The following is a 144,179-nucleotide window of genomic DNA, read 5'->3' as shown; positions in this document are numbered from 1 at the left end:
CATCTTCTTTGATTCCATTTACTTTTATCTTCTGCTTCACCAGAAAAATAATTTTAAATTTCAACTGGTTTTATTTGTTTGGGTTATGGAGTCCCACAAGATTGCTTAAAGTCAGATTATTTGTAAGGGAAGTAATTTGGCAAAATTGCAAACTAATAGGTGCAATTTGTATTGTGACTGAGCATTAGGAACTCCCTGGAGTGCAAACTAAGTAAAGAGCATTTATGATACAATACCTTTTCTGGAGTAGAAAATTTCTTTTCATTGGAGCTCAGAACAGCTACAGAATAAAGGACATCTCACCAAAAAAATATCTATTTTTGAGGGAAAATATAAAACTTCGTTGCCTTTGTAGCATAAAGTTTCCCCTCTTTTGCAAAGGGGGGAAGGATGGAGAGGGAGACATCTAGAGAGATCTCAAGGTTTAAGACTTCAGCATTTAACAAAATGTGAGCAAACATGTTACAACGCATTGAAACCATAGAAAGATCAAAGGAAAAATTTTATAAACTGGTTTGAGTGTCTCTGTCTCCCCGCTTTAGACAGACTGCTGGATTGCCATAGCCATTTACATAGGAGCGGACTATAATACACTGTTACTAACATAAAGTAAGTGCAAAATACTTCATCACTGAGGATGTTTATCCAACCAGACTGATCTCACTTTCATGCATACAATGCCCAGCTGGAGAAAAAGCACCTAAGAAAAATGAAGTCTCAGTCAATACTTAGTTCCAATGCTCCATCAGAAAAGACTGATTCACTGACTGCCTGCCTTCCAGGCAGTATAAAACATGTCTGTCCGCAGCTATTCAAAAGCTCAAGGAGATGTTATAATTACTGCACCACTGGCGAAATCCCCATTCTTCACAGGCCAAATGAATTCCAGCACCAGTTTGGGCTCTCTTCTGCCATGACTCATTACTTCAATCCATTGCAGTAACAGTGGAATGAAGACATTATTTAGAGGTAACCAAAGGTTATAAGTAGGAGTATGGCATAAAATTGAGGGAAAATTTCAGCAGAACATTGTCCCTAAAAATTATTACACATTGCAATTGCAGTTTATTGGGAAACGAACAAAAAAGACTTATTTAGGTGTTTGGCATGCCAACTTTCTATGTTTAAATTATGTTTTATATGGAATTTTTCTCAAATGCACGCTTTGAACAAGGTGAAAAAGAGCTTCCCAAGCACTGGGCTAGAGAGAAATGCCAGACTGTAGAGAACTTGCAGGTGTCTACTGAGAAATTATAGATTATATGGTGTTAGCTTCCCTATTCTGATTATAAACTGAACTAAAAAGCAGATATTGGAAAAAGTATTTAATGACTTTTCTACGCATAGAAATAGAAGTACACCTGAGAAAATGTCAGGAACTTCTAAGAATGTGCAGCACAGCTTCTGAACTTGCTTTTAATATCATAACAGAAACACTGAAAAAAAAAATCTCAGAAGGTTATTTAGGCAGATCTCACTGTCCATAAAACTCTGGGGTTTAATATTTGCCCTAGTCATTCCCCATGACATTTTTTTTTAAATAAAATAGTGATACAAGATTCATTCTCTTCAGATCAGACCTATATTGTTCCAGAAAAGCTTTCCTCCTGAATCTGAAGCTCTATTATGTTCTTTAATCTTTCCTGGAATAGAAAGATTACTGGAGTTGCATATGAATTTTGTCAGTCTTGAATAATTTGGATTTAGCGTGGAAACCCAAGTGATGAAAACACAGACCTCAGAAACACCTTGAATCTTTTAAAATGCAGCCACAGAAAGGAAGGGGAGAAGGAAGGTAAGCAAACAGCCTAATATTTTGTATGGTTTTGAAGTTTTGATATGAGCAAGTAAAAGTCTTTTCCTACACCCTCCCAAGTCACGATCAGTCTACAGTGAAAAGATTTCTTCTTAATAATATGAGCCAGCCTGCACTACACAGTAGCCAAGAAAGCTTTAATTTTCATTTGTTTAATGTACAACAGAAATACAAAAGCAAAATACAGCCCTGAATGCATTCCTATATATTACAGTACAGAGCAAATTACTAATTAGCTAACTATGAAGATAACTGTAATGAATAAAGTACCAGCCATTTTGTCTTCTCCAAAAAGCTGGCAACTCCCTAGCATAGGATTTGGGACAGTAAATATCAATGAAGCAGCCATTCTCAGTAGATCATTTCTTACTGATGTTTCCATCCTCACATACCTGTTTATAAGGCTATTCTTGATGCAGCTCCCAAGATCACCATTGTAAATTCTTTTTCCAACATGAATTTCAATGTAAGACAAAATTCTTTTCTCTCCAATGGAAAGAATTATAAGCATCAGAAAATGCAATAATATTCATGATAAACTACACATGGATTCTGCTTACCCTGATAGAAAATGTTTTGCCCAAGGGACAGTAAAAGCTAAGAGTTGCATATGCCACCATGGATTAAATTATGTAGACAACTGAATCTTTTAAAGACTCTGACACTGTTCAGCTTATTGGACTTACAATTCAATATCCTTTGGAATAAGAGACATCAAACACTACAGAACACTGAAGGAAACTTCAGTATAATAGCATTAAGATTGGTATGAGAAAAAATTTGGAACTTGTATTGAGAGGAGATAGAAAATTATATGCAAAAGTATCTGCTGCTTTTCACCTCCTAAGGGTTAAAAAAAAAAAAAAAAAGAATAAACAAACCACTGAAGCTACAAGACTCCAAGACAGAGTTTTTTCTTTTCTACATTTTATGGATATAAAATCTCAAGGATGTCATACACTAGAAGACAGAACATAGAAACAACGTCTCCACAGTAAAATGTTTCAGGTGCACCATTTACCAGTCCTGCCCAGATTGTCACTGCTTTGTAAATGCAGCAGTAACAATCTGTGTTGGGCATTTAGAAATAAAAGTCTGAGAAGAGATCAAGTTGGCCAGATCTTTCTGCTGGATCTGGTTAGACCTTCAAAAAAGGAAAAAAGAAAAACAAAAACCCAGAAGACCCTTATACTAATGGATGGAACTCAACTCGGAAGAGAAGACAGAGACAAGATTTGCAGACAAGACTGCTCCTGTCCTGTCCCGGCAAGTGGTCTTTGTTTCCAGGCTTGCCACTTCACCAGTTTCTGAGCTGCAGCAAACTCTGCTCAGTTCCCTGTGGCACCCAGGAAGTTCTACCTGTCCTCCTCCTAGACCTGGCAGGTTGCTCCCTGCTCCTCCTTGCAGGTTCTTTGCACAAAGTGCGGACACACAGCTTCCTGCCGTGCCTACTTCACCTGCTCTGCAGGGTCTAAAGCCACCTCTTCCCCAAAAGAAGGGCCAACAAGCCTCCACAGCCTCAAAAGTTATCTTGTCAGCTTCAAAAGAAATAAAGAAGTAAGCAAAAAACAGATCCAAGACACAGGCCATTACAACAGAACTGTTTAAATAGTAATTTTCTGATATTCTTTGTCGACATGTGCAAATGACTAAGCCACTTAAAACTAGAATATTTTCTTTCTTTAATCCCCATTTACAACACATTTGTAATGTTTAAGTACCACTCCTTGAGGGTTTAATTTATATATATAGTCCAAGATATTTATGCATCATTGATCAGACTGTGTTTCAGTTTAGTCCCTAGAAACAATGCAGCCACAATGCATATGGCTTAAAATAGTTTTATTATTTCAGATGATTTGCAATCTTCAAACTCAGGCGCTTTCCTCAAAAAATGAAAAGGAGTAATTGAAATGTCAATTATTGCAGTTATAGGGAAATTTATTCAAGTGGCTTGATTTCAAGACACGTGACTAGAACAAAAATCCTTAATAAAATGCTTGTTTTAAAACAGTGACAAAACCTCTGGAAAATGAAGTTCTTCTTGGCTCTGTTTTTCTAATTGAAAATGAAGTTCCAGTTCCTCCTAGTTTTGTCTCGATGGTCATACCAGCACCATCCATGCCAGCATCAGCCTACACACAGTGTTTTATAAAGCACATTCCAAATCATAGAATCCATGGAAGGACTGAAAGGGAAGCTGTCGTCATATCAGCTTGAAACTATTCAGTAAAATAAATTGTGAATATTTTTGTTAAATCAGTCTTAACTGAACTATATGAAAATATTGGATAAATATAGTTTCTTTCTATGCTCTCCAGATACAATTATCAGTCAAAGCATTTGGAGTGACAGAACAAGCAAACACACAAGGAGGGAGTCAGAAGTGTGCATTTAAAGATAAAGATTTCTAATTTGTAATTATGGTCGCAGACAAGACAAAATGAGCCAAACCTCACGGAGATAAAATAATATTTAAAGTAACATTGTAACAAGTTCAATATTTTTCCTGTTCCTAGAAGAAAATGTGATCCCTTGGCTGGTTTAAGGGCAACCTGAGGAAGATGCAAACAGAAAAGAGGAAACCTGTCTTAAAGAATGTGGTTGCTCTGCATTTCTTTATATGTCAGTTAGCAGAAAAGTAGCTGGCAGACTACTGCATACACCTCTAATTTGGTGCTATGCTATCGATATTCCCAGCAGGTTTCTATACAGTTTGCTATTTCAAAGAGTCACATTATATTGTCACTAGGTGAAATTTACTATATTAAAAGCCTTTTCAGTGAAATAATAATCACTGTTTGCTGAGACAGTCTCCCACATGAATCAGCACAGAAGAGATAAACATGTTCACCTTCCTCTAATTTGCTTTAAATTGCCATGTAGTCAGCTACATAAATCAATACACCCAAACAGACAATAACTGGGTTTTTTTTACTTTAATATATACATAACAATGGATGCACAGTAGCCCTATTCCTACTTATTAGGAGCACTATTTGCAGTACTACAGTTATGAATCTGTCAGCTAGTTCAGTAGAGAAACCTGTTTACAGACATTTATAACTACATGACAGAAACCATCTTCAGGCCGCAACATAACATAAAAAGTTTCAGATGTGTTTTTTTCAGATGTGCTAAGGTTTACAGGAGTCTTCAAGTGCTGCTAGATATGGGGCACTGGCATAGGCTATCTATATCCCTGTTTATTTGGTGTAGGAAAGTTTAATTAGAAAGTTTGCAAGAGCAGTTTTAGAAGTGCAAGTACTTTCTTTTCAAGTGTATCTGATGTTCTTAAAGCTTGCCTGCTTATTTCCACTTTAACCACAGTGTGTATCCAGAATTCCCAGTTCAAGGGAAAGAATGTTCAAAAATAGGAGCACACCTGAACCTTGACTTGAGAGGGCCAAAAGCAGTACAGAGTGTCCAGTTAATTTAATCTTTAATATCTGTGCTGTCTTTGTCAGCCAGGATAGCAAACCACAGCAACTATCTGATAGATATTTTTTTTCAACTCCTTACTCACCCTGATATCAGGGTGACATGCTCTCCAGACTTTGCACAAGGCAAAACCAAATACACATTATTGCTATTCAGCTCTCAGAGAATAATTACTTTCAGGCAATAGTCAGTAGGGGCTTTCAAGAAAGGGCTATTGAAAGCTCTGGGTCGTCTTCTGAGCAATCTGAACAAATCTATCTTCTCCAAGTGCTTTAGTATTGCCTTGCCTTCTGCGGGATGTGAATTAAATGTGCTCTTTTGCAGGGGAAATATAAAGCTGTGCAGAGTTCTTAGTCACCATTCTGCAGAGCTGCTAATACCCTTCCCTCTCACAATACCTAGCAGCAACTTGGACATATAAGGCAAGCATCAAGGAGACAGGCTCCACAGGCAGGAGCAAACAAAGACAGGATATTTTGCATTTTCTTTGCTGTCATACCTGCTACTTCTACGATGCCAAAAGGACATGTGGGTACTGCCAGGACTTTCAGCCTTTTCCATGACTTTACAGCTCACCCTGCCCTAACTTAATTCTACAGATCAAGATGAACAGATAGATACCATCATTTTGCATCACAGGCAAAAACTGATTTTTCAGTTTTTCAAACTTGATTTTTGTGACAATTACCCCCTGTTCTGAGAGGTCTAGCCATGCAGTACTAAGCAAACCACTGAAGTCCCAATACAGGTCCCCGTGGGCATGGAAGCAGAGAACCAAACTACAGACTTGGTACCGAGGCTCCTTGTTGTTCAGTAAAAGCATTCAAATACAGGTGGCTCCCATGTCTCTGCCATACAATGATTAACATGTTTTCTAATACAATTTTCAGGTGCCAACTTGCAGGTCCAGACGGAAAAACAAACTCCCCATCACCAGGAAATGCCAGCCCAATGAACCTTAGATGACTTGAACAGGAGCTATCCTCTGCCAAATAAATTTCCTTGACAGCTGAATAATTCTACTTTATCAAGGAACAGGAGTCTGTTCACCTGTCTTGAGTCCCCTTGACAGAAATGCATAAGGACAGTAGTGTTTTTTAAATGCTGAGTTGCAGGAAGGTCTGATCACATGGCAAGTATCAGCTTTTCTCCTGCACACCAGGAGGGGTTGTCAGATTGGGGCTAAGAAGTGAAGGATAAAAGTTTGGCCACAAGCCTGAAAGGTGAAGATCATTTGTAACCCCTTCTAAAGCAAGATCTGAATCAAGATTACTTAGCTCTTCTCAGTCTGCTTTTTTTTTTTCTTCTTCTTTTTTTTTTCTGTAGGGCACTACCTTTGCCTGATTTTACAGGTAGAAAAAACTGCTACACTGCAGTGGAAATACTAGGTGGCCAGCTACAGAGCCTCTGGAATACCTATCCCACATTAGCATGCAATATCCCCCAATTACAGAACTAGAATATAGATTGTTCAAAATACGAAAAACTAGAAGACCCAAGATGAAAAACAAGGCAGATTATCATCTGTATTTTTTTTATCTGAGCACTTCACAAGCTGGAGAAGTCTTTGTCATTGTTCACTGTTCTCTATAAAGCATCACTTTGTAATGAGGACCAATCTTGAGGTTTGTTTTGTAGTTCAGCTCTCAAAAGAAAAAAGAAATAATTTTAAAGCAACAAACCCTTTTGTAAATGGTGCATGTGAAGGGACTAGAACTGGTTTTAGCATGCAATAACACCTAAAAGACATGGCTGTATTTCAGACACAAATCTAAATATTATAATTATCTGCAGAAGAAAAACAAGGCAGACTGTTGCAATGCTGGGGCACCAGCTGGCTCACAGACAAACCCTTAATCTAAACAAAGATGTCAAGAAGACTTGAAAAGATATGCAGTAACTTGTGGTCTGTATTTTAAAATCACTAAAACTTAACTTTAAATCCAGTTTGCAAGCACACGATGGGACAAAACATTTTGATCACTTTTCTATAACCATCAAAAATGCTTTGTCTGTATAAACTGAGTTGAGCAATTTTTAATCTCTGGAAGGCCACAATCAACAGAAATTTCCATTCATTAATCACTTTCTGCAGAAGAGCTGATGGGGAGGGAGAGGTCATATCTGAAATCTGAGCCCTACTTTAGATGGATGGAAGTGAATTTTGCACACTTTGTATTAGTGTTTTTCAGATCTCCTGTTCTAACACGTGGCAGTTTCAGGACTTACCCTATTAAGTTACAACATTAATTTCCCAAGCACTTGAAGGGCTGAAATGTTCAGACAATCATTGGTGAAGACAGGAAGGCAAGGGCAAGAATTACGTTGAAAACATGGCATGCTCTTTCTGGTTTATACCATATCAAACATATAAGAAATAGAGGTTGTCATCCTTATGTCCAATCTGTAACTCCATTTATCACTACATATATGAAAAAAATATTTTCTGATTGCAATTTTACCAAAATGCAGACACCTAGAAAATCGTACATCCTCGTTGAGTCCGAAGTCTTTCAAATTCATCTAAGACAATACAGTGCCCTCTGCAGGTTTTCCTCTTATATTACAACTCCAGAAAGTAGGTGTCTTCGAATATCTTCACAATGGAAAAACAAACTGAATTTTTATCGTAAAATACTGTCTGCTAATCTCTGAAATAACACTGTAAGTACTGTAAGATGAAAGGAAGACACAAACTAAATAGAAATGGTCTCTTTTAAAAGTAATAATAATGTTGTTAATTTAGCTAAAAAACTTGGAATTATAATAGATGATAATATGTAGTTTTAAATGATTTGCTACTTAGTTGATGGAATTGAATAAAAGCATATAAAATATGTAACTGCTATCTAAGCATATATTATCAAGAAAAGCCTGCTAATAGTTTTTACAGGAATTCCACTTGGTTTGATTTTTATTACTTTTAGCAGGAGCAAGTACCATTACAAACTCAATTAGCACTTAGAAAGTCAGAAAGGAGATTAAATCCCATCATACCAACTTGTACAAAGCTTTTCCTTCCCTAGTACCTGGATGCATATAAGCTAAAAACTTAAAGCCATAACCACTTTGGCCATAACACTTAAACACACAGCCATAAACTCAGAGGTGGAACGCATGAAGCTGTTCAGACACAGCATGATAAAACTTTTTCCTTGGCCTACTTTTTCACATAATAGAGAAGACACAGATATGAATTATTTTTTATTAGATGCATTACAAAAAAAAAAAAAAAAAAGTATTCATAAGAAGTTAATTGAACATCTTTTTAAGGCATTTACGAAAGTACATCAAATTCTACTCAGTGCAAAGGTAAGACTTACTGAACTTCAGTACTTATATTGAATTGAGCCATGGTCAAGTAATATATCACAGTAAATTTTGCCAGCAAACAGACTGATGACAGTGACAGGAGTTACTTTCTTTCTGAATATGTAAAACCTAGACAGAAAAAACAGAGGTTTTTATCTGAGGAAACAAGGAAAAAGATTAATAATGTTGTCATTTTCCTTCCTTTGTATACAGTATGACTCAGTGGCATGAAAACCCCTTTTAAATATATTGCTGAGTAAGGGGAAATGTCATCACATCAAGTTAGATTCAAGACTGCAAAAAGTATTTTTGTTGAGATAGCTACACCCCGCATCAGAAGCATGGCGAATAGATATATGGATTTTATACAGGTGTGTGCGTGCATGTGTAACAAATAAACATGTGATGGTCAGTTTGATTTTTGTAGCAATTCTTTTTAAGCTACTGAAAAGGAGAATTCTAGATATATACCCAAACCATTTCACTAGAATTTCACGACTCAGGAAGAGCACAGCAAACATCTGTTAGCTCATCAGATGTAACCACAAACAAAACAAAGACACCCTGACAAGCCACAGAGCAAAATGGAGTTAATAACCCAAGTGGCAGTGCTCCAAAAGCAAACCTGGTGCATCTGTTTATAACCTCCCAAGAACACCAGCAGACTCTGGCTTTGCAAACAAAATTAAAGGAAATACTGTCCTTATTAATATGAAGCCTTTCAACAGTTTCAAACTAATAGGGGCAAAATTCCATTAATATTTTAGCCACCTAGATTTTTTTCCTAATATGCAATAGCATTTTCTCCTAAGAGAAAACTTATCATTTTTCTACCTTTTCACAAAATGCTTAATGCCCCCAGCAATCCTGGGTCTCTAGCAATCCATAGTTTCTCTCCCTTGCCTTTGCTAATGTGATGGGAAGAACAAGCAAGAAATCTTAAAGGCAAGAGACTGGATATGTGTTGTTATCCCAGCAGATCTCATCACCAGCTGGGTGCTGCAAACTGCTCTGAGCATAAAAGTCTAAAAGATGTCAATGCCCCAAGACTCCGAGATACACCAAAAGGTTATCACTGATCACTAGTAGGGAAGCTGCAATTTGACTATTCGTTATCTTTGGAAAGGACAGGCAACCATGCAAGAGTGGGTTATGAGAACTGTAACACTTTTCTGACAGCTGTCCTCACACAGCCATTGTCAGCATGAGAAGGGTAAGTCATGTCCATGACTGTCATCTTCCCCAAGATTAAATCAGAGAGGCAATAGCACTCTGCTGCACAAAGCCAGGGAAAAAAAAGATTTGTTGAGAAAAAGCAGAATCAGCCTCATTGTCCCACTGGATAAAATTATGTCAGGAAGCAAGAAATGAGAAGCAAATCACTAGCTCGTGATGTAAGAGGATACACTGGTCATGTGGTGTGTCCCCTTGAGAGGGGGCTGCAGCACAGACTGTCTCCTTGGCTGCAGCTGTAAGAGGAATTCAGCTCCAACAGCAAAATAAACACAGGTTACGGAGTGACATGTCTGCAATGCTGCTGATGAGGAGCAGGCTTACACGCTGCATGACAGTAGAAAAGCAAGTGATGTTTCACCCAAAACCTACCAGTATAAAATGGCATGTTTTGATTTCAGATACTCATTAAGCAGGAAGTTATCCATTACATAAATGAAACACTGACACAGTTCAGCCTTCCCTCTGTGTTGCCATTGCTGCTTCCTGGCGATGGGAGCCTTCACCAGGTTATTTCAGGGTAGTAGCTGTCTTCTGTGATTACAGTTCACTGCAGGGGTGATGTCCTCCAGGGACTCTTGCCCTGTGACAAGGAGTAAGATTCAAGAATTAAACAACTGCTCTGATGCTCAGGTTGATGTTTGTAGGGAAGGCAGGTTTTCCTGCTTTTCTTCAAAGCAGGCTTTCATTATTTTGTTAGCACAGCATGTATTGAGCCATGTGGCCTCAGGTCCCTGGCTTTCACTTCATAATTTAATGTTAAAGAAAACCCAATATCTTACCCTCTAGCTTTCAAAATCTGGACACAGCAATCCAGATAGATACACCTCAGGGAATTGTATGATTATGTTCCCACAAGTGTGTGTCTATAATCAGGAGCACAGCCTGTAATTTACTAAGTGAACCACTCAAAGTTGATTTCTCCATTGCAGCCGACTAATATTCCCAGCCAAGTCCCTGGTCACAGGAGGAATTCCAAAATGGGTGATCAGGCAGCAGCCAAAAAATTACAATTAGTTGGGTTCCAAGTAGAGAAGTTCATCAGGAATTAGCCATGTGTTAGAAAACAGACCCAAATCCATTTGGAAATGAAATGCATTCCTGATAATCAGCGAAATATCCAGTATTCTGGTGGAACTGCAGATTTAGAGATTTTTTAATACGGATTTTTGATGATCTCTGCGTTGTTAACTTGAGCACAGAGATGCACAACCTCAGTGCAGCTGCTACAGACACAACAGAGGTGTTACTGTTTCCTGTGGCCCACACTCTGTACGTGGACCCTGGGTGAAGCCAGGTGAGCTGCAGAGCACCTCAGTCCGTTTGTCACAGCACTGACTTTGAGGGTCTCTCCCAGTAATGCCCTTCTCCTCCTTTTTCCTCCTCACAATAGACAAGAGCTGAACACTTTCTCAAAACAAGCAGGACCTCGGAGAGGAACACAAGAGCCAGCATTCATGCACCAATGTCACACATTCAACAGAAACTCTTTTATCACAGTAAGGCTGGTTTTCACTGAGGCATCCTGACATACACAAAAACCCACTTTTGTCTCCTTGAGAGCAAGATGAGTATTACCGTTCCCATTTTACCAACAGGGAAAGAGAAGACGACTTTCCACCAGCACTGAGCTCCCAGGGCGGGGCAGCATGGCAGGAAGAGATCCCAAGACTGCTCTACAGTTGCTGAAAACCTCATGGGCATGGTGACAAATGGTCCTGTCAATAATTCAGTCTGGGCATCACACACACCACCACAGTTCTGCTCAAAGCTCCCCTAGGGGTCTGTTTGTTTCTTTTGTTTGTTTTGTTTTTAAGGTTTCTCCATTCTATTTACCTCCCCCCAGTGACTTTTAGCCAAATTCACACCAAATTTAAGCACACAGATTACACGGTTTTCCTCCAGAATTTAGGATGAAGAAAGTGCTCGTTAGAAAGGCCATATGGCCTGTTGACATGACTTCTGCAGTGCCCACCAGCATTAAGTGTATGATAAGTCATGCTGAGAATGTGATCATAAATTTAATACCAGCTTTTGAAGAGAATATAATGAGCTGAACCATTGTTGTGTGTAGATACACCTCATTAAAAATAACTTTAAAAAAATTGTCAAATTAATGGAGACAGATTAAAAAAGGCTTCAGTTACAGCTGCTTGTATTCTCCTTACTGGCTTCATAACTCAATTACATAGCAGCCAGTTGCTGGAAGTGTTTCATTTAGGGCACTGTTCTTTGAGTTTACAGGGACATAGAGAGAATACAGCTGTGCATCACGCAAAACTTGTTACCATGTACTAGATAAAGAGTTCAATTAACATGTTATATAGGACTTGAGAAGCCAACCATTTAGTCTTGATGCTAATAAGACCCACATATCTCACATATCCAAGTGTTTTTTTACTCCAGTGTTGGTATAACTGAAGAAGCATGTGAAAGACTGAAAGGAAAAAATATTTCTCCCAGTTTTCACCTTGAAGTTTTGTGCAATCACAAGTATTTTCTATAAAGCCTATTTTATGTTTTACATGACATATTTAGTTATTTTCAGAGATCCTTTCCCGCATTACAACAAACAACTTAAGAAAAAAGATAATATTGTGAATATGAAACAGCCACAAAACCAGAAAATATGTAAAGTACCTGGAAATAAAAGGCAATACGACACAGAATTTTGTAACTGATTTAAAACTACTTCCTGATCCATTAGCTGTCCTCCGAATACACGAGGTCTCAATGAAGTCATCAGGACTCCACTAGAGATCAGATGTTTGCCCAAATGGCCCCCACAAGAATGAAGCCACCAGGCTTTAATCCTCACCTAATTATAACAGCAAGGCTGCTTGAATGGATAGTCTGCAGCCTTCACAGCTATGAGTATATTTTTACTTGGGAAAAAAATTAATTTCAAACTTTTTTTTTTATATACATGGTACAGAGATACAGAAAATGCAATTGACATAATTACAAATCAGAGTTTATCTGTCTAAGACATGATTTTTGTCTAAGCTATACTCATGTTATGACAATCCCACCTACTTAAATGCCTTCACTTTCCTCTGCCATCCCCAGCCCTCTCCAAAGTATCCAACTAAATATGCCAGCATAGTTTATACTAAAAAGAGAGGGGAGAAGAGGACTCTTGTAGTAAGCCAGCTAATAAGTGAAATTGGTATCATTCTAGAAGGGAGCAAATATGGCAAGGTTGACTGAATAGAGTGAGCAGGATGCCTAGAATGGGAAGGGCAGAGGTAGCTATTACAAGGAGATGAAATCAAGAACAGCAAAGGAAACTATGATATCGGAGGAAAGGGGAGTATGGAGACTTTGATCTGGAGATTGTAGAAATGTAGGTAGGGAGAGGGAGAAGTTTCTTTCAATGTGCTTGAGCACAGTGAGCTTTGGTGAGCAGCCTCTCCAAGGAGTACAGTAGGGACGCACAAACTACACCACAGTTATTAAAATCCAACAAACTAATGACCACAAAGCAATACAGCAGCAAAAGATGTCAGTTACATCTTATTCAATAGTGACTATGGACATTATGGAACATTAGTTAAGCTCAATATTTACAGGAATAATGAACCTAAAATCTACACTACTCTAAGGCAGAGCTGGATCTCATTTCTACAATGCTCCAAGCAAAGGAAAATCCAAGCTGAAGTCTGGAACTTTTGAAATTTTTTTTGTGTATATGAAGATGTGCTGCCTCACATGTGCCTGCTGAATCTGGATGTGGATAGGAACAACCATAGAAAGCTGATCTCTGAAATTACACTTTTGGTAAGTTGATTCACAGTTTCTTCTCCAAGTCAGAATGCAACAGGCAGTCAGACAGCAGCTGACGTGCAAATACAAAAAGCAAATCATAGTAACTCAGACAAGTGAGACAAAATCAAAGACAGCTTGCTTGTGTCTACAGCTCTAAGGAGACAGAAAATAGATAACTCATTCCTAGAATCCTGTCCTGCCTTTCTGGGCTCTCATATGCCACAGTTATTCATAACACTTCTGTGCCTCAAGGAGCCAAGAGCTGAATGTCTCCAGGCACTCAGTACTTGAAATACAGGAATCCCACAAATGCCAGCATAAAACAACTGCTGCAGTTTCCAGTCAAAACCAGTGGACTCTTCTTCAGAGTCTATGTTTATGCTTTCCTTTGGGTACACTAACCACAAGATTTTGAAGCCTGACTTTGCAGCTGGATGCTGACAGCGTCCACTGACAGGAAAGCAAATCCAAGTGCCCTCTTGAGAAGCACCATTTTTGTAGTTACTGATGAAAATCTGTTTTGCCCTGGCACGAAGTAGTATTTTGCATGTACTGTTCACCAGTAACCATCTCTGAGCCTAAATATGACTAATTATTCAGGCTAATGACTTGTCCACAAAATGAGTCATGCTATTCTAAAGTAAGCGTAATTATTTTTTAGCAAAGTTAATTATTTCAGTAAAGAAGGTTAAAAAGAGTTCAGTTTAATTCAGATGCAATTTGATTTTAGAACTCAGTTAGGAATATGCTGATACTAAACTGAAAATTAGAGTATCGAACAAAGGAGTTTCAACAAAATTAAATAAATCAAAGCAAGTTTATGTATAGGTAGGCCTATAGAGGCCATACTTAGGATAATCATTTACTCCAATTGTTTTAGCAAATATAGCAATTTCACACTAGCTATAGTTTTAGAGATCCTTTAGAGGATCACGAATGGTTTATATTCAAGTGTTATTTATCCTGCCTGAGGCCTGAAGGTCAGCAGAGTGACTCATGAGAAGCTTATTTAATTATCTTTTTTCAGAAACCTGCAATATTTTCAGTAGAAAATGGCTGTAGTTCCTGTCTTATTCCTGTCACTTTAGCAGTTCCATATGTAGTCATTTTCACAAGATATTAAAAGTTATCAGAAATTAAAGGAAGCTTGAATTTCTGAATACCGGATTAAAGGTAGGTAGCTTGATCTCTGGTATCCACTGAGCATTTAATAAACATTAGCAAGAAATTTGTGGGAGGAAAATAAACTCTTGATTTGACAAGGAAACAAGTGAGAAAATTAAAATTTACAAGATAGATAGAGACTTCATCAAATTACTAAAACCAGGAGTGTCACAAGGTAGAAGAGTTAGGTATTAGTACCATGGCGATGGGCTGCAGTAGCCTCACATGCTTGATTCTATTGTTTGGTCATGAGAAAATGAAAGACTTTCCCATAGACAACTTACAGAGTATCTATTTTTCTACCACTAATTCCAAGAATGTCTTCAGCAGGCTGCTATAAAAGCAATTACAGCAAAATGTCTTCTCTTCTTGCCTCAGCAATTTTAGCTGCTGTCGCCACAGCATTTTAATGTTGCCTCTTTATTAAGAGTGGTCATAACAGTGACACATCCCCAGGGATCATAGGAGCACAGGCACCTCTTGTTTGGAACAGGTTTGGCCAGTTGTGGTTTGCAGCATAACCAAACACCACCTGAAGAAGAACTTTTTCTCAGCTATATCTGTTATGTTATTACTCAGCTGTTCAGCCAGATCACCTGTACTTTCCAAGACATTCTGCACAATCACCAGATAATTCAGATGATTTGAATAACTGACCTTCACACAGCCTCACAAAGCATCAGAAATTCAGAACAGAAAATGGGAAGTGTTTCTATATTTTTTAATTATATTCTAATTTTGAAGTTAATCTTTAAGAAGATGTTTAATTATTTTCCCTGAGTTTTTTCTATATTCACTACATCACAAAGAAAAATCATTACACTAACAGTACAAATTGTCATTTCATGGTTACTTGTTGCTTCCTTCTCTCTCTAGTATTACATTTATCCAGTCTGAGCTCAGAAAAATGACCCTGAATAGTTTGCCAATGAAGTGCACAGGACTAAGGTGCTTCCTGATATCAACTCCAACAACTTGCTACCATGCCCACTTCAGATAATCATTTCTTAAATTAAAGAGTTGCTCTTGAACTCCACTTTTACTTCTGCTATAGATACATTGTCCAAGAGTGTTATTCTCCTGACAGTTAGGAACTTTACTTCCAATCCAAATTTATTCACTGACAGTTTATGCCCATTACTTGTGCCAACATTTATCTTGCAAAACTCTTTCCCTGGTGTTTGTTCTTTAGGCATATTTATATAGTAACACATCCATTCTCAGGCTTTGCTTTCCTGAGCCAACCACAGCTTCCTCACAATATATATTGTCTGTTCCCTGATGAGCCTCGCAATTCCTTTTGCACCTGCTCCAGCCTGCACCGAAAGGGCTGTACATACTTGTACTGTTGAGGGCTTACCAGGGCCTTGAGCAATGGCCCTCAGAGTTGCTTGTAGCAGCAGCATAATGCCAGCCTGTGGGATGCTTGGGCAGCACAAAAGAAGCAGGCAAGTGTCCCACACCTGGGGCCCCACTGGCTCTGCAGACCTACCGTGGCACAGCCCCAGCATTGACATCAGCAGGGCCCTGCTGGCACTCCGTGCTGTTACAGCATCCCACCCATACTAATGCATCCATCCAGCACCAGCTGGGCACTGAGCCGGCCTGCATCCGGCAGGCCTGACACCAGGCATAAAACTAAATCACTCACATCTGACCGGTTCACTTAGCTCAAACCTGCCACAGGAGCTGTACAGCCAAATCCCGGCAATGCAGGGCCACAGCTGACAGATCCTGCCAGAGTCAAGCTGGATCCATGCAGTGCTAAGACGGGTATCTCTGACAGCATGACCCCATCTACCTGCAGCTGGGGTTATTCACCCATGAATAACAGAGGGTCTGTATATGTTTATGACTCCATCACACTGTTGTTTCATACTCACCCTGGGCTGCTACAGTGCAGAAATCAAAACCATTCATACTCTGTATTTCCTGTGGGACTTGGCCATTGGTTCATTTCTTCATTGGTTTATCAACAGAAAAAAAAAAAAAAATCACTGTGGGTTATAATAATAAATTCCTTTCTAATTGACTATTGATTTTTCAAGATGTTTTTTTCTGGACAGTACCCTGCCCCCCAGGGCAGTAGCCAGAAAAGTTTGAGGTGGGTGCCAGCCTGCACATCTTTCATGTCTCCCCAACACTGGAAATGCAAAAGCAACGCAGCTCAGCTGGAAGGAGACCTTCTCACTGCAATCCAATTCTGCTAGACCCCAAATGTCTAATACAGTTATTTCTGTTATGGTCTTATGCTGTATCCCTCATTGTCTGCCATTTGCAATTTCACAAATACAGACGATATACATTATACAAGCTGCAGTCTGCATGTCAGATTTTTAAATTCTTTAGCAGCTGTTTCAATTGACAATAATGCCATAATGCATCAGGGTGTTGAAACAGTGGTGTGTACCTATATGTCCCTCTGGCAACACCCATCTGGTGTGACATTTGCCTCCTGCATCTTTAAGTCTAGGAGAAAGCCATCCTCTCAGTCACATTGTGTTCAGTAAAAAGCTATGCTCTGGGAACTAAACCATCAGAGCCTAAAGGAGAGACAGAAAGGAAGAAGCTGAGATTAGCTACATGCCACACGTAGCTCCTGGAGTTAAAAGTCACAAATAGACTCTGCCATTCTGTAAGGACAGATCAGTAGAGGGTACCCTGGGTAAAGGAAGGAGATAGCACTCCAGTGATGGAGGAGAGAAGAGAATAAATAGGGGAAGAATGCAGAAAGGAAACAGGAGAACTTGGACTCATACAAATAACAATAGGGAAAAAATGACGGGGAGGAAAGCAATAGAAGAGTAGCAAAGAAAAGAACATGGAACACAAGGATGGAGACTTGAAAAGAAAGAAAAATGACTTTATAAACAAAGAGGATGAGTCAGAAATGATTCCTGATTTCATTTGCAGCCAGTTCATTTGCAGAATAATTGCTTACAAAGCTGAACTGTTTTTGGCAGCTGCGTAGCTTGAGATTGCAGCCTCACGGGTGGCAAAGAGAACAGGAAACTTTGCATGCTATTGAAACAAGCTGACAGAGAATTGCAAGAGGAGAGCTGAGACTCCTTCCTTCCACAGAGCTACACGCACACTGATTTCCCTTGTTCTTGTGTGTAGTGGGGAAGAGATCCTTTGCAACGGCTGGAGCACAAGGCAATTTTTTTTCAGGAAGAAAGTTGTCTTCTAAGAGGTCTCAAAATTCAGAAAACGAAAGTTTGTTTTGCAAAGACTTTAAGAGATTGGTTATCATTTTAAAAGGAACAAAAGGGAAGGTCCTGTTACTGCGTAGGTGGCAGCTGTAGCATAAGCAGCCATTTCCCTCCTGGCTGCTGTTCACCCCTATCCCAGGCTCCCTCTCCTGGTCTTTTGGGACAGCGGTCAGTGGGAGCCCTGTTGTGAAACAGGCCCAGAGAACAAACCTGCCCTCAAAATCATCACTGCTGTCAAAAGAAACGGACACATACCTCTGAATTCAGTTCAAACCCCAAAAATCATTCAAGAAAATTTAAAAAAAATGTTACTATGAAAAGTTATTCCTTGATGCAGTGAGCAAAATGGCCTCATGGCTAAAACACAACTCAGTTCCTAGTTCTGCCAATGAATCCTCTGTGACCTTATCACTCTCCTCTGTGCCTCAGTCCGTCATCTGCACTCACCAAGCTTTGCGAGAACCCGTTCAAGACTGAGACATTCACAGTCTAATCATGACAGCCAGAGGCAAGCACACCAAGCTTTCAAACAGAAGGAAAAATTCTAGGAACGAAAAAATCCAACTGCCAAGCACACAGACCGGAGAGATTTTTCATTTTGTTGGAGCAGGAAACCAAGAGTGTGATAAGGAAAGTGAGGAAAGGGAAGAGAGAAGACCAAACATATCAGAAGTGCTGAGTGTTCAACCATGGCAGGGGCCACCCTACAGAGGAATAAGAGCTGCACGCCCTGCAAAAGCAGTGCACACATTTGGGAGCAAGTTTTTCCAGATCAGGACCCCTGGCTCTCTTATTGCAGTGCTGGCTGAGAAGAATTTGCCTGTGTCAGCTGAGATAACAGACATACCGGCAAAACAGCAAGTTGGATTAAGATATAATAAAAAGGTGCGATAACAGAATGGTTGCCAGTGTGGTGGACAACATGGGAAACACTAAAAGTCACTTCCAAAACAGAGGCTGCTATTTTCCCTCACAAGAAAAACAAGCAATTTTTTTTCCAAATCACCAGCTGCTATAATATGAGCCAATTAACAGAAATAAAGCATTCTGTAAAACACAGTTTATATCAGCTGGGGAACTACAGCAAAATCATTACAAGTCTAGAGATAATGGGACATATCCTTTCTGGTGTCAATTAGTACAGTTTCCTTTGTTTCAAATCCAGTTTATACCAGTTAACTCTTGCAAGTGACACCACCAAACATTGTACTAACAATAACACCAGGCATGTGATGCATCGAAGGGCTGATGACAGGCACACTAATCAATGAGAGCCACTTGTTCTAATAACTGCTGAGAACCTGAAAAACAGGGTAACATAGGGAAAACTATGAGAAATGTGGAATGGTACGAATCTATAGGCATAGTCTGGAGACTGTGGAATTAAGTTTAGTGCATTTTTTTCACTTCTATTGGGGTGTCTGTGCAGGGCTAGAGTGCAAACCCTCGGGGGGATACCCAGGAATTGATTTATGAAGTGAGATGTAGGTGCCTCGCTGGAGATTTCACCTGCCTGACTTTTTCTGTCACAAACAAGTTGAGTGCAGACAAGAGGCTGTCTCTTGGCATCAAGGCCAATCTTTCCATTTTTCCTATTGCTGGCATTTATCCCCTTGCTCTAATGAGATTTGCAAATCAGTAAAGGAATTCTACTATAAAGTATCTTAACTTTAACCCAGGGAAAAGCAAAACAAAAGCATGTGATGAAGTATATATTTGCTTCAACAAAGCTGCATCACTGCACAAAAGATGCAAACATCTTGCTAAATATATCACAATACTAAGTAAGTTCTGCTCTGCAAACTCGCTTTAAAACTGTATTTCAGCTATACATGAGAATAAGACAGTTTGTACATGAAACTGCCCACAGAACTGCAGCTTCCATCTCTTTCAAACCCCTCTCTATGAAAATGCTCATTCCTCTCCCGTTATATTCTTCAGGTTGTGCTTCTAATTTTACTCTTCCTTCAAAAAGATTATCGGCATCTTTTTCTAAGGCAAGATAAATGAGGAGGATTTCTCTGTCCTAGAGAAGGTCCACCAGCAATCACACTATCTTTTCAATCAAAATCACCAGTCAACCAACATGTGTTTCTAATGAAATTGCACTTTTCTTTGATAAACCTCTTTCTATTATTTTTATCAAGGTTTTCCCCACAGCTGATTTTGGCTGATATGCTTGTAATTGACAAATTGGCACAAGTCACTACCTTTTCTGAATATTAATCATACAGTCTACTCCCTAGTCCTTAGAAATGTCCTTAGAAAAGCTAAAAACATTATTTTTCCCCTCTCAAAATTCAGAGACGTGATGTCAAGATTTTTAGGCCTGATTTGCAGCTGCAGCAATATTAAAACTAAAGTATCTTTGCTAAGCCTCACCTTTAGGTAGGCAAATCACCCACAAATATAGTCATGAGGGGATAACACTGAATAGTTTTGGCCAGCAGGATCAAGATCCCGAAAATTACTCACTCACATTTTCCATATTTACCATCAAGTTACATCAATATTTTCTCTCAAGACATAGGAGAAATTGCTTTTTTCTCTAGCTACTTGCCTCCTTGGCAAGTAAGATCACTCCTTACATGGGCAGAATTCCAGAGCCAATGGAAGATTTTACAGACTGTATGAAACCAGGCATCACTAAAGACAAAATACCAATACGAGTGGTATTTCTTTATTGCACATTCCCAGTTCCCATTTATCAGAGGACTGGTTATCTCTTCTCATGCCCTAGCTGCAATCTACTTTCAGCAGTGTATTGTAAACAACCAGCCAGGGCTATTTTTAGCTGTGTAATTAGAAGCCATTGCTTCTCTGTTTAATTTCTCCTTCTGTGAGTATAGCTCCCAGTCATTACCAGATGGCCGTTATTACTCTTATTACTGACCCTGCTGTCTGGATACCTACTTACACTTATTATCCACTCGTATTTTTCCAAATAAGGACCTTAATGAGGACAAGCATAGTCATTATCTCTACAATTGTGTATTAAATATTTCAACTTTAAAATTCAGATTGTAAGCAGTGAGAGAGCATATGTTCAGAAAATTTTTTTTAAAAGACCTCCTTTATTACACTGTCAAAAGATTCAATACTAATGATATTTTTGCAGTCACTAGAATGCTGATGTTTTATAACCTCTACCTTATTTATTGTACAAGGTTGATTTCCTTGGATTTGCTCCAAAATAGCTTTTGGCTGTTCAACAAATTAAAAAGATGTTGTCAAAAAAACAAAAAAAAAAGAATCCTGGCTTAGCTCTAGAAGTGTGTTCACATCTTAAGCTTTTTTCTTAAAGGTTGTTATTCCCCTTGACTAATTATAATTAAAATTCTATACAAACTCTATTTTTCTTCTCCTACAAGCTCCTCTTAATTATAAAGATTTCCTGATCTTCTTTCTGTCACTGTCATGGGGATGCAGAGGATCCCAAACAAAAAAAATCACCTCATTACTTTCAGTGTCCATGACTTCCATCCATGTTGTCCCTGCTGTGTCAGCCAAAAGGAATGCATCATTTCTCCCCATCCACCAGCACCATCCATCAATGCCCTTCCTGCCACACTTGCTTTGTTTGCCTATCCCTTTGGTAAACTTTGCACTTCAGGATTTTAACACCTGAAGGCAGCTCTGAAGAGCTTGGTATGGAGCAAACCTACCAGAAACCATGGCAGAAGGGCAGGTAAAAGCAACCCCTCAGAGCACCCCGCTGGGGATGGCCCCTGCACTGGAATGGCCCTGGGAGGCCAGCCCAGTAGCTATACACACACGTACCTGATGAACAGAGGCATCTGATTTTCCAGGGAAAAAACACTTCCTGTAAGTGGATGATTTGCTTTTGTAGCAACTCACTGCCAGTTGTGATTTAACAATGTGCCAACATGAGCTGAAAGCTGTAATTCTGTGTGTATTCTTGAAGCTTGTAATACAAAGCTCGAGATTACATAGCAAGAATTAGTGAGGTTCATAGGAGGCATACTTACAAACACAGGCAAGTTTTACTGATGTATAAAAGCATATCATTAATAGGTTCATAGCTTGGATGAGTATGCTGTGCCAATAATATTAATACTGGATATATCTAGGGAGGGGGTTGAATATTTTTCTTTCATTTTTAAATCTGATATTCCTGGCAAAAAAACATTCACCATATGCTGGCCTTTCTTATACAGGGGAACAAAACAGTAATACATTAAAATAACCAAGTAACATTTGTTACAGGTTTTAGTCCGAAAATACTAACAAGCACCATTTTCTGCTTTGCACACAGCCTTCCCTCAGTATTGGCCTGGGGAACTTAAGAGATAATTGAATTTATTGTCCACCAGAGCCCACACCGAGAAGGTTCTAATTAGTTATAAAGATGCAAATGTCTAAGCCCTAGTATCATCTTGTACAGGCCACTGTACAAGCAAGTGAAATCTCTTGAAGACAGCTCATTTGAAACTTATTCACATTAGCAACACAGATGAAAGTACAGACAAGACTGTCAATGATATCTGGCATATTATCCCATTAAATTTATACTTCCCCACTTCTAGAAGTGCACCGCTTATTTTGGCTACAAGTCACAATTCATCAGAATTACAAATTATTTCAAGACACCCTTAAATTCTCCTCCCCCACCCTCATTTAACCTAAATTGTTTATACTGTGCATTACTAGCAGCTACAAAAATTCTCCCCTATTTTTTCTTCAACAACAAAGGCATTTGCTAGCGTCACACCAGGACCTGCCATGAATATTTATGAAAAGATTTATTAGCTCAAACGGGTACATTTATAGATTCATTTGTTTTTGTCAAAACAATTTGTACCATTCATTCTAATTCCTAACCTGGATGGCTCTTTGCTGACTCAAAGGCTTGCATTTGCAATGCCTTTCCAACTGGTACCATGCTGAAAATATATCTGTCCTGCATCGAAAACCAAAAAAAGCCCCAAAACAATCAACCCCCCCAATTTTATTGAAATTTCTCTAACAAGCTACCCTTGGATCAGCCAAGAACAGTGCTTTCACTGAGAATTAGCAAGTAAATTCCTATCTCAGTAACATTGCAAAGATGCACTCCGCTACACACTAAACGATTCAGTAACGATCTGGGAATTTGAAGCACATGAAGCCTGGGTCTGACAACAGGGCTGTAATCAAGCAAGATTAGAGATCTGATGACTCAGCAAATTACATTTCCATAAGGTTTTGATTTCATTGACTGTATTAACATCAAGAGAAGAGAGAAATCTCAGAAGTCATAATGCGGATTAGAGTAGTCTAATGAAGCGCACAGCAGAGAGGAAATCAAGTCAATAGTTTACCTTCTATTTCCCTTGTTTTAACCAGTCATTTGATTAATCAGCAAGTCAACTGCATTCTTGGTAAAAAGCTCCAGGATTAAGTATTTTGCACTGGGTGCACACACAGAAATCGCCATTGAGCAGGAAGCCCCACAGTGCAGAAGCCAACATGTGGGCAGCATAGAAGGCCTTTACAGGTTGCACTGACAAATGCAGGGCATTGATCATGCTTTGGGACCAGGGCCTATCCCAACACCTCCAGCAGCTGTCTCAGTGTGTGAGAAATCAGGCTGCTCCCTCCTCTTTGAGGGAGGCCCAGGGCAGGCAGCACCCACCAGACATGCAGAGAGCACCTGCAGCCATCCCACAGCCCAGGCAGCAGCAAAGTTAATTTGCAGCTTCATTCAGTACCAGAGGTGGCAGAAAGGCAGAACTGAGATGAAAGGAAAACACAAACTCAGACTTGCTTGCCATTTTTTAAATTTCTTCCATAATGTCAGGGTACAAGTGCAAATTCTTTAGGAAAAGAAACCCCTGATTAAAAACACTCCAGTTAGGGGAGCCAGGGCTGAAATTAAAAACACTATCCAGGACAGTTTAGGGCTTGTGAAAGGCTCCAGCCCGTAAATCTAATCTCTTGCTGTAATGTCAGCCCCAACTGAGTAATAGTCATGCTTCAAAAGCCAGAAGCAGAGCAATCCCTCTTCCCCAACCCCAGTGTATGGTGGTGGGGATGTGTCACCTTCCTACAATTTAAGGCTGCCAGTCCTGTCCCAGTCCTAAGGTCCTGACAACCGGCAGTGTTAGCAGCGCTCTCGGAGGACCCAGACCCAGCATGACTGCTTACAGGCAACCTTGTTGCCTAGAGATGGCATCCCCTCCTTCTTATATCCTAAAGAAATTAATTCTATGCCCAGTTTGCCCACAGTAATTCTAAGGGAATAATAAGTCCCTCATAGTCCACCTCCAGACTAGCCTTTAATTATGCAGTCACAACCCCTGCAAACAGGCTCTGCTCTTTGATCTTCAGTTTAGTACTGCCATAGATGTTCTTAATCCCTTTTTTCTTCCCAAGTACGCTCATAAAGGAATGGAAAGGAGAATAAAGCAGAACAAGTTCCTGTTAAAGCTTAGGGGATTTTTGTCCCAACCAAATAGCAGACCTGCTTTCAAGCTGCTGGGGCCTCTTCCCTCCTGTCTCCTTTGATGAAATGGAGATCCGTATGTGGAGACTGGCTGAGTGAGCGCAACCTGTTAGTGCAAAATGGTCTGAAGATTGTATGCATCCAACAGGCAAAGGTTACATACACCTAATCTCTTCATTTTCAGTTCTGAAGTGGCCTATCCTGAATACTAATCAATGGAAAATAGAGGAAGCAATTATTTATATGGACCTTCTCATTTATCAAAGCAAGAAGCTATAGGTTCAGCACACATTAGATCAGAAGGCAGACTGCAGGGAGCTTTCAGCTTCTTCCAACTACCAAACTTGTGATTAAATTAATTCTGTGCCCACTTTTCTCACACAGCTGGGCACCCATCAATCACAGCCCCCCCCAGGAAGTCCACTTCCCTCAGCTTATCTCCACAGAGCAGTTACACATGCACAACGTTAGCCACTTCTGGTAGACTGCATGCTGTTAGCAGGCTGTTTGAGAGACACAACCACTGTCCGAGCAATAATCACTCACTGTTCAGTCCCCCACCACTCCCATCCTGTCTGCATAATTAAAAATCTGTTACCTTCTCTGACTTGGCTAGCAACTGGCAGCTTTCACAATAGTGCTCAGCAGCCATAGGGCTTTAACAGATGGCAAGACAATGACGCAGTTCAAAATCTAAATGTGATGCCACAAGATCAGACTGGTGCAGATATGGTAACAAAATGAAAAGCACGACAACTGTGGGATCAATAAGACATAGATGAAAAAATAAATTAAATGCATCTCATACAGTAGGAAGTGGGTATAATTTGTTGAAGGATAAAAATAACAGCTTGCTTCTCTTGTGTGTTGCAGTGCCTGTAGAACCTCTTTGTATGTTTCTCATTTCCCTACTAATGATGCTGCAAAGCAATATTAACCAATAAAATAGCTCTTCATACTAAACACCCAGGCACTGAGAATTAAAAGATGTAGTACGTAGATTTAATTCAACTAGTTATGGTGTACATATCATACATTTTTGTTGTACCACAACAAAAAATTAGGACTGAAATTGTCTTAAACATGCTCCGATTTTGCACCTTGCTGCTTTGTTAAAAGTGAAAACATGTGTAAAAAGATTAAGTAATTGGATCTTCTGTTTTCATCTATCACTATCAATATTCAGAGAAGACAGGCTGAAACAAAGAGACTAGGGAACATCTGAGATCAAATCAGGATAACTCAAAAGAAATGGATGTGAAAAAAATGGATGTGAAAAACAATGTCAAGAATTTCTTCTCTTATTTGAGTTTGTTAACTTTTAGTCAAAAGTGTTTAAAATACCAGCATCTCACAAACACTGTACTTCCTTCATATCAACCTACATGAAATTATGCCTTTGGTTCTTGAACTTCTTGATAAACAACCAGTGTACTACATGATGGACGAGTACCTTAATGCGATGTGAAAGATTCCTATAAAAACAGTAAAAATGCATTACATATTTCAGCACTTAAACCATGTATCTGGTCTCCTCTCTGTCTGGAATTAGAGGCAAAGAGCACCACAGCAATTATTTCACATCTAGCTCTTGGGGCCTAGTGTTTTCTGCTACTCTCTGTCACCATCTGAGAGTGGCATTAAATCACCCAGATCATGCAACAACAGTAAGAAAGTTATCATGTAGGATATATTACCTATGCCCCTATAAAGCCTTCTGGGCTGCTGCTATGTGAGGCAACCAAGTAGAACGGCAAATGTAAAAATACAGACAAGTAGAGCACTGTGTCCTTGCCCCAAGGGAAAGCCACATCGTGCCATTTTGGGTCATTTTAGTTCGTTCAGGAATTTAAAATGCTTCCTTAGAACAAAAAAATCAGGTCAGGAATCACGGACTTGGGTTTCACTTGAACACTTTTTATATGTAGCTTTCAAAATGCAGCTGAAACATTGATCATGTGTTACTATTTCCCAAGACATGTTTATCATAACAGCACCTGTGGACTAAGAAAGAGTCAGACACCACCATGCAAGGAGCTGCAGGTGAAGCCGTGAGGGACAATGGTGATGGCTGGAGCAAACAGCTGCAGGGCAGCAAGAAAGTACAAGAGAAACTTCTTATTTATTGAAAGCTGTTGCTCTAGCTGTTACAGAGCCTGCACAAAAGCTGCTGTAGAGTCAGTCTCCCTTAAATAAGGGATGCCCTCAGATCCAGTTTGCTTCTTTTCTAGCCCAAGGCACAACATATCCAACACAGACTGGATATTATCCTTGCAAAATATTTAGCTTTAATTTTACAGACAGAAAAATAACAGCAGCAAGGAACACCCGTTGCACAGAAACCCTGCAGCTCTAGTGCTCAAGGTATCAAACAGCATGCCTCTCCATGGCTCAGCCTCCACATGAGCCCACTGATTCCACCCAAGATTACTACTGATCTTCAGGATCTTGAAATTAGTTTCAGGGGCACCCCTGAGGCACTGGGATTGATCAGGCTCTCACCCTAGGTCCATGCACTCTGAAGGATTTGGGTAAGTTAAGTTACATATTGTCTCTGATCTCCCTGCCCACATGTGCTCTGTGCTCCCAGGGCACTTGGACACGCAGATTCCCTCCATTCCCTGCCCAGGAAAGCAAACCTTCCCCAAAGGATCCTTCTAGAGTACTGTAAATTCAGTTAAACTGCAAAAGAACAAGTCATTGAAACTGATTCTGCACAGCATTCAAAAAATAATCCTTAATTACAAATTGGCAAGCTCAAAAAAGTCAAAGACTGAGGTAGGTGAAATAGCCTCACTGAAAAGCCATAAAAATGGATTACAAAAGATTAGAGGAGTTAAAAAAAAAAAAAAAAAAAATTGTTTAGGTCTGTTTTGTCAGAACTTCTTCCACTCCCTCATCACATAAAATCTAGGACAGTTGATGCTATAACTGTCTCAAGTTCATCTGGTATTGACTTTTACTTTTTGGAGCTCTTCATCCCTACATCCACCCACACTATCTCCAGAATTAAAATTTGTTCTGCAAACTCTAAATCCATAGAACAAAAGCTTTTTCAGGGCATTATCCCCCATGTATCGTAAAAGTGTTCCACATCATCTCCCCAGCACAAGCTTTAGAATATGACAGAGGAAAAACTACAGCAAAAAATAAATGCGCATCTGACCAAAAAAAAAAAAGGAGTCCTTTGTTAACTCCCAGATTCAACAAAGCATCTAAATATGTGCCTAACTTCAGGGAGGAAGAAGGACTTGAATAGCTATTTCAAGTCTTTGCTGAATTGAGATCCTACACACACAGAGATTTCTTCCTTTTCTCTTTCAGAATTTTAAGTGATTTTTCTGAAGTTACCTGAGCATTTTTAAATAAGTATTCAGGAGAAAAGATTCAGATCACAACAAAACCTGAAATAGCATCAGTAAGTTCAAGCTTTTGATAATGTTTACCTCTATTTCATTTTCAAAGTACACAGAATGCCAAATCCTGCTTGCTTTTCATATGCAATTAATCCCAGCAAAATCCTTTGGGACTACTTCTGAAAGTAAAACAAGCAGGATTTAGTTTATAATCCAACACCAACAGCAGGGAAAAATATGATACAGTGTTTTATCCCTAGCAAAGAACCCTGGCACTAAATCCTCATGAGTGAGTACAGCGTCAGTGCATATTCTGCAGCTAATCTGGCAACGGGGCAATTTCCTGTTTGTAATTTATATCCTTCCCGAAATGACTGTATAGAGACAGATGGTCACACCAAAGGAGGAAAATTCTGGAAAGAAATCTCCTTCCCTCAGGAATACTTCACAAGATCAGTCTGGGGACCGCCAAAGCAAGATCTTTTGCCAGGCAGCCAAATCACAATACACTGAAGACCTTCTTCAGGTTCTGGCTTCTGTATCAAATTCTTACCATCTAATATATATAACGCTGAGAAAAGAAAGGCAAAAAGACATTTCCATGACTGGATAGGGCTTTGAATGCTAATGACTGGATGTTGTGACTCATTTCAAGTTTTTATCGTTCAAGAAAGGAAAGCTTTTCTGATTGCATTTTCTGCATCCTGAGGAGTATGCCCTAGGTTACCGATTATTTGGGATCCCATCATCAAGTTTTCAAGAAAGATACTTGTCTCCTTCAGGCTGCAATGGCTCAAGCAGACCAAGTTTCTAAAATGCAGGCCATACAAATCTGATTTCAGCCAAGAGCTTTATTCTCCTTCATAATTTTCCACTGTTTTCTGACACCAATTAACAGGGCCTTCTTTGTTTTGTTTTAAAGAGAAAATGAGGAATTTTAAGAATTATCTATGAAAACACGTGATATAGTTAGTACAGCAACCCATATATTCTTTATTTAAATGGTGAGTTTGCCTTTCTCTGAATTTTCAATATGCCAGAAAGATTTTTATCATCAACAACTTCAGCTTAAAAACCTTCAGGGCTGTCAGGTAGTAAGAATGATTTTTGGACAGCAAGATGAAATCAAATGCTGCTGTGATCAACAAGCTGAAGAGTTGCCAATTTTGATTTTGATCAACCCAAGTTTCAGAATTAAAACTGGATTTAGAATAGTGAAAATCTGTCTCACCTTTCATCTGTCTGTTTTGCTTGTCCGCAGACTGAATAAGACATCACTTCTTTAAGGCATTCATACTTGGCTGGGACACATTCTTCATAAGCTTGAGGGCTAAGGAAAAAAAGTTTTAAATTACATTTTAAAATACTGGATTACATTTCATGCTATAAATCATAAAATCTGCAACCTTGGAATCACAAAATACATGTGATCGTATCCTCAGTGAATAGTTTAGGAATATTTCAGCTCTTTTGTCCTGTCTCCATAGTGATAATAAATATAGAGATTTCAGCGCTAAATTTGGTTGCTTACTAGACTTACGCTGGTCTATTAGGATTTCCAAATTACATAAGCAGAGAGAGCTTCTGAAATGCGGCTTAAGGGAAAAATCATATAAAATACAAAGTGTTACTAGTTATAAGAACTACTAGAATTTCGTTATTTAACTTCAGCAGAAGAATGAGAAATAAGTAAGATGTCCCACACCCTAGGCATTGACCCAGGAAAACAACAGTCAACTTCGTGTTTGCATGGGAGCTTCTTTATTCCCAGTCAAGTGTTTGGGGTCAGACCAGAGTCATTACTCAACAGCACCGTGTCTGATTTGTATTATACTGATTTGTATCAGGGACACACATTAACAGTCCCATCTGACTTCCACAGCAACCAGTATAACTGCCTCATGATTCAACCTGGCCCTAGAGGCCCCAGTCGGTGACACAAACCTATCAAAAAACATGGAAAGGATGAATGAAAGGAACTGTTTGTTTCAGAGCTAAGAAAGTAAGATTGAAATGACATTAAAATGTCCTGTAGGCTTCTAAGATAAAATTTAATTGCTGGGGTAAGTCCCACTTCAGTCCTTTACTATGCATGGGAAAGTTGGAAGAGAGGGAATGTATTCCTTGGGATGAGGTAGACCATTTTAGACAGGACTCAGAAAAGCTGAGCAACTTGAATAAAATTACTGAGGAAAGCAGAGCCAGGAATAAAATTCAGGTCTGCTGACTTGTAGCTGTCTACTCGCTGCTCAGCTATTGCATGTAATGTGTGGGAAGGGAAATGGCATACTGTATTTAGGATGTCAGAATTTACTTCTAAAAAGGTACATGATTCATAAAACTCCATACCAGTGAACACTTCCCTGCGCCTATGATCAACTATCCTCAAGCATTTAAGAGAACAGCACCACTCATTTCCAAGTCACAGTTCTCAAGAACGAAGAGCATTCAGGGTGATATTCTTGGCTTGTTAAGAGCAGCAGATGCCCATCTGTTGAGATCTGTTTTGACAGAATTTAATCCCTTTGCAGTTCTTTTTTGTGCATCTGTTTATTTTTTTATAATGTTGTCTATCTCACTTCTCTTAAAAGCAAAATCCTAACCATGATGTCTGATGCATTCAGGGAGCCATGGACTTGTCTGTTCACTAAAGATTCAGAAAGAGAAAACATAGTGAATGACGTGGCAAATTCTACATCAAAAGAAACATGAACAGTGAAAGTTATTTTCTTTCTGCAAAACGTGCAGGAAAAAGCTAGGAGTACCAGTTGAAAAGACAGTTACAAAAGAAACAAAGAACAAAGGGAAATGGCATAGACATCCAGGGCACATCCCTATCTTGAATATTGCAATAATTTCTCATCATTCCATCCCATGAACCAGACAAGAAGAGTAGATGTAAGAAACAGCAACAAAGATGCTCAGAGGAATATGCCTTCCTACAGAACAGGTTGATAGATTAGGACCCTTTGGTTTAGAAAATAGGTAACTGGAGGTCCACAACACTGCAAAAGCTGCAGAGAGGGTAACAAGAGAATGATTATTCAGCTTCTTGCAATACCAGAACTACAGAAAACCCAATTGTATCAAAAGCAAATCACAAATAAGTTCTTCCTCACAATAAGCAATTAAACAGGAGTATTCATCACCGCATTAAGTTTGAGAAATGGAAGTACAGAGGGGTTCAAAATTAGGTTAGATTCAGTCATAGAAGACTGGTTCACCAGCAATTTCCAAAGAAGTCCCTAGATAACTGACTGACTGAATTTGGGAAGATAAACCATGGAAAAAGTCACTCAGATGCATGCTTCGTTATACTTCTCTGAAAGGATCTGTCTTACTGGCCACCATTGGTACTACTAGGTTAAACGGACTTTAGACGTGAACCAGCATGAAAGTTCCTCTATTTTCAGTCTAAAGGCTTTAAAGGTTTCCAAAATTGGACTCAACATGATTGCCACAAAAAGTGAAACACTAATGACAAATTTTGGACAAACAGATCAAACTCATGTAATTAAGGCAGATTTAAATGACTGCCAAAAACCTACACAATCTGGGAGATGTAGTTGAGCAAAAGTTGGCATGATCACTGGAAAAAGCTTGCAATATTGTTGCCTGCAGACACTATTTTCCTATCAACAGATGAACTGGATAAATTTATTAGAGACCTACAGGTTTTTACCCTGCTCAAGCGCTTTTAGTTTGACCTAAGAATGCCTCCCGTGTTCACAGCTGTATGTTCTTAAGCAGAACCTGAATTCTATATATCTGCTGTAGAAAGCCTTCAACAGTAAAAGCAATTTTCAGAGAGACATCTCCTTCCCTTTCAAAACAAATGAATCTACATCAGCTGTGAAAAGTGAAGAATGCTTCCTGTCACCTTTGTATCACAGCTTTTTCACAGCACCAGTGACAAAATCTGACATGCAATCTCCTCCCAAGTCAACATCAGACACGGAGGTAGACATGTACGGAGAAAAAGCACAAGTTCTTTAAAAACAGCATCACAGTATTCCCCAGATATCCTGGGGATCCTCTATAGGAGGCATCCCAAGCAGTAGCAAGGCCATGCCCTAAAGAAATCTGGATTAGAGCATGCTTTGTGCAAAGATCATTCTAAATTTATTCCTAGCTCAAGGATAAATACTGTTTTTTTCTAAATATCACACATGAATTAGGATCACATTATGATATCTGTATCTTCTATTTCAAAGGAAAGATTTTCCCCAGAGATTATTCGCAAGCCGGGTAGAGCTAATCAAACTAACCTCGAATGACTTTCCGTCTGTACGCAGGCACAACTAACCAAACAGAGAAGGCAGGAGCCGCCCAGGGGGCCAGCCTGGCTGGTTCTTTCTGACTTCCAAACCCACCACCAGTTTTGTTAGGCTTGTTAGAAGAAAAAGCTGTCTTCACAGCTGCATCTGAAGACTGCTGGGTTCAGGTCTGCCACCCTTATGAATCAAGCTAAACCTGTATGGCCTGTACTACTCTGTCCCTGAGTTTTGTGTCAGGGAGTACGCAAAGCCTGAGTACATAGGGATTTGAAGTGCAATCTGAACTTGCTCAGTGCTGGGAATGGCAGGCAATGGTTATTGTATGAGAGAAAACCATTTGGTCTTTCCACTACGCACCTCACCCAGTACTACTTTTTAGAGTCAATTTCTGCAGTGAGGCTAAAAGAATGAAAACATTACCTTTGGCAACATCTTGCATAAACAGAGATAGTGTAACCAGTGCTAGCTTCAACACAAGAGAGAATTTCTGCCAGCTTTTTATTTTGTCAAGTACTAAGAAATCTCTCAAATTCTCCACTCAGGAATCACTTCAGTCAAAGTGGATTACCAAAGCAATTCTCTCAATCAGCAAGTTTAGTGCACAGAGGAGCTTTACAGAAAATAGCATTTATATAACTGTAAACAAGAATTTCTTTTCAATTATGCAGAGACCCCCGCCTTGATTCCAGGTGATAAGTTGTGGATGCACAATATTATTACCTTGTAAATAACACGTCTGTTTGCATTCAGGAGTTTGTTTCCCTGTACTGAAACAGTGTCACTAATAAATCACACTGCTTGAAGAGCTAGAGCTGATATCCTCCTTTACTCAATACATACCTTTACCGCCATATAGATACGTGTAAGATAAAATGTTCTCTGAGTACTTTTTAAAGGTGAAGCAATAGCAGTTTAAGAAACAAGAGTGACTTTACCAAACTAAAGATAATATGAAAAACCTAAGGGGTGGGAGGGGGTAAAGAGAGGGGTTGTTTTGTTACCAAACAACCAAACCCAGCAAAAAGTGTCTTCCAACTCAGCTATCTCCACAAATCCTTATTTCTCCCTCTGTTCCTACCCGGTCACAAATAATGCTGCTTGTTCAAAACACTATGGCTATAATCAGGTCAATTAGGTCACAATTAGAAAAAACAAAAAAAAAAAAAACCCACACTTTGTTGTATTTAGCAAACAACACCAAAACCTAATTATTACTGATACCAATAAAAAAAAAAATCCTAGTAATTTCTCTGCATAAGGCCTTTTTAAATTGAGATCTAAAAATAGACAGACAGACAACAAGCAGATTTAAACAATTTTATCAGTGGTTGATTTATTTCGGCTTTCTGCTCTCCCTGGTCGCAGTTCAGTGCAACCCATAAATAAGTTAGGCTGGTGAAGGAGATGATTGAATTTTTGAGGCCAGAACAGTAATTGAGGAATTGAACAGCCTGGAGGTTGAAATATAGTCTCCTGGGATGCAAGCCCTCGGACCTATTAGCAGCTGTCTATATTGCTTTTCCAGCCATTGACACATATAACCATGTCAACATATTGAGCTGATTTATGTTTCTTTGTGCGGCAAAAGGACAGATCTCGTACGTGTTCTGAGCTCCATCACGCTGTTACTCTAAGAGTAAGAACATCTCAAGCCAGTTAGCTACATACATTACAACACATGCCAACATTTTCCTGCAAACTAAAAGTTTGCAGTCACCATCAATTTTCTCTCAGGAACTGTTTTTCAATATTTAAAAGGCATCCAACCAAATCTAATATTTAGGAGGTTAGGGAAAAAAAAAAGTTGAACAAAGCTTTTAAGCTGTAAGCTTTTACAGTACAGTTGGGGGGGGGGGGGGGGAATCTTATTTCCAAGATGCGTTTACTGTATCTAACACCTTTTGTTTCTCAGCTAGTTTGCAAAATTACCGTTATCCACAGAAACTCAAAAGATTCTTCTCTTGCCAAGTACTAAAATGTCAGATCTTTCAAAAATATGGAAAGGCGCGATTTCCTGTGAAGAAAATCTGCACCAGTTCAGCACAATTCGATTACACAGAAAGCAGTAATCTTCACTTTTTCCACACTGTATTTGTCAGCATTTGCAAAGGAAAGACTGAAATGGAAGCCTGAGAATATTTTTGCTTTTTTTCTTAAAAACAAAACAAAATAGCCAAACAAAAAATCCCCACCATCACCCACCACTTCATTTTTTCAGTCGTTCTCTCAGGATCAAAATTTCACAAGAAAACAAGACTCCACAGACAACCAAAGCAACAAGTGATTGATTGGAAAACCAACCCATGACTAAAGGTAAAAATAAGTATCTCTAGGTCTTACTTCATATGAAAACATAGAAATTACCTCAGCAAAAGCGCAGGCCCGCGGACGACACCCGAGCTCCCCGTGGGGCACAGCAGCTGTTTTGGGGCAGCCTCGGGGGCTTTTTTACCTGAGGAACACGCCCCACCCCGCCCACCCGGCAGCTCGCTTGGTGCTGCCACTGCATCGCTGCTCCTCCACCTTTGGCAATAGATGTGTGTTTGATTCGCAGCTCGATACGCAGAAATAAATACTTCTTTCCCTCCCTTACTAACTTAGCATCCCATGAAACCTAAAGCAAATGTTATTTCTAAGATGGCGTCATTGAGCGCGGGCCACAGGCTTCCCAGGCGTGACAGAAATGGTTCCCCACACAGCACCCCTGAGCAGTGGTGTGTCGGATAGTTATGATGATAATCACATATTGAAAAAGAATGAAACCTGATAAAAGATCTAAAAGGCATCTCCGGGGTCTCAGGGCAGTGCTGTAAACCCCACGGGGGCCGCAGGCCTGCTCAGGGCTCTGCAGCATGAGGAGGTGAGGCAGTAGCCAGAACGTGTTAGCATGAGGTTAACCTTCTGAAAACAAAGCCAGCATTTAACTTGAAATCATTAAAGTGATGGATTAAAAAGGAAAAGGGGAAATATGAGAAAAAGACACTTCATAAATCACTATTAAAATCCACATTTCCCCTTTGGCACAATCAGTCTGTAAAAAAAGAAAAACATACATCTGTTTTTGTTTTGTAAGAAAAGATGACAGCAACTGAAACTAAAAAGCATTTCTTAAAAACAGGGTATCACATTTGTTCTGATCAAGTACGATGTCAAAGATCATCATACTTTGTTTTGAATAAAGGCTCCCAATGGCATCAAGTACAAACACAAAATGGCAAGTTTGTTGGATCTAGTAAATGCCAAGCAAGACAGACTGTATACTGGAATTAAGCACTACCAGTTATTCATAAATAAATAATTTTTCTGACTAAATATTGAATCAAATGGACACACTATCATCTGTCTTGCAACAGACTGTACTCACAGCACCTTGTGCTCCATTCCTACTAGATCTCAACACGGACAGGATCAGTGATTTGGACATAAGACACTAAAATAGAGATCTCTAATGAATAACGATGCGCTGCTCATGAAATGCTCTCTCCAACTCGCTATTGGGAGAACTGATGGCAGGTCCTGCCTCCCCAAAGGACTGGGCACTGCTCAGCCCCACAGGCAGGAGGCCGACGGCTCCCGGTTTGCACGTCACCCCACTCCTCCGCACGCAGAGTCTGAGCTAGAGCTGTTCAGGTGGGGAGCGGAATGCGGTTACTTCCTGGCATTTAGCAGTATTTCTCCACGACCACCGGAATACTGCTCAGTTGGACATTTTGTCTCCAAGTCTTGTAAACAAAATTCAAAATCTAAAGGAATTTTGAGTCACCTTTGGCTTAGTTGAAAATTTTCATCCTAAGCAAGCAAAGATAATAACAGCTCTTCACCAAAATATCTTTGAATAGGAACAGTTCCTATTAGAAATGTGGTTTGACAGCCAGCCCCCTAAAAGAAAGAAAAACCACCACTCCTCCGCAGCTCAGCAGCACCGTGGGAAGGTCTGCGCGTGCAGTGGGTTATGCAGAGATGTGCAGGATGGAGGATCACCAGCCCCATGCTGTTCTTCAGCTGCAGTTGTTCCCCCCTCACCATGTGCTGTCTCAGCAGCATCTTGCTTTTGCTGACACAGACAAGAGAACAGGACACCATGGCAATTAAATAAAAATAAAAATTAAAAAAAAAAAAAAAAATCACAAGGGCACCTTCAGACCAGGTGCTGTAAGCATGTTACTCATGACAGATTTCTAAACCCAACTACCTCCTGTGTACTCACAAGGTATACACAGCAGGCAACAAGTCTCTGCTTCTCAAGGAAACAGCACACCTGCACAATGATGGACAACTTCAGTATTAACTTTCGAAGCCCTTGCTTGCAATTATGCTATAACACAGGCTGTAATGAGGTACACAGGTTAAGCAACTCATACAACTGGCACGATGTTTAGGATTTATGGTTGTGGTGTACTCCCCAAATGGCTCTTCTCAGCTGCTGCACAATGACTGCTTCACTTACAGACCTTCATAGGAAAGGGTTAACAATCCCATAGAGACACTTTCATAGAGCACACAAACAAGTATTGCAGTTCATCTAAAGGTATGTGGACAGAAAAACTACAGATATTATGTAATATAAATTATTTAATGCTAAAAACCCGTATGAAGTAAAAGATTGTATACAAATACTACTAACATCCAATGGGATTCATCACCTTTCTCTGCTTTGCACAGATTTGCTTTACTATTTTTGCAGAAAATTAAAACTTGGCACTCACTGAACATCATATCTTTAAAAGTCAGTAAAAAAAAATCTGTAATAACATTTTTAGATAAAGTATCCCACTTCAAGGATTAATGACATCAAATACTAAGGTAAAACAGGCCACGCAAAAAACACATTTCCCAAGTTGAAATATTGAGTTAACTTGTATAGTCACACATAAACATACTAATTAACATTCTGTGAAGGTCTCCCCTTCACTATGTCCAAGGATTATACTGTAGCATCTTAGTGATTTCACCCCATTGACGTGTTTTCAGGCCAACTTACCCTATGCTTCTGAGATGTTATTTGTATTACAGTTTACAGGGGAAATACTAATATTGTACATCTAAAATACTTATCAGCTATCACCTTATCAGCAAATTTTAAATTATAGAAAAATTTTAATTTCATGAAAATATGAAGGGATTACATATTTTTATTACTAGAATTCAGTTATTTTAAACTCACTAAAATAGATCAAAGTTTCCTAAATATCTAAACATAATTCATAAATCAAGAGATTAAAAACTAAGTACAGTGCCTGTTTATTTCACACACTCCCCACTGCCCCTTTTCACATGTTCAAATAGGACTCTCTTCTGAACTACACAATACATACGTAGGTGGTAGGTATGAGGAAGTTTTCCAGTGCTTGATATAGCACATATTCAAGTTTGGACTAGAACTACAAATTACTGTTTTTCAGGATAACTAGCACTGATGAGAAAGTAAATACTATTTTAAAGGCCTTTGAAAGGCTTCTGTGATCACACTGATGTAGATAAACTGCTGACAGTTTAAAAAAGCAGTGTATTTCTCTCAGTACGGATGACACACTGAATACCACAATATGCAAAATACCTGCGCTTTACCATGATCATCTTTTCTATCAAAATAATCCCAAGTGTTAGGTAAAAACAGTCAAAAGTGTGATTTATTGAGCATCTCAATCAGCCTGATTACATGTCAGATTTGAATTTTGGTAGGTCAGGAGGATGGCAGGGCTAACTTCAGGCTGGATGCCATCACCATTACTATTTTCCAAACAACATTAAGTCCTACATCAATGTTAGCTTTGCCAGGCTTAGGTGTCAACTCCATTGTAATCCTGGGGAAGCTGACTTAAAAAGGAAATAAAACAAACACTATATGCATTTATAACAAACCAAAAAATTTTCCCAATGACTAGAGTGAAAATAAGTCTGGACTGATGAAAAATAATACATCCTGCCCCACCTTGTAACCATTAAGATAAATTTTTATCTGCTTTTACCACTATGAAGAAAAAACAGACAAAATAAGAAAAGCTCAGGGCCAACATCTTTTATTCCTTGAATTATCAGGGAAAAGTTATCCAGAAAGAAAGTTAACTTTCCAAGAAGCACACAGCATCTCAAACAATATGCCTTATTCTCCATCCTGATGACAAGGTCTTCTCAAATTACATAATTGTAAGTACTGCCCAAATCAGTATCCAACTTATTATTTTTTATAAAACCAAAAATCATTCAAACTGTAAATGACCACTATTTATTAAAATATATTTTTCTTCAGTTGTAAGCACAGTCTGAATGATGTCAGGCGAGGCAGTAAGGAACTGTTAACTGCTGAAGAGATATAAATAGAAAATAAAAACATTTTAAGAGTCTTCTTCCATAGCCACATCCTCTTGTAGCTTCTGCACCATTTTGTCCTCCAGCTGTTTTGGTGTGCCTTCAAAGGAAAGAAAAAATTAAATTCAAGATGTCTCTCTGAACCCAAATAACTGTTCTTCTCTGAACAATATATGTGTCTATTCTAGGTGAAACAGCCTAAATATATTGCTTAAAGAGCTGTTTAGGAGTAAACCCATCAAGCCTACAAGTATTTATTGCTCACCTCCATCACTGCCTAAAACTACTGAAGAACTGTTTCAACAGAAAAGCTGATGCTGTTTTTATGCAAAATCTAAAATGCAATCAAACATGTTTTCATCTAGTATGATGAACTTCGATATAGCTGGCAATACCTAGCAGAAACTTGCAAAGGACTATAAAAAATGCATTACTTTTAACAGATCAATGGCCTTCACCCATTAGTTTGTATATAAAGATTTAAGCCCTCCTGAATGCTGTGTTGGATGGAAATAGTGTTAATTCTCAGTAATACTACCAAAAAAAAAAAAAAAAAAAAATCCAGCATTGACACCTGATTCTACTCTCTTTAAGGCCCAGCAGGAACTGCAAAACACTGAAAAGGCAGCTGTTGTTTGACAAACAGATGTACTACATGCTACTGTGCATCAGTACAAAAGAAATAAACACTCAGGTTTATTCTTCTGAACTCAGATCTTTTTTCTTTTTCTTCCCTCAAAAAACAAGGGACAGATCAAACCAAAGTTTAAATATATCCTGATAAAACCTTGTTTCATATATATATATATATATATATATGATCTTAGACTTAATGCAAACTGGAACAAAAAATATAAAACAGACTTCTAGTTAACGTCTAGTAATATGTCACACCTACATCCATGGAGACAAAAATCGCTGGTTAATTTTTATAAAACAATAACTAATGGAAACATTTTTAACTTCTCTTCATTACTCTACTCCATTAACTGTATTTTAAAAAATAAATAATCTTTACAATCCATTTTTATCAACATCATCTAACACAAGCTAGTACTTGCAATAGGTTAGAAACTAGAAAATTATTTAGGAGAAAAAGGTTTCTCCAACTGAAAAGCTCAGTTCACTGAGATTATTATATCTGACACTAGGTACAGATTTTACTGAAAATTTGTAAAATTACCATATTTTAAAAAAATGTTAGGCTTACACTGAAGAAACAGTGTTTTCATGTAAGTTTCACTGTACACAGTGAACTACAAAAACAACCCTACTCTCACAATTAACTAACAAATTCAAAAAGCAGAGTTTAAATACGGTATTTTATATCAATCAGTGGTATTGTCTGTTGAGTTCAAATAATCAAATCAAAGGGAAGACTTAGATAAATGTATTGGTTAACAAACATGTAGTTCATAAGAGTACCAGGTATTGAGTGCCATTTAAAATACTCAAATAAGGAAAAGAAAGGATGAATGCAGGACTAGATAAATAAGAAGGTATGTTTGACTCAGAACAAAGACACTGCTTACATTTAGTGGCAAGAGCTATTCTCCATATTCAACAGACAAAGTAATTGTAAGAAAAATGCACAGGATTATTGATCTGTAGAATTAGTCATACCAAAAAAACCCCAATATTCATCATAAAACTGTATACACAAGTTAACCTAAGCAAACCAGTTAAAGCAAGTTCTTACCTGCATGTGGAGCACGAAGAAGGTGGATATTCTGTTTGACTTCTTTGATGTCTTCTGCCTTCTGCAACTCTTTGCTCTTCTTTAATCTGTGGAGAGGGAAAATTAAAGTTACCTTCAAAGAGGAGATGTACATTTTTATTTTAATGCATGACACATCTTTAGCTAAAGGTATGTAAGCTGTAAATTACTATGATTATGAGGAAGTAAAGGTAAAAACTATCTGAAAACCAATTCAAGCGTACACTGGATACTAAACCAGAAAAAGAGCCAGCACTCTATCAACTCTTACCAGAAATTTGTTTAAATCTAAGACTCCATATTACGAACAAGGAAATTTAACTATTGCCATCGAGTGTCCAAAAGCTACATCTCATTGGACACCCAGTAAAGCGTAGAAGTTTGGTAGAGCCTTCTCAAACTGTTTTACCCCATCGCTTGGATGACTGTATATGTACAAACCAAATAACCATTTAAAACTTTTGATCATCTTTTCTCTGGAAAGACTGACCGTCTTAATATAGAGTTGCAAAAGCTGCCATAATACAAATCCTTCTTCTCACCTGTTCATAATAAATCTAGCTTGGCGTTTTTGCTTTATTTCCTCCACTCTCTTCATTGCGTCAACTGAAATAAAGCAGAAATTGTTTTAAATGTGCTTACATGCCTACAGTTGAAAATACATGCTATTTTGCAGAGCAACACTACCAGCATTCCATAATACCTCTATACCAGAGACAACTCTTACACTATATAGAGGAAGTTATTCCTTCTTCTAAGAGCAGGGTAGAGGAATATTCTGTGTACCAACTATGATGAATTGTATTTTTAAACTTATTTATGCTTCCACTTTTGTGCCTACGCATATTTTCTACAATTAACCACCACTACAAAAGACTCTTACTCTGCTTGAAATCAGATGCAAGTTACCACCTTCTCCTCTGTGGCATTCATTCATGACATAAGTAACTCTTCCATTTTCTAGCAATTGATTTATTAAACAAACTGAAGCGGAATGAGCAGGAAGAAACAAACAACTGCATTAGTATAAAAGGCTTGCACTGGGAGCCTCTTAAAAAGCTGGAGAACAACTAAGGCTTTTCGAAGATGATAATTCAAAATAGAGGAATGCTGCACCTCATTTTCTAACCAGTTTCTGAAAAAAAAATTAAGCGAAACTCCACACCTGTTCACAACTCAAACCTCCTCCACACGTAAGAATTTGGTCACAATTCCAGTAATTTCAAACACAATCACTACAAAGTGCCAACACTCTAAGAAGTCTTCTGAAAACACGTTCGTGTAGTGTAAAAGTTCACTCCCCATAGTTTATCTTTTGTTTTTTCTAAAATGACTCACCGGTCTTGTTCCACAACTCTCTCTGGTATTTCACTGGTTCATTTCTACGTTTTTCAAACTCAAATGAATTATCCTATATTAAGAAAAAGTAAATATAGATTATATACAGAAGGACATTTAGATCAATATATTCTTACTACAGCACTCACTCATATAACTTTATATTTTACATTTTTTTTTTCCCTTTCAGAATCTCAGTTCCTGTACTTTAACAACCGTTACTAAACTAGAAGGAAATAGAGTGGAGTGTTTGACCTCAAAATGTCAGAAGCCACAGTGATTTGTCTGAAGAGAACTATTTACCAAAACATCTCCCTCAGCTATTTTCTTTTTAGCAAGACAAAAGGAGCAGAGAAGACCAATGTGGAGTAGGAAATACAGAGCAGACTAGACAGGTGGAAGGCAAAATTGAAAACGTGTAGAGTCAAAAGCATTTAGTGCAGGTCAAATAAGTTCTACTCAACAGCCTGTAATTTTGAAAAGGTTAAAAAAAAAAAACCAAAAAAAACCAAAAAACCACTATTTCAAGAATATTGGAATAATACAAAATAATTTGAAATTGTGAAATATTTCAATTGATGACATTGTGGTGTTTGGGGCAGCTGGGGGTTTTTCTTTTTGTTGTTTTTTTGTTTGTTTGTTTGTTTTTTCCCCCCAAGAATTTAAAATGGAAAAACAGTTTCCTGATTTTTTTTTTGCTAGGCATACTTAGCTTTACACCAACTTTATCTGAGGACTTTTCCCTGCCCAAAGGTTCTTTTTTGTAGTAGTAAAGCAGAATTATTAGACCAGCTGCTAGTCTTCACTTGAGCTAAAGACAGCTCCAACAAGAGAAACGACAGAGAACAGCAAGAAATGGCACATACGCACTCACAAGCCGTGCTCCATTGGCAGACGAATGTTAGTTTTCACCATGGGACAGCATCAAGCAAAATATCCAAAATACAAGCTGTAGAGCACACTACACGCTAACATCTACACACCATTCTTATTTTTAAAAAAAATAAAATAACTTAAAAAACAAACAAACAAACAAACAACACACACCCAAAACCCTAAAATTCATTTTTAGCCAAGCGTGACACAGCACCACAACAACTCACTGCTGTTTATCCTAAACTGTGTCAGCTTTTACATATTTATAATATACACCATTGTTTTGTATCATGAGAACACACCACAAACAGTGAAAAGAAGTCTCGTAAGAGTACAGATGTTCAATGTGCCATAATCTTCTAACCTACATGCACAGAGATAAACTGCAGCTGCCTCATACTGGCCAGTGGATCTTTTCAATTCCAAACATGAGGGGACAGAATGACCAACTCCTCAGTCATACTGAGTGAGAGAATAACACAGTCCTTCAGAAATACCTTGTGAACAACCACCTGGCAAGATTATGTCCTTCTTAATTTGTTTGTTGTTTAATTAAAAAAAAAAAAAAACTTGAAACCCAGGAAAACAAGTAAATCTATCTAACCTCTACCCAATGACCCTGTTTAAAGCAGCAAGAACTGCCACCATCTTACAAACTACAGTATTTCCCATTGTCACAAACCTATTCAGACACTCTCCCAAAGCTGGCTTATGAAAGAATGGATACCAACCAAACTACAACAAAGCACTACATTTATACATTGTTTTAATTCTTAGCATACATAGATATATCTCAAAATTGGAGCATATTGTCACCTATTTAGACATGTACAAAGGAATTTCAAATTAAGTTATTTTCAAAAAGGTAATTCAACTTAGCCAGAAACAACTTAAAATCAAGAAATAAAATTACAGAAGATGCTAATTAATCACGGCTTCTCAGAGTCACATTAAAAAATAAAATAAAATCACATTCTTCCCCTTGGAAGATCCACAGAAGGCAGCAAATCACTGTGTCAAAATACTTACTAAATTGTTAGTATTCTGTCAAAAAACAGGTAATTAAGTCACAGTAATTCCTGAATTATTTAAGGACTGTCCCACCAAATATGAGACTTCAAAAAGGAGACTTCAAAAGACAACTATCTTATGTGTCTACATAGAGAGACTTCCTGGGGTACTCGGTAACACAGATTATCTGATTGTGCAGAAATACAACTACGAAATGTATATCTACAGACAGTAGGAGATTTATAGATGAAAAAAAAAGCCTTGGACTTGGGAACTGCCATGTATTACCGACGTCGAGACCTGATACACTGGCTTCCACACTGAAGCTGAAACAGGAAGTTCCAAGTTACAGTCAAGCTAAATGAATAGCTCACTCTCAAGAGAACTCACATCCTCTTCCACAATCCCTCTTTTCTCCACTTACTCCATCCCTCGTGCTCATCTAATTAAATGACAACACATTAAGCTAGCTAACCTAACCTACTTGCAATTGGAAGAGGCTAGATTTCTGCCATTTTAGTGAGCTAATGTGAAGCGTGAACCAGTTCAACCTCTTACCACTGTCAATTCTTTGCCAGCTGCTTTCCGGAATGCTTTGGTCCATCTCATCTTCCTGGGATTTCGCTTCTTTTTGAAGTTTCTGTGGCATTTTGATTTGCAGAATCTAAATATCTTAAAGAAGAAGGGGGGGGGGGGGGGGGGGCAGGAAAAGCTTACAGTCAAATCATGTTGTTCCTGCCCCATTGTAAGCATGATATCAAACACTTTTAAGTTTCTCTAACAATACTGCTCATTGAAAACAATATTGATATTTCAAATGTCAATATTTTTAGTTCAAATATAGCTATTAACAAAAAGAATTTCAAGCACTATTCTTATTTTTCCATTATAAAGTCATTTTCACAGCTGTCAGGGACATGCACAAATACTTACCATTAAACTGACTATAAATAAAATATACTGGAGTTGCGAGACTTATTATCTGCAAAAATAACTACAAAACCAAACCTGTACTATGAATAAACAATTTTCTACACCTGTCAGCACTTTTTAGATATGGTCCCATCCTGACAACAAAAAATCCTCACACCTCTCATATAACATTTTTCAATGCAATACACATACACACACACGCACGCGCGCACACACAAAAAGTCTCTCTTCTGGAATGTAGCGTTAAGCCTTAAAGATTACCCTGCAGCAGGAATCCTAAGCACATTAGTTAAGTCCTGGACTGAATTTACTGAAAGCTGTTAAAGCATATGCCAAAACAGAAATTGTAACTGACCTTTTTCCCCACTCCCCCCTTCTGTTTTTCTACATATTCTACAGAATGCTAGACTCCTTTTAGGCACCTGCCACTGCTAGCCATGGAAGCGCCTTATGTTCACCCAGGTGATGTTTTCAGGCCCCCATTAAAGATGCATAAAAGAAACTTCACTGTCCATACTTGAAATTTCCCTTTTATTAGTATTGAAATTATGTAACGCCTTCGGCTGGGGCTGCACGGCTGGAAGGCGCGTCCCCTGGGTGGTGGATAGGGGATCCCTCTCTGGAGGGTACACCGGATAAAATTGAAGAAAGTGCCGCGAACCAACGCAGCCTAAGGGAAGGCCACCCTGACAGAAAACCCACTGGCCCTCCAAGTCATGGGGGTTGGGCAGGAGGCCAACTACCTCCTCCCGGAAAAAAAAATAAAAAGTTACAGAAACGACGAGCATCAACTTTCAAAAAAACGAAATGGCGGAGATGGAGAAAATCAGTAAAGAAGTGAGGAGGAGGAGATGGAACTGGATCGGTCATGTCTTGAGGAAAAAAACAACAGAAGACTGTGCTGTGGCCCTTGGGACTCCAGAGCACGCAGCCGCAGACCGATCGAAGTGGAAGAACGATGTTCGCGCCTTGTGTGCCTCCTGGCACTGAGAGAATTCAGAGAGATCAGATCAGAGATCAGAAATTATGTAACTAACAGCCAAGCTAAAGAACAACCCTCTATCCCAAACTGTACCAAATCCAACAGACATTTTCCAGTCAAAAAAGAGTATGCAGCAAGATAGCAGTAAGATAAGGGGGTGGGGGGAAGGGCCATAATCATATCCCTATTTACAGCTCTTAATCTTCCCTAAATTTGTGCATCACTTTGAACTATCCTAGGCTGCCTAGTTTCCAGAGCAGAGCTGAAACTTTACTTAAGAATACTCGAAATTACATTTGTTATTCATGAGTTTTTGAAAACCTGTTTTTCTTCAACTGTACTCTCCTTCCCATCTAATAGTCAATTCCAAAAAAAATGGAATAGAAAATATGAAACCTCTAGTAAAGGTAATAATCTTCAAATAATTTTTTTTTTTTTACATTCTTCTACCACATTTTTTCACCTTAACTCAGACAAATCTGCCATTATATTTTGCTCTTTCATAGATTATCTGTTCACAACTAACCTGCCATTATGCTACTTTTTTTTAAAAAAAACAAAACAAAAAAATAACACACACCTTGCAGCCATTTTCTAGGAAACAGAACTGTGTCAATCTATATCTACCTCTAAATTCCCAAAAGCTGTGACTCGGATGAGCAATACAGTTGAGCCAGTATTTGTTTTGACGTCTGAGCATGGGAAGGAAGCTATTTGCGTAAGCTGTGTTTCACACTGGGGTCTCCAATACCCTATAGGAGCAATAAGGAGCACAGCAGAGGCTGGAAAACTATACACAACATTTTATGTACAAAATTGTCACCGTAACATAAAGTCCAAAGCGCTATGCGCATCCTGTTATGACAGCCTCAACTGGGTAAGTCACATCAGATATCTGAGTTACAACTTTTAGCAGGGTACCATAAGAGAAACATAAACCATTAAGTTTCGTATACAGTGTCTGCAATCTAGATTGTTCAAAGCTTTAGAATCACCTGCTTAATTATTAATCTGAAGCCTCCACTCCTCCAAAATCAGAAAATTAAAAGATAAAGATTTTTGTATTGCTCTGCAAAGCACATTATTTCTTAGTGAAAACTGAAAACCAATAATTCAGCCCACGCTCTTCCACACGGCCACAACAGCTGCCAAATTACAGTGCCACGAGGGAAACGCTGCCTGCCGCCCCGCCGCGGCCCCGCACCTCCACAGGCCGAACGAGGCGTGGCAGCGGCGTAAGCAGCTGCGCCGGGACAGGGGCACCCACCTCGGGGGGGGCCCTCGGCCACGGCTGCAACCGAACCGCGTGGGAAGCGGACTCCGCGTGTGGGGTCTGAGAGCTCCCCGCCCCCGCAGGGCGGGCACCTTCGGGGCCCCCAGGCGCACAAGGGGAAGCCCCCCCGGCGCAGGGCCCGGCCGGCTCAGGAGAGGCCGAGAACGCCCCGCCGCTGGGCCAGGCCCCGCCGGGCAGGCTGCGCGGGGGAGCGAGCCCCGGCCCCGGCCCCCGCCGCTGCCAGGCGCCAGCCGCGCCCTCCCCCCGGCGGGCGGTACCTTGCAGTCGTTGCGCACGAACATGACGCCGTGGCCCGGGTAGATGGGCCCCGAGCAGAAGTAGCACTTCTCGATCCGCATCGCCGGGCCGCGCCGGGCCGCGCCGCGCCGCGCCGCTCCGCAGGCCCCGCCGGAAGGGCGCGCTCAGCTGACCGGAGGCGGCGGGGCGCCGCCCGCGAGAGCGGCCACGGCGCCCCCTCGTGGAGCAGCGACGGCGCTTCGTTCGCAGGGTTTTGCTGCGGCCATTAAACAGCGCAGCCCCGGCCGATCAGGAGCTTTAACAGCCCCGACACAGGCAGCCGGCTGCGAACAGGGCGGTGCTCGCTCGGGGGCTCGGGCCGAGCCGAGCCGGCAGGAGTTGCCGGGGGTAACGCGGGCAGTGACAGCCGCCAGCCGCCTCCTCAGCAGGCACAGGCACAACCCGCCGCAGAGCCGCCAGGCCGTTTCACGTCGTGTCCCTGTCGCGCCAGCAGCGTACCGGGTGCTGGCAGACGCGCCCTGCCGGCGGGGGGGCGGCAGGAGAGCCGGCGGCAGCCGGGCCCTCGACGGCTCCTGTTGCACCGAGGGGTACAGCGCTCCGGCGCCGTCTCTCTTCCCAAGCTGCTCGCTGGGAAACGGCACTTCCACTTGCATCGGGGGCCGTGGAAGCCTCTACCTCACGCCCACAACGAACAGCCTCGAGAGAGCAGCAACGCTCCTCTGTCGCACGCTGTAGGCATCTGAGCGAACTACCCCGTGAAGAAACCAGCAGCCCAAAAGAAAGCGATAGCCCCAAGAGGCCTGTAAATGGGATCACATAAAGCCTACCTGAAAAACAAAGAGCTCCTTTTCCTGAGCGTGGCTGAAGAGACCAGACACAGCCGCTGTTTCTGATGCGGTCTCTGCCAGACCGAATGGGAAATGGGAAAGACGGCTCCTGTGGGACATAAACCCCTTTACAGCACAACATAGGACTGACCCTTCACCTCACCAAAACGAGGACACTCCAGGCCGCATTCCCACCCAAGGAAAGTAATTCTGGAAGAATGTGCCATTTTTTAATTTGGGGATTTTGGTTTGGTTTTAACTCTGAGTAGTAGAGTAGCGTAAACTTTTCAAATTGGTCTTCATGTCTTTGGCAGGCTTTAACAGTTGTGAAATACAAGGACCATTATGAGACTTATTATATGTCTTAGCAAGATCTCTTAATAAAACAGATCAGTCATATATAAAACATGGAAGAGATTATTGCTCCAAAAATGAGAAACTGGGCCCCAAGGCCACCACATGAACAATGCTGAGACTATAGTTCGTGTGGAAGTTCTCATAGCTGTGCTTTCTTTGAAGCTACAAGAAAGCTCCATTTATTGGCTGACTGGAGCCATAATTTCTACATCATTACACTAACAGGTTACTGGGGGGAAAAGGGTGAGAAGAATATTTACAAAAGCAATACTATGCCAAAAAACACAAACATGCTACATTCACTCACCGGATATACGTATCAGCTACATGCATGCTAGCTGCAAGAGCATGGTCCGTCCTTTGATTTCACCAGAGAGAATCCTGTTGAAAGCTGATACACACTCATGCTCATGAAAGTATTAAAAAACAAAACAAAACAAAACCAAAACAAAATAAAAAACAACCCATACACAGAAACAAAGTTGGGATGAACTATTAGGCAATACTGCATCTTCAAAAGTAAACTGACTTTTCTCTTTCCCAGATGACTCTCTACTTCCCTGAAACATACATTCATATATTAGTATGGAAATGAAACACAAATGAAAAGATTTTGTGATCAGCTTGTGTTTGAGCCCCTCTGGCTTCTCATTATAAATGCAAAATTTTGTTCTAAGTGTGAAAAATGAATGAAGCTGAAACGGCTCAGTATTAACATAAGGATAGAGACTAACCCAAGGAAAGGAAAGGGAGTCAGACACAGATTTTTAAATCTACGGTTGATTTACTCTAGAATTCAGGCAAATCACTTTCTGCTCCATTTCCGTATTTGTCAGATCCAAGTCTTCTACAGGGGAATTAATTTTTAAAGCAAAATTTGAAGTACTGTCTAAAGCTGATGGCTCAGCATGCATTACTCTAAGGAACCTATTACTCCTTCTGTTCTGCCTCCAACAGTTACCTGTTTATTGTGAAAGGACCTAAATGCTAGGCCCTGCACCTTCCTAAATTGTTTGGCATTGGAGAGGGTCTTCTCTCTGTTCTTCAACCTGGGGTGCCATCCCAGCTCAGAATCTGAAATGTTCCTCACCGTGTAAGGCTTTACCACCACAATTCCTGCTTCTCCATTTAAAAGAAATTAACTGAGTATTTGATGAAAAATCCATGTGTTGAATTGCATGTGCCTTAAGGGCAGTTTTTGCTTTCTGGTTTCTAGAACAACAGAAAAGGCAGTCAGCTTGGGGCTATATTAAGAAAGATGGAAGGAATTAAAAGAATTGCTTTAGCACAGTAGAGTTGGTAACCTTATCAGCACAGAACTTGTCTCCAATCTTTTTGAAAACCAGACCTCAGCCACATCCTATTGCAGGAGACACAGGCTAGAGCATATGACTGGTGACTAGTACTCACCCCCAGCCTTAAGGAGCAACAGCTCCGAACTGACTCAGAGACAGAGAGCAAGATAGGACTCTACAGGATATTAGTTAGTCTCATGCTGCACGCCAGAGGGAAGGCTCTGTGGCTGTGACAGAAGATGGCAGCCCAGCTGATAAGAGGAAATAGTAGAGACACACACACACAGCAATTTGATGAGGGAATCTATGAAGACACAAAGTTTACAGCTAGAGGCAAAACCAAATAGTAGACAAGTTTGCTTAGGTCTAGGGCTGCTATGCTTTGGCATATGCAATTGCAATCCTTCTTTTTCAGTTTGATTACTTTGAGTTTTCTGCCCATGTGACTTTTTTCCCCCCATGGGCTGTATTTATTTCACTGAAGACAGCTTTTTCTTGGCAGAGTACTGTATTGTGAAGTCTTTGGTGGTTTCTACAATTTAAACACTGTAGATTACAGACTGTCACCAACACCTCCAGCAGACAGATAGGATGTGAGAGCACAGTGATAGTACAAGCATTTACAATTGGATTTTTCCCTCCTCTCTTTTCATATTGAGGCGCTAATCTCCTCTTCAAGTACAAGCCATTATGTTGTAGATTGGAACTGCTTATTCCTGATCTAAAGATTGAAGGTTGCTGGAGCCAGAATCCAGATTAATTATCAAAAAAGAATATGAACACCTACTCCATTAACAGTTACTCACAGACAGAATTAGGTATCCAGCTGAAAAACAGCCTCACTGGAAGAAGAGGTTTTGCAGCAAACTGAGTGGCTCACTTGTTTGATTTTCGACACAGATTACCACAGCAAGAATTGTTTCACCAAACATCTCAACTCAATACCTTAAACTCCTAACAAAGCTCTGGTCTGCAAATATTTACATACTTGTCCATGTTTCCTAATAGATGTAAAAGAACTGTCATAAACCATTCATACAAACTGTCATATACAGTCATATAAAAGAACTGACAACTGTCACGCATGTACACTTGTAGGATCAGGTTCATAGAGCATATGATCATGTTGGTTGGAAGACACTTCTGGAGGTCATCTAGACCAAAGTCCTGCTCAAAGCAGGACAGATTACACCAGGTGGCTCAGGGCCACATCCAGTTGAGTTTTTAAGTGTCTTCAAGGATGGAGATTCCATAACCTCCCTTGGCTCCTGTTCCAATTTCTGACCACTTGTACGGTGACAATTTTTTCCTAATGTCTAATCAGAATTTTCTATACACCAGCTTTTCTCTGTTGCCTCTTTCCTATTCCTGTGCCCTCTGAGAAGGGTCTGGCTCCATCTTCTGTATACCCTCCCATTAGATAGCTCAAGACAGCAGAAAGGTCCCCCTTAGCTTTCTCTTCTTAAGGCTAAGCAAACCCAGTTCTCTCTCCTCCTACCCCTTGTGCCACCCCTTGGTGGCATCTGCTGGACTCACTCCAGCGTGTCAATGTCTGTCTTCTACTGGGATGTCCAAAATAGGGGACAGCACTCCAGATGCGGTGTTATAATTACTGAATATAAGGAAACGCTGCCTCAACCTGCTGGCTTCATTCTGCTAATGCAGCCCCAGATGCAGTTGGCCTTCTTTGCCACAAGGGCACACTTCTGGCTCCTGGTCAATCCGCTTTTGAACAGAATGCACATCCTCTTTTCTGCAAAATGTTTTTTTCAGCCAGTACTACTGCATGGGGTTATTCCAACCCAGATGGAATACCCAGTCACACTTGCCCTTGTTAAACTCAAGGAGGTTTAGTTCAGCTCATTTCTCTTGCCTGTCAAGGAACCTCTGAAGAGCAGCTGTGCCCTCCAGCATATCATAACCTACCTGGTAATCTACACTGCTCTTGATGGAAGTAGGTATTCTGAAAAATCAGGCTCCTTACCTTTGTAGAAGTAGTAGATTTTATAAAATGTATTGCTCTATTCCCTTTGCTCTGAACATGCTACATGCTCACATTAGCAGCTTTCTGAATGTCTTATGAATACGGAAGTGTTGCCTCTATTTTCTTCTATGGGTTTAAGCTCCTTCTGGCATCACCCAGAAGGCATCAACGCCCCCATCCAACTGGTTCGGTCAGTGCCAGAGGGTAACATCAAGAAGTACCTAGGCCACAGAAGAGAACTTAGACACGTTTGAACTAAAAAAAAAAAACCATAACGCATCAAGGCTGTGCAGAAGGACACAGACTGATATTGAACTGAGACAACAGGAAATGTTACAATTCAGTTCAACAAATGCTGACAAGGTTCATATCAGGAATGTTTAACTATTTTATATTAGTAAGAAATCCTAGGACAAAGCATCATAATGGAAATCCTTTCCAAAACTTTGTTCCGTTACAGATCAACATTTTCTTCTGACACTGGATGGAAACAACTTTTCTTGAAATAACAGTTTCTCATCACATGAGAATTCTTCTTTGTTTGGTTAGTTTTTAGAACTACTGATAGACTAGTAAGAATAGTGTAATTCACTGCCAAGAAACTTTTACCATGATTTATCCTGAGAGCTAAAAAGGGAACAAAAAAGTTTTGTCACAGAATAATTCGAACAGATAAGTCCTATGGCACATTTCAAAGGCTGACATCGAAGCAATTTTATGTAGACTCTCTTTATACAGTAAATAGTTACATATAATATGCATGACAAAATATGACAGTTTCAGTATTTAATATCCAATCTAAACATAAGTATTCAAAAGGAAATATTTTTACACCATTTCAGTAGTCACTTAGCTCAGTAGTTGGTTGCAATAATCGTTACTGTTTTCAGGAAATGGATGGAGCTATAAGCACAAAAACTCCCATTAAAGTTAATGCATGACAAAGTTCCACTGCAACCCTCTGAAAAACAGAGAGTTACATTAGAAGAAATTCAGACACTGAAGTACAGTGAAATGTGTTGTGTCCTACAGTAGAGTTCGATACTCTACTGGTCAGAAACGTGATGTCAACTTCAAAAGGCACTCTGAGTTAAACTACAGTAACTCCGGTCCACAGACATTTTAGAATCTTGGTATTGTATAGTAGACAAAAACCCTATATTTATTCAATATAAATTGCTTTAATCTCTGTCCTAGCCCCAGAGCAGTCAAATTATATTGCACTTTTAAAATATTCTGTGTAGGCTGTGATAAAAATCTAATATTTACATGTTGTGTTTGTTAAAGAACAATGCATTACTTTGTAAAATATTTTAAGAACCAAGTTTTAACACTTATTCTTGCATTATTAACATAACCAGACGCTACACCAAATATACTTTTTTTTAATTAGCTCCTATTCTAGAAACATTTTTGGTCCAAAAAATTTGTTGTGCTGCAATTCATGTTTACAACTGGTATCAATGTTTGCCTGAAACTCCAGTAGTTAGAATATTTAAATAAATAAATATATAATTTCTAAAGAAGTAATAGCTTTGGAGTTTTGTAAACAAACTGCTGTGGAAAGTCTGTAAAAAAGACTCAATTTGGCATGTCATGACTTTAATTGGCAATACTTTAGAGTTATACAACCTCTGCCAGGGTAGAAAACAGTTTGGTAGGCACATCTTATAAATCAGTCTGGAAAAAAGACCCGAAAAAATACTGATTGTGCCTTAGGTTGTATGAATAAATAAAAACGATCAAAATGTAACATGGTCCACTGAAACCAAAATTGACATTTATGTGATCCAAGGGGGGGGGGAAGAGAAAAGCAACTCTATTCTTTTTTAAATACAACCTAAAGCAAATGAACAAGCCGTAAATGAATATATGATAACCAAGATGTACAAGACACAAAGGTTGGCAGAATAAAAGGCGCATTAGAAATACTGATCTAGACAGAACTCGTATTTTAGCTGCATCTCACCAGAAGACAATCATCATTCATTTTTCACTCCAAATTTGAAGAAACATTCCAAATCTGTGTTTGGTAAAACAAATTCAGCGCAAAGCACTAGCTCTGATGAAATTTTGCTGACATCTAGGTTCCCCTACATTCCTGTTAAAACATGAGTGGTAACATAAATGAAACATAACAACAGATGTACAGTTATGCCATTTACATATAAATGTATATGCATGTTCTAGAAATTCAAATGATGTCAGGAGGTCTCATAGGCTGTGTTGGATATATTTTATATAGTACAGTTGCAGTTTACACGTTCAATTTCATAACATACCCAAAGTGCTCTACATATGCACCCCTGTGCTTCTCTGTAGTTTTTTTATTCTATATAGAATAACTTTCTATTGGTTTTCATCACTAAAAATAGATGGTTTGAGAGAACAAGGAAAAACTAATTGCAGGCTTTTGCGGAAAACACAGGATTTGCTCTTTAAGATTGTTATTGATTGATGAAATGATTAAATGTTCCTTTTCAAAACCAAGAACCATGTTGTTAAGCTTGCTGTTAATAGAGACTTAAGAGCTGTCACAGTATCTAATCTAAATGCCTAGTCTATCTAGTTAATGGACCCTTCAAAGGGCAATTGAGAATCCTTCAATTCAGAATCCTATCCTTTCTCATTGCCCATAGAGAGATGTTTCTAAATTTGATAATGAAAATTTCTCTCCTTCCCTTCCCTTCAAAGTAGAGAATTAGAGTAATATCCAGTGCTACACCAAATTAAACCTCTGTCCCATCATTAATAAACTGCATACCTTGCAAGCAAAGGTCAATGTTGTTTGAGAGGAGAAAAACAAAAATTAGTATCAAGAATTAATATAGCTCATTAAATAACTACACAATGTGATTTATCCATAAGTTAAACAGTTAAGCTGCAACTGTACTATACTTTAGCATCTACATTAAACTTAATTGTAACCAAGTTAACAGCCACATTTGCCTTTTTCTTGCTCCTCATTCAGTTGTTCTGTAGAGCTGTGCCCATTGGAGCGCACTACCCCTTCTGGGATCCAGGATTTATCCACACACCGTTCCATGCGCTTCATAATGAGGTCAAGCAGAGTTTCAATGGCTTTGCTTACATTATTCCCATTAGCTGCACTGGTTTCAAAATACGGTATTCTGCAGAAGACAAAAAACACAAACTTACATCACACAGTTTATATTCATAGGAGCAAAAGCAATACATGACTACTGCCACATACTTAGAAATCATACAAACACTGTTACTGCTACTCCATAGCAGAAAGACGCTAAGTGGTCAGTGGTCTGAAATGCAAAAGAAATTAATGAAATGGCAGGTAAGGCAGAAGGATAAGCTTTAATTTACATCACGGAGTCCACAATCTACAGAGGCACTGGTCAGTATGAGTTCCCAAAGTTATGCTCCCGAGGTCTGTTTTTTTCAGCTCCATTCCCCATAAGAGATGCAATTACTTTATATAGCCTTGTGTGTGTAAGTGTTCCCCTTACTGATTTCTATCTACGTCAGCTAGGGTGTCATTGCAAGAGAGGGAATGCTAGTATGGATGTTCCCCTGCAGGCAAGGCAGTAAAGACTCCTAATGTGGTAGTCTTATTACTACAAAAGGTGACTGTTTCTTCTGTTGACACCTCAACTATAAGCTCTCTTACATAAAGAAAACAAACAAACAAACAAACAAAAAACAAAAACAAAACAAACAAACAAACAAAAAAACCCAAAAACCCACTGTTCAGATCACCTGTGTCATTGTTAAAAAGATTTCTGGGCACCTTGGTATTGAAAATACATTGCTAGTTTTCATTATCATCGTGGGTCAGGATGTTTCAGCGGATCTGCAGGCTTTTGACCTTCTGTGCTCAGTGCTCCTCATAGGGTGGTGCTGGAGTGGCTACATTAGCGCTACTCCCCAAAAATGACTGAAACAATCACTTCATAATTTTAAGTATTTCTTACTTAACTTGCAAGATTCTATGAGTGGTCAAAAATATTACACCACTGTCTCAGTGTGTAGGTCTCCTGCAATCATTTTCAAAATACATCACTTACCAGTACAAGGCCTTTCCACAGAAAGAGGATATTCACTATCTCACACTTTTGTTACCAGAAGACTGTCTGCTGCAGCAGGATTTATCTTGTTTTCCCTCAGGAGCATTTGGGAAAGTGAGTCCTAGCAGCTATCTTGTCTCACTTCTAGGGGGCAGAGAACTTTGTAACTGCCTACAGATTGGACGTGATCTGCAACTTTGACTTTTAGCTCCCTATTCCTAAATTAAGTTGGCATTTTCAGCCACAAAGATAAATGCTTCATAAATTACTTCCAGAAGGTGAAATCTCATACAAAGAGATCTCTTCCAAATCTTTAAGAAATGGCTACATGCCATCTGCTGCTGTTTAAAAGTTTTTGCTCCTTCACAAGCAGCTGGGTAAAGTACCAAATGCACTTGCTGTTGTGTGTGTGACACGGACTTCAACCAAGCATTCTCACAGGAGAAGGAAAAAGTAAGAAGGTAATATTGCGCTAAACCCATTTGTCTCTAATAGACAGTTTGTTTCTGATTTGCCTCCAATGACTCTTCAAGGTCAAGGAAAGCTAATTTGTGACTATGTGATAGGAAACACAACAGGACTAGACCTGCAGAATAAGGCAGTTATCACTGAGGACCTGGTGTTCACACTATGCGTGTTTTGTGGGCTTTACTTTGGACCAGCTCTAATCTAGTCCCTCAGACTGAATGGAAGTTACTGGTTGGAGCACATCATCTAGTTTAGTTTTCAACTGAGAAGGAATCCAGTTCACATGCTAGAAAGCTGCTCCACTATGTGAATCAAACCACAATAAATGGATCAGAAGATTTTCTTCAAAAGTGCACTTCTGATCCACACTGAAATGCAAATGTAATCTAGAGATGAGACCCAGAGAAGAGTTAAAGGAGTGTAAGAGTACTATGGGATTAATTAGTATCTGATAGGAACAAAGATTTCACATAGTTCCTTTAGGGACACATGACCTGTGCCTGTGGGGAAGGGGAAAGGCAAGGCTACCCTGTCTTCCTGCTGGTCTGACTTGGTTTTCAGACTCCCTGGGAGTCTCCGAGAGTGCAGATGCCTGCACGAAAACACTGCTGACCCCCTTAAGGCTAAGTCACTAAGAATTCACCTAAGGTACAATCCTAACAAAATTGCTTGAACAGTTGAGGGAAGATGGAATGGGAGGGGGCAGAGAACAGGGGAACCGTGGTCTGGACCAGAACTGCTCTTCTGTGGGAACCCAGCACTCCGTAGGCAGACTGTCCAAATGCTGGTGAATGGGTCCCCCAAGGCTCTCAAAGAAACTGAGGCCACATGTTTCCATGGCCATGTGAAAATTTACTTTGTTTACTGCCACGGAAAGAAGAAGATTAACCAATCTCCAGTGCAAGATTATTGCAAGACTAAGAATGAATTTTTAGGCAATGCAGAAAACATTAATCTCTGACAGAAAAAAAAGATATCATACTGGCCAGTTAAGCATTCTAAAATGCTTATTTTCACAATAACCCTTCCGTATACAGAAAAGGCATTACAGAACACATTTCATTCTGCTTTAAACACAGCAATAACTGGAAGGAAGTTACTTACCGATATTTTTCTGCAAGTTCCTTAGCCTCTTCTTCTTTCACCATTCTTTGGTCTTCCAGATCACTCTTGTTTCCACATAATACAATGTCAGGGTTTTCACAATATGCATGCATTTGTAGCTGACCTAACAGCAACAACATGAATAGGGGTCACAACTTACTGTCACACATGAAGCTCAGTAAGAACACTACCACATTTCAGGGGACACAAAGTCCTTCAGGAAAACAACTCTTTGAAAGACAGGAAAAAAAAGTACATTCTCTGTTACGTCACAGGACTTCTGCTATTGCACTGAGGAGCCAGAGAACAGGTGAACATCCACTATCACATACCCAGTGAAAAAGCCAGGGAACAAGCCAGGGGAGCAGAAGCCTGACAAAGCTAGCACAGAAGCTGTGTATTTGTAGCTTAAGGAGTTATGCTCCCCAAGCATCTTCAGTGAGCTGCCAGGAAAGCATATACTTCCCTCTCCTGATGGATGATGCAGTTTGGGAACTGCTTCACCTAGATACACCAGCCTAGTAACATTTACCTTCCATTAAGTTTTGCTGACAAAGCTTCAGGTGAGTCAAAATAGAGTTTTGCATAGGCTTTCCACACACTTAAATTACTGGTTATCACCAGAGTTGGGGATACGATGTTCTCTCAGCTTGCTTTCACATAGGTTAAGATTCAAGTTCAGTAGGCAAAGCTGAACGTCAAGTAAGCACTTGAAGCCAGCACTAGCAGCTATTACAGTTACGAATGCAACGCTTACTTTCTTTTACTGAGAAAGCTATAAAAAACCCCAGTATTTTCAGTTTTATTTCTCAGTGAGACTCCATATTTACAAACATAGCCCCCTTCTCACCTGTGCAAAGAAAGAAAGAAAAAAGAAAGAATAAAGAAATGCCATACTTATCCAGTTCCTGACATTCAGAAAGCTTTGCTCATTTGTCAGATCAAAGAGTAGAAGAAACCCCATGGCATCTCTGAAGAAAGCCGTCGTCAAGCTACGAAACCTAGACAAACAAAGTGTAATTAGTTGGCTCTTCTGACACGTTACTTTGAAAATATAATTGCATACAGTCATAAAACTGAGGTAGCTTAAGACTGAATTAACTAGAATGAAATATTCATCATAATTGTTTTGCTGATGTAGGGACTGGATAACAAAAATTGCTAACATTACTATGGCCTAATCAAGGCCTAAGGAAGTCAAGGAGACATTTTGCTCAAGCATGAGAGCTTTGGATAGTGTCTTCTACTATAAAGCATGACTTGATCAAGATTCAGAAATTAAAATAAGAATGAAATTCAAACTTTGAACAGAAATTTGTCCCCTATACACATCAGTTCTTGATTTTAAGACTATCAACCGCTAGGACGCTACTCTTTCGATAGACAAATAGAAAAGAATCCTTTGAGGTGATTTCACCTGTCTGACTTTCCCAAGACCTCAACATATTTACAGAAATTTAAGGAAAACTGAAAAAAGAAAAGCTTTAAAAACATCTATATACCTTGGTCATGAAAAAATAAACGGAAAGTTTCCAAAAAGCAACAGTTACAATTTTAATGTTCTACAGTTGTAAGTTACAGTTGTAATTTAATAGGTATTCATAGGAAACTTCTCCTCACTGTTAAAATTAAAGTAAGCATACTTTCCCATCTTGAGTCATACAATTAAAATGAAACAATCAATAAAGAGAATTCATGTACTCTGTTCCATTTGCATCTAGCTTGATGACAACTGCCTTACTTGCTAGGTAGAGGGGGCAGAACATACCTTTCCTGCCCTGCAGTATCCCAGAGCTGAAGATGTATCCTCTGTCCTCTGCCACCAACACCATCTGGCCCATTGGGTCTATACACCTGTAAAATGTAAATTTGCAAGACTGAGTATTAGCAGTCCAGCCTCTATAGAAGACAAAATAACTGACATTTAAAGCGATTAAATGCAGCAAAACTAGCATTGCCAATGCAAAGATCCCAACTACAACTCAATCCCTCTGCTTTATAAGACAAAAGTAATATGGGTTGCATTTTAATTTTGCATCCGGTTGAATATTTAGAAATAAGGGTAAAAGTGAAACTGGGAAAAGGGTACCCAATAGACTATAGACTCCAAAAGATATTTAGGGCGGCCATTAAGTTTCATTAGGCAAGCTTAATTTTAGTATTTTGATTTTCTACTTTTTGCTATTATCTTGTATCGCGTTCAAATTAAAATGTAATTATAAGAAAACAACAGTCGGATCATGCAATCTGGCAATAAATTTGTACCACTAACAGAACCTCATTAGCAAACAGAATATACTCATGAAGACATCTCCTCTTAGCTTCCAAAAGATTGCTGAAAAAGAGCTGAGGGGAGATCTTATCATATCACAGCGTAAAAAGCAGAAATTGGATTATAATAACAAAAGCTGAAGAGTTTACTCAGCATGAAAATATAAATAAGGGCATCTGTTAGCTTTGGAAGGATCAGATAAAAATAGATTCATTTCTTGTTTAGAACACTTCGTGTTAGGTCATCTTCTTCACCTTCAACTGTCATTGTACCTAAGATTACCAGAGTTACAAACATTATCTTTAGAGACACATAAACTTGCTGAATTTGTGGATTTTATGATTCAGGTTGTGAAACCTAAATCTTATCCTGAGTTATCAAATATGCTGATCAAGTAAACCCACCATGTTTACTATCCCACAAAAGGAATACTATCTTATTCAAGAGGCCAGTTTCGCATTTCAGTAAGATATTTACACCTTCCACTACTGTGGTGCATGTCATCCATCAAAAGCCAGTCTGCACAATGCCCATTACACCATCCAGATTTCTGGACACTTGGGAAATCATCAGACTACACTGAAAGGCATTTAATACTTCTACATAAGAATGAAAAAAACTTGTGTCAACTCAGTTTCTCAGTGCAGTAAGGACTAGCATCCAATTGGTTATCATAATGCAGTGCTCAGCCTCATGTCAAAAGTATTGTTTGCCTAGTTTAATAACAATTCAGGGGTTAAAAAAACACAAACTACCTTATTTTTCACAATTTTCTGGTAGTGGTAACTGCTTAGGAAGACAGATCAGTTCCATGTATCATGCTATCCCACTTCATTCACATCTTAAAATGGTTTTAAAAATCAACATTACAGTCCTTGTTCACTAGCCATTTCAGTTCACAAACAGCAAAACCATTTTTACTATAGCCCAATCCTTCCTCGTGAAGGGAGTTCAATAAAAGTGCTACTCCAGGTACTATGTGCACAACTCACAGAGTAGATCACTCATAGATACACTTGCTGAGCAGTAAGAAGTGGTTGCTTAGAGTCAGCTCTTCTTACTTTAACTTTGGGGAAAATGGGGGGAGGGAGGACGACAACACAAAACAACGACAAAAATAACCAGGTAAAATGAGATCATTTCCTTGTCACAAGATCAATTACACAGTAACTATTGATTGCATGCCTACACATAAGGATCGGCAGGTTAGATTTTTAAAAAATAGATTCTAGCCATCATCAAGACAGATACCATTTTAAAGTAGCACACAGTTTGTGAAAACTCACCACTCTCTTTTCCCGAAAGTCAATGCCCACTGTTGTGATAAATTTGGAATTAAATTTGCCATCCGTATATTGGTAAAGAAGGCTGGTCTTTCCTACTCCAGAATCACCAAGTGCTAGAAATTTTATGAGGTAATCATAGTCCCCATCAGACATAGTGAGAATTCAGGAGACACCTTAAAAAGCAAAGCGAAAAGGATTAGTTAGTGAACAATTCTGCCAAGGCTTTTTTTGACAAATGTTTAAAATACAAATCGTTATTTGAATTATGAAGCATCCAGCAGTGGGACCAGTTCTGTACTCTTTTACACTGATTTCACTTTAAACTCTCAGTTATGCCAATTATCAATATCAAATTCAGCTGTGACTGAAAAAAATGCATAGTTAATTTTATTACATTCCTCTTATTACAAAGAGAAGACAAAATAATTTTAACTTCTTCAGGAAAGACTAAAAAATCAAGGTCAAGTATTCAAGATATCTGGAACATGAACTGCAGAACTGTTTTTAATCTGTGTGGAAGCTGGCAAAAGCTACTTGAACATACCACATGCCCACTATATTTATTAATAGAAAATTACTGTCATTTTTATTTAGCTATTTTTCAGTCTTGAAAAAGTTTTTTCGTATCAGGAAGAAAAATAACCAAGCAACATTTTGTTGTTGTTTTTGTTGGGGTTTTTTTTGTTTTGTTTAGAGGACCAACTTTCAAAGTTTTTAAAGTTTTTATCATGATGGTAATTAATCATTTAAACTAAATCGTGATTCTGAATTGCCATTAAACAACACACACATTTTCCTGTGGCCCATACGCATTTAAGAAATTTCTCTCTATCTTTTTTGTACCTTTGAAAAAATGACCATATTAGATATAGTCCGATCAAAGTGCAGTAACAGCTAGAACGTATAACAAAAATCACTAGCAAATTTCATATATACTAGAAAGAATAATGTAAGTGCACTAGTACTTTCCTGTTGAGTAGCTACTGAGCCTCTCTTCCCCCAAAACAAACATTAGAGAGCTGCCTTATGTTGTTTTCAAAGAAAAGAACATGAAAAGATAAGCCTAAAATAATCATTCTAAAAGCAACATAAAACTGGCATTAAATTGCCTCTTATGAAGGAGGGAAATAGATACCAAAATACAAAAAATAAGTTAGATGATGAAATAAAATACCAAAAAAAGTAAAACCTGCTGTTTCAACTGTAAATATCTGTATTCAACTGTAAATAAAGTATGTTGGAACTATTTGTAGCTTGAACTAGATAAAATCATTCATTTCAAGTCAAACACTGCAGTAGTTTGCATCAATAGCAAAACACCAATTCATTTCTTGAATAGCAACTCACAGCTTGAGGTTTGGAAAAAACTCCGTATCTGAAGTCTGTGGGTGTCAATCACCACCGTTAAGCTAAAACCATGACTATCTTTAAAGCTTCAACTTAGTGCTGCTCTTGGTTACAAGACAGAACTGTGATTAGTTGACTTAGTCATGTCTGGACTTACCACGATCAAATGCAGACAACGGTCAGATTTACACCCAGACACTCTCCAGCTGAAGAGTCAGTGGAAAGCATCTGACACTTTTTTGCCATTTCCAGTTTTGAAGTCTCCCTTCCCCCAGCCAAGGCATATTTTACATTATGCCCTCAATGACAGTAAAACCTTGCAGGAAAGGGGTTTTAGGCAACAGAGTCACTACCACACAACAGCCAGCTAATTCACTTTCCACTGCTTTGTTTTAATACAAAGTTTTGCAACAGAGTAAAAGATTGAAACAAAAAACCTTGCAGTAATAGTTATGAGTGAGCTTTTTACATAAATACACCACAGCTGCAGGCCTGCATCTACCACGCAGGTCTGAAGGAGCAGTATGTGCAAGTGAGCAAGTGGAACAGGCAGCCACACACTGACATAAGAATATTTTTAGAAGAAATTAAAAGCCCTGATCCATTAGACACACTCACATATACCAACAAAAGGGGGTCTGAGGTTTTTGTTTCGTTTTTTAAATCCTCCCCCATGTTGGGGAAGGAAAAAACAAAGTAAAATCAGATCGCCTACCTTGTAGCTCTACAAAAGGTCTTTTCATTGAAAGGCACTAGAAGAAAGGGAAAAATATTTTAAAAAGCAAACAAGGAGGTTTTTACCAAAGACTGGATTTGATTTAGACTTCCATCTCTTAGATGGTGTTTCTTTTGCCCTCAGATGTTCTCCAAGGGCAAAGGGCTGTGTAAGCTCCCCCTCTACTCAAGTACGTGTTCTTTCAGCTTCAATACTCCTAAAGTAATTGCTGCTTAAAAAGGCTTAAATGCAAATCTTATGGCCAGTATATTATATAGAGACAAGCTAGCTTCATGCCTTCTACTATGCTATCCCACTTGTACAGAAGTATTTGCCTTGTTGGTATTTTGTTAGCTAGCTATAGGTATGTAGAACATACTTTTAATAAAACATACAAATGATAGTGCCACCTAATCACTGCTAATTTATGTTGTAAGAAAGCTAATTTATTTTGTCCCCTGTGCAAGACAGAGGAAAGAAGGGGGCTACAGCTCTTACTTGGAGCTGTAAGAAACTGTTACAGTTCAGCTGCATCCGTCCACTGAACAGAGCTGGGTGAAAGCTCTGGTTAAAACAGAAAGGTCAAGGTTAGACCTTGGGAAAGTAAAACCTAAAGGTATTCCTAGTATCATATCTGATTTCTGGAGTATTTGTTTGGGCAAACACGCCACATCATTCGGACCACTTAAACCTCAATTCTCCCTATGGCTGGTAGCAAATAAAATTTGCAAGTGACTGAAAGAGGACTAGGAGCCCTTCACAGAAAGGGCCTAAAATGCTTTCTAAAGGATTTGCTTGAGAAGGAAATTTTCCCCTTAGGCTTTTGAAATGCACACACCTTTCACTGCACCCCATAATGTCAATCTATTATTCAGGTATCTCCAGGGAGTGGTTCTTGTGAAACCCTGCACAATTAACCTATCCTTGGAGACAGGCAAAGAGCTATTTTCTTAGCAGTTTCAAGCCTTGTCCTCCTCCTTGTACAAATATTTAAGTAGCTATCTCCACCCTCTACTTCCGAGACCTGCAGTCCTAGGGCCCAGACACAGCCAGCTCCACACAACAGAAATAAGAATATATTCACAGCGAAGTATATTAATAGCAAAAACTGCTGTGGCGTTTTTAAAAGTCATGGCCCTGTTACTATAAACTCATCCCATTTTTTGCTTCCAATTTTGCTTTTTTTGAAATTAGGCTTTATAGCTTCATACCTTCCAGTCTTTCCTTCCATATCTCCATACCTCATGCATCACGAGAGTGGGAGGTAAAAAAGGAAGAATCAGAAAAAAAATGATGCTACAGTTGGAATTCATCAGGTCACCAAAAGAAAAAAAAAAAACAAACCTGAATTTGTTTTAGAATGATCATTCCCAAATCTTGCTTCTAAGAGCAGGAACTCCTTGGCTGAAAAAATTCACTGATGGACACAGTTTTAGGCTCCACACCAAGCCCTCTAGGGTTTTTGCCTTTTGTAAACCCATCCTTGAATCCCATTCATCTCTGGCTTTGCACTTCACCTAGCATGCAGATGGACAAGGGCTATGAACAAGTGCTGGGAAAACTCCACTGGCCTTTTCCATTGCTGACAGGACCCCCGCAGCCATCACTTCAGCTGTGCCTGTACAGCTGCCACTCAGAAGCCTCCACATACACACACGTCCAGATCGTGGCTTAGCAAGATGGGATGCTCTGCAAAGCAAGTGCTGCTTTTGTTCATTGGATTTCCTAGTCCAAGGTACTTTCACATTAACAGGCATCAACGTTAACAAGCTCATATTTTTGCCTCCAGGACAAAATATCACAACCCTATCATGTGATAAAACATTCAAGACTATGGCAGTGTCGTTCCTGAGTAAATTAAGGAACTTGGCTTGGCATGCAGGATCTCCCCCATGCACTATGAGGACAAGACATATGCTTTCTGAACAAACTGGCCTTGTGCAAAACATGCAACTCCTTTGCTGCTACAGAGCTGATGGAGGGGAGAAGGAAGAAGGCACAAAGAGATGAATAAATGAAAATGCAAGCCAAAAAAAAAAAGCGCATTGAGCTGCAAATAAAAATGTGTTCACACACACAGAGAGTGTAAAATTCAGGAAATCTGAACATGCTCTTAATCAGACAGTCTTCAAGCACATCAATTTAAAGTAAAGTATACCACTTACCCCAAACTCTGCTAAAGGAATACTTAGGGCACACTGGAGATAGTACTTCCAGTAGAAGTATTTTTCTAGCACCACCTCTTTAGCACACAGCCAAGAGGCTTACGTGTCACCTGTTTGCATTCATGTTGATGGGTGCTCAGAGATAAAGAGGTGTGCCTCATGTCTCCATGTCTAAGGAGGGCGCTGCCTGGCAGTGTGGCAGGCAAGCAATTACACAGTTCACATGTCCCATTTATTCCTAGAGGCAAACAGCATTTCAGAAGAGATTTGTGTGTGACCTACCTAGGAGCAGATGTAAAGTACCTGCTAAATCACCCACACACCTTAATACAATTACATTGTTCCTAACAAGCGTTTTCATACAAAAATGTATTAACGATGGAATATATGGATCACAGCTGTTCCGTTCTGTTCATAGCTTTACATCTTTTTCTCTCAGGTGCAAGGAGGATACAGCAGTCTCTAATGCAAACTGCTGTTTTCTTTCTTTCTTTCTCGTACAGACTCGAGGACGCCACGCTGCCCCATGGGTACCATGGTGAAAGCCATCTTTACCAAAGAAGAGAAAAATTATTGTTTGGCAAAGACTGGAACATAAGGTATTACATCTGACGTGACTTCAGACCACACCTGCAACACCACCCCGTTTCACAGAGAAGCAATACATATCTAACAGGAAGCTTTTTGGGGGTGGGGGGTCCTCCCCATACTACACCACCTAGCCAGCCCTCCCAAGAGCAAAAAAGCCACTCTTCTGTATGAAACTACTCAAGTAAAACCATTTGTTTGACTCAACCCACTCTTCCCCCTCATACCAAGTGAAATGACTCTCTGTACACAAACTCAGACATCACCCCAGCATCCCAGATCTGTGGTGCAGCCAGCCATAAAGCCAGTGACAAACATGGTAGGATATACCACACAACTATAAAGAGACAAACTAATTTGAATTTGCCAAAACACAGATATTAGACCAATAATTAATTCATATTCTAAGATACCACAGGATTTTATCACATTATCCTTTTGGGGATGGACAGCAGACGCTCAAGAGTTACAGTTAACTGTTAACAGTGCCCACCTTCTGCAAGTGTCCCTCAGCTTTCAGGTAGATCTTACAAAGACAGACAAGTTGTGGCTTGGCCTTGCCTTCTTTGTTCGGGAGAACCAGACCCCACTGGAATTCACTGGACATTCACTGGTCTGTGTCCTAGAGGTAGGAGTCAAACTGCAGTGAAGCCTGCATATTCCCCTGCAACGGAGATCCAGCCCTCAGTGGATGGAGGGAGCGCAGCGAAGGGTTACATCCCTTGGCATCTATCACAGCCAGAGCAGTGTGGAATAGGCAAAAAAGTTGGAGTCTGCTTAAGAAGGTTCCCCTGTATTCATAGATAATTGAGCCATATTTGTAAATATACTGTGAAAAAGTCAATGCTATTTAGAGTTCAAAAATGCTTTGCAAATGAAGGTTTTGCCAAACGTGGCTTTATTCTTAAAAAGCAGTTGAGGCTGCATGCTTATGATTAAAAAGTTGACATCAGCATTGGGGGAAGAGGAGTCCAAATCCCACACAGACAGAAAAGGAAAATACTGCAGGTCTCTTGATGGACAATGTGTAAATACAAGTACATGGTAATAAAGCATTTGTACAGGTTTGATCATTCTGCAAGTACAAGTAAATTCATACTAAAAAAGGTTCTCACCCGAGCGCCACACAAACTTAAACAACTTCAATAGCTGTTTTATACATCACCTGATCTGTTACAGCAGAAGCAACGAGAAAGTGATCTGGACCTCAAAGGAATGCATTCACTAGTCCTGTCATACCAGCACTCCCATCACACTACAGCAAAGCAATAACCACATTCTTGCCTAGCGTGGGTGAAGCGTAGCGAACGGCCTCACCCTGCTCTAAGGCTTTAGTAGCACCTTAATGCTTGCAAAACTGCTCACCATCAGACACTTGCCGGCTCTGTCGAAACAGGGGACAGAGTGTTAAACAATGTTCCTACTTACTCAACACTTCATTAGAAGTGCCTTTGGCTAAAAGCTGCCAGATATGTATAAATGTAATATAAACAAATGATGACAACAATTTTTTATAAACTCAAGTAACTGCTATGCTGGGGGAAGAGAGTTAATAAATAAGCACTTTACTGAAATATTCTGAGCTGCACTATTTTTTTCTTAGGAAAATATATGACCTGGCTTGCTTTAATTTTGGCCAAAATGACACTTTCTGCGACTTCTGGGACTTTTCTGTAACATAAATAACAAGAAGGAAAATACCCCTTCCTCTCACAAATGAGAGGAAGAGATTCAGTTGCTCTGAGCATTTATCTTTTGGTTACTCTCAATTGCTTTACTTGACATTTCACTGTTATGACCTTTTTAGTTTCAACTATAGAGGAATTCTAAGGAATTGTAGGATCAATGTCTAAGGATTGTCTCTTTCTTGGAAGGATCTAAATCATTTTAAGGGTGCTCAGGATACATATAAGAGTCTGCAAAAATACATGCAAACAAATAGGCTGCAAGGCTTTAGCTTCCAAATGCTGATGTCACTTCTGTCTCAGCTGAAGACGCTCTAGGACACTTTGTCAGCTGTCAGCATTGCTAGAACTGCAGAATTTTGCAGAGCAAGAAGAACTGACAGGCACACAAAGCACGCCGACAATGAGTTATAACAGTATATGCCAGGCATAAAATCACGATCCTACCCAGAAAGGGGGCACAAAAGAGGTAAGTGAAGTAACAGGTCTGCAGATGTGGTGAGCATTGCACAACAGGCCGTGCAAGGAAACAGCAGATTCTGGATTTCGTTTCCAGACAGCCAGGGGAAACTGGGAACGGAGAAGCCAGGAAAGGAAACAACAGTTAGTTTTGCAACTCTATCTGCATTTCAGCATAACCAAACCAATGAAAAGGAGGCTGAATTTCAAAGAACAGCTCAGTTACATAAAGGAATGAAAGGCAGCATAGAACCGGAAAAAATGGAAAATAAGAACAGGAATGTTGCAGGTGATACTCCAACACCACCCATACAGAAGGATCTCTGTGCAGTTTCAACTTATCGGCAAAAAGTGCAGCACCGTCTCTTTCCCCTCACTAGTTTCTAACATTTTCATGCTTCATGGAAGGACAATACTGTAGATAAATTTTGCAATGGTATCTGATGAAAACAGCTGAACTCCCCGAGAGGACCTGTCTGCCTCCTGGAAACGAGAGCTTTTGCCTCCCAAGTTACCTCTTTGAACTCTCATCAGAAGTTGCTTTCAAATTGTAGCAGTGAAGCAAACGTCTGTACCATGTGAATAAACTCCAGAATAGACTGGGAAAAATAAGGCAAAGATTATTTTTTTTTTTTTTTTAAAAAAAACAGCTCCATACTACTTACTCCTTCCTTAACCATTCAACTGTTCCTCTAATAAATACATTAAGCCACAATGCCTTACAAGTTAATGTGCCATGCTTTTTCACTAACTTATAAACAGGAAATTCAGAGCGATGCCCAGCATCCTTCCTTGATGTGACAATTCTGACCGCCTTGGGACCCAGCTCATAGCTTACCCACAACCTAACCTTAACATGTGTAACACATCTCTACACTGTACCTGCTCTTGACAGTATCAAGGAATTATGAATGACAAGTCTTACGTAGATTTACACAGTTTCAAACTCTTTCAATCAACACAGGAGCCACCAGGATTTCACCCACAAAGCTGGTCGTATTCACAGAAGAAGGAAAATACCCAGAAGTTTGCCCACCCACCCATTCAGCAACCCTTCTAACTCCAGAAGGACAAGGAAAAAGAGTACACTTCTATTTCTGCCCTCAGAAATAGCCACTGAAAGATAAAGGAGAAGATAATAAGAATCAAACAGGATCATAAGAATTGAGCATTTCTTTAATGAGTGGTTAGGTTTTCCTGGAGATAACAAAAATCTCCAGCAGACAGCTAGAACAAGCAGACACATGAAAAAGCAGAATAAAAGGAATAAGAAAAGGTAAAAAAAAAAAAAATTCTAAAAACTGAAAAAGGAAGCAATTTCATATGTGCAGTTAGAATATGAATGCAGTGGCATCTCAGGGAAAACACGTGCATGTACTCATGCTAAAGAAAGTAGTACATTTTATGCTCTGCTTATATGGGCAATTCAGTAGGCTGCGATACACATTTGTCAGGCCAGGTTCTTTGTCCAAGCCCGTTAAAGCACATACTGTAAACAGCCAGAGGAAAATATTTGCAGCTTCTTTAAAAAAAACCTTTTTTTATTTTCTCCTCCAGGGCAGGAGAGTTCTCAGCTGCCTTCCACCTTGCTTTGTAGGATAGATACCTGGAATACAGATAATGCTTCTCCAAAAGGTCACACCACCAAGCTCATGAAGGGTACAAGATACATGCTGCATTAGAGGGAAATAATTTGGCAAAAATAAATTATCATTATTAGGTCAATTAAAAGTCTATGGAGAAGGTCAGGCAACAGACAACCTGAAGATACCTCCTAGTCACTGTTAGATAAAAGTGAAACCCACACAAATATGATACAAATGGGACTATAAAATAAAACTGCATCATTCATCTAACATGATGTGGGCAAGCGTACAAAGGGGTGAGGCAGGAAAGAATTTCAGTGCAGAATTTAATCCACCTTTTCATCCTTTGGATTAGGAAATATCTGCTTCTCTTGTTTTTCATAGGAAGCAAACTGTTCCTTGCTAACTCTGGTTTTTGATTGGAAGAGGCAACAAAAGTTACTCTTTTATGCAGCTGCTACCATTCTTCAGCATTATTGCTTTTCTATAATATTGTGATCTGCCCTTATTTTTGGTGCAAGTTACTTGATTTACTTCAGCAATAAATACCAGGAGGTCACAGTATATAGCATTTCCTACATTTTGTTCTGGCTATTTATTCCTCAGGAAGTTAAAAGTTTTCTCATTATTTAGATGACATTGAAGTATCCAAAGATTTTTAAGTCTATCAGAAGTTAGTCTGTCTACACTTGCCAAATGAAAACGGCTAACCACAAGGCATCGTGGCCTTTTGGAGCAGGATTGATGTACCAGATCACACTTCCAGGCACCAGTGAAAACATTCTGTTCCTCAGAAAACTTACTGGTTATCAAAGTTATTGACTGAATAACTAATCAATATCCATTTCCAATGAGCTGGAAAATCTCTACTATCTATGAATATGGGGCATGGCATTAGGAATAAGAAGAAGTTATTTGTGGAAATATTTAAATCAGAAGGGTTTCTTAAATGGATCTAGCAAAAAGGGCAAAATAAATTTATAGTTATCTGTGGGAAAACAGGCAAAAATATCAGTTGAGAAAAACCCTGTCTACTAACTAGAAAAGACTATTCCTTCTACTCCTTAATCTCAAACCCAATGTCATTGGACTTGAAATAGAAGGGACAGTTAGAGGTGCTAAGCAGGGAAGTGATGCACATGGCCAGAGATGGACGTATCTAGATTGATAAAACTGAGGCTCACAGCTAGCATTCACCTCTCCCAAACTTTTCAAAATCATAAAATCTTGACAGAAGCATCCTTGCAGGTGCCAAGCTCACTGGGTCTACTCCAGATCATGCTGGCAACCACTGCAATGTGGAGACAGTCAGAGCACTGCAGGCTGGCAGCGTGACACTTCAAAGAAATGGAGAGATGGGTCAGTCGTGAATAATCTGCTCTTAAGAGGTCTCAAAAAGAGACTGAGCCTTTGATTTCAGAGTCTGTAGTAGCTACAGTTTGAGCGAGATATTTTCTGCCAGTACTGGGCAGGATTTTTTAGTAAACATGTCTGGAAATAGTAAGCATATGTGATGCTTCCATGTTTCATAAATGCTATGAAAAGGTTAGAAATAACTTGCTGAGAATACTCTGGGCATAATTTAACTTGTCCATTACATAATAAAACACCACTTCTGCCTGAAATAGAGCCAAGCAGTATTCAATAGGCCACGACCTGTTCTCTTCAGGAAGTTACTAACGTGCAACAGCAAAGCAGGAATCTTGACAGCAAGAGTCATTTTGAAGCATGCTTGTGGCTCAAATGTACCACTCAAACTCTTCTAACAAAGCAAAGCTGAAACTACAGGTTCTTTTTGTTTTCGCAAGAATTGAAAAAATAAGCCCATGCTTTCTACAAGTCACTGAATCTTCCACTTCGACAGCTCCAGAACTGCAGCATGTATTAACACTGTCCAAGCTTTCTATTGAGGCTCTGCAGTCTGCCAAAATATTCAGACAGTGCTTTGGCAAAATTTGGTTCAATTCGTATCCTAGCACGGCTTCTTTTCTAGAGCCTCAGGGAAGGGATAATTCAAAAGAAGCACCGATTAAGCAGGCTGAACTGCACAACACAAAGCTCCCATTCAAAAAGCCTGCTGTTTTTCAACCTGAGTTGCCAACTCTATTTATCTTGCTACTCTGATCAGAATTCCATATTACAGCATGAATGATAGTTAAATCTTGATATACAGCAAAGGCTACTCAGATAAACGGCACAGTAAACTATCATTTCTTACACTAATTCTTGTCACAGAGGTATGCATGAGGCCTGCATGGAAAGCAAAAAGAATTGCAAGTCTAATGCCACAGTTTGCCCATACTATTCATTCTATCTATTCCCGAGATTGAGGGAGGGCCCTCAGATGGCTGTAGCGTAACACCCCTGGCTGAAACCTGGCAGCTGTTGCCAGCTCTTCATGCTGTAGATGCCTTCCTGCAGAATTCTTTCTTAACATTTCATGCACATATACAGTGTCCTCAAGTTTCACTTCAACTGACCTACAGTAACAGGCAATTTCCTACCTCTCCTCCCAGAAGTCTTCAATTAAAATTATTATTCAGAATGTTTCTGCTATAGCTAAGAAAGGGCTTAGCAGCAGCAAACAACCACCTTTATAACCCAAGTTCCAGAAAAAATACACTAAGTTATTCTAAGAAAATAAATTGCCAGTCAGACTGCTCTAATTGATCCAAGCAGTGTAAGTTCCCTGCAGAAAACTGCATCAAGTAAACGCATATGCAGTTTTCATACCACAGTGGATTCAGACTGCTTTCTTGACTCAACACTAAGTATAAAACTTCGCATGCTTATGAGGAATCCGAAAATCTCACGCAAGCTGACAAACCATATAATGATCTGCAATATTTTATGTTCTACATTATGACTGAGAAAGGCATCAAACCTCTGAGATGAAAAACAGGATATAAAGGGTAAGTAGATATGAAAGAATCTATTCAGCTACGCACTTCTGTGCACAAGTCACAAAAAACTGGGAGTATGCAATGGTACTGTCCAACAAGAGCTTCTGTTTGAAAAAACTCATTTAAGTAGGAGCTGCTGTTCCATCTTCTATTAAAAGACTGACTTTGGCTTGAAGTGTTTGATTTGATTTTAAACCAGTGCATATGATTTCCTATAGAAGGAAATAAAAATCCAGCAGTGAGATTCCAGTACAAACAAATTCAGTATGTGAAGAAAGAAAATCTCAGTTAGCGCTAATCAGTATAGCTGCGGTGCCTATTGTGGGCTATGCTAACATACATCAACCCACATACTCCCAGAGAATTCTCACCTCACCAAGTTCTGCTTTTGTTGATACCAAGAGTTGCACCATAATGCATCAAATAATGCATTCTTTTCATAATGCATTCTTTTGTAAAGAAACTTTATCCCTATGACACAGTGTTTAAACAAAATTCAGAAGCAGAAACTATATTATTTCCTAGTTATGAAGCCAAACATTTTAGACCAAAGAAAAGTTATTCTCAACTTTTTCTCCTTAAAAAGTTGTTTCTATTGCCCTTTACTAGAGCTTATTTCCCTCATTCCACAAGGATATGTTCCATCTCTTTTTCCATTATCGGTCTTCTTTTTTTCAATTTATTATTTTAAGAGGCAAAAAAAAATATACAATTTCTCTTTGATGCCATTCTTAGTGACATGTTTAAAGAATTCCAGCTGAATTAGACTCCCAGTTTGTCTTTAGCAGGCTTAATTACTAAGGGTGTTTTGTTTAAGATAGTGTTGTAAACAAAAGACATGCTGGAAAAGAGCAAATACACCGAAACCCATTGGGAGTATGGTGAGGGAAAGGGGGACAGCGCCACATCCTAGAATATTGTTTTGATCTATACAACAGAATCCTAACATTATCAAAATTTAATCCTCAAATAACTTAGGCTATTAGAAATCACTACCCTAAAATGTGCTAGAAATTGTTTCTGTACCACACATTCAAAATGCACATGTAATGCAGTAACTGAAAAGCATTATATAACAGTAATTTACAATGAAGCAACTATGACAACCGATCCATCCAGCACAGCACAGAAAAAACCCACTAAGTCAAGCATCAATGTTCACAAAAATCCTTTCTCCCAGTTATTTTATATAAGCTTTTTCATACACTGAGGATGTCTATAAGGAAACAGTAAGAAAACATATTTATTTATTTAACTACATTTATGAATTTGTCACTTCTTTCTCATAAACAGAAGTCAAGGTGTGATGATCAGGACTAGAAAAATCATCTTAAGATACTCTATGCTAGACATCAATTAAAACCCTGGGAAAGCCTTGTGACCTTCCCACAGAAGTGGAAGGGAATACTGTTTTCTGTTCTCTGAACAACTCCTTGGTTACTTACAGTCTACAAAAACTGGAGTTTTGGTCCATGATTAGAAAAAACACTAGCAAACACATGGGCTAGAAAGGATGCCTCATTACAAATTCATGCTTGCAGTGGCAAGGAATGACCTAGTCAGATGGGCACATACATTTTGAGTTTCTTCCAGAGAAGATACAAAATATAGTAATAACATACCACCCCCATATTGTCTTTACCGTAAAATTAATTTTAAGATTGAAACCAGTACTATATGATTGAACAAGGAATGTGAACTAGATGAGCTCTCATGGTTCCTTGCAGTCCAACTTCTTTTGCTAATTAAAAATAATACACTGTGCAACACACCATTTTTATTCCTTTTATCATCAATACATTTAGTATACATGAGAACAACCACATTGGTGCACAGCCCCATCAAAAAAAACACCATTCTAAAGGACTGTTTTATTAAGAATAATTTATATGTTAATGAGAACACAGGAATAAAGGGGGGAAAAGTTCAAGCAGTAGAACATTTAAAAATACTGAGTTACTTTGTTTTGTATTATGAAACATTATTTGCGCAGTACACTTTACTATCAAAGGTCTAATTCCACCTTCTAACTGTAGAACAAGTTTGACTTAACACAGAAGGAAATGTAGGCTGATGACTTGGGACCAGAAAGGGTATCTTATGGTTACTGAATCCAGACACTGGTCACTGCAGTCATTTCTTTTAATCTTATTGATAAACTTACCCAGGTTTGTCTTTAAATCTGACTGATTTCTTTGCGAAAAGCAACGACCGAAAATGTACCAAAGAGCTGCAGTTCTCTCATTTAAGCCCAAAGCCTATGTTTTACATAAGCCAGTATACTTCCTCGTTTTAAGTTTACTTTTCCCTCTAGAACATGAGGATGCAGCAATGCTGAACTGTCTCAAAATCAAAATGTTTCAGGCAGTTTGTCAAAAGTACAGCAACATTGTTTCAAATCTCTTAACAGAGGAACAGTTGGCATACAACAACTGTGAGCTCAAGGAAAGCAATGTAATAAATCTTATGAAAATAAATAAAACAGAGAAAGTGTTTACATACCTATGCTTAACAGCTGCAAATGGATCTGTAGTTTTCCAAGGGTACTTCAGTGACGAGTTTCCTGACACAGTTCAGATCTCTTGAATACCATAGTCATGCAAAAAGAGCCGTTTCTCATCTACAGGTATTATCAGCAGAGAAAAAAAAAAAAACCAAACAAACACAAAATAGTGTAGTTCAGAATAATAGCTCTAAAATTCGCACTGAGATGCAAAGCTGCCAGCCCCACACAACCACCCTACCCACCTAATTACATTCAGCTGCTTGTCATGTGGTCTTGCTGACTGATCAAGTGATCTCTTTTCCTCCTTTTAAAACTAAGCAATGTAGTTAACTGGATCTCCCTAAAACAGGTAACAAACACTGAGCTTTTGCTTAAACTACTGACCCTCCCCCTTCTTGTCATAGGGAGAGGAAGCTACAGTATGTTTCATTACAAAAACATAGAATAAAATACAGCAAACACAGTAGTCTACTATAATGAAACATAGGGAGCACCAACTACTCACAAAACAATGGAGAATTTCAATTTTGAGCCTGATTTTATGCCTTTACAGGTTGCAGAAAAAAGTTACCGATAACAAAATTGACAAAGACACCTGAGTGAGACCACACAAGGAGTTGGACGGATTCAGGTGGGCAGCGGCAGCAGTACCCATGGCTTTGTGGGCATCCACGTCCAGCCCCTTCTGCTGAACCACTTCTGATAGTAACAAGCTCCAACAAAAGACCAGAGTTAAGATGCTGCCAGAAACTTTATGAACCACTGCAGCTAAATCTGCAAGCCCCTCCCTCAATCCTAAGAGACATGTGCAGTCATTTTACACATTTAAATACTTTCAAGGAAATAAAGTTACTGATTTAACATGTAAACCAACTCTTCCTCAACAAGTCCATTCATCAAGGCCTGTTTACACAGATGCCCAACAAGCAAGATTCACGTGTCTGGCCACATTTTGGCACTGGTGTCTGCACCAAGGCACTTGCTGGACAGAGGTCCCTGTGCTGGGTCCAAGGGATAAGAGAGGAACTCTACAGCTGCTTGCGGTCACCATGAGGCCTCGTCCCCTCTCACAAATGCTCTTGACATTATAGATGCTAACAGTAGAGGACTGAAAGGTGTGGACAAAGGAAGTTTTGCACTAACCACGTAAGATTTAGCAGATGTGAGCTTTTACAGAAGTCAGGTCACCTTGCACAACCCTTTCTTGTCTCAGTTTCTTTCCTCACAGTATTTCAAGAGCAGAGAAGTAAGAAAACAAATTAAGAAGGTTTCTAAGACTACTCTCCAGGCTTATAATTTAAGAAGTGCTACAGGCAGCCTGCTACAACATTTAATGTATCCTTAATGCATTCATCTACCAGTAACAAAAACAACTCCACAAGCTCCTTAATTCACTTGTCTGAACTATCTCACCTCCTTTCCTGCAAATCATTCTATCATGGTTTAGTGGTGGACTTGGCAGTGCTAGGTTAACAGTTGGACTTGATGATCTTAAAGGTCTTTTCCAACCTAAACAATTCTATGATTCTAAATCATGGCAATTTTTATTGCCCCTTCCCCAGTGAACATCTAAGTTCTGTTATACAGAGCTGGCATCCAGCTATCTGTGGTGGAACACTTTTTCATGCCCTGCCTTAGCATTTTTCCAGATATAACAGAAATCTATTTCTTTGACATTTTGTTACAGGTTATAATTTTTAAAAACTCTACCCATTCTTTGCTCATTCCAATCTTCTATAAATTCCACCACAGTTTCAGAAGAATACAGAAGTCCCTTTTTTGCTCCCACATGCAATAAAAAAGTTTGTGTTCAGTTTTCAGCAACGTGAACATTTTTAATCTTTAACTGCATCCCTGATCAATACCAGCACATTTGCTTAGTGTGAAGAAATACTCAGACCACAAGCACCCAAGAATTTCTGGTAACTGCTCCAGAGCGCAGAAGGAGGAACAGGATAAGAAGTGTTGACAGACAAAGCAACAACTCTTTTGCCATGTTGCAAACAGCCCTGGGGGGTGGCTACACAGCCTGAACACTAACTGCCTGTCTGGAAGTCTCAACCAGCAATGTAAACAAAGTTCAAGCTCTTCCACACAGTAAGATTTTTGCCGTCTTTGAGGGGAAAGCAATTCATAAATAATTTACAGACTTCAGCTTTTGATTTCAGGTCAAAACAAGGCTGCTTAACTTTCCTCTTACCAACCCGGTGTGAGGAATAGCAACCAATTTCCACTTCCCCCTTCCAGGAAAGGGTTTATCCGAAACAGTAAGACTTTGCTAGGAAGGTACAGCTGAAATAAAGCTTATTTTCTGAGGGTGAAGTTTCATTGATTTCAAACTGCAGAGTTAGTACCAAAACAGAGGCCCCCAGTTTACAAACTGGGAGGACATCAATTTTTGGTTATTTAAAGTATCTGTTTTTAAATAAACACATTTGCAGCGTCTCAGCAAAGGCTGCACAAACAGCTGAGCCAGCCCTACTGTGGCGGCAGGCAGCGCACGGAAACGGTACAGCAGCAGCTGGAACAGGAACCCCTGCAGCCAGCCCATGGTAAGCCTTCCTCTCGCTGCTACCTGAATCTTAGGGGCTTGTAAGAGCTTGGACATTTTCTAAGTTGATGTAGGGGATCAAAATTACACCAGTAAAGTCCTGAAACTGTGAAATGCAGTTTGAAGCTCCAGCTCTACAAAGGAATGGCCACCTATTTAGTTATTAAATCGTCCCACCGTTTTTATGAACAAATTTTATGAACAGGTTGTATGAACAAGATGACCTGAATGCACGGAATTTATGGCCTTCTTGTAAAAATAATCTATGCTATACAGGCCTAGGAATTTAGGAGGAAATCTGAGGAGAGTCGAACACAGTGGACAGCGTGGAGCATTCTTCATCACAAGCATTGGAATATTTGCCTTCATACATTCCACGCTCTTGAGACAAGCTGCAAGTGTCCGAACTGTCCTGTAGCAGGTGTTTCCTCTAGAAGAAAATGCTGGATTGTTACCTGTCTGACTATGGTTCATGCAGGAATTAAGACATCTGCCACGGGAGACAGAAATAGGGGAAGAAGAGGATCTAGCAACAGTCCATTTCAGATTATGCTCCAGAACAACCCATCTCTGTTTTCAAAGCCAAAAGCTCTGAACTTGCCTAATATCAGTGTCAACCGCCTCCACTGTCCCCACTCCCCAATTACCCAATTCTGTTGGAAGTCTCCTCTTCAGCACTCTGACCAGTTAATGGCTTTTTCCAACACTCACCAAAACTCACCATGCCCTTACCAACAGCCATAGCTTTTACACGTGCATTCAACACATGACCTGCAAGACTATGGAATGAAAACCAAGCAGCTGGCAGCCCAGGGTAATGTTATTTGTTAGTGTCCACAAATCTTATCTGTGCCACAAAACCTCTACGGGCAATCAAAGAGGAAACTTAAAAAATGCAAGAGGGGGAAAAGCAGCCACTGGGACACAGTGCTTATGAACTGATTCGTGTATATGCTGGCAAACGTCAAGAAGAGCCAGAGCACATGCCACACAGCAATCATTTCACAGTGAGAGAAATACCTTACAAAATACAAGAAGAGGAGGTGAGAAAAAAGTAAATAGGCAAAATATGAACATATTAATTGGTACAGGCACATTCCTACAACTGTAAAACAGAATTATAGTTGTTTCCTTGGAAGAAAGTCAGCCTCCCACAAAAAGACACTCTGGAAAAAAATAAGAGGGGGTGATGGAATGTGCTGCAAAGGAAAACTGACCAGGTGTCATGCGAATGAGCTTGCTACTTACTGCCGCAGCAGTCCATAAATGCAGTAACACGCCAATACCTCAAGACAGAACTAAAAAGACCTGAAAGGAAGAGACAAAATCCTTTATATTGATTTTTTTTCTGCTTTCCTCTCACCAATAGCCCTCCAAGAAAAAAAGAAAGAAAAGACAACCCACACTCAGAAGATCAGCTTTCACACCAGAAATGTAATAGCTGAACTTTGCCAGCATTAAATCATGAAATACCCCTTCAGTGTTTAAAATGAAAGTAGGTCAGGCAGGCCTTCCTGCTACCCAAAAGGCACATCTGCTAAATATTTAGTAACACTATAGATTAAAGTAAAACTTTCATGTTTTGTTCTTTCAACTATAAGCCAACCTAGGCAGTTTCTAGTAATGGTGACAGAACTTTCTTTTAGCATTGCAAGAGATGAAGTATTGGTATGTTTAAGGTCAGCAGCATTTAACACAGAAAAGAGCTTCTAAAAATAGTCTCCTCCAAGAGAGGCTCTGGATGACTAACTTCCAAGAGTTACCAGGGTCTCTTCAAGAACAAAAAAAGTTAACACTAAAATAATTGACAAATTAAAAGCATCAATTTTGTTTTCATGGAATATCATACTGCCTAAAGACAGGAATCCTTCCCAGCAACTGGGCACTCAACATCAGCACTTCGGAAAACTCTAGACCAAACTCTGTCATCTTTTTCACAGGAAAAACATCAAAAGATTGCTTCCCAATATCAAATTTGCTTATATTTGAAGAACCTGTTAGTATCTCAGAAAAGACTAGTAAAACTATCTCAAACAAGCAGCTCTAATTGAATTGTCAATTCTGTTGAACTACTAGTTTACTGCCTCCACATCACTTTCTATTAATGTCAGTGTAGGCACGGTTTATCCTGAGGCAAAGCCAAAAGTGTAGGTGCTTGCTCCAGACCTGAATGAAAATGGAAAGAAAAAAAACTTTAATTCCTGAATCAGGTTTGTTCTCTCTTATTACAGTTCTGAAATATTAGAAAGAAAATAATATAAAAAAATAGTGTCCATGTACAAGGTGTTAAGACACCAAAAAAAGGTGAATAAAAACTTCTGTATTTAAAATGTCAATAAAATGTATTAGTGTAAGAACAAACATGATTATTCATTTTGACTGAAATGCACAAATTTGATCATTTTGCATGTAGGAAACGATATTTTGGCAACATTCAAATCACATCATCTGTACTCAAAAGAGGAATATTTAACCTAAAGGTGGATGAATTACTCGATGTGCTACAGCTCTTCTGTGAGACGTCTGTTGGTTCCACATTTTGTAAAACTTAGGAAGTGGGTGCCTGATTGCATGAAGAGAGCACCTAGAACAGTAATGCATGCAGACAGAAGTGCCCCTGCATTTTGGTAAGAAGCTGTAAAAGCAGGCTAATAATCTGATGTCTCTGTCTTTAGTCTGAAGAGTTACAAATCTCATTTTAGATCAATGATCTTTATCTATGTATTAAAAGGGTTGATGACTAAGTGTATTTTTTAAATTAAAAAATGTAGTAGCTTTACAGGAAGCTGTTGTTCCAATGTAAAGGAACATGTGCACTACAGCTTCCTTAGAAAGGACTTTCAATGTTTTACAATTCTATAATATTAATACAGTTTTGAAAGTTGCTTTGGTATTTTTATTCATGCTTAAGCTTAATAGATATGCATTTGTTCTTTGCACTACCTGATCCAATACGTCATTGCCAAGTAAAAGACACTGCTTATTAAAACTGATTGCAGCAGAGTTCCAGTTTGGAGACAGCTGGGCTTTCCTTCCAGCACAAGAAGATCCTGTTCACATCTTCTGTAAATCTTCTTAATAGGACAAGTGGTCCTTCATTCTCCCCATCAGCTGACAACAGTGTCTCTTCCACTTTAAATTTGCTCTCAGGAGGAAACATTGAAAGGGTAGTTATTTGCACTGTTTGAGAGATATAGATGCATGCCTCTTCTGAGCTACAGAAAAGTATTCTTTTTGTCCTATATTATTGTTTGATCTTCCATGCAATGAAGCATATGAAACCTAATTAAACACCTGTGATGCCTATTTTTCTCCTCTACCATTTCTTAAACCATGAACATCATTAATATTAGAGCTCCTTCATTTCCACATTTATTCAGTGACTCCCTAAGTTAAGTAGGACTAACCTGACTGGTTGATCTTCTTTCCTTCAGAGTGTGCAAGAGGAATAGGTGGGCTTGTAAAGGTGGTGGTTCTGGAGTGCGTTAGCAAAGTAGGTCTTTCAGTTCCATTGGCCCTATTCCACTCCCTGTGCAACTCCCAATTAAGAAAAATGTTACTGCTCCCATTCCTTGTGATCCCTCAGGACGCTAGGCTGAAGAACAATTACCTAAAGCTCAACACACCACAGTGGAGATTGCGAATGCATTAAGGACTTCTTGGAGCAAAGCTCCAAATTTGCAATGCAAAAAACAAAGCTGAAATGAGGACATGCCTTTAGCCTGGTTTCCTAAAGAAACAAAGCTTATTAGAGAGAGGGGCAGAGACATTGAATTTCTCTCATTTCTGCCTTCTCCCCCAACATTTGAATCTGTTGATCTGTTTTAACACTGCTTCACAGAGGGGCAGAAGCCACAAAGATATTAAGTTCCTATATACTTTGCGAAAAATTGGCAGCTGGATTAAGAAAAGAGTGAGATGCACACCTCCACTGAAAGCTAGCAGTTACACTTTTTCAGTTCTGAAAGGGGCACGCACTAGCTGGCCAAGTTGCAATGCATTGCTCCAGACTAGCTGCAGCACATACTGCCACAATCATTCAATTTTACATTTACTTTCAATTTGGATTTAAAGACATTTTCTATTTAAAAGCAAATTAAATTTAAGCACATCTATTATTAAAAAGAATAAGTTAATAGAAAAAAAACTAGTTGAGTTTCACTGTATTAACAGTTCAAATTTGGGGTTTTTGTGTGTTTTGTTTTGTTTTTAAAGCTAATAGAAAGCATGATTCTAGTTTTGCAGCACGCTCTTTTAATAGGTCTTCCAAAGCCTGCTTCTACTGGCACACAGCAGGATCTCAGACCCTGTCCTGTGCCCTGGGTGCTATACCCAAACTGACAATTCTAGAAAACTATCAAGTAAAGATTTATAGTCACCTCTTCTACTTCATAGCTAAAGAACATTTAAAAAACTACTACTTTAACAACTCCAACTTAGGGCTACATTTATCCAATGTATCCAACATTTTATGAGAGTTTTGCTATCAAATTCAGAAGAAATACAATGAAATTCAGACAGTACTGTCTTCAAACTTGGATGACACCATCTCTGTACAGAGACATCTATCCTTACACTATTCTGATGCAAGACAGAATATGGAAAAATTAAGTACAGCCAGACAGTTCATGCCCCTGCAGAAAAGACCTGTCAAGTTCAATCATTGTCAGAGGAAAAAGCGCAGCATGTGCTGTTACGTGCACAGGATCTTAAAGCGATGGATGAGAAACACTCTGTTGCAAATGGATGATACCAGCAGGGCTAGAACCTAACCTGATACCTGTATTTTGGGTCACATTCAGTCATGCATGAAGTTTGGCTTGGAACCAAACAAGTGGGAGGAGGGGAATTATGATTAATATTTGCCATTTAAACCAAACCAAACCACTACTATCCTACTTTTTGCTATAATGCACATTCTGAATGTTAGCTAGGCTTCAAAGTAGATTTGGAAAGCACCACCCATTGGCCATAACTGTAACAGTAATTCATCTCTCATGCAAACCTTGCATAAAACAGTTTCACAGCACAAGCAACTCCCACAACTGCTCGCTTTGAGTGATACCCTTAAGTTTTCAAAATGCACCGCACTCTGTGTTAGTCATGCAATTATCAGCAGGGATTTGCAGAAGGAATATAATTTCCCTCAGCAACTACTAATATGAAACGTTATACTTGCAAGACTGGCAGACACACACAAGAAAACTTGCATTTTTTATCATAAAAATGAATAAACTGTTCTTTTCTTCCTACCCAACATACATGCTGTATTAGTCCTTATCACTGATAGCAACCTTCAGTCTAGTCCAAATGTTCCCATTCCCCAAGGATGTTATTAGAAAGAATTGTTTTCTTCCTTTTCAGTTCATAGAGCAACCTTTTTCCTTATAGCCCTTGGACTGAGCAGCTGAGAGAACCAAATGAAATATCCAACAGTTAGGAAAATAATGAGATAGGCCCTCAGAGTAAAACCTGGTTGACTTTGGAAAGCACATGGCGTTCACTTTCACGGTTGTATAGCAGCTACTATGACAGCACTGCCATTTTGAAGTGTTTAATTAGACATAAGAGGATGCCTTTAAAACAGTAATACTTCTGCAAGAGAACATTCATCACCTTCTAATGACATACACTGCCCCATGGGTTCATATGCTTAACAGAAGTACTATAAATATCGTGTATCAATTGTTTTCAATTTTGTTTTGTATTCTGCTGTTTCTAATTCAAACTGGAAAGGGGCTTACATACCTGAAAGCTCACCTACCCTTTCCAACAACATAAGTTGGTCTAATAAAAGGCATTACTTCCACCCATGGTGCTCACCTTACCTGAAAGGAAAAAAACTGAATCTTGAATAATACTTAACTATTTTGCTATTTATTCCTTTATCCTTTTATCACCTTTTCAATTGATAGCTGAACATACAAGCAGTAAGATGGCCAGCTGCAAAACTGCAATCACAAACTCCAAAGTTAATCTGGAATCAGGTACTTGATTTGCATAGCAGTTGTCCTTATACCCATTCAGTGTTTTATTTGCATATAAAATATTTCAGCTAGGTATACTCTTTACAGTACTTTCATTCACATAACTCTTTTACACAAGGAATCACTGCAGAAGTGTAGACTGATTTTCAAAATACCATCTGCAAGCCCCCACAAATTTAACTTTTAATTTAAAAACATTGCTCATATGTCTAACAGCTCATTTTTTTCCACTGCAAACCACAAATTTCTAGAAAAGCTGTACTCCTCCTCCTAAGATTGTATCATCTTCATTGCTGCTTCCTGCCCCTTTCCTACCTTACTACCAGTCTTCACATTGTCTTCCAGAAGTGCCTTTATCTAATATGGTTTAGTCTTACCCATTTCTCACCAGTAAAAGTATCAGACATAGAGAAAGGGAACAGCTAGGGGAAAAGGGTTTGCAAACTCAGGAAAATAGCACTGCATTGGTTTACACTTGGATATTATCTTCAGAGCCATAGAAGCAAGGACATTTGCCTTTTTCTTTCCCTGCAGTAGTTTAAAATACTGAAGAACTTGTCAAGTCAGCTCCAAAGTGCTGGCCAGTACATGAAAAGGATTCCAGCGCCTGGGACTATGCAAATATACATATCAGAGTATTTTCAACCCCTTGAAGCCACAACATCATCACAGGAAAAAATTATTCTGGTTATATGCCATATTTTAATATATATGCCATAACTTTAAATCTTCAAAGCTTATTAGATTGGAAAATAAATCACAGATGTTGAGACTACTTATTACAATAATCAAAAGTAAATTCTGTTGTATTATGTATGGAAACAAAACAATATAAGGATGTTCCAGGAAAGAAATTAGGGGCTAGGACTTCTCATTCAACTATGATTTTACCTCCACTGGATATAAAAGGGTATGATCTCAGCTGATTTAATGTAGTTCAAGTTAGTCTTGCCCCCTGACAGGGATGCAGTTTGCAGACTAAGATGACCAAAAAAGAAATGAGGAAAAGAAATCTCATAACCAGATGCTATTCCCAGAGGAAGACTGGTTGGGAATGTGTTTGTATAAATAGGAAATAAAAATTATTTCTGCTATAAAAAGCTGCCTTTTAGATAAGTATTTCTTAAACCATGCTATACTTAAACAACTTTTCAGCCATGTTTGAAGTCAGTTCTGTAAACATGATTGTATCTCCAGCATAAGTGCTATCTGCAAGACAAGAGGAGCAAAAGCAAGTCCTTGAGCAGTTGACATACCCAGCCCAGCAAATGCTTAGCTATAAATATGTAAGTAGCCCTTTGAAATTACTGAAGAACAAACTTAACTATCTGCAGGATCAGATCACATGTGCAGTGGAGTACAGTAACACAGCTTTAATACAGCAGAGAGTATCTGATGATTAACTATGTAAATCATAAGTTTAATACATTTTAAATGCACCTTGTTATAATTATTTGCTGAGACATTAACAGGGGAAAAAAGAGTTGTCATTCTTTATATTCCCTCTCTAGTGCAAATTTTGCCTGTTTCTAAATTAAATTCTTACTAGCCTTCTGTTGACCATGACAGATTGCTCTTCACAATGGCGTTGATCTGCAAATCCAGGGTTATGCTGAAAACTGACAGACTAATCAATGGTCATTATGCCAGCGCAGCAGATACCTGGCAGTAACAGAGCAACCAAGAATCCAAAGCAGACTCACAAGGATTACTGCCCATAATACTCATTTCTGTAAATGACAAAAGCTACTTAAAATTTCTTTTATCTCACCAATCTTCTCTTTGAAAGAAAAGGAAATGTGTAGTCAAGTGATAAAATAATGTGTTCCCATGTTTAATGATAGTGATGAAAACAAACTTACAGTCTAGTTTTAGATATCGGGTTGCAGATGAGAAATTTTATTAACTGTAAAAATAAAACAGTGTAAGTTGCAGTACATTCCCCCCCACCCAGAACTCCTTTGTACAAGAGATTAAGTAGACGTAAAATTAGAACCCTGAACTAGAAACACAGGAACATGCTGTTCTTTTTCCCATCTTTTTAACCATGCTTTTGAGACATCCATTTAGCATCACAAATACTATTCCTACAATTATGTATGAACATTTGAAATGCATATGGTATTACATGCTTTTCCCTAGCTGGAAAATACTTGGAACAGTCACAAAAGTAGTATAAGTCTATGAAAAGAAACAAGGGATGAGAAGACAAGTCTATGTAAGAATAAATTTCCAAGAAAAGGCAGGCAGAAAAGATTTTAGAAACGGATTAGTGCTGCTAATGCATTTTATGTGTGGAAATCAATAAACATTTTGTAGAGTTTCGATAAAAGCTGTAAGTGTAGAGAAATAACACCTAGCAGAACTCCTAAGTCCAAACATGCATATGTGTTACCCTGATGAAAAATTCATAAGCACTAATCATTAGGGAAAGTGAGGAGTCATACGATCAGAAAGCTCAAAATACACCTGATGCATCTCTAAGGAGAGATCAAAATTAAAGTTGGGTGGTTTTGACAGTTCTAGGCTTGTCCTTTATACTTTGCTAGCACCATAAAAAAAATACTACTTATGTATTAATATAATCTAGTTACTTACAGAGCTAGGAAAACCAAGACATTTTTCTGATGGATTTAGCTTTCTTTATATCCAAGATCATCAAAGTGTTAGTTTAGCCCAAGCATTGCAAATCAGGTTGAAGAGACCTCCTGAACCCTCTCAGCAAGCAGACTCTACCTGACAAACACGCAGTGCTCAGAAAGAAGCAACTGTTCCCAGGATCTGTTGATACTCGGATACAAGATTTAAGTTCCAGGTAAACAGATAGAACATACTTATTTTGCTCCCACAACAATTTACCATTTTTAAAGGATTTTTTTTTTTTTAATCAGACATGCAATCCATTTCTCTTTTTTACAACAGAAATGCATGTCTTGAGCCGTAGGAAACTTGCAGGTCCCACAGCCGGTACGTGCGAAGGCCTGAGAGGGATTATTTGTGCAGTGGTGTTCACGGCAGCAGTTGTAAAGCTGAGCACATGCACGGGCAGAGGGAAGGCCGGGGCTTCAGGCTTTCTCCTTTGACCTCAGGAATGAGGCCCCCTTGTGAAAAGCCCCAGGTGGGCAGGCGAGAGCAGCGGCCGGGCCGGCAGCGGGCGAGAGGCCGCGGGCGCAGAGCGGAGGGGGACGGGTGCCGGAGCTGCCGCCGCCTCGGCGGGCGGCCCCCGCCGCCAGCAGGCTGGGACACCGGCTCGCTCCCCAGGCTCTGCAGCACCGGCAAATCACCTTTTTTCCCCAGTATTTCGAGTTCCCTGCCCAAACCACTCGTCCTGAGATTAGGTATTAGCTCCTTTTGCAGCGGAGACGTTTCTCTGAAGCCCCGCCGTGCCTCCTGCAGCGGCCCCGTCGGAGGGTGACAGGGCGGCGAGAGCCCCGCGCCCCCCCGGCCCCGCCGCCCCTCAGCCCGGCTCCCCGCCCTCCTACCTGCTCGCCTCCCCCGGCCTCCGGGGCTCCCGCTGCTCCGCGTCCCTCCGCACCTGCCCTTTTTTGGGCTGCAAGCGTGCGTTTTCCGTCAAGGCAACATCACTTCCCGTAAGGCCCGAGGTAGGGGCGGGAACGGGCCCTCCCGGCCGCAGGGCAGCCGCGGGCTGGGCTGGGCTGGGCTGGGCTGGGCTGGGCGGGCGGCACCGCCCCGCCGTGGTTCGGCTCGGCTCGGCTCGGCTCGGCCCGGCCCCACCGCCCGCCCGCCCGGGGCCAGCTGAGGGGGCCGGGGAGCAGGGCCCGAGGGCAGCACCGCCCCGGCCGGGGGGCGGGGGGGCGGCACTGCCGCCCGCGACTCCCTCGGCTGGAAGTCGGTTTCAGTCCAACAGGCTGGCTCTCCAGGCGGACTCCTCCTCGCTTTTCTGACAGATGGCACGCCGTTTAATAAAAACTCAGCAGAGGCAAAACAGGTTTTGAAGAGAAAATACGTGGCGCCAGGGAATGCCCACCACTGTGGGTTTAGTAGCTGTTTCTGCTGCCCGCTGGCTACCTTCCCTCACCAGAGAAAATAACTTTCTCTTTGCTCTCTCGACAGCTGCCCAATACACCCACTTTAAATCCAGCAGTCTGCAGAATTCATCATGTCTTAATCTCAGTTGCATCAATAACCTTTTCTGCCTGCATCAGTTCAGACATCCTCCTTCTTGAGACTTTTGAAAATCAACTGCCATCTTTATGGACAAACCTCCAGCAATTATGCTTACAAAGCAAGTGCCTACTAGACTTCAGTTACACCTTTTTAAAATAGCCTCTTCAGTACAGAATGGTCTTGTAAACAAAGGAAGCTGCTGGAGTCACCACAGCAGTTCTTCTGTGTTTGCACTCACCACAGACTGGTGGCATTTCCTCACGTCCAAACTCTATTTATCACGCACTCAATTGCGCCTCCCAGTCCACCTTCTACTGCTGTCCTCTCATCTTAGCTGCTTTAAAGCCCGTCCACTGCCTCCAGCTGTCACGTCATTCCTGGCTTTAAACAATAGCACATCCAGGGAAAGGATTTCTTCCCTCATACTGCCCAAACAAGATTCTGTTTTAAAACCAAAATCTGAAAGAAATTCCTCCCAAGATCTGCAGGTTTTGGCTTCTTTTTAGATTTACTAAAGTCTTGAAATATCTACTTTCCTTGAGTCTCAGATCCTGTTCTCTTTGTCAGACTGATCCACAGCTACTGCAAGATTAATGCTGTCCTACCGAGCTACGTGCTGAAGCCCTTCTCGAAGTACAACCTTTCAGGCAACACTACCTATTAAATAGCCACTCTAGCCTCGTTGTTTCAGGAATGAAAGATGCATATATGTATGTGTGGTACGTGCATATGTATATATATATATATATATGCCGGTATGAACATAAGCCAAGGACACCGAAGTTGGGTGTAGTTCCCTTCTCAGCCATCAGTACAACTGCAGTCCCAACAGAACTGAAGTATTAAGAACTGAAACCGTGACAAGTGGATAAAAACGGTATTTATTGCTTGGAGGATCAGATCAGAGGCAATCCAAAAAAACCCATGAAGTGTAACCGTACACCAGTTGACTTTCTTTTTCCAGTTCTCTGGTGGTTATTTAAACTTAGACGTGAAGACATACCTTTAAACATTCGGAATTTTATACAAGTTTCAACATTCACGTCCCTACGGGCTGGTGCCAAACACACACGGACGCGGTTACATCCTCCGATGGCGGACTGCCTCAGAGCGTGGCCGGGCTGCGGAGGAGGCCGCCCGGGACCGCCACGGCTGCCGGCGCAGGAGGGACATCCCGCGGCGGGCGACGAACGCTCCCGGCTGGTGCGAGGCGTGGGCGCCATTTCCTCGGCGGGCGGCGCGGAGGTCCGGGCTGCGCGGCGGTGCCGGGGAACGGCGTGGGGGCAGCGGCGCGGCTCACACGACTCCCTCAGGGCCTCTTCTCCGGCGCGGCGTCCGCCGGCGGCTCCGCCGTGCCCTCGGGGGGCTGCGGGGGCGCGGGCGGCTGGAAGACGGGCCGGTAGATGTAGAGCCCGCTGGCCACGCCGAGCGCCACGGCCACGGCCACCTGCGGCAGCGGCAGCCGCCCCCACATGCCGGCAGGCGGCGCTGCCGCACCTGCGCCCACAGACACGCGCGTGAGGCGCCGCGGCCTCTCCGCGCCCCTCGGCGGCACCTCCGCCCCGCGGCGGGGGAAGGGGAGAGGGGACGGGGGCAGAGCTCGGCGCTCGGCGCCCCCCGCCCCGGGACCGCTCCGCCCCGCGGCCCCGAGCAGCGCCGCGCCAGACCCGGCGCCCCTCACCTGAAGGACGGGAGACCACAGAGCGGAGGCCTCCCGTTCGCTAGAGCTACCGGAAGGAAGTGCCGGCGGCGTCCCCGCGGCCGGGAGGTCGCGCATGCGCCGCCGCCGGCGGAGGCCCGCCCACGCGGATGGAGGCGGCCGGCGGGCTGCTGGCGCGGGCCCGGGGCCGGGCGCGGAGGCCGGAGGCGGTGCGGCTCCGCAAGCGGCGGTCGGTGCTGTACAGCGCCCCCGGCGGTGCCGCCGGGCAGCGAGGCGCCGGTAAGCGGGGCGGGGCGGGGCGGGGCGGCGGCGCCCCCCGGAGGGGGCCTTGACGGACAGCCTTCCCTTGGCAGGCGCTGCCGGCGGGCCGGCGCCGCTGCTGGCGCTGACGGTGGCGCTGCGGGCGCTCAACTGCTTCCTCGTCCAGACCAGCTTCGTCCCGGACGAGTACTGGCAGTCGCTGGAGGTGGCCCATCGCATGGTCTTCAAATATCCTTCGCGGTGCCGGCCTTCCGCCGGTCCTCGGCCCCCCCCATCGCCGTGGCTCTCTGCGGGCGGAGGGGGCACGGCCTCGCTCCCCGGGCTTCGCTCCGCCCCTGCGCGACCGCAGAGTCGCGGCCGCGGCGTCCCGAGCGGGAGGAGCGCTCGGGAGGAGGCTTCCAGCGCTGGCTTGGCCAGAAACAGCCACCGCGCTGCTTTTGGCCGCGAGGGTAGCGGTCTCGGCCCAGACAAGTCTGAGAATATCACAGCTGGAATTAAACTTTTTGTTTCAGTTGTTCATGATCTGTCCTTAATATTAATAATTATGGGTACCTGACTTGGGAATGGGCAAATGGCTTAAGGGGTTATTCGTACCCCCTCATCTTTGCAAGCATCTACAAAGCTTTACAGCTGCTGGCTAAGGATGACGTTCAGCTGCTGGTGAGTGTAATCAGAAAACGCATCCCCTAGTAAAACCCAATTTAAAGCATTGTATTTAAATTCCGTGTATTTTTATCATTGTCCAGGTAAAATACAAAGCCTTGAATCTGGCCATTAGAGATGTATGAGCACAGAGACCTCATTGAAGTGTTTTGCATGGGTGCAGAACTCATTCGTAGATCTCCAGTCACAGTACTGACGCCTGTGACTGCAGAGGATTATTCTTGGCCTCCATCAATCCCCTTCTGTTTCATAGTGATATTGTTTGCCACTACATCATAATTGCTCAGTGGTTCAGTTTTCCAAAGTGTTTAATAATATGTATTTGTACTAAACCCAGTAACAACAGCCCCTTTTGACCTCTACTGGAGATGAATGGCAAAGAATTCTACTTTGAATTTCTGAACATTTTCAATTGAACTTTAGACTTTCTTTGTCTTACCAAAGGACCTTACTGTTTTTTTAAAAAAAAATCATAAAAAGCTATAGAGAATATTCACTAATTCACTATTTTCATGTCTGAACAGTCATTCACTAATTCAGTAGTCCTCTCTTTGAACTTGGAATATAACGTTTGTTGCAAATAAAATTTTCTCTCTGCTTACATAGATATGGGTCCCTAGACTTGCACAGGCAGTGCTGGCAGCTTTTGCTGATGTGAAGCTTTACTCCTTAGTGCGACACCTTGAAAATGAAGAAACAGCAAAGTGTGTGGTGAGTCTTAGCCTATAAAAAAAATTTATGCATGTTAATAAACAGTGTTGCAGTGTAAACAACAGCAAAATGATAAATCACACCTTGAAGAATTATCACCTTCATTTAAAACTACAGAATTTGTTTTAATGTTTCTCCCTGTGCATCCTGTTGTTCATAATTTTCAGTACTTCTGCCAGCTGTGTTCCTGGTTTACATGGTATTCCTGTACCAGAACTCTAACAAACACCATGGAAACTCTTCTTACCATTTTTGCTCTTTCCTACTATCCGATAAAAGGTTCCAAGATGGGAAGCAGGTGAGAAACTTTCTACTAACAGTACTGATAATTTTTGGCTTGGGATAACACCGATGTACTGATACTGTTTAAAATGCTAACTTTTATCTTAAAATATAAGACAACCAAAACCACCTCATTCATATAGCAAGAGCTCTAGATCATGGAAGGAACAGCAATTGTGGTATTTCCTTTAAAATTTTTTTCTGAAGCCGTGATACAGTTGGTATATAAAATTACTACTCTCCAGTTCCCTTATGCAAAGTATCACTTTATGGGAAACTTTAATTTAAACTTGAAAGGACTGGAATTTGTGGTAACTTGGGAAAAGATAACAAAAGCTTGTTTGGGTTCAGATATCAGTTAATTTGTGGTCACGACTTTCTTTACCAGCTATCTATTTTAAAGCAAGTATGTGCTTCTAGTTAGCAACTCCATTGCTAATAAAGCAATTACATAGTCGTCAGCCTTCCAAGCAAAGCAGAGTATCTGCACTGAGAGAATCAAAGCTATCTCCAGTATGAAAAACTTTTGGTCAGAGACATGACAGTATTTAAATTGTTGAAATGTCACTGTCTGCAAAAGAATTGACTAAACCTTTTGATAAACTTTTGGTTTTTTTATGTTCCCTCATTCTAGTTGCAAATATTTAGCTTTGATAGCACTTGCAATTGTTATTCGTCCCACCGCTGTTATCCCATGGATACCTTTGGTCTTCAGCCATTTTTTGCAAGAACAGAGGAAAGCAGACCTTATCCTACACAACTGCATTCCAGTTGGGTAAGTTCTTTCTGAATTTAAACCATGACTGTGCACAGCTATATCTTAAGATTGATTTTACCACTGCAAAGGCAGACAACCCAAAAAAGCTGATTTCATGTAAAAAGCAAGGAAAAAAAATAGTCTTTTTGCAAAAGTTTAAAGAAGGGCCATGCTTCTTTTAAATTAATGTATATGCTGCAAAAAAGCGCTAGGAGAGATTTCATGAGGATGAGGCATGAACAGCATTCCAGCTTAATCTGGGATTGTGCCAAGGATACCAGGTGATGGCAACTGGCCACTGTAAAAAGACCATGAGTATGGATAATCTCAAAAAAGATTAGGAATCAAGGAATTTTGACAGCTGTTTGGAAAAGAGTAGAATCTGGTACAAAAGCAATTCAGGCAATATCAGTGCAACCAACTTTCCATTTTTGCAGATTGGTCACAGTAGGAACCTCTTTAATAATTGACCGTGTGTTTTTTGGTGAGGTAAGTTGTTTTAAATTTGACTTAGAAAAAAATTGGGTTTAGTATTTTAAAATAGACGGATGTTTCAGACTTTTCTAACTTCTGTTATTTCTGTGACTGTGTCTGGCCTATGATCTCTAAATATATCCGAAGCCATAAAACCTTAAACACTGACTTCGCAGTTATTTTAAATGACAGGGTGTTACTTAAGATCAGTATGCTCAGCTATAAATCAATAGTTATCAACAAACTGCAAAACTTAACACACTTCTGTGTTTAATTGCTAAATATAGGAAGTCTGTGATGAGTCTTAGTAGAAAAAACCCGTAAGTACAAATGAAAATGCTGTGTCATTTAAGGCCAGTGATGACTCTCTAATTCAATTTAGCTGTTGGTTTTCACTTTGGGTTTGTATTTAACTTCACTCCCCCGCCCTCCCTAAATCTTCCAGTGGGTACTGGTTCAGCTGAACTTCTTGAAATTCAACGTGCTGCAGAATTTGGGAACATTTTACGGATCTCATCCTTGGCATTGGTACTTCACTCAGGGACTACCAGTCATCCTGGGTACCCATCTGCCTTTCTTTATTCATGGCTGTGTGCTGGCACCAAAAAGGTATCACATCTTTCTAATGGCAGTGATTTGGACAGTGTTGGTATACAGGTAATTTCTCCTAAGTGTAACTACTATCTTTCACAGGTTTTGTTCTTTTCAAAGCTCATGTCCTCTCTAGAACAAAAAAAGCATAATATTCAGGTTAAGTGATAGAAAACTTTAAACTACTCAAACACTCCACGAAACGCAGTCAATTATACAATAGTTTCTAGAATTTTATGTAATACTACTTCTTGTATCATTACCAAACACATATTTTTAGAATTTATTAGACCCTTAAAGAATAAAATAATTCAGCATTAAATTAAATGGAAAGTTAAAAAAAAAAAAAAAAAAAAAAAAAACAAAAACACAACACTCAATCACCTAACAGGTATTTAAGCAACAATAGAGCTAGTTGGAAAACTGTGTTTACTAGATGCCTGTTAACATAAACACCATTTAATTTGGTTCTTTAATACATCCCCAGTAGGATGAGATGTTCTTGGGCCTCTAAAACTTACTCCATTCACAAGTCTACACATAGCTCTTAACATTTATCATAGGACTGTATGTCTCATTTAAGTTGAGAAGTTGAAGAAGAGGTAAGCTGTTTCTAAAGCATCAGAATTAACTGTAGATTAAACAAGACACTTTCAGACAAGAAAAGATAGAGCAAATTAATAAATACCAAGTAATAAATAGTGTTAGACTACAGTAGTAACGGAATACAGCGAAACAGTAGCGAGGCCACAAATACCATCTCTTCTTTCAGTCTAACTCAAAACTGGCTGTAGCTCTCTTCATTTTAGGCCTTTTTTATCTCCCTTAGTCTTGCAAGAAGCTGCTTGGTTCCCATGACACAAGTCTTGCAGCAGTCCCCAAAAAAGCCCCAGAAGTTGGCATGGGAAATGGTGTAAAGTTGCAGCAGCAGAGGTGAACGTTACTTTGTTAGACACAAATGAGTACTTGAATCTTATAGCTTCTCATCCACGCTTTTTATTGTGTTCTATGACAGAAAGCAAATTGGTGAAGTACTAGCTAAGTTATATCTAGTAGTGATAGAAATAAATAGACCACTTAATTGCTAGATTAGTAGCCAGGTACTTTTATTAGTGCTTGGTTTAAACTGACCAAATAATCTTAATTTGAATGTACTCATTATGTTCTTAAAAAGTGACAATTTGGACTTTTACTCTAAACTGCTTTGATGCCAAAAGCTTTTTAGTACATGCAAGTGCTTTTCTTCCAGTCCTCCGAGCTCAAAAACGCATTTTGTCAAGAGAACTGATGCATTTAATTTTCTCGCTGTAGTATTATTATATCTGTTTTATTACAGTGTGCTGAGCCATAAAGAATTCAGGTTCATCTATCCGGTACTGCCATTTTGCATGTTTTTTTGTGGTAAGCATTAATTTCAAATGTCTTGCAACCTTCCCTGTGTATAATTTTTACCTAAAGAGAGACTGTTAATAGTCAATGTAGGTATTTGACAAAGGATTCTTAGAACTAGCCTAACCTTTTCTTACAGCTAGGAAAAAAAAGGGAAGGGAAAAAAAAAAAAAAAGATGAGGAACAGCAAGTGACTGAAACACAGATGGAGAATCCTTAGCATGGACAAAAGTACTTCCTGCAAAAAATAGGGAAATTGCCTCAGTGACTCCTAACTGTTTAGCGATGCCACCCTTACAGTGAATTTTGTTCCTTGGCTCCTTTGTATTTTTCCACCTAGTTCTCTCAAACATGCCTGACAAATGCCTTTGACTATGCAACAAACAAACAAAAAAAAAAAGTATTCAATTATCCTTTTCTGAGGACTGAGGTGTGTTAGTAGATGATGCTAGTTTTCTGTCTGCTCTTGACCAACCACCAGCTGGAGGCTACTTCCTGCAGAAGTTTTAGAGCAGTTAATGGGATCGCTTTTTCCTTCAGGCGTAGTAATGTGAATTTCTTAAAACAGGAATAAGGTCCCTAAACTAATGTGGTTAACTTAAAAATTAATTAAAGAGAATCTGTCCACAGTTTAAACTGGAAAGCGTATTGCTTTTGCTAATGAAGATTTTTCTGATACTTTAACAGAAACTTTTAAAGTATTCACTTATCTTTTTTTCCTGTTTTGTGCTTTTTTTTTCTTTTAAGCACAGAAAAGAGCCTAATAAGGAAGTATTTTATATTTTACAAAACTAGGTATTAACTACAGTAGTGCATCTATAGGAAAAGTAAAATCATGATGTAAAGTCTAGTATGCTGAAAAGTTACAAAAGAAAGATTAAAACTTCTGGAACATGAAGCTGTATAGCTTTAGTTTAAATACGAGTTCAAAACAGATGAATCAATGAAAATTGTCATTTTCTTTAACCTGTTTTGCTAGTCTAAACAAAAGTGCATCCTATTTCAATAATTTTGCTCTCTGCCGAGATCAAATATGTAATGTGTCTTGGCTTAGTTCAATAGCAGATTTAAGATGAACCAGTTCTACCTCACATGCAGAAAAATTCCAATCAGACCACTGTTTTTTGTTCATATCCCTCTTAACTTTCATGTCTATAAGGGAATGAGGTCATCTATGCAATTTATCGAGAGCTAATTATCTTCTGTTTGGATATTTTAGTAAAGAAAAACATGACAAAAGTTATTTCTGATAACTCAGTGGTTACAAAGAGGTCTTTAAATTGCTCAAAACATTATAAATAAAAGCAAGAAAAAAACCACATGAATTTCAAAGTCATTTTCAAGCACACTTAAAGATAAGCTAAGAGCATTTCACAAAAGCAGTAAAAAATGCCTATAATAGAATGTTTCCACTCGTGTTTAAACCACAGACTAATTAGTGGACTGCTTTCATCTGAGAGGGAGATCTGCAATTTGTCAGAACAGACCAACTGAAGATGAATTTAACTTACTTGTTACTGACTTCTGAAACAGGCCTATTCTAACTTGTTTCTTCTGATTCAGTAAAGGTGGTCACAGAGCTAGGCTGCATAAAATATTTTTATCTCCTAAGACTGACAAGCACATGACTTAATAAGGGTTTCCAGACTGGTTGCAACATGAAGCTGTCTTCTGTGCGAGGTTCATCTAAGTTGTGGTTGTGAGAAATAGGTTTATACACCTATCTCCCACCAGGAGAAATGTCTCTTCCTATTATTAGCTCCTTCAAGAAAAGTAGGGGGGAAGGGGCAGGAATGGGAGATGGGAAATCATGGAGGAGTAAGCATTTCCAAAGATAGTGGCTCAAAAATGAGTAACAATAAGGGAATGCTGTAGCTTTCAGCATGTTGGAGGAAAAGAATACCACAGCCATACCAAAGCACGTGTAGTTACCGTTTATTCTGGCTCTACTCGGACATGCGTGAATCGGAACACATCAGTAAATCGCCACATATCATTCATCCAAACTACCAAATGGACTATTTTTCCCCACAAGAAATTAAAATTAAACTCTAAAGAGACAAACCACTGGCTTTGAAATCGTACTTCTGTAGTTCAAAAGACAGGTATGGGCTTAACATTTACAGTGTTAAATCCAACAGTTAATAAGGGCAAAGTCTAACCTTTGAATTTCCATTCAAAGAGTAAAGACTGAAGGAACACTGTATTAAAATACCTCAAAGCACAGTATTGTTATCAACTGAGTAATGGTTTTCCAGTAAGTTACCGTACTTTCAAAAATACTGTGTGGAACTGGTAGTATTTGCTTATCTCCAAAACTTACTGAAGTATTTCTATAGGATATTCTTTGAAACACCTGAAAGCATGGAAGAAATCTGCAGCAAGTTTTCTGCTTTTATCAAACTTACTCCCAGCCCTGTATACAGGCTTGATTCACCAGCGAGGCTCTCTTGATGTTATGAGTCACATACAGCAACTCTGTAATACCTCTTACCAGTCACAAGCTTTTGTCTTCATCATGATGCCGTGCCACTCTACTCCATTTTACAGGTATTAAAATAGTTAACAGTGTACTATATTAAAAGCCATACACTTAAGCAGAAATTAATTTTTTTTTCTTAAGATTAATAAATTGAGATGGATAAAACGTATACAGGGAGACTTTTGGTTTTTCATACAGTTAACACAGAATGAATAGGGGAAATAAGCCAAATGTTTATACCACAGAATAAAATTCAGCATCTAAGCTTTATTCAGATTTTGTAAAACAGCTTTTTATGAGGATATGCAGTAAGTCTTATGACTTCTGAAAGTCGTACTGCTTCATTATGATAGCATTGAAATCATTATGATTTGCTTCATTCTGTAGCAAAACTAAAGGCCAATTGTTACAGTCAAACTGTATTAATTTTACCTTTACTTCTGCTGCTAGACAGTAAAGAAATGTAATTACAACATACAATGACTGAGGTTGCTATTCCAAAAAGTTTGCAATAGATCCTGACAAGTAAACAAAATGTTAAAGCAGGTATGAACAGTGAAGCCAATACGGAAAAGTACCTTTTAAGAAACTGATGTTACACAGATGGCATTTTCATTAACATAAATCTGCTTTCTGTGAACTGCTAACAACATAGTCACAGCAGTTTGGAGCTGAATCCACTTGTTCTACTTTTGCTTTCATATGAGGTACAGAAGGGACGAAAATATGACTCTGGGGAAAAAGAAACTTAATTATTCAATTTTCGTTTTGACTGAGGTATCTTTAAGTGATGAATCATTTCAAATCTTCGATATCGGTCAGTTTATCCTGAAGTGTTTGTTTTGTGTCTCTCCCTAGTCACGTTCACTGTCCTCTGAAAATGAGATTCCTTCAGTGTCCCCCAGACCTAACCGGAAATGAGAGCTATATTGATGAAGCAGATGTATTTTACTCTAATCCACTTGGCTGGCTTAATAAGGAGTTTTACAATGATACGTTATTACCCAGTCACTTGATCTTCTTCAGTGTCCTAGAACAGGTATGGTAACTGCAAGATGAAACAAACTAGTTTTGAGGTCAAGTTAAAAAATAAATTAGGGGAGAGTAATAGTTAAGATCTTTGAAAATTGTTGTCCGCAACTTTTTAAAAACACAGCTTAAATTAAAATTGAATCCTCTAGTCCATAATATAGTATAGATAGCATTCCAGTGATATATACTTAACACTCATGTATGCCCTCTCCTCTGTGTGAATTCTGCATGCCATAAAGTAATGTTTTATGGAATTCTCAAGCCATATTAAAACAAATGTGGGGTCTGTTCTCAGAACCACACACTTTTAAGTAAGCAATAATGCCAAGCAAAAATGCCTCCAGTCAGAGTACGTTTTGCCCTCAATTCTTTTATGAAGTCCATGTACTCAAACAACAGTGTCTGGTGAGTATCCACGCCAGACAGAATCAAACAGGATAGGTACCTCTTTTTTCTAGCAGTCTTTCCTAAAATAAAGGATAAAACTTCCAAGGGACAGTTGAATTGATGGTTTTCAGAAGACTCTGCAACACTGTTCTGATGCTCCCAACTATACTTTCCGACTGTGGAAACTAATGTATGTTCATTTACAGGAAATATCATCATTTCTAGCTTTAAGGGGCTATGAGAAAACAGCCACTGTCTTTCACACTCATGTACCTCAAGGACGAGTTGGAAGCCACATCTACGTCTACAGGAAAAAAAATGAAATTAATCATACCTGAAGATCAGTTTCTAGACTTAAGACCTAATGAGATCAGTTTTGCATAGCAGTACTCTGCTTAGAAGATCTTGTACTGCAGAAAGGAGAGAGTAGTGAGTCTGAAACCGGGTAAGTCAAATGGGGAAGTCTGATTAGTCTCTTCGTGAAGGCAGCTTCAGTAGCAGTATGGTAGGGTGGGGGTGTTGACCTACCTTACAATGCTAGAAAACATCAGGAAGACCAAAGTTACCATAGGACTACTTAAACAGTAAGAAATTAGACAAGACTGGACCATTTTTATAGAACTGTACAGCTATGCTATGTTTGTTTTATAAATAAAGACTTTTATCCACAATGTCTCTTTATTTTTCTTCTACAATATGCAGATATGCAAGACATTTCAAGTGCTTAAATCAGCAAGCTGATTAGAATGCAGCACAGCAAATTCTTCACAATTCAACAGGCTCTTGAACCCCCTCAAAGACAAGAAGCAAGTATAAGATTACAAAACACTAACAAATACATTACCGTAATGTAGACCTATTTTTTGAAGGATGAGATGAAGTTAGTATATCAAACATCTGAGTTAATTATTGGTACATTATGCATGACTCAAGCTTGAACTACGCTAATGGAATGCAATTAAGCATATTTTTCATACACAAGTCATTGCATGCCTAGTTTCTGTAACAATACTGCTGGCACCCAAACTATCATCACTTCCAAAGAACAGTTAAAGCAACAGTACAGAATATGCAAATTAGAAAGCTTGACTTCTGCCTTTTAACAAAAATGTGTAAAAATCAAGTTATTTAGAGAAAAAACTTGCATCTTGCTGCTTTGCTGAAAAACAATTAGTTTCTGGAGAGGATGTGAATTATTAATTCTGATCTTATTTTTACCATAAGTTACTCAATATTTTGGATCAAAGGGTAGTTGCCCCAATTCTATTTCAAGATTTGCCATGTGTCTTCCATTAGTGCGACCATGTTTATGCCATTTACCTTCTCTTTTATTACGGTGGTGGTACTTCTGAGCTTGTTTTTCATGTCTGGAATTTTCAGTTTGTGTAAAAGAAGGCCTTTTAGGTCGACTGCAAGGAGTAAACAAAAGCTTATTACTACTCTTATGAAAGCATCGCTCTAAAAACATTTTGAAACACAATTAAATTGTCAAGAACAGCTTTTAACATGCTGAGGTTGACTGAAAAGAAAACAAAATTAGTATTAAGAAGTAGTCCTTCCTCTTATAAGCAGAATGGGGGTGGGGTTTATCATCACCAGTAAGTTGGTATATTTGAAATAAATCCTTTCTAAGAATAAAAATGCTCTGCAGCTGGTTGCCTGAAGTTATTTTTAGAATAAAGCCAGGTAAACAGCTGTTTGATTATCCCTACTGTGATGCTTGAGTGAGGTCTCAATCTATTTTTCAGTTATTCGATCACATTCTGCTCTATAAAAATAGTGAAAACTTTCCAGACCCCTAGGAAAGCATGCTTTGTGTAAACATAGGCACGTCAGAGGTTTTCCTGTACAGTAAGTACATTTATACAGAGACAGGGGGCACTGACAAAACACTGCTGCTCACCTGTTGCAGTTTTTGATGCAAACAGTCCCATTATACTCCATGCTGTTATCATATGACTAGCATCTCTAGCCTACTGAGGTAAGGCTATTTTCATCCTCAGTATCATACAAACATCTGTATAATACTATCAGTAAATGAATTTGAAATTCTGTTTTTCTGCAAACTGAATTAAAGTACTCAAAAATTAAATATTTAAACCCCTTCATTTTAATAATAAATTAGTAAGAAGTACTTGGACTATAAATAAAAAGATAAAACTTATGTCATGTGTTTGCCAAAACTACACATTAAAAAGGCGACTTGGTAGCTGATAACAGGAGTATCATCCTCACGGTTCAACTTTTAGTAAGAGAAAGCACTACCTCACATAATCTTTAGTAACCCCAAAGTAGTTAAGTATTCAAACTTCCTGCTGCAATAAAACACATGAAATAATAAACAATACAAGTCCAAAACAGAAACCTGACTGAAGAACTGCACCTTGATCTAAATAATAAATATGCTTTGCACTAAAGACCAGCACAGGGAAAAGTTCTGTTATGTCTACAAGGACAACTTCTTGTGTATTATAAATTAGTTAGTATATCACATTTTTTCTTACCTCATCAGAATAAACATTAGTACAAGAGACTATATAGCCAATTTTGTAATAGCAATGATATTAAAAGCCACATAAAAAAATATACATAAGTGTTCTAGAAAGAACAAGTTCCACACAATGTATTAAGGCTGCTTGCTTAATTTTCTTTCATCAAAGTCACTGCAGTAGACACAGTCCACCACATCTAGCTCCATTGGGCCAGCCAGGCAGCATACCACGGCTGCTCTGTAGAAGCCCTGAGAATACCATTCCATACACGAAAGTAACGTAGGAAACAGTCCATGCCAAGGACCTTTGTAAGCAAGTCTGAACAAAATACAGTCCGGGTCTGAACTAAAGCCTGCCATTTGAGTAGCTCTGCTCTGGGCATACAGACTAACTCAGTATTATACTAAGCTACAAGAGAGTAGTGAAATTCCTGAAAAGCCAGCAGGGAATATACCTGCCAGAACAGGACTTTGAAACTACTCAAATATGTCCAAAAACCTTCTCATTCAGGGAAGGACAAGAAGGAAGTCCTAGTTAATGCTTGTTCTGAGCTAGTTATTCATTCCATCAGATAGGCAATCATAGCTGTTCAGTCTAAAGTAATCCTACTTGCAATTACAGTTTTCCAAAGAACTCAGTAGAAATAATAGTTTTGCTATGTACAGTGGATCTGTAACGCCTCACAAACTAAGAGCCCCCACTAAATTTATATATAAGGTATTAGAGATCCACTTTATATAACGCAATCTAGTATTTCCATTGAGTCCTTCAGGAAGTCTTCTGTGGTAGATATATGTATATGCACATATATGTACACGCTACAAGACCACCTATTAGAACAAGGACACTAGTTGTCTTTACAAAGACTACTTCATTGTGTTAACAAGTTCAGGAAACATGGAAACAAACCTGGGTCCATATTGGGGTAAATTATCATAATGAAAGTAGTATCTGTAGATGTATTTGTCCAAATCCTCAAAAACCTTTTCATTATTATTTTGGTATTCCTTCATATCTTCCAGGTAATCCTTGACATCATTAACAAAATCAGTGAACAGCATCTGGTCATGTATAAATACCCCATTATGAAAAAATTTATTGATAAAATTTTCTAGTTCTCTCCAGTGATGAAAGTTATGTACAACTTGTTGCAAGTACTTTTTCATTAGCCGATTAAATTCATCCACCCTGATAGGGTCTGATACTCTGTTAAAGAGACCAATGAATTCTTGATGAGCACATTCAAAAATACCAGAGCAGCCCTTTAGGACAAACTGATGTTTTCTGTTACACAAAGGATCATTGAGACATTTCTGTGAATATGTATCTTTTTCAAATGTTGTAGACTGATGCTTTCTTCTGTCTTTGAATTCTTTTGGCATGTTAGGTCCCCTGTAAGGCATGTGCTTCAGATTCTCGTAAGAGTTATGTTCTCGGTAAAAAGTTCGAGCTTTCTTGTTTGCCTCATGTCTTTTATCATTTGACTTCTTCTTTTCATCAAAGATGTTTTTTGTGGTATCTTTGAAGTGTCTGAACGTAGACTTTACAGAATCAGAGAATTTTTTCAGGTTTTCTTTCACTGCTTCTTTAGCCTGCTTAATCTTTTCTTTATGGTGTCTTACGAACTCTTTCGTGGAATTTTTCATAGCATCAAAAGTTTCTTTAACTGAACCAAAAAATGATTCCTTTGACTTCTTTTTAGTCTTACTTTGCCCTTTAGCACCTTTCTTTTGTCCCTTTTCATTCATTTCTCGTTTTTCAGTTTGGTCTTTCGCTTCAACATACAGCTTCTCCCATAAGTCAGAGCGCTGTTGCTCAAAGTTTAGCTTTTTTTCTAGTTCTACTAGTCTTCCTCGCAGAGTTTCTATTTCTTGATTTTCTCTTAATGTATCGTCATCAGCATTGTCAGGTGTTTGATGAGAACTTAACTGTTCCAGTTCTTTTTTTAGAGCTTCTGTAACATGCCGTTCTTTGTCCAGTTCTCTCCTTAACATCTGTGCCTCTGCAAAGAGTGTTTCCTTTTGCCTAAGAAAGTTGTGGTTTCTTTGCTTTTCCTCTTCCAAATGTTCCCTTAGTTTCTGATTTTCCATTACAATAGACTCAGTGCTAGTACCTTTATCTTCTAAGTTTCTAATTTGTTGTCTTAGCTTCCTTAATTCTTCCTGAAGTGAGGCCAAAGCTTTTTCTTCCTTCTCTAGAGATTCTCTTAAGTGCTGATTTTCTGCAGCAAGACTTTTTTTTTGAGATTCAAAGGATTTCTTCTCCACCTCAGTAGAGGTCAAACATGTGGCAAGATCTCCCTTCATTGACTAATACAAACAAAAATAAAACAAGCAAAAATACTACAATTAGAATTGTTACAATTTCAGCTAGAAAGATGAAAGACCAAGGTAGCCCAGACAGAGTTTACTTATTTTGGATGCAGTGACACATGCTGCAGCAAGATGCAAAAATAGAGCTAGTTTGTTTATCTCAGATATACACACAAACACTTTCTTGGCAACAAAGACCATGTGAGAGGCTCCCCCTTCCAACCAGAGGTCATCACCCCTTGCTTGTATTGGTTTAACTAGCTGAAGGATAGCAAACTGGGTACATGAATTGATCCATCTTAAAAGGAAATGAAAATGTGCATGTTTGCTATTGATTTATGTTCACCAAACTGGGTTTACAGATTACAAAACCAAATACATTAGCAGAAGCAAGGGCATTCAACAGTTGGGGCAGAAATTCAGGAACTGATTTTGAACCAAATTTGCTGCTGAAAACGTGTTCACGTAACTATATCCTAACACAAAAGGATCTCCTCAGTCTCTTGGCATCCTTAACAAACTCCAGAACTAAACATATTGAGTTATGTATAAATGGTGCTATCAGCAACCTAAAAGAAAACTTTAAAAAAAAAAAAAAAAAGACATGCATGCACAAAGCACTCCCTAATCTTCTCTCTGAATGATCTAACAGTAGACAACTAAAAGTACAGGTTAAGTATTTAAAAAAAAAATTAATAACCATTGACAATTTAGAAAGCAAATTCACAAAACCTGTAGATTCAACCTGTAATAGGTTTTCACCAGCATATTCTACTTCAGCTGTCTTCATTAATGACAACCTGGCATTATGGCATAGGGAAAGAGACAGTCTCTGTGTCCAGATAACTCCTAGACTACATATATAAAAACCAGTATGTTTAAACACATTCCAATAACAAATTTGATCAAAATACAAAATCTTGGTTGAGAATTCAGGGGAAAGAAAAATTATATTCTCAGAAAGAACTTACGAAAGAAAAAAATGTAATGGATTTGTGTGATAAATTAATTTCACTTTGTGTAAATTACACACATAATGACAGAATAACCCAATGACTTCCAGCTAAACTCATGCCTACCCGCTCTTTTTGATGGACTTTATCTCCTTGCTCTTGTTGGCACTGGTAAAGGTCATCTTTCATATCCTTTAATTCACGTGTCTTTGTCACCAGCTGCTGACGCTTCTGGATCTGTATTGTACCTACAAAAATAAAAACTTCCTTTTGATAGTCTGACTTACATTAAGTAGTTAGAGAAACAGGCGAACCTAAACATCATCTTCATTTTCTCTGCAAATTCAAAAGCATTCTTACCTTGCAATTTCTGCCCAGTACTTACTAGTAACTGTTTAGCTGTAACAAAATAAAGATTATAAGACCAGATTGTCACATACTGATTCTGTTTCTTCCAATGATAAACAATTTCTCAAACAGACCCCAAAATTCGCTGTCTTTTATCCGATGATAACAAATGAAGGGATTTTGGAACACTACATAGAAATAAGTTAGATACAAAACAACAGAAGTTATGCAGGAAAGAATATGTGATTTTTTTCTGTAGTTTTTTTTAGTAACATGCAAGCCAGTCACAATAAAAGGGAGACCATTAGTCCATGCATTATGCATTTCAGAACTACAACTTTTACTGTTAAGTTACATGAATAAGAGGATATTAACAAATTATTTAAACTTTCGTGCAAAAACACTATTACACACTGCTCACAAAGCAGCAAGTATGTGCAGACCCTATATTGTCATTTTTATCCATGAGTGAAGGCTGAAGATAGTAATATCCTATCTTTCAATTGTCAGATAAAGGCTGAGAGACTCTGTTTTTCTGAAAAAATATCTTCATTGTACTAGCCACCAATTTTTTCCATCAAGTAAAACTTCTTTGCTGGTACTTCCCTACCTATACGTATTTTCTGTAAATCCTAACACTGATGTAGTTTTCATTTCTTTGCTTTTAAGATTCTCTTGAATTGACTCTACAAGAAGATGGCAACAGCAAGTTTTAGGTATTTCTTTCAAAACTAATGCAGCATATGCAGAGTTCTACTTCTGTATTTAAAGGGGGGGGTATTATTAAACAGAAGAAATTCTATAAATACTATTAAACTGAGGAATTTCTTGTGCTCTCAATTTCTATTTAACTTATTGTCAAATAATAACTTAAAAACAGACAATGCTCTATTAAACCAAGTTGAGCCTCAATAGTTCAATTCAGCTAAGGGAAAGCAACGTTTTCACAGCAATGATTTCAAGCATGCAGAGTCCTAATAAACACTTATTGGAAGTATACATGCTTGCATAAGTGAATTTAAGTATACTGACAGTAAATTTGTTTTTCATATTTATGTTTTATAGATACTTTTGATGAAGTCCATTGATCCTAAGAATCTGAAGACTGCCTCTGAAAAATCATCATTTAGTGTAAAGGGTTCATGTTAAGAGGAACCTGAATTACAGAAAAACACTTAAACTCTGTTTCTCTCCTTATCAAGGATCATAATTTAAATACAGTAAGCAAAAATGACATTTAGCAAGACGGAAAGGGTAGCAAAGACACTGATAATGCATATAATGAGGTGCCATTCCTCAGTAATTGGTTTGTGTTTCCAGCTGCTACTCTAAGTTACAGTATCCTTCAGATTCTTTAAGTAATCTATCCCAATCCCTAGCATTACAACAATATTCCCTTTTGCAGATTCCGGTTAAAGAAAAAAATTTAATATCTAAATGTCCGTAAGGACACACTCTTCTGGCAAGGGCTTCCTAACTTTAGCTTTCCCAGTTACCTCTTTTCCTAGAATACAGGAAAAGCTTGCCCTCTTTCAGATCTCCTTCTTAAAGCATCATAAAGCCAGCTAACTCAGTTTAATACTGATTAGGATACAGTTACTGATTAAAACCTAATCCTAGTTGCTTTCTACATCTTTAAAAGTCTTAAAGGGGTCCTGGAGCTCTAGCTAAGGGGAAAACACTATCCTGATAGTGACACCAAAAAAAAAAAAAAAAAAAAAAAAAAAAAAAAGAAAGTAATTTCATAAAAAGTAACCTTTTCCAATCCTCTTACAGGACAATTAGTCTAGTATTAAAAGACTGCTGTGAAAAAGATTAATTCCAAGCTGATTCACAAAAATGCAAAGTAGTCCTCTAGGGAGACAGATTTCTCTTTGCAAGTTTGTGGTTTATTTTTAAAAAACAAAAACAAAAAAACCCCAACCAAACAGGAAGATGGAAAGCAGGGTTTGATTTCCTTTCTAGTGGTAGAAAGATTAGTTATCACATAACCATGAAGAACTTTCACTTGAAGAAGCAAAAACTAACGCCACACAGAGTTGCCTTCTTTCTGCTGAGAATGCTGTCAGCGCTGTCATCAGTGACGACAATTTTTATTTAGGTCCAGATTCAATGAATGAACAAGTCAAATTGAATCCCTTAATAAAGATATGACCCTGAGTACATTTCCAAAAATCGATTTTTCATCCATAGACCTCAAAGTTCTTTAAAAGGGTAGTATTTATGATTAACCCCAATTTAAATAGAGTAAAATGATCAACAGAAGTGAAACCTCAAGTTACCACCACAAAGCACTATCAAAGACTGGTCTAGCCATTGTGTCCTCTCTGCTTCTAGCATGCCAACATACATCAACCAGTTTTTTACAGCAGCAACTACTAGCTGCAGCTGCTAAATAAAAAGTATTTTATATGACTGGATTAGTCATTCCTATAATCCCACATACACTAGTAATTCTTAAGACTTGATTTTTTATGTGTACACATACACACCCACAATTTAAAGAGAAAATCTGAATGCAAGCACAGCATCCACAACACATCACTCATGACTCTTACCTTCAGGTTTGCCTAAGAACAAAAAAAAATAAAATCAGTCTCAAGTGAAAATTAGTATAAATGTCAAAATTTATACCCCTAACAATCAGTCAAAATCAAATCCAATTAGAATCATATTCCCAGTCTCAAATTGAATCACAAGTCTTCTTATGAAGGCACATTTTCATATAAAATTAAAATGACTCGGGAAAAATTACTATTAAAAATAAATGCCCTCTTATCGTTTTTATTGTAGCATGTGTATCTTAGAAGATCAGGATTGCACTATGCAGATTTAGATCTGTAATGAGTTCTGCTGTTTGTTAAATGTAGTAACAATCTGTGTAGTGCTTAACTTTAGGCAACACACTGAACACAGAAAAATTTCTGCTATCCTGGATTCCATAAACCACTCTGGAATTGCAAGGACAACTGCAGCGTAGTTTTCTCCACTGGAGAGAGAAAAATACTGGTACTATGCACTCCTGTAAAAAACATGCCTTGCTCTTACATTTACCAGATGAGTACATATGGGACAAAAGCCTGAAATAACTGTGAATGCTTGTTAGGAACGATAAGCACTACCACAAATTTATTTCAAGAGAAAAAGTGTGAAAAATGAAGGGGTACACAATGCATTATGAGAACAAGACACTTCTATCTGGAAGGGCAACCAAAATTAGTTTCTTTTTATTTACTTTAATTTTAAAGTAGCATATATTAAATACAATTGCACTGCTGAAGGGCCTCCCTATATTATCCATACATTAGCAGTTGCTTTTTCTCGTTTTTAGGTTTAGATTGTTAGCAGAGAACAAGAAAAAAAATCAGACTCACAATAAAATGGTATTTGTTATGCAAGATGTTGATTCTATGTACTTTGTCTTCTATAAACTCACCATAGAAGTGTCCAAAGCCCATGCTGATTGCAATCACCAAAGCTAGTATGATGCATCTGTTAAGGCCACTACTGAACTGGCGTTTGTGCTGCTCTTCTCTGGGAGGTTCAGACTCTGGTTCAGCAGGTGACCCACCCTCAGCCTCGGAGCTAGAGATCAGCCTCCTCTTAGCCCGACGTTTTCGTACTGTGGGACTGGATTGATTACTAGTTTCATCACTACTTGATTCACCATTGCTAGCCTGAGATGAAAAAACTGAAAACCAACATAGAACAGTCGTTAAAATGCATTAATTGTTGCTTTAAAAATCAATTTGAGTACCAAAATCCATCATATTTATGGAAAATGTATTTGGCATTTCTTTTAGAGAACATTAATAAAGCAAAACAAAAATTCTCAGTGTGATAGTTTATGCTGGATATTACACAAGGAATGCTTGATCTCCAAAGTTGGAAATTCATTTTTTTTTAAAAGGAAAAGATTATGGAACTTCCCCATACCTTATCATTCACTCATTAGAAAGTGTTTCTTTCAGACAATCCAGCCTCTTAAAGCACCTACATGTACTGCCTCTGCAAATTCTTGTGAAGTAGAAAGGTTAAGAATTCAGTTCTCCTTCTCTTACAGATACTGAAACTGAACTATTTCATAACAAAAGAGCAACAGAAAGGCTTGCTAAAGAAAGCTTCCTAAAAGACAGACATGGTTTTATTATATTCTCTCAAAAAACTTCATTCTGTGACCTACTTGCAGCTGTAGACAAAATTCCATTAAAGTTCCGTTAACGTAGGTATTATAAATATCGAAACAAAGCTCTGCATTGCAAATTTATTTAAATATGTAATTTTGTTTACTTTTAATATCTTCCATATACTACCTATTAACATCTTTACCCACCTTTCAAAAAAGCCACTTTCAACCACTACTGCACAGGAAAAAAACCACTCAGGTGCTTCTGTGTTTGTCCATCTCTCACACTCTGAATCCAGAACACTTCCATTACCTGACTGATGTTTTGGAAGATTGAATCGGCCAAGATTTGAGATAAGAACAAATTCTAACCATAAAAAAAAAGTATCTTTTATAGCATTTTTGTAAAATGGTATTTATTATTGATATTTACAATACCATTTGTATGTTGATGTTCCTATGGCCCAAAAGCCATATATTCTAACGGGGAAAATAACAGAACTGTAATTGCTTGTTGCTACTTGTGGAACAAATGCTTGCTGCATGTACTGTAAATAAATTTATATAATCCAGTATGTAAGTAATGATTATTTAATCTCCCTCCTTTGAAAGCATCATTTTCAAGTGTAAGGCAAATATAAAGGGGAAGCAGTAGCAGGGTGAAAAAGAAACTTTCAAATATCTATGTTCATGTACCTAATCCACATGCCTGAAATAGATTCGATGTGATCAATGAAGCCTCCAGCACATGACGAAGTGCTCCTGCTCAGATAGTTCTAAATTTGATGCCTGCAATTACACAACGGTAATGCCCCTTCTAGAAATATGGTTGTTCATCTTGTATCAGAGATCATCACTCAAATGTAAAAATATAAATACAGAGTTACTGTCCTTGAACATTTCATGACTGAAAATCCTTTGTTTGAGCAAAGCCATGCACACATCACTGAATAGACAAGAATGCCAAGCAGTGCTAGCCATTATCTATAAAAAGCATTACCAGTTAAGATTCTTCACTGAAAATAAATTCCAACTTCATAGAAGTGATTGCATCAACCCCCCAAAAGACTACCAGACTACCAATTAGTAGCTGCAATACATGTCTAATTTCTGACTCCGTGGACAAGCAACAGGTCAGATAATGAAAGATAACTTCCCCTCTTACTGAAAAAAAAAAAAAAAAAAAAAAAAAAAAAAAGAAATAATCCATTTTAGTCAGTCAAACTAGACTGACCAAGCAGACATTGCAATAAAGACAAATCACTTAATCAGCTACTTGACATGCAGATTCTTAAAGGAATTTATATAGCTTGGCAGAAAAGGACACTATTTTAGCATCAGTCATTTAAGCAGATGCATACTTCCACAATCCTGGACAATAAGGACAAGCATTCATTTAGTCAGGAGAGAGGTATTTTTACTAGAATGCAGAGGTCAGACATTATAAAGGATTATACAGGACATACTTAATAAGACGGGTGTTATTATGGCTCATAATAAACAACAACAACCAAAGAAGCTTATACACATGGAATACAAAATTGGTTAAGGAACAAGCTGCTTCTAGCCAAGTGGGAAATTCTTTGATAGACACTGGACAGCAAAGTATAGGAAAGAAAAAAAAAAAAAATAGACAATCGGAAAGCAAGGAGAAAAAGCTGTACGACACTTAGAGCCATTCATAAGCACTTACTGGCAAGTTGTCAACAGCACTACACTTCCAGGCAAGAATGACATGGCCTTACAGCTGCTCTATGAATTCAGTACAAAGCTGTACTCTAACATTCACAGGATAAAAAGGAGTATAAACGAAACAAAGTGTGACACAGTAGCAGTCCAAAATTCTAGCTTCTGCTATGATTTTGAAGTGTCAGATCTACACTAGACACCAGACGAACTAACAATGTCAGTTAGGAATGTGGTTTTCTTTGGTGTTTCTGCACAGACACATCTCAAGCCTAGATGCAGTTTATTTCACTATATGAGTGCTTCTGCTAGTTAACTTCATTCATGAAGCAATATTAAAATGTTTCTGTTTGCATGGTGAAGACAGCCTAAACAGGAATTGGTTTGCAAATAAAAGTGGCAGAAAATCCTTGTAGAACATTTTAGCATCTATATTAGGAATATCTGAAGCTCATCCTTTTCCAACGCAATAGAAAACTCATCAAGAAGTGGATGGCAAAGATTTCCATTGCCAAAAAGTGGCATGAAAATTTTGACTGCTAAAACTTTGGCATTTAAAATAAATGCAAAAGTACTCCAGACATTTTCTATAATACTTGGTCAATCAAATGCACAGCACTAAAGACCATGCTGAAATCAGCTTACGTTAGAAGGAAGAAATTCTTTTTGCCAGTCACACGTAGATTTGGAATCCAACAAGAACCATTCATTTAAATGGTCAAGCATACATATTAAAAGGTATTACAGTGCTTACTGATGCCCATTCCAAATTTACATATAAGTTTATCATTTTTCAAAAAAGCAAATAAAACAGTGACAGCTTAGCCAAATCCTTCCGTGAGGACTGGCTTTCAGCATCGGGTTTGGAATATCACTACTCTAAGATCAAGTCAGATTGCTACTGATAATTTTAAGAACACTCCATGCAAGCCATAAGCAACCAGCTTTACACAAGCTGATCAAATTTAATCACACCACCTTGGAAAGGAAGACTGCGAGACACATGCTCTTTCACCTCATTTCCCCATCCCCTTACACAATCAGGAATCTTCCTCAGCTTCTCCAGCCAACTGACTTTTGTGTACAAAAACATGGGGGGGAAAAAGAAAAACATTTTTAGAACTCAGCCCTAAAAGAAAAAAGAAAGTCAACTAAATTTTAAATTAAAAATTAAGTCAAGTCATCTAGAAGACTTAAAGAAGGCGACAGCTTTGTTACGAATCATCACTGGTCATAATTAGATGCTAAGCCGTCATTTTCTGATTCCAACAGATACTATACAGATACATAAGCCTTTAACAATGCTTTATTCTACTTCTAAGATAAAACAGTATTTTAAGAAAAATCCTGCTCTTGTAATAACCTTACTTTGAAAGGTAAAAGTCAGTAACACAAAAGCGTTACAGAGAATAAAGAGAGCAGAAAAGATTACAAATAAGCAGCCAAACAGAATTAAGAAGGAAGACTAGAGAACTAGAGAAGAGTAACACAACAGTAAGTTTTCTTGTTTGGTTTTGTTTGTTTGTTTTTAATTGGCCAAATATTCATATCCTTCCTCCCGAATATCATGCGTTGCATTTCTGCCAGGTACTAGGGGTATCTTAAAAAAAACCAAAAAATATATATATATTCTACGTTAAGTATGAAGGTAAGTGAAAAGTTTTTGTAGTTATGCTGCAATTAGTCCTCATGGCCCCAAAAATGAGTTCTCTCCCAGTTGCTAGTTATTTATGCCAACGCCATAACAGCCAAAAGAACTGCCAAGAGAAAACGTATAATTCTGTGAACTAAAAGTCATTTTAATTCTTCAAAATATGCTAGAAATTTAGTTTTTATTTAAAATAGTGAACACTTAATGGGAGAGAACGCTTTCAAATAAGAAGATTGTAGACATGCATTTGCACAAAGTTTTAGAGTTAGGGCCAGAGTTGTCCTAGAGACTGCAAATACTTGGACATGTACTCAACAAGACCAATTTTTTTTCCCCTCTTCACACAAACAAGGTTCCCTAAGCAAAGATTTATTCCCCCCGGTGACATTTTTGCACACAGATGCTTAGTAATTTATTGCTCTTACCAGTTTCTAGATGGGAAAATGCATATTGACTGCTAGAGGAGGAACCCATGTTAAAATCCTCTGAACTTTGAGCTTCTTCACCATCAGCTGGACCTTCCTCCTGACTTTGAGTTTCGTCTGGTTTTGGAGCTTCAAGTGTAACAATGTCAGAATCATCGCTAATAGTTCCAATGCAGGACGCATCATCAGGGATTTTTTCTTTCTTTCCCTAGGGAAATGGACAATATAAAAGTTATCCAGACACATACAATATAAAGTAGTTTAAAAAAATAACAAGAATCCTTAATGCCTTAAAGAAAGGAAAAATCAGTATCTTTATTTTAATGCCTTCAAAGCATTGCTTGGCATGATGGGGCTTACAGAAGCTTCTGAATAACGTAACGTAATTTACCTCTGGAACTGCCTGAGTTTCCTCAAAAGCAGAGAGAGAGTTATCTGCCACTGGTATCTCTCCATCATTGTTGCACTGAGCTATATAAATAAACAGAGGAAAAAAACAAACAAACATGAGATTAAAACCAGTAACTCCACAAATTATGCCCACTCTCATATACTATTAAAATATATATAATTGTGACAGATTTCTATTATCTACTCATATCAGGGAAGGTTTTCTAAAAACACACTAAATCTCATTTTCAATATTCCTCTAACAAACATCAGACTCCAATTTGTCATTATGTAATATAATGTTTTGGAGGATACTTAAATTCAAATGCTCATACTGATCATACTGCAAGTAACCTATAAATGAAAAGCACAGTTAGACAAAAACCAACACTATACTGTAAGTTGATACCACAGTACATTTGGATGCTAGGATAATTAAAATATTTTCCAGATATTCATTGGAGTTTGAGTGTCCAGTCCTGTTTCTACAAGGAGAGGTTATGAATTTGGAAACATGGCCAAGCTGAAATTTAGTCAGCTGCACACTGAACCTGTCACATCTATGTTCTCATACCAATGTTAACAAATTGAGCATTAAATTTAGTAATTAAGTGGAAGGATTTTCATTATATTAATATGCACCAGACTTACACTTCCAAGTCAAGAAATGCTAACACAGTACCACAATGTTATATTTTAGGTGTAAAAGCATTGAAGTTATTATGATGTAATCTATGACGTTATTAAGGAATGTTTGATATAGTAAATTTCTTTTATCAATAGCACTTCTATAAACTATTTTCCACCAACACCAGTGCATACTATACTATAACACATCTAAAGGATTGACAAAATGAAAGACATTCTACTAATTTCATCTATTTAAGAAAAAATACTTCTATGAAGTTGATGACTGAGTATTTTCCGTAACACTGATGAAGCAAGTACTTTGACAGAGGCCTACAAAGTATACAAACTCTAGTAAAAATACTAATTTTGTGCCAATGCTACAACAGACACTTACCTATTTTATGGAACTGCTCCTCTTTTAATATCTTACCTTGCAAATCAATTGGTTGCTCGTCTTCTTGCAAAGAAACATATTCTTCCGAAACAAACTCATGGTTATCATTTGTGCTTCCATTTTCTGAAGTCACTGTCTCTATATCAGAACCCTGGAGTTGAAGAGTTTTAAATGAACATCACAGTTACTGGGGTTTCCATCAGTAAGGCAGAAAGAAAGGGTTACAGAGAAAACAGAACATTAATAATAAAAACAGAAGAGAAGAATAACCACCTTTAAAACTGAAGAAGATTTTAAGCGTAGAAAAGCTAGAGAAATACCAAGTAATTAACTGGAGGGAAACAACTGTTAGCATGTAATAGCATGTAATAGTTATGACCATGATTGAAAAAAAGGCAGAGGAGGACAATTCGGGGGGGGGGGGGGGGGGGGCGGAATTTAGGCATCAATTAACAACTATGCTAAGTATTTTAAATAACTGTTTTCTATTAGCTTTATTAGACCTATTTATTAAATAGAATTTAGACAAACAGAGGAGGTTGTCAAATGAGTTTGCTCATTTGCAATGAGCAAATGGGATCTAACTCTTGCACACATGTCCATGTATTGTATGCAAATACACACACCCTCCCCAAAATGGAACTTCAAGAGTACCACCATGAACTCTAATAAGTACTACTACCAGGAAAAAATATGTCTAACTCTAGTCCATCTCAATTCCTGTCAGCAAATTTGAATGGCTGTTTTAATAGTCTATCTCTGACACCAGGAAAACAAATATTTACACAATCTCTAAATTGGACTTCTGTCTTTAAGCCAGAAAGGAGCCTTAGTTATTAGTCAGCTGTCAGTCAGCAACAACCTCAGAGCAAAACAGGAACTGAAGACAGACAACACCCAGAGACTGCAGGGCACTAAAGGCAAGCAATATGGTTGACAACTCTAAATATTTAATCTTCATATTGCAATTTTTGTTTAAAAGAACTGATGGAACACAAGTAAAGTTATGTGCTGGTTTTGGCTGGGGCAGAGTTCATTTTCTTCACAGTAGCTAGTATGGGGCTATGTTTTGCATTTGGGCTGGAAACAGTGTTGATAGCACAGGGATGGTTTAGTTATTGCTGAGCAGTGCTTACACAGAGCCAAGGCCTTTTCTGCTTCTCACCCCACCCCACCCGCGAGTGGGCTGGGGGTGCACAAGGAGTTGGGAGGGGGCACAGCCAGGACAGCTGACCCCAACTGACCAAAGGGCTATTCCACACCACATGACGTCATGCTCAGCATAAAAAGCTGGGGGAAGGGGGGGGGGACGGGACACACACCGACGGATGGACGGACGACACACATTTGGAATGATAGCGTTTGTCTTCCCAAGTAACCGTTACGTGTGATGGAGCCCTGCTTTCCTGGAGATGGCTGAACACCTGCCTGCTGATGGGAAGGAGTGGATGAATTCCTTGTTTTGCTTTGCTTGCGTGCGCGGCTTTTGCTTTACCTATTAAACTGTCTTTATCTCAAACCACGAATTTTCTCACTTTTACTCTTCTGATTCTCTCCCCAATCCCACTGTGGGGGGAGCAAGCAAGCACCCCTGTGGTGCTCAGCTGCTGGCTGGGGTTAAACCACAACAGGTTACTAGAAAACCATAACATGCAAAACATAACTGAAAAATACTAAGTCACTCTGATCCATAAATAACTTGAGCTGTTTTTGTAAACAGAGATAGTTATTTTTGCAACAGCAGGTGTGAAATTACAGTAGTAGTAATTCTTCCAGATCAGTTTCCCTAGATGCCTCATTTCAGGACTCAAGCAAACATGTACGCTTTTGTTTGTAAGAGGAGACTGCATTTCAGAAAGATTACATACCTCAAAAGGAGTTGCATAAGATACATTCTACAATCACATTACAACGTTATGTTCCTTTTTAAAAGGCTTCAAAAATTAACTGCTTTAGTAATTTGACAAATACTTTGTATTTTTTTCTTTTGACTACAAAAGTATCACAAATTTAATCTCAAAAGTTTTGCAGAAATTCACCACTCAATTATAAGTAACTTATTAAAATCTGAGTGAAATCTCAGGAAAGAAAATACAAAATTATTTCTGGTTTTGGCTTGGTTGGCTTTTATAGATAGGTATATAGATTTAATATATGACAATTGTTCTCTGGTGTAATAGAACCATTACTTTCATTTCTTAAGTTGTGAAGACGACAAAGAATAACAAAAATTTAGTTTGCCCAGGCTCTGCAACAAGGCACACATCAGGAATACAGCTTAAAACAGATTAAAATTTTAGCTAAAATACCAAGAAACTAGGCTAGCTGAGTACAAGGTAAGCCATCCTTTTCTAAACACATGCAGTCAGGTGTGGATGTCTGAACTCTCTGATTCACTTAATCTGTTGCTAGACCTCATCACCCTTCCATTTCATCAACAGCAAAGAGGTTGAGAAAGGATATTGTCTCCTCATTACACTCTTTTTCCTACACTTCTACTCAAAATTAGCAAGTCCTTTCTTAAGAGTACTCCGACGATACGCAGCATCACTTCTCTGTTCAAAGCAGATATGATACTCAGCATACACAGCTGTCAGTTCTCCACAATCACAATCTAGCCAATTGTCATTTCTTGCCCCTCTTAACTCAGTGCCTTTGTAAACGGCAAAACAAACCCAGAAACTGATTCTGTTGTGTCATCATCAATACAGGTCGCAATAATACATGAGGAAGTAATACTATGGTATTCCAAATTTGTCTAATCCTTAGCTCTATCCCTTTCCTAAATATTCAAATCATTTCCCCAAAGTATACAGTAATCCACATGCCATCCCTTCCCTGGATAACCAATGTGCGACGGGTATCTAGCCATCCCATTCATTCTACTTTCTTCATGCTCAGATGCAAAGCTGTCTTGCCAGGAGAACACCAATAATGGGAGCTCTTAAACACCAGTATTTTCCCACCCTGAAAAGAATGGTTTTACTTCTTTTTATCATGGAAGAATAACTGGGAACAGAAAAGATCTACACCACAGAAATCTCTTCTGCTTTGGCTAGACAAATCCCTGCCTTCCTATAATCTTGTATTACGTTAATTTATTCAGACTGCATATTTCATTTTCAGTTACAGTGTAAAATAACAATCCCAAGTATGAAAATAAAGCCTGCAATTCACAGCTAAGTAACCCAGCTGTTGTAGCCAACTCCTAAATCCTTTCACTTTTATTAGAAGTCCATAAAGTCCAGCAGCCTGTGCACTCCTGTATCCCACTTGGTCTTGAGGACTGGAGTGAGTTTTCTGTTTCTCTTTTGGTGGCAGGATTTCCAACTTGTCATCCAACCCAAAACGAGGAAAAGAAGTTTTAACCACCTCTTAAATACCTCCTTGCTACCAACAGAAATGAAACCATGGCCTAACATTTATATATAAGCCACAAACCATATCTCTTGCTTTTGAAACTGAACTGAGCTTTCAAAACTTGAGTACAATCACAAGTTTGTAATGGTTTCCCTTTTGAATTACCCAGATTTTCATTATAATCTGCAAATAAGGGAGTGTGCAGTGAAGGAGGTAGAGCTGATCCCTACCCAGGATCTCTTCCCCTTATTTCCTGTTTTCCTCCTATGAATGAAATATCTCAAGAACTGTTCCTTGAAAATGTTTTGGGGCAAGCAACAAGAAGACAGACAGCCAATAGGTAAGTGGCATTCCAAGAAAATAGTTAATTAATTTGCTCTGAGAATTCTGGCTCAATAACCTGCTCAGTTTACAAGACAATGCTAAATACTTAAAAAAACAAAAGAAAAAAAAAAAAACGCACCCCATACTACACCAACACATCAGCCAAGATCTGAAGAGAGACAAAAGTCCTCAGGACTAAAGAAGAAAAGTATCTTGGAGGTCCACACTAATAGATAGGGCCTCTCAGAGTCTCTGAGCAACTTAGGCCTGCCTTGTTCACTGCTAGGGAAAAGTAAGATAAAACATTAATCTTACCTAACTTCAAGTGTCTACACCTGAGCAAATTCTTGAAGGCACCTTTACAATCAATACAGTCAGCAGAGTCAATACATCAAGTCATTTGATCAAATATAAATGTTGACCTTAGCATGAGAATTACCCTTCTCTAGAGTCCACCGATTGTATTGATTTAATCCATACAATGCAAACTTAGAAACCAGCATCAGATTCAGATGCCTACCCTGTAGACACCTAGGCAACAACAAATCCCATCCCAACAGACCTTTAATTGCTTCGCTTTTTTTTGTCTCAAGCTTTATTCTACTAAGAATTAAAAATTACTTTTGTTTTAATAAAGCCATTGTCACTTTATACAACTAGTCAAACATCAGAAGACAGGAAACAAACACACAAACTAAACCGGGGCTACAAGACATAATAGTGACTTTACAAATAGCTGTACCCCGAGACTTGATCAAAGAATGAGGGAAATCTAGCATTTCATCCCAAATAAAAGTATGCCTAATAAATGAAGCTATAGCAGAGATCGAAAGATGGACAGAAACACAACTGAAGCCATACAAATTTGATAGAGCTCCACATATCAACTGAATAAGTATTAAAAGACAAGTATTTTGAACCAAGAACAGTTTTTTGCCTTGCACACAGTCTGTTAGCTCTTTCCACCTGCTGCCACACAGTCTACCATCACAACTTCCTTACACAATAATTAGATTGCTTTTGGATATTTCCTTATGGAAGATACCTCTTCAGTGACAGTTTGCCTAATGGAAAAAAAAAAAACCCAAAACATTCTCTTAGTTGCTGCCACTAGCTCAGTCCTGCACTGCCATGAACTCCTCCTCCACAAGGCGCCAACACCCAGGTTATTTCTACATATTTTATGTCTTGCACTCTCCTGCCTGAACAACAGGGCCAAGGAAACCCAGGATTCCAGCGTGAATTGCAAAGAACTTGTGCTAAAAGCTGCTGCGAGTCCCTGGAAAACACAAAAGAAAGTCACTTCAAAGCTCAATCCTTCTCACAGAAGAATCTCTTACCACCTCCAAGCCTTTCAGGCTGTTACACTTTTCAAAACCCTCCAAGCATACACATGACAAGCCCTCACCAATCATCATTTTAAGCTCTGAGAAGGCTATACTTCTCATTCCTGACCTTACAGAACAGATGGGAATAGAGCTGCCCTGCCCTCCCATCACCTTCATTTCCCAATAAACCTAATAAAATGCTGGCAATCCTTTACTCACTGTAGCTTCCCCCAGATTCCACTTGTGGCAAGAAAGCCTGGGAAAACTTCAGCATCTTGGGTATGGAACACATAATTACATACTCCTGTAATATAACCCTCTCCAAGGGATTTCCAACTAGTCTTTGCAACATTGCTGATTTCCGGAGACCCCAGACCCTCTCAACTCCCCATATCTTTCCTCCTCAATGAAGAGCAGCATTCCACATAAATGAAAGGGCTTACAATCGTGCAAATAAGACCCAACAAGCCTATGCACATGTTTCTGCAAACTGCCTATGCATTCTGTAAGCGGAGTGAGGCAATACAAAAGATTAGAGGCAGCACAACTCACAGATGTCTTTATGCCAGTCCTCAACCTTCTGAGCTCAGAGGCTCTACTCAAAGACATAGACTGTTCCAGTCAGGAACAAAAGCAGTCGGTTATGTACAAACTATATCATTCACACGAGCCTTGAAAGTGCCTTCTTCTAATAGTCTAGTCATTGAGCATAAACTTGTCTCTATCCTATTTTTTTTCATAAGAAAGACAGAATGTAAGGACAGAAGGCTGTTCCTAAACAGCAACTGTTGAAGCTAGGATCAGATACCTTAGTGGTAGAAAAGATTTGGAGAAATCATGGAATCATTCCTTTCTGTATGAGATATTTTTCCTGCCCATCATTCCCAACCTTTTTTTTTTTTTTTTTTTGGGGGGGGGGGGGGGGCGGGGGGAATGGGATTTGGAAGGAAAAGAAGATATATATTAGCACCAACAGACAAGTTACACAGAATGTCAGTGTTTTCAGGAAAGATGGAACAGAGGAGAGCATCTCACTAGAATTCTAGCAATTCTTCCAAGTAAAACCTTTGTAGAAAAAAATTATTCCTTTAAATAACAAAATTTATATCAGCTATAGTAAAGTATACACATTTTTAAACAGTATTTTTATGTTTTCTTATTTATAAATCTCTCTCCTATATTCTCTGTTGATATGCAAGATCCACACAAAACAAAGACTACAAAAGTTGAAATAATATTTTACTGTATATGGGTAGTCTTAAACTGACAGAACTTTATTAATTTGAGATTGGGTACCTCATGATTGATGACAGTCCAGCCACAAGATGAATCACTGTCACTGGAATTTTCAGACATTTTCAAAGCACACTGCAAGTAAAAGTAGATTCTTTTAACATGCAAGGTATGTAATTTCACTGCTCTTTTGGGGGTGGGGGGGAACAACACACAAAAAAAAAAACCCAGAAGAATCCAAATCATGATGTTATGGACCACTACATTAACTCACAAATGGTTATTCTGGAATTAAAAAAAATAGAGTAAAAGTTTAGAAAGAAAATATATTCTTTTGTACATATTTCCTATTATCTTTTTTATACTTGGAGCAAATATGGCTTTGCTAGGTACATACCTATTTTAGCCAGCCAAAAGCTCTTAGACTAGCTAAAACACACACTCACAAGGCTACCCAATAAATCAATAATCAAATTTAAAATTTGTCTGTAGCATCATTGTTTAAGACACGTTTCAGTAGGTGAAGTCACTTCTGAATTGTTACATGCACAGGAACTACAGTTTATTCAAGAAGAACACCATGGGGTTTTTTTTGAGAAGACACAAATTAGGATCTTTTGGAACTTATTCAACTACTGGGCAAAACAATGTTTCATGTTTCTTTCACTCCTTTCAAGTACTCTCAAATATACTAATTCTGAAGAAATTTGAGCGTACCTGGAGAGTATAAAAACAGAATGAAAAAACCTGAAGTACAAATTTTACTTGTTACAATACTACCAGATGACTTTGGTAGTTATTTTCAGAAGAGAGCTGTCTGGCTGCAGCTGCCTGTTTTTTTTTTTTTTCTCCTGTACCAGGAATACAGAGTATTCATTATTGTTACACGTTCAGATTATTTTTTAAAGTTCTTAACTAACAGAAAGACTTTAAAAAGAAATTTAATGCATTTCTTGTTCCTTAAAATAAAAATATATCAAGTTGTTAAATAAAATTTACTACAGCTTTATCTTGGGGGAAAAAGAACTTCACAAAACCAGAACAATTTCCAATCAATTATGTGTTACGTTATGCATCCACTGTAATAAAAGAGCAAAAGAAATCATGGCTCAATGCCTATATCATCTACAAAATGATGACTATATTGACAAAGCAGAGAGTTCTGAGAACTTCAGACATCTGCTTTACTTCCCACACCTAGTTACTTCCAGTAAGAACACAGAAAAAAGCACCTATTTGTTTAAATTTATTTACTCTCTACTTTATTATCAATCCTGTCTTTCCTCCCAGATTGTTAACACAGAAAACATACACAAACCTTGAATTAGAATATCTAAATATGCCAGCGTGGCTAGAAATTTGCACAACAAAATATGAAACTTCCAATTCCATTTAGGTTTCTCACAAAATACAGTAAACATTTGTCTCATATTATGGTAGTTATCCTATGTTTTTCTAATACAACACTTTCTCCTCATCGACTTCAACTAATATATTTGGGGTTCCTCTGTGAAAAAGGCAATAGTGACAATCACAACCACAGTTTATAAAGCAAAAATATTCACTAACAATCAACTTAGGTATCAAACTTACAGAGAAACTGGATTTGCATTTATTATAAAGCCCTACTTTGAATATGGTTGTCATTTCCCTTTAGATCTTTTTCTTCCTTCATTAGTGCTTTTCCTGGAATCTCAGCTAAGGAACATCAGGGTTGGGGTTGGGAGGTGTTTTGTTTTAAATCATACTGTATTCGATCATAATTTTTTTTTTAAATCATGATTTTTTTTAAATCATACTTCTTCAATCATCAAAATAACAAATGCCCAAATGGCAAAGACCGAGTTCCAGAGTTCTCATGAGACGATAACATCTGCATGCTGTCATTAAATTATTTTGAATTTGACCAGGCATTCAGCAGCAGCATTCCTTTCGGAGGACGGTAACTACCAGCACCAGAACTTGCCACCTATCAGAAACATCGCTGGCTATGTTGCAAAAACTGTACTGGTGATCTGAAATTATATTTTAAGAATTCTCTTCAGTATAAAAACATTCCCATTTAATTATTGTACAGTTCAGTGAATAGAGCAATCACAAGAGTACCAAATTTATTGTCATTGAAAACCAAGCTTTTTGTGTAACCACAAAAAATACAGTTTGGGGCAAACATAGTACAGGCAACTACCCAGTCCTTACTAGCGAGTCTGATCTCCACTGTGGAAGAAGTTCAGGCTGTGGTTTCATAGCATGGCAATTCCAGTTTTAGTGCATCTCAGTGCTAGATGAAAAACACTGAAGTAATATAATGCAAATCCTTTAATATATAACACCCCCCCCCCCCAAAAAAAAAAAAAATCTGTTGATACAAGTGCATTTACAAATCTTGAAAGGGCAAGTTTTAACGGCAGACTCTCTGCTAGATACTGTAACATTTGTCTTCCTCTAGCTAACTCAGCACTGCCTCATGGGCCCCGGCTAACTCAACAGAAATGCTACCGTGTTCTCCCTCTCCATCCAGATCACAGACTTGACAGGTAATTCAGGCCCGCATAAAACCAATTCTACTGAACACACAACCATGGCCTCAGGCTCCACCGAGCATTAAACATCTGTCTTCCCTTCCCAAACAAAAGCTTCAGGACCTAACTATGTGGGTATCAGCACAATCAAAAAAAAAATTAAAAAAACAAAGAGAGGAACAAGCAGACAAACCATCACCATTTTCTATTACTTGCTGGCCTTGATAAATGGCCTTGAGTTAAAAGTTACATATCTTGTATTCAACCAGAATATTATACTAATACTGCATATTTAACTGTATACAGGGGATCAATCTCCAAAATAGAAAAGTTTTTAATATCAAGAAAAAGAATGGAATAAAAAAGAATAATTAAAAAATCATTTGAGGTTTACAGACAGAACTGCTAAATTTACCAAAATGATGATAGATAGATAGCATGACATCAGACTGAAGGGCATCTCTAGGGTTGTTATATTCCTACAAGCACATTCAGCAAACATACATGAGTAAAACAGTTATCAAAAGTAAAGCATTTTATTAATTATAATTAGTTAGCTCTAAAAGAGCAAAACAGCCTAAAAAGCTTTAATAAAAAAATACCTACGTTCAGTGTACCTAAACTTCAATCAACAGCTAGAGTAAACAGCTTATTTCTGTAAAAGATTAATAAAACACACATAGTCATAACTAAATCTAAGGTCAAATCCAGTCCCTTAAGGAAACTGAAATACATAAGACTAATCTGAGCCCAATGGCTAAACTCACCTACTCACAAAATCTTCACCAGCTTGTATTCTGCACCATCAAATGATAAAGACCCTCTAAGAACCAGGAGGCTTTTCCTACCCACGCAAAGGTGCTGGATACAGTTGGCACTGTCTTCCTGAATGCAAGCTATTAACAAAAAAAAGTAGCTTTGGGCAGGAATTCAACAGACATGAAGCCTGCAAACTTCCTAACAAATCAAGATGACGCTAATGGGTTCTAGTCCAATAACAGCAGGGATACAGTAGAGTATTCCACATCTCCTTTACGTCAGGCTAAGCCAGAAGGAAAGATTGAAAAAAAAGAAAAACTCACCCCCCCACACATGCAGCTTCACTGGTTTGGCTTCTCACTAAATACCTTTATTACCACTATTTTTCAGAAGGAAGTTACAGTTCAAGTTCTTCTATACTCCAGTCTAAACTGCAAGGGTGATCCTAGGCCCACAAATGTCCTATGCTCTCAGTAACATCACTTTTTAAATTTCTATCTAGACAAAATAAACATCGATTATATTCAGAGTTCAGCCTCTACGTATTGGGGGGGGGTCGGGGTGGGAGAAGGGGGCAGCGAATCAGAAGTGTGAACTACTTTCCTAACCTTAGTGAAATGCAAGCCAGAAGCATAAGGTGTAAAAGTTTACAGCCATATGTATTGTTGATAATATAATACCAAGTTATGCCATATATCTATATAAAAACAAATATGAGATACTACATCCTATTTATCCACTGTGAAGCAGAACAAATACCAGTCTCGGCAAGGATAACTGTTCCAGTCTAAACAAACCCCTAAGTTCTTCCGTCTTCAAAGAGGATTTCCTAGACTAAAAAAAACTCACTAAGTGTTGACAAAGAAAAAGGTGAATAACAAGGCTCCGATAGGAACCAGTGTTCTTTAGAGTTTGCTCCGCTGTCATTCCAAGTAAAAACTCACTGTTCTCTTCTACAGTAGCTTCTTCGTTGCACAGCAAAAATAAAAACACTACAGTGGTATTACACTTCAGGGTTTTCATGCAAGTCTATTATTTCTACTAAGCGGTATAATTTCTTCCCCAAAGTAACATTCTTCTTCATGAATATATTTAACAACCCATAAAGGCTATTTCCTTGCTACGACTTCCAGCAAGGCAAGCGTGGCTTCCAAGAGCCAGGCCAACGCACCCCAAAGGCGGGCGCCCCGGGCTCAGCACCCACCGCTTCCCCCTCGCAGGTGTTATTACCGCACCTGCGACAGAAGGCGGCACCGTGCCAGGGCACTGAAAGAACAGCAACACAACTTATGACACAGAACACCTTGCATCAGCCAGAGAGACACAGGCAGATGATGAAAGAGAAGGAAATTGGCAAACGCCAGCGGCCAGGGCCGGGGCCGGGGCCGGCACGGCGGGGAACGCCGCCCGCGGAGCCCGCTCGGCCGCCACGGAGAGGCGCGGCCGCCCCGCAGCGCCCCGGTTACTCGCTCCCTGCGACCAACAGCGGCTGCCGCGGCCCCAGGGCCCCCGGGCTCTGCCCCGCTCCAGGCAGCCGGTCCAGGCAGCCGCTCCGCACGCCCGGCCGCCGCGCTCCCCGGGAGGCTGCGCGCCGAGGCCGGGCCGGAAGGCGGCAGCCCCCCGCCGGCCGGTCCCGCCGCCTACCTGAGCGCGGCCCCGAGCGGGGCCCGGCACGACGAGGGGCCGCCGGCTGCCGCCGCCAGTGACGCCGTCAAAAACAACACCGACCCGCCCGGGCCGCGCCTGCGCGCGGCGGCGGCGCCCCGCAGCACCCTGGCGAGCGTAGTCCGCGCCCCGCCGCCGCCCGCCGGCCCGCCCGCCCCCCCGAACTACAGCGCCCAGCGTGCACCGCGGCGGCCCCTGGGGCTCCCGCTGCTATGGCAACGCCACGCCGCCGGGCTCGGGGCCGAGCGGCCGCGGCGCCCCCGGACAGCGGCAGCGGGTAGGGCCGGGCCGGGCCTGGGCCTGGGCCTGAGCCTGGGCCTGAGCCTGGGCGGGAGCTGCGGGCGGAGGAGGCGCGGGGCGGCAGGGCGGACCCGCGGGCCCTGGGGGAGGGAGTGTTTTTCAAATGCGATCACAGGATAACCGGGCAAAGGGACAAGCAGCTCGGAAGGGACGCGCTCCGTTACACGCGAATAATGCTCGTACTCGGGGGAAAAAACAAACACACACAAAAAACTAAACCAAGAACAAACAAAAAAGCCCCACCAAAGAACACCCTACCCCCCCAAACAAACAAACAAAAAAGTGCAGTATATGGACTAGAAATATTCGAAACTTCTCATCTTGGGCAGGTGGAAAAACTCCGATGACTGTGAATAAGCTCATTTGTAAAGTTTCCCAACAGCACGGGCTTGGAATCAGACGCCTGCAGCCATGCTGGTTCTGGAGAAGCTGTCCTTTCCCGGGAGCCGCTCGCGATGGGGTAGGGCAGCTCCTGCACCCACCACGCACCTAGGCCACATCTCATCAACGGGCACAGAACAGAGTAGATCCTGAAGCCCAGAGATTTAGGCCCCAACAGTGCTCCAATACTGGTGCAAAAAATAAACAGGAGACAACAACAGGCCTCATTAATAAACCACGTAAAGGAAAAGTCAAAATTTCTTACTTCAGTTTTATCTAAGCTAGCAACTTAAATGTTTTCTTCTTCTCTTACATGCTTGAGAAACAAAGAAAAAAAGATTTCATTGCACCTCTGAAGAACAGCAGGTTTGGAATGGCTTGCTCAGCACAGCTAAGGGAGGTACCTTACTCAGTGCAGTTTTACCACACGCTCATCAATGCAGCATTAGAGCACTTTCCATGAACGTACTTAGAAGTATCTGTCATACACTAATTCGCTCCCTAGAGAAAAAAAAAATGCACGCATGTGAACATGAGCAAGGAAGTACAGTCGTTTGGAGGTTTGTTTAGGGCTCTATTTTAGTGTACATATTTCTATATATTAGAAAAAGAAAAGTCAAAACCAAACCAAGCCATCCACAAAGCCTCACAATATTCTTACTCTCATTTATATTTTTATTATTCATACTAATAATTTCTGCCACACATATTAAAGTACTTCCTATGCTCACGGTTATCACTAATGCAGAAATCGATGCAAATTCCAATTTTTACTATACTTCATAGTCAACATGAGTCCATTTATCGCTGTCCCATGGTTTACTAAATAAGGTCAAAAGTCAGCAGTGTAAGTAAGTTCCTCACGCTCCACCATGCATGTCTTTCAATACACATCTTGAGCAACATTTGCTCTGACCACATTTAACACTTTTGAAATGCTTTGCCCTGTTATTTGAAAGACTGAATTAAAATCCATCTCCTTAGTAGGCAAAGATGATGATTTCTGCCAAGAAACTGCCATCAAGTCCAAGCACTGAGCAAAACCAATATCCTCATCTGCCTCTCTGCACAAATCCTGGCAATCCGGGTTTTCCTGTATGCTGTACTCCAAAACACGTATGTTCTTTGACAAAGCCTCAGGTTCTACTGTTTAAAACAACTTCAAGTGAATATGATGTCCTACCACCTATCTCACAGATGGTACCTGTACTTATGATCCAGTGGATCAAACCTTTTCAAAACACTTACTCACTTGTGGGTCATTTTGAGATAGTTATTTAAACACTGCCACTGACAGAAGTAGGGTACTCCAATTTACAGCATACTCTGTAAAAACACATCTCCATCTTTTTGTCATAGACTTACACTAGACACTTAACTTTAAGAAAACAAATCTCACTTATTTCAGTCATTCTGGGAATAACCGTCAATATCTGATTTATTTTGGTTTTGCTGGGTTGAATAAGATGTATCAAAAAGGATGTAGCCCATTTGATGATACACTTCTCTCAATCAGACCTAAACCCATAAAAATAAAACTTTTGAAACTAGTATCATAAATGTGGAACTCTAATTTTATAGAAAGACTTTAGTGCAAGAGACATTGACCTGAAGTTTTATTTGTTTTAATTAAAGTATTTTCTGCTTTTAAAACTTAAAAGTCAGTCTCCACATTCCTACATCTCAGGACACTAATACCAACATAACGCATCTGACTTTGATACGGTGTACACACCATTAGCTCAGGTATTGAAGTCAGAAGTTTAACATCCATTTCCTCCCAATATAATCAGATGAAACAGGCAGGTATTGTTCATGCCACCAAGCACATTTGCTTCCCTAACCTTTAAAGAGGGTGCTGTTTCCATTTCATAGCAGTAGAAAAAGGTGCCTGTCTACATAAAACATAGCCTTGAGTAGCTATAACAAATCACTACGATACAAATAGCCTATACAGATATATAGAGATTGTTGCAATAGGCTTACCACTACACTACAATACCACACTACAGGTTTATAATCTTTCCAATTACCTTGTTTGTTCAGCCCAAACAGATGTTTCAAAATAGTCTGAAAATATTCAAGGTATGTTACGCAATGTTAAAACAAATGTTCTGCATGACATAAAATCTACCTCTATGCGTCCACGTGGAAGTTTTCCAAATTGGATGCCTGAATTAGAGTATCTGAATTCACTGTCTTAGTTTCAGATGTGCCAAACACTATGAACAGTAAGAAAAGAGGAAAGCATATAACCATAACCATATAACACGTAACTGTTTCAGCTTTGGTGGAGAACAGAAAGATAAGAAGTTAGCAGGTGTTGACTACATGGAGGTACTGAAGTTGTCTGGAAACCCATTGTCTAGATTCAGTAGGTATTTCCAGACAAATATTTCATTTAGTGATGAGTAACTTTTAAGTACTGAAAGCATGTTTTAATATTCGTCCCACCAAAATTTCACAGAAAGCAAAAATTACAACTTTGTATCAAAATGATATAAAATATACTTCATCATATTTGTTATAATACTATACTTTCCAAAAACAGTAATTCATATATCCAATCTTTTACCAATTTTGTAGGTGTTCTGAGTGAAACAAAAAAATGTCTAGTTAACAACATATTGATGAGAACTAAGATTCCCTCTGATGCCCTCAAAAGGCATCCCTCTCAAAGAGTTCCTTTTTTTTTTTTTTTTTGTTAAGAATCTTGCGTTGTTCCTTGAATTAGGTGTCGAATCTTCTCAGCATCTTTTTCTATAGTTTTATTTTTAGGATCAATCTTGAGAGCCGCTTCATAATCCTGGAGACCTAATATAGATACATTAATAAGAATGTCAATCAATAATGCAAGGGCATCCTCTATAGCAACTAACTGGAAATAACTGCTCCCTAGTCATACACATAAAGTATTGATCTTGAGTTTTGCTATTGAGCAAGATGGAATCAGAATGACATTAGGTTTAACTTTTGTCAGTAAATGAATTTATATTTTGTTTATATTATTTTACAAAACATTTTAGTGGAAACACTCTACTACATAAATGTTATCAGGTATTGAAACATGAAAACAGAGCCTCTTCATTCACATATATATATACATACTTTTATATACATATATATGCACTCGTGCATGAGGGGAACGTTCAAAAGTGTTCTGCGGAAGACAGAAAAATTGAATGAGCCAGTAAATTAAATGAGCTAGTAAATTAAAAAAAAAAAAAAAAAAAAGTGGTATAAAAGGTCATAATAAAGAGAGAAATAGATTGTATAGGCCTCCTTTAATGTCCCTCCTGAAAAAATAAAGGTGTGAGCAGTCTCACTGAGCTAAACAGAATCACTTGCACGTCACTATAAATCCATGTGCGTGTTTTCACAAAATCAAGGTCTCACCTTCAGTATATAATTCCAGATGACAAAATGCTGTTCCACGTCTCACATATGCTTTTACTCGAGCATTCTCATTATCAGGAACAGGTGGTATTAGCAGTTCTAGTGCCTTTACAAATTAAAACAACCAAAATATTTAGAGGTAGATTTTCCATAATTTTGTTTTTTTTTCTCATTTACACACACTTTTCTCACCTGATTACTATTATTATACAGTAACAAAATAACTATTCAAATAGAAATAGAAAATAACTATTCAAATATAACTATATGGCTTGTGAATTTCATCATTAAGATTTGTATCTGTCCCCCCACAATTTGCTAAATGCAGTTTCATTGCCATGGCTAAAAACTGACAAATACTGTGTTAAATGTTTATTACAGTCAAATAAAGTATTCTATTTTCATACATGATATTACATACCATACTACAAAAAAAAAAAAAAAAGCAGCCCTAAAAAAGCACATGTGTTGTAGCAGTAGTTACTAGAAAAAACAAGTTTCAAGCCTCAAGTACTTATTAGTTCAAAAAAATAGTATTTTTGGGACAACTTTCTCCAAATTATTCAAGTGTCATTTGAGATCACTCCTCTTGCATTGCACAAATAATGGCTACTAAAACATTGAGGTGATACAGCCCTAATGTCTGGTTTGTTGGGGATTTTTTAAGGTATCCTCCTCCTCACCACCACCTGTTTTTTTTCCTTCCCACCAAATGAAGAACACCACAACATAATACCAAAGGTATCTGTGTATATTTTCTTTTTTTTATGCTCAGAGTTGTCTTTTTTTTCAAGTGTATATATTGCTACAATATTTTACCTGTAAAGAAACACCTACTGAGTAATCATATGATGATTCGGCCCAAATGTGTGGAAGCATGGTTTGGGTTTTTTTGTTGTTGTCGTTTTGTTTTGTTTTACATTTCTGAAAGGTCATTAATCAATCACTATCAAATTTTAATATATCACCATGGCTTCATTATACCAATTTTGAATTTAAAAATTTTGAATTGCACTAATAAGTATTTACAGATCTGCTTGAAACAGAAGCATCACAGTAATAAATCACAATTGTGTATAGGATGACAGTTTGAGAACCTATATATTTATACCTTAGAGGAATCTTCAATAGCTTTATGTAAATTTCTCAGTTTAAGGTGGCAAGCAGCACGATTCAGATACAGTAGGGGAAGCTTATTGTTTAGCCGCACTGCGAGGTTATATGCATTTACAGCTGCAAGATAGTTTCCCGTTGCAAACATTTTGCTAAGTATAAAACAAAAAGTGAAACATGCACTTTAAACAAGGTGATACATCACAAAGTAAATACCTACTTACTGTTAACAATTAATTTCCAAAATTTGAAGTTTTAGCAGCTTTTCCTTGGAAATGGCCATTTACAGCCTTTCCTGAGAACAAGATAGCTGAAGTTCAGTCAAACTTGATGCTGACAATATAGCATATAGACACATAACTTAACAAAAATAGTCACTGCTTAAAAGCAACGAAGAACAGTAAGAGGTGGACATATCTATGCAGACACAGGACTAATTTTGAAAGCTGTGGATCTGATTATGATTGCGTAATCAAACCTTTCTGTATAAACACAGCTATATAAACATACCGATATTTTTATCAAATTCCTAAAGTTTGTTTTAGGCAGATGTTTAACCTCTCAGTAAAAAGTACAAATGAAAGGAAATGCACCTAGGTATAATATTGCACTGACTTAACTGTCCTCATAGAAGAATATGCATTGTGTGTTCACAATGATTTTGTTCACCATGAGCTTCAGCAATTGCACCTCATGACTTTATCAGATTCAAACCCCATAAGCTGTCAATAAATTCTCCACTACATAGATGTTCACCATCTGTGTCTAGGATAAATAGAAAATGTCAAAACTAAGCAACAGACACTATATAACTAATATTTCATTTTAAATACATCTTCAAATGGAATCTAGCTTACTTTCCTTTGTCCTTCAACCAATCTGGATTCTTCTCCTCTTCTTTTAAATCTTCCAGCTCAGACAAATCAGCACTTACTGTTCTTCGAGCTTCTGCTTGTTTACGTAGCCACTGTAAATATACAACGTGCAAGTATCATTCCTGAAGGAAAATTCAAATCCAAAAAAGGATTTTGCTTTCATCTATTCACTCACTCCTATCAAAACAATTCTATTTGGCGTATATTTTGGACAGAGAGAAATATTTAATAATGTCAGATATGAAACACTTCCAAGTTTCCCAAATATTTTATTACTATGTGAGAAGTAAGGTTATTGCATTACTAATACATTTTTGTTTGCTTGTTTGTTTTGGAACTTCCAAAATTATTCTTGTGTTCATTCAATAGAGCTCAAAAGAGCTAACTATGAGCTTCTTTTTAAGAAGGCAGAACTTAAAGATTCTTATATTTAAGAGTAAAGACATTTCAAATTTTGTACTTCAAGGAATTCTATTAATATTGCTGCCCCCCCCCCCTTTTTTTTCCCCTCCCAAAAGAAGGAACGTGCTATTTATTAATCTGCACAATCACATGCTTGGTGACAATAATTTTTATATAAAAGTGTTTCTTTAAATCTTAATTTAAATAAGACTGCCTTCCTTGGAAGATAAGAATATTGCCCAGGTAACATTCCTTGGCACAGGTAACATTTTTGTCAACTTACTGAATAAACAGTAAATAATTCACCACCTTGGAAGACAGTAGAAGCATCATACTAAAACAGAGAGCAATCCTTACCTCCTCCTCTTCTGCAACACGAGATTCTCGCAGAGCTGTAGGAAAAACTCGTGATGTAAAGTTGATTTGAATTGTAGCAGCAGATCGAGGAGCTGGTAGCTGTTCTTCCTTTAAATTTTCTGAAAACATACTATAGGAACCATGACCTATGAAGAGAATTGGAGTACTGGAAATGAAAGATGAAGCAAGAGATTTTTCTGGTTTTCTACCAAAGTCCAAAGTACACCTAATTTAGAAATTCTGCACATTAGAACTAAACCTCTAATAGCTTGAGAAAGGTTTAGACTTGGTCTTTTGAAAGGAAGGTTCAAAAAATGTTTGTTCTTGCTGTATCATGCCATCTATTTACTGGCTACATTAACTGTCACAAGTGAACTTAGACTCCTCTTACACCACCGTCTACCTCTGTCACTTATATGATTCTCTGACAGGGCAACTACAAGAGCTAAAACTAACCTTACCAAAACAAACAAACAAAACAAAAATGAAGTATTTTCTGTTGTTTTAGTTCCCTGAATTGGCTCTCTGTGGGGCCAAGACATGGGATAGAGAGAATAAAAGGAGATTGCCTATTTCTATGAAAACCATCAGTTGGTTGACTTAGGGTAACATGAACTCCACCCTCAGAAAGTCTGCATTACACTGTCAGAAAGGCTTTCTGTTTTACTTTTCTAAAGCTTAGAACAAAACCTGCCCTTGTATTTCCAAAGACTTAAACAAGAGCTAAGAACTCACATGCTCAGCAAATTGCCTGAAAATAAAGACACTAAAATAACTGCAAACTAAAAGAATTAGTTCAGTATCGTGGAGACAAAGATAAATGATGAATTAGAAACCATCTAGGAATAAAGTTATATCCACACTTTAAATAATGATAAAATACACTCCAATAATACAACCTTTAGCAGGTTTGAGGCTGGTCTTAGAAGTTCCTTCATTAGGAATCCTAGTTTTGTTCATTTTTTCCTTTTTCTTCTCCTTTAATTGCTCTACTTCTTGATGTAGTTCCCCTTCTTTTTGTACCCTCTTTTGTTTCTCAGCATCTTTTTGCTGTTTTTTCCATAACTCCAACTCCTTAGTGACCTTCTGCCGCTCCTTTTCTTTCAGATCTTCAATTCTTTTTCTTTCTGCTTCTTCTAGCTGTTTGAACGATAAGCCTATGAGATATGTAACGTCTGATAATAGGAGGATGACTAAGTAAAAGTTACCATTATTTTACCAGTTTCATATCCCAAGCATAGCATCATCATCAATGTGATTTACAAGCAGAGTTATGAAAGATGCTTAAAAATGATTGGGAGAGTAAAGATTTCTGATTAGCTTTTAAAAGTCATATCTTTTAACTATTTTACCACTACTAACGTATGACGCAGAAACGTTCAGAAATAAGATTTACTTGTAAACAATGAAAATCCTAGCCATATTCCAATGCGGATCTCTGGAATATACAGAAATGCAAAATATATGGCTTCATTTTAATACACTGTTTCTTATTTCTCATCTTCTCTTTGAGATTATTACATAGGCAAAAAAGGTACAATGTTGCTACTAAGAAAGTCACTAACTGCAGTTCGTTTTGGTCCAAATTGCGTATGCAATCTTAAAATTTCATTGTACACTTTAAAAAATCCTTTTAAACACAAATGAAGTGACCAGACTTTTTATATACATAAACATTTTGAAGAAAAGAACTTATCTTAAAAGACACGTAAGACACAGAACAAGAGATACATACACACAAAAGGCAATGAACAGCGAGTCTGATATAAAATGTAACAATTAAGAAATAAGATTTTTTTTAAATCAGTATTTTTGACAGTGCTAAATGACTAAACACTTGCAATGATGCAAAGACCACAAAAGATTACATTTTTGCCACATTACTGTAGTCTCCTTTCAACTGACAAAAATCTGAGCTCCTCACCAAAAATTTTCATTAGTGGAATGGCAACTAATGGAAAATGGCAACTTCTAAGTATTTTTGCTGTACCATTTTCATATTTTGTGATAGATACGCTTTAAGTACAAAGAAGTAACACGGTTCTCCACCACTGTAATAAAAATTAGTACTTTTCATATTTTTTAAGGTACATTTAACCAAGCAGCTGCCAGATTAGTTGGTAATTACTTACATGTATATGTCTTGTAGAGTTCCTTGTAAGCTTACCTTCATCGTGGCCTCCAACGCATATTTTTTGTGTTCCTGTTTTGTAACTTTTTTTGCTTCTGTCTCCTCTCTTGCCTTTTCATGGGCTTTTAGAACAGCATTCTTTCTTAGATATTGCAGTTTCTCTTTGTTAGCTTAAAAAACAAATAAAAACTATTTCAGTAATTTAGGCCTTAATTTCTACTGTTATGTACCATATTCATAAAAACAGGATTCCTTTTGCTACTTGGTCTGGGAAAACACAACATGGTTCAAATTCCACAAAGCAGTCTCTACCAAGCTCATCTCTAAAAAAGAAAAACTAAGATTTGCTTACACGCAAACGTAAGTTTTATGAGAAACGTTGTTTTGTTTTGTGCACACCAGAGCCAGTAGATGTTCTTTGTCTGTTTTCATACACTTTCTATTTTTAACAATGAAAAACAAGGTTTAACTTAGCAGATATCCAGCAGCAGCAGTTTGACATTGGTTATTATAGTTTGTAAAGTTTTGGCACAGTTTCTTACATGCAATCTGCTTTTCACAGTACAGAACTTACCATTTACTAGAGTTAGGGAATCCCACATGGCCGCTTCTTTTTTATACAAAGTGAAGAAAATGCTTCCATTTCCAATCTTTGCTGTGCTATTTGTGTCATCAATAGGAGCATATAAAATTGCTTCAAATAAAAAGGGAGGGACGCTTACCTATGAAGATATAATTTATTTGTACTAATACTTACAATTTTTAATTCAATATCTCACATATTCAAAATACTCAGTACAAGCATACAGTAAAACTCAAGAAACACATGCTATTGACAAAACTAATTTGCTTAGTATCCAGTATGGAGGTTATATATTTTATTAGACCAGATAACAGAGATTGAAAAAGTTGGTTCTTCAGCACTGCAACAGAAGCTATGGACCTCAAATTTAGAATTATTACTCATTATTTAAGCAAATGTGTATAATTCTGGCCATTTATGAGAGAAAAGGCAGCTGGCATCTATTGAGCAGCAAGAGCATTACTACAGAGAAGAATGAACAGCGGTAAAGCCATTATCTCTAATGGGACATGTATTTAACACCATACAAAGGGAGATTATAGATGAAATATTATAAAAGATTATAAACTCGACAGCGCTGCCATGGTGTAAAAAGCACACGCTTAGTAACAGAGTTATAAAGTAACGCCAAGCCACCGGCCCGCGGGCGCCACACATCTCAAGGCGGCGATACTGCACGACAGAAGGCCCGTGAGACGAGCGAGGGCGCGATGCGCGGCCGCCCCACCTTCAAGTACTGGTCAGTGCAGAAGATGTTGGCGGGGGTGACCCGAACGCCGCGCACCGGCAGCGAGAGGTAGACGGCGGAGCCGCTCTGCCGCCAGCTGTACTCCCGCAGCCACACCGGCATGGCTGCGCCTGTTGCTACGGGCGCTCCGCCGCCGTTGCTAGGGGCAGGAGAACTTCCTGTGCTCTCCAGAGCACTTCCGGGCCTCCGCACTGCCCCGGAAGACGCTGGCGGGCCCCACCCCCGGCCTTGGCCAATGGCGCCCCGCGCCGGGCGCGGTGCACGCTGGGAGTTGCGGTCCCCCGAGGCGCCGGGGCCCGAGGGGGGACCCCAGGCCGGGGCCCCGGCCCCCGAGCGGAGTCCCCGGCACCCCACGGCTCCCCTTCCCCGCTGCTGCCGAGGAACACGGCGACAGCAGCGCGACCCGCAAGGCGCCGGGCGCCAGGCGGGGGGGAGAGCGGCGGCCTGGCGGTGCCGCGGGCGCCCCGGAACGGGAGCCACCCCGGAACGGGAGCCACCCCGCTGGGGAGCGCCCCGCCGCGGCCAGGCCCCTGCTGAGGACGGCGGCGCAGGGCAGCCGCGCTCCCGCCGAGCCCGCCACCGGCCCTGCCCGGTGCGGAGCCCAGCGCGCACCCGGGGCTCCCCAGCCAGCCGCGCCGCCCGAGATGGGCGAGAAAGGCGGGGTGCGGGCCCCCAGTGCGCGGCGGAGCGGTGCGGGCCAGCGCAGCCAGTGCCCTGCTCTCGCCTGCCAGTCCCGTCCGCGGTTTAGAACAACAGAAACTCTCTCGGGGGCTCAAAGTAACGGTGCAGGAAGTTAAGCAAACGTGTAGGGCTTTGGGCTTTCTAAAACTTGGCCAGGTTAGTTGACAGAAATCCTACGGCAGGTCCTGGCCCGCTGACTTACCAAGATACAGCGAGCGTAAGGCACTGTTCTGGTTTTCATCACTCACACCTAAGCAGAGTAGGAAGGAAAGCAGCCCTTATTATCCAAACGTATTTCCATAAAGAGACGAACTGCTATTACTTGGAGAATTTCTGGTAAAAACTATTAAAAGCTGAGGACTGATTTAGGAAAACACTGAAACTTCCAGATGTCCTCTAAAAATAATTAGGTCATGCTGGCAGCTCCATGCTATTGCCTCGCAATATTGTCTATTTTGCTGTCTTTGCCAAAAACTCAGGAGGTAATTTGCACATTGTTGCTCAACCTGCCTCAAACAAACAGTAACACCGTATCTGCCAAAATAAAGTCTAGTATATAGAAAGCAACTGCTGCTGGGGAATACAGGTTGAAAGGCAAGCCAAACAGATTTGGATAAACACTGAGGTATGTTTAAGTTCCTCAAAAGTATACAATTAGTTAGAACTATCTGGAAAAAATCCAGAACCAAAAAGTCTAGTTTTCCCCCCTTTTCTTTCTTTTAAAATATGACCAAGAAAATTTGACTTTAACATAGCACACATTAGCTAAGATTGATGTATATCACTGAAGATTTAATTTTTATGTTCTATTATCTAAATTCCAAAGCAATGTTCAATGGTAGTGGTTACTATTAAGTAGTGCGTGTGTGTGTACATATATATATATATATATAAAAATAAAAAAAGTAGATACCACAGAGGTTTAAAACTTTTTCAGAGCAAGAAATCCATTGTAACTGATATGATTTCTGCATTATTCTCCACCCTTACTCGCCCACATGAATATCATCTGGATGAATGCTTGCATGGACTGGAATCTGAGAACTGAATTAAATTCCTCATTCCAAGAGCATTCAAAAGTACAGGAGGAAAGAGATTTAACTGAAAGTCAAAATGCTCTAGGTCTTTGGCACGTGATTTTTTTTTTTTTTTTTTTTTTTTTAAATCTTCCATGATACATATTTTCAGACTTAAGGTAGATCTGCACCATGGCATAAAGAGCCTTGCTGTCATGCAGATGATGAGACTTCTGTGGTTAATAGTTCTGAACCTAGACTTAAACCACGACTTCTCCATAAGCAGACTGCTATCAGTCTGAGAAACTGTAAAAGAAAATAAATAAGTAAATAAAAGCTGAGGAAAGATTCTCGCTGTGAGAACAAAACTCCTCCTGTTTGTTTGTTTTAAACCTGTCGCGCGTTACCTTTATTTAATCTCTCTCAGTTGTCTGTATTGCAAGACAAACTTCAGGCAAGTGCAGACAAGGATGAAACAAGGAAGTTCTAAATATCCCTTCTGTGCCGTTCAGTTTTTTATAGACCTTTCTCCACTCTAAGAGACGTTCTTTTTTCCTAGAAAGACTCTTAGCTTGCTTACATTTCTTTTACATAGCTTTATCTTCCTTGCTGACCTCCAAAGCTTTCCCAGTTCTGCTATATTGAAAATGGAGAGACTAAACCTGCATACAGTAGTCAAAATCCTATTTGCCTGCTTCCTAGAGGAAGTAATGGAAGAGTTGGGGGTTAGAGGGGATAGTGTTTTGTTTTAAATCAGGGTGTTCCAATAGCAGCATTGGCTAGAATGATTATAATGTAATAGTAATTCAAAATCTCCTACCACTCCAGAATGCAGCTGTAGTCATCCAGAATGCATCCTTCAGTTTTGGAGAGTTCATTCACGAACAATAAAAGTCTTAAATTTGTTGAGTGCTGGTCTTCTGCCTTGGTCATTCAGGTGTCATTTTTAGTTTAATCACAGAGAATATACTGAAATGAAGCAGCTTATTATTTATTCTTGCCAGAAAGAACATACTAGGTATAACTATGTCCTGTCTTGTAAAGTGTGTATGGTTACCTGTATTTGGTGTTCTCAAGTAACACAAAATAGCTCCAATACATTAACAAAAAAGTCTATTTACTTAAAAGCTAGATCGCCAATGCAAAGCTATGTATTTAACTCATAGAAGACACAGTAAATGTCACAAACACATTTCTAAGTCAAAGTAGCAGATTTAGCTGCTAAAAGACAGAAAAGGGACTGAGCAAGCTCTTGGATCAACCTTAGAAGTCTTGTATTGATGTGTATCTGCAGAAAGACCACCTGTATCATACACATTCCACATTGCTAGCTTACTTGGACAAATGACTGAGCTCTCACTGTGACAGTTTTGCAAAATAAACCAAAAGAGAGGTCCATTCAGGATCTTTCTTCTGTTCGCACTAACTTATCAGTCGAAAGTGCAAGAAACTTTGTAGTGAAAGGAGGTAAAATTTTCCCGGGAAAACTTTATTCTTAAATTCCCATCTTCTGTGCTATGAAGGATGGAGATTTATATTCCAGTCAAATCTAGTAATATTACTAATACTCTAGACCTTCCAGTTGCCAATACATACATACATCTCTTCCAGGGGTTATTTTACTTCTAATGGCTTCAGAGGCTTTAATATATGGTAAAAAGAATCCTTGAAATAGTTTACATGTTCTTATCTTTAATCTAATAAATAACCTTTTTTTCTCCCATATTTTCTAAATTCTCTTTCATTTCTCTCATCCCTCCATAATTTTTTAAGAAGAGCAGGAACATTTTATGAGATGCAATTTATTCCAACAAACTGTTTTGCCTGTGTGGCTTGGGACCACCCATATCAGTTGCCTTTAAAGATTACTGGTAAGGTACTGATTTGGTGCATGTTAGTTCTGGCATTTGAACAAACAGGAATAACTTAGTAATAATTTTATAAATTAGAATAAATAATTCTTTGCATAAACTCTTCCCAAGTGCTGAAAGCTTAAAAAAAAAAAAAAAAAAAGAAAAAAGAAAAAAGAAAAAAATCTACTCAGCCAACTGCTGCCTGAGCCTTCCCTCCCATCCCGTAAGAGAGAAATGGGGCTTATGGTGCAAGACCTCTTCTAATCTGCTTTGAAGTTACTTCAGATTAATGCCTTTACAGAACAGTGGACCTCTCCAAGAGGGGCAGGAGCTGTCTTTTCTGATCAATACGACCTCATGCTGTTTCTTACAGGATTATGCCTAATCTGCGTTCTCACAGGTAAAACATTAGAAGAGTTCATCTAGGCATTACATCATCTTCATAAAATCAACAGGCAACCTCCCCGCAAGAGTTATCTTTATTTTAAAAGAAACTGAAACCAGACAACAGAAAGCAACAGTTACATACAGTGCTGGACAAAATCTACCATATACATTTTCCAAGAATGCTTGAATCAGATTCTGATATATGTTCTTCTAAAAGGTAAAATATCACATCGTTATTAACAAAAAAATTAAATGTCAACAATCTTAATCAGCTTATATTTTGCACCGTTTGGATGGCAGTAGATTGGTAACTTGCCTTTTTCAACTCATCTTTAACACTGAAAGGAGAACGTGGACAAAAAAATTCCAAGTCAGAAGGCCCTAAAGAACACAGTGTCTGCTCTAAAGGCCATATACAAAAGCTTGGAGGAGAGAATGTCTTTTAAGTAAAAATCCCTCAGCAACTCCATATTATTTCACATTTCAGGAAAAAACTATCAAGAAAGGAAAAAAAAAAAAAAAAGGAAATATATTAAAAGCTTGCCATCCTTAAGTTATATGGAAGTTCAGATTTCGACCATCCTTTAGAAGATGAGATGAGTGTCTAGGAATAGACACAACATCTCTCATGACTCCAATCCCAAACTGTCTCCAATACAGCAATTCCTGAATTGCAGTGCACAAACCTCCAAGTAGAAAGGTAGGACTGGATCAAAAATTACGTTGAGACAGAGAGCTTGTTTGAACATGAAAAGGAAAATTAATCATGTATGGCAAACAATACAAAAATAAGTATTCCCTATGATGTTGGGATAAGCCATTTCTCAACCAGGAAACTAAAGGCAACATTGAATACTTTAAGCTATAGGCAGCACCTCTAAAGGGGCTGAACACCATTCAGAATTAATTACCTCAGAACTGATGGCACACAACACTAGGGCACCAAAGGGACCCTTTATTTCCATATAAAGCACAAGCCAACAAGAAATCAGAGGAGTTCCATACAAAGAAGTGAATGTGCATAACTCAAGATGTAGTGTAGGATAGTTATATTGCCTTAAGAGTTCTGCTAAGTACACTTAATTTTCCAATTTTAAGGAAGAGTCTATTCTAATATAGAAAGCTTCAGACAAAACTTAGTAATTGCAGAATAACTTTAAAATACATCCAGTTCTACATCCTCCTGCATATATCTAATCACATCCAATAGATAAAAAAATTACATGTTTTGTAAACCAAGTAAAGAGTGTTAGAATAGAATTTTCACACCTGTGAGCTTATTACCAAATGTTCACCCATTTGTCAGTGGATAATATTAAGAAATTCATACTAACAGTTATGGCAACAAGATGACAATGCACATAAGTGCTGCGTGTTCTGAAAGGTAGTCAGTTTTAATTACCATGAATTGCTACCATCTATCATACCTCATTCTATGCAAGATACCGCGCCAGCTACCAATCCATAAACAATGTTTCACATACTTCATAGAGTAGCTTAAAACACATCGTGATATGAAATAATTTGTATTACATAGTAATTTAATCCCTGGCCACAGGGTTAATGTTGGACAAAGTCTGGAAACTTTTTTCCAATTTGAATTACATACATTAACTTTGCCACACACCACAGCACTAATGCATGTATTACTTCAGACATGCTCTAATTTAAAATCGAAACAAAAAAGTTGCTGCAAAAATACATGTCACCAATGTGGAACACATTCAAGATTGTATAAAAAGTACTGAACTGATATCCCAAAACAGGTATATTTAAGCAGTACATAGGGAAAGATTAGTTTTAATATGAAACAGTCATTTCAGTCACATACAACATGATAAGAAGCATGACTTCCTTTTTTAAAAATGTTACACCAATGCTTTTACTGCCAGGCAATGTTTATTTATAAAATGAAAGGGATATATTTAATGCAGATGTGTTATCGTATTAAGTTGGAATAAAGACAAGTGTTAAAAAGGTGCTACATTTGAACACCATTGATTTTGTAAAAATCTCAAACCATAAAAAGCATTTAACTTGCAAATATAATAGGCCCTGAACTGCCAACACCTCGAAACGTTCTTGACTGTGTGCATGCAGTTCCACTGACTTCGTTAATTCTCACATGCTTGAAGTTAAGCCTGAAAAATGTGATTACAAAACTGGTTCTTAGACGAAAAACTTCAGAGATCACAAAGTATATTCTTCTTTGAGCAGCCCCCAGAATTATATTTTTGTTTTAAACAGAGCAAACTTTATTACTTTTCTGTAGTCTCTTTCATCTGAAGATCTCAAGTAATAACTAGGCCTCTAAACAGCCTTGGGAAGTAAGCGTTAGTCCGATCTTCTGAAAGAAGAGATTGAGGCACAAACAGTTAACCTGCTTGTCTCAAGTTGTAGAAGGGATCAGTAAAACAGCCAGAAACAGGATTTTTGATATCCACCCTCTAGCCTATATGCAGCACTGTCACTTACCCTGACACCAATAAAACAAGTTTAAAGAGCAAATTACATATTTTTCTCATTTAAAACTGGTCTGTGGCAAAACAACTAAGTATTAAGGACAGTTCAATCAGTTTATAGATATTTCTTTCAGTCGGGGGGGGGGAGGAGAAAAAAAAGAAGAAAAGGAAAAAAAAAAACAAACACATTTTGGGCAATACAGGCTGCATTTCTGACCATGACAAGGAGCTATTTAAAAAAGACGCAGACATTTCCCACAAAAATGTTAAGGTTTGTAAGATTTACAAAATCTTTGCAATATTTTTGGTGTGCAGCACCAGTACAGTCTAAATCACTAGTAATGAAAGAAGCACATGATAGTTCAATACAAATTGTTTCATGTAGAGTATTACAAAAAAACTCACCTATTCTAATCAGCCCTCCCTCCCACCCACCCTTCTATAACTAATATTTCTAATTCTAACCAGCTGACATTTTCCTAGTACCTTACTAACAAAACATGATTGTTGTTTTTCCTGTGCATACTTGAACTACTACTAGTCAATACATGCAGAGAAAAACAAAGTATAACCCTCTGTCTAGATAAAGAGTCCAGGTATGCCAAGAGCAGATCAGCAGGGCAAGCATATTGGCTGGATGACTTCTGGAGATCCTAATCAGTCATATCTCTATGATCAGTGTGATAACAAGTTTGGTTTTGTTGTTCATTTGTTTTTATTTGATATAACTGGCATTTGCTAATGCCTTGAATTTGTAGGTTAATAAATGCAGAAAATTTACTGGGTTACAAACCCAACATAGTACCAGTTTAGAAAAACTGAAATAAATTGTTAGAGTAAGTTTCACAAATACACAATTTAAGGCCTTATAAAATGATACTCCAGTTGATTTTAAGTTTGTAAGAACACTATATTTAAATTCTAATGTCTTGCTAGCTAATTTAAAAAACATTTGCCTAACTTCATGTAAGGTTGAGGAAGTGATTAATACATGGCTACTTTAAATACAATGTCTACTCCAAAATGTTAAAACATTAATTGGACTTCTGACAACAAATGCCCCAAACATCATCTCACAACAGGAATGGGGTGTGGGAGTGGGAAAGGTATTGTGAACAGCACGCTTGGGTAACAATATCATCACTGGAGCTTTTGTTGAATTTTCACTGAGCAAAATTTTTTATTTCATTGGCATTGCTGCAAGTCTGAACCAGCTCCACTGACTTCATAGTCCAAATTGTTGCAGAGATTAAATTGATTCCCAGAGGAACAAATCTATCTAAACAAGTTTTGGTTTAATTTCTACTTTAGATACCAACAGCAAATTCTAGCAGTCAGTCAGTCATTAGGAAAACTACTGAAGAATAAATCTCTCTAACAGAGGTTATTGCTTGGTTGGTTTTTTTGATGTTTGTTTTTAAATATCAGACCTCTAACAAAACAAGATTAAGTTTAGTCTCTGTTCTAAAGAAAGCAAATAGCGATGAAAACAGAAGCCCTGGATCTGCCTTACACTTTCTTTGCATCTCCATACAGGAAATCCTCAAGATATGAATTGTGTCATTTACACTTGAGATATTATTTCCTTTTTCCTGATGAGAGGCAAGGCAAAAAAGGAGGGCAATACTGCTCTTCACTAAAAGAGTATATAAAACTTATCACTTTTAAAATAAAACAAGGACAGTTATGTAGATCTGCACAGTATCTGCCAGGAAAGTACCACAGTAGAGCCCATTTAAAATAAAACACAATGGTAAACTAGAAAACAGGCCTTACTTTTCACTCATTAGCATAGCTTACCATAAAAACTACCTCTTTATATAGATGACTGTATTCTATATAGACTCCTACATCACTCATCACCACAGACCTGATCATTTTATCACATTAAGGAATGTGACTAGTACCTGTAATTCTTGGCATATGATTTAATTGCTGATTATTTAAGAACTAGAAGTTTCCAGCACAGTGGTGAGTATTGCAACTAGAGTCTGTTATTACAGTGCCACCTTTTATTAAGTTAAAACAACAGTTCTCTCTACAGAAACGCACATTTTCGGTTGCATATGCAACTTTATCACACTGCTAAGACTGAAGTCTTCAAAGCTAGATGTTGCCCCACATTGAAAAAAAAAAAAAAAAAAGGGGGCGGGAAGTGTATTTTTGAGATCAAGAATAAGATCAAATTATCCATATTAAAACAGAATTCTTAGCATCTCACGTGAGGCTCTAGTGCCATTCATACTTGTCAGTAGCATATCAAGTTTAGCAAAGAAGCTGAACTTCTGATTACTCGCTCCTGATGTGAGCTAAATTCGCCTGATGTGAAAACTGTATTTTTCTTCACCCTAGATTTCCCACCCCCTCACTGCAAGACTGGCTGAGGCAGTCATGGAAATTTAGTTTTTAGACTTTGCTGGCCAAATTATCTTGCGGTTTAGAGCCTGTGCTGAGCACACTCGATTGCCTTGCACCCTCCTTCATGCCAAGTGGACTATGTAAGCTCAGGACAACCGAGCAGGCTCCAGCTGAAAGCCCTAGAAGATGGGCAGGACTTTCCCTGCACTAGTTCATTCACAATTCTCAGGCAGCACTGAGGTGGGAAACGAGAACCATCAATGAGAAAGGATGAGGGAGAGGTGCACGATTGCACAACCATGACAGATGCAGAGACTGTATCCTAACGTATGTGCTTAAGATAAATGAATTAAGGTTACACATGCAACCCTAGTTTTGGTATCCTCTAGATTTAAAGCACCAGACTTCATAAACTTGATGTGTTCTTTTTCTAATGTAATTATATTTTGTAACTATTTCCAAATACTGCAAGACCTAGCAAGAGTCCTCAGCAAATAAGTATTTGCTGAGAACTCAAAAGAGATCATTGCCTTTTCAGGGAAATATAAATGTGTAAGTGTTAGCATGTTTCACTGTGTTACTAAGTATGAAGTCATTGATTTTTGAACAGCGTGTTAATGCCTTACTTCAAAAACAGGAAAAAGCACATATGAAATTCTCTGTATTTACCCTACAATAAAAACTATTAGTACTGCACATTCCTCCATGTCACCTCCACTATATTCAAAGAAAGGATAGCAAGAACATCAGTAATGGACATTCACCCCCAAAAAATAAAATGTAACGAGTACTTGCAAATGTAGTACCATTAAAACCGAGCACTAAATGCTAGTGTTAGTTAACACATTAACACTAGCAAATTAGGGGCTATTCAT

The 144,179-nt window shown here is 39.0% G+C and overlaps 6 protein-coding genes across 16 annotated transcripts; 1 reads left to right on the top strand and 5 right to left on the bottom strand.

The window, feature by feature from the left end:
• Positions 1-38,028: 38,028 nt before the first annotated feature.
• RSL24D1 (ribosomal L24 domain containing 1) lies at positions 38,029-46,905 on the bottom strand. The gene is made up of 6 exons (XM_082322092.1): positions 46,742-46,905; positions 43,834-43,947; positions 41,389-41,461; positions 40,593-40,656; positions 40,033-40,118; positions 38,029-38,433 (listed from the first exon to the last, which is right to left on the bottom strand). The coding sequence occupies exons 1-6, from the start codon at positions 46,820-46,822 to the stop codon at positions 38,360-38,362; spliced, it is 492 nt and encodes a 163-aa protein (XP_082178218.1). The 5' UTR covers positions 46,823-46,905; the 3' UTR covers positions 38,029-38,359.
• A 2,806-nt stretch (positions 46,906-49,711) lies between these two features.
• Positions 49,712-86,480, bottom strand: RAB27A (RAB27A, member RAS oncogene family). Of its 6 annotated transcripts, XM_082322129.1 has the most exons (9): positions 86,329-86,480; positions 74,305-74,422; positions 64,582-64,819; positions 62,417-62,453; positions 60,355-60,527; positions 58,565-58,650; positions 57,694-57,797; positions 56,797-56,920; positions 49,712-54,315 (listed from the first exon to the last, which is right to left on the bottom strand). In XM_082322129.1, exons 5-9 carry the CDS (start codon positions 60,505-60,507, stop codon positions 54,117-54,119), a joined length of 666 nt encoding a protein of 221 aa, XP_082178255.1. In that variant the 5' UTR covers positions 60,508-60,527; positions 62,417-62,453; positions 64,582-64,819; positions 74,305-74,422; positions 86,329-86,480; the 3' UTR covers positions 49,712-54,116. The 6 variants fall into 6 exon arrangements, with proteins under 6 accessions (XP_082178255.1, XP_082178256.1, XP_082178254.1 ...); XM_082322130.1 differs by lacking the exon at positions 62,417-62,453; XM_082322128.1 differs by lacking the exon at positions 64,582-64,819.
• A 1,668-nt stretch (positions 86,481-88,148) lies between these two features.
• PIGBOS1 (PIGB opposite strand 1) lies at positions 88,149-88,732 on the bottom strand. The gene is made up of 2 exons (XM_082322698.1): positions 88,656-88,732; positions 88,149-88,471 (listed from the first exon to the last, which is right to left on the bottom strand). Exon 2 carries the CDS (start codon positions 88,446-88,448, stop codon positions 88,284-88,286), a length of 165 nt encoding a protein of 54 aa, XP_082178824.1. The 5' UTR covers positions 88,449-88,471; positions 88,656-88,732; the 3' UTR covers positions 88,149-88,283.
• Positions 88,680-98,013, top strand: PIGB (phosphatidylinositol glycan anchor biosynthesis class B). Its single transcript, XM_082322697.1, has 12 exons — positions 88,680-88,913; positions 88,988-89,123; positions 89,438-89,555; positions 90,165-90,269; positions 90,437-90,567; positions 91,186-91,326; positions 91,746-91,797; positions 92,228-92,439; positions 93,710-93,774; positions 96,102-96,312; positions 97,103-97,283; positions 97,870-98,013. Exons 1-12 carry the CDS (start codon positions 88,784-88,786, stop codon positions 97,999-98,001), a joined length of 1,614 nt encoding a protein of 537 aa, XP_082178823.1. The 5' UTR covers positions 88,680-88,783; the 3' UTR covers positions 98,002-98,013.
• A 26-nt stretch (positions 98,014-98,039) lies between these two features.
• Positions 98,040-124,351, bottom strand: CCPG1 (cell cycle progression 1). 6 transcript variants are annotated; one of them, XM_082322696.1, is made up of 12 exons: positions 124,241-124,351; positions 119,379-119,450; positions 113,107-113,221; positions 112,048-112,127; positions 111,657-111,864; positions 107,205-107,459; positions 106,327-106,338; positions 103,781-103,819; positions 103,547-103,668; positions 101,065-102,464; positions 98,984-99,072; positions 98,040-98,200 (listed from the first exon to the last, which is right to left on the bottom strand). In XM_082322696.1, the coding sequence occupies exons 2-12, from the start codon at positions 119,436-119,438 to the stop codon at positions 98,193-98,195; spliced, it is 2,388 nt and encodes a 795-aa protein (XP_082178822.1). In that variant the 5' UTR covers positions 119,439-119,450; positions 124,241-124,351; the 3' UTR covers positions 98,040-98,192. The 6 variants fall into 6 exon arrangements, with proteins under 6 accessions (XP_082178822.1, XP_082178817.1, XP_082178818.1 ...); XM_082322691.1 differs by having other exon boundaries at positions 98,040-99,072; XM_082322692.1 differs by lacking the exon at positions 106,327-106,338 and having other exon boundaries at positions 98,040-99,072; positions 103,781-103,811; positions 107,185-107,459.
• Positions 124,352-127,633: 3,282 nt separating this feature from the next.
• DNAAF4 (dynein axonemal assembly factor 4) lies at positions 127,634-134,649 on the bottom strand (the record flags this gene model as incomplete). Its single annotated transcript, XM_082322647.1, has 9 exons — positions 127,634-127,756; positions 128,339-128,444; positions 129,450-129,603; positions 130,309-130,418; positions 131,086-131,231; positions 131,982-132,225; positions 133,253-133,386; positions 133,791-133,938; positions 134,527-134,649. The coding sequence occupies 9 exons, from the start codon at positions 134,647-134,649 to the stop codon at positions 127,647-127,649; spliced, it is 1,275 nt and encodes a 424-aa protein (XP_082178773.1). The 3' UTR covers positions 127,634-127,646.
• Between the last annotated feature and the right edge of the window lie 9,530 nt (positions 134,650-144,179).

Source organism: Platalea leucorodia (genome assembly GCF_965183815.1).
Source record: "Platalea leucorodia genome assembly, chromosome: 9".
Classification (NCBI taxonomy): Eukaryota; Metazoa; Chordata; class Aves; order Pelecaniformes; family Threskiornithidae; genus Platalea; species Platalea leucorodia.
The sequence above is the reverse complement of the archived record's forward strand: the minus strand, read 5'-3'. Positions and strand labels throughout refer to the sequence as shown.

Excerpts from the sequence above, each read along its gene's own strand:
- RSL24D1 (XM_082322092.1), bottom strand. The coding sequence starts at position 46,822 with ATGCGGATCGAGAAGTGCTACTTCTGCTCGGGGCCCATCTACCCGGGC. Across the intron at positions 40,119-40,592 it reads GCTAGATTTATTATGAACAG|ATTAAAGAAGAGCAAAGAGT; the intron begins GTGAGAAGAAGG and ends CCCTCTCCACAG. Across the intron at positions 38,434-40,032 it reads TCTTCGTGCTCCACATGCAG|GCACACCAAAACAGCTGGAG; the intron begins GTAAGAACTTGC and ends TTTCCTTTGAAG.
- RAB27A (XM_082322129.1), bottom strand. The coding sequence starts at position 60,507 with ATGTCTGATGGGGACTATGATTACCTCATAAAATTTCTAGCACTTGGT. Across the intron at positions 56,921-57,693 it reads GAATGTCAGGAACTGGATAA|GTCAGCTACAAATGCATGCA; the intron begins GTATGGCATTTC and ends TGTTGCTGTTAG. Across the intron at positions 54,316-56,796 it reads GAACTTGCAGAAAAATATCG|AATACCGTATTTTGAAACCA; the intron begins GTAAGTAACTTC and ends TGTCTTCTGCAG.
- PIGBOS1 (XM_082322698.1), bottom strand. The coding sequence starts at position 88,448 with ATGTGGGGGCGGCTGCCGCTGCCGCAGGTGGCCGTGGCCGTGGCGCTC.
- PIGB (XM_082322697.1), top strand. The coding sequence starts at position 88,784 with ATGGAGGCGGCCGGCGGGCTGCTGGCGCGGGCCCGGGGCCGGGCGCGG. Across the intron at positions 89,124-89,437 it reads GCCCATCGCATGGTCTTCAA|TTATGGGTACCTGACTTGGG; the intron begins ATATCCTTCGCG and ends TAATATTAATAA. Across the intron at positions 89,556-90,164 it reads AGGATGACGTTCAGCTGCTG|ATATGGGTCCCTAGACTTGC; the intron begins GTGAGTGTAATC and ends CTGCTTACATAG.
- CCPG1 (XM_082322692.1), bottom strand. The coding sequence starts at position 119,438 with ATGTCTGAAAATTCCAGTGACAGTGATTCATCTTGTGGCTGGACTGTC. Across the intron at positions 102,465-103,546 it reads AAGTCCATCAAAAAGAGCGG|TCAATGAAGGGAGATCTTGC; the intron begins GTAGGCATGAGT and ends TGTTTGTATTAG. Across the intron at positions 99,073-101,064 it reads TTACCCCAATATGGACCCAG|TCGACCTAAAAGGCCTTCTT; the intron begins GTTTGTTTCCAT and ends TACTCCTTGCAG.